General features: G+C 35.9%; 4 protein-coding genes, 5 long non-coding RNA genes and 1 other non-coding gene across 13 annotated transcripts; 6 read left to right on the plus strand and 4 right to left on the minus strand.

Annotated features, from left to right (window-relative positions):
• The first annotated feature begins 14047 nt into the window (after nucleotides 1-14047).
• On the plus strand, nucleotides 14048-15855 carry LOC112741579 (stilbene synthase 1-like). Its single transcript, XM_025790596.2, has 2 exons — nucleotides 14048-14320; nucleotides 14657-15855. The coding sequence occupies exons 1-2, from the start codon at nucleotides 14143-14145 to the stop codon at nucleotides 15646-15648; spliced, it is 1170 nt and encodes a 389-aa protein (XP_025646381.1). The 5' UTR covers nucleotides 14048-14142; the 3' UTR covers nucleotides 15649-15855.
• Nucleotides 15856-19271: 3416 nt separating this feature from the next.
• On the minus strand, nucleotides 19272-21937 carry LOC140178818 (uncharacterized). The gene is made up of 4 exons (XR_011871750.1): nucleotides 21770-21937; nucleotides 21625-21674; nucleotides 21386-21543; nucleotides 19272-19485 (listed from the first exon to the last, which is right to left on the minus strand). It is a non-coding gene; the product is annotated as an uncharacterized lncRNA (long non-coding RNA).
• Nucleotides 21938-28637: 6700 nt separating this feature from the next.
• On the plus strand, nucleotides 28638-32509 carry LOC112740270 (uncharacterized). The gene is made up of 4 exons (XR_003171066.2): nucleotides 28638-29332; nucleotides 29405-29486; nucleotides 29597-29710; nucleotides 32213-32509. It is a non-coding gene; the product is annotated as an uncharacterized lncRNA (long non-coding RNA).
• Nucleotides 32510-36912: 4403 nt separating this feature from the next.
• On the minus strand, nucleotides 36913-48601 carry LOC140178260 (uncharacterized protein At4g18490-like). Of its 4 annotated transcripts, none has more exons than XM_072213789.1 (9): nucleotides 47632-48601; nucleotides 47457-47558; nucleotides 47233-47376; nucleotides 39277-39403; nucleotides 38831-39016; nucleotides 38343-38698; nucleotides 38091-38186; nucleotides 37612-37709; nucleotides 36913-37233 (listed from the first exon to the last, which is right to left on the minus strand). In XM_072213789.1, the coding sequence occupies exons 4-6, from the start codon at nucleotides 39360-39362 to the stop codon at nucleotides 38512-38514; spliced, it is 459 nt and encodes a 152-aa protein (XP_072069890.1). In that variant the 5' UTR covers nucleotides 39363-39403; nucleotides 47233-47376; nucleotides 47457-47558; nucleotides 47632-48601; the 3' UTR covers nucleotides 36913-37233; nucleotides 37612-37709; nucleotides 38091-38186; nucleotides 38343-38511. The 4 variants fall into 4 exon arrangements, with proteins under 4 accessions (XP_072069890.1, XP_072069889.1, XP_072069891.1 ...); XM_072213788.1 differs by having other exon boundaries at nucleotides 37612-37714; XM_072213790.1 differs by lacking the exon at nucleotides 38091-38186.
• Nucleotides 48602-56397: 7796 nt separating this feature from the next.
• LOC112742258 (uncharacterized) lies at nucleotides 56398-57331 on the plus strand. Its single transcript, XR_011871751.1, has 3 exons — nucleotides 56398-56500; nucleotides 56619-56712; nucleotides 56813-57331. It is a non-coding gene; the product is annotated as an uncharacterized lncRNA (long non-coding RNA).
• Nucleotides 57332-58145: 814 nt separating this feature from the next.
• Nucleotides 58146-58216, minus strand: LOC112746370 (small nucleolar RNA snoR60). The gene has a single exon (XR_003174259.1). It is a non-coding gene; the product is annotated as a small nucleolar RNA snoR60 (small nucleolar RNA).
• Nucleotides 58217-59187: 971 nt separating this feature from the next.
• Nucleotides 59188-61743, plus strand: LOC140178819 (uncharacterized). The gene is made up of 6 exons (XM_072216080.1): nucleotides 59188-59350; nucleotides 59899-60278; nucleotides 60396-60631; nucleotides 60707-60922; nucleotides 61024-61318; nucleotides 61393-61743. The coding sequence occupies exons 3-5, from the start codon at nucleotides 60443-60445 to the stop codon at nucleotides 61156-61158; spliced, it is 540 nt and encodes a 179-aa protein (XP_072072181.1). The 5' UTR covers nucleotides 59188-59350; nucleotides 59899-60278; nucleotides 60396-60442; the 3' UTR covers nucleotides 61159-61318; nucleotides 61393-61743.
• A 7042-nt stretch (nucleotides 61744-68785) lies between these two features.
• On the plus strand, nucleotides 68786-70115 carry LOC140178820 (uncharacterized). Its single transcript, XM_072216081.1, has 4 exons — nucleotides 68786-69003; nucleotides 69079-69294; nucleotides 69396-69690; nucleotides 69765-70115. The coding sequence occupies exons 1-3, from the start codon at nucleotides 68815-68817 to the stop codon at nucleotides 69528-69530; spliced, it is 540 nt and encodes a 179-aa protein (XP_072072182.1). The 5' UTR covers nucleotides 68786-68814; the 3' UTR covers nucleotides 69531-69690; nucleotides 69765-70115.
• A 30177-nt stretch (nucleotides 70116-100292) lies between these two features.
• LOC112741582 (uncharacterized) lies at nucleotides 100293-102771 on the plus strand. The gene is made up of 3 exons (XR_003171522.3): nucleotides 100293-100665; nucleotides 101489-101725; nucleotides 102206-102771. It is a non-coding gene; the product is annotated as an uncharacterized lncRNA (long non-coding RNA).
• A 1240-nt stretch (nucleotides 102772-104011) lies between these two features.
• On the minus strand, nucleotides 104012-106098 carry LOC112741584 (uncharacterized). Its single transcript, XR_003813389.2, has 2 exons — nucleotides 105737-106098; nucleotides 104012-104828 (listed from the first exon to the last, which is right to left on the minus strand). It is a non-coding gene; the product is annotated as an uncharacterized lncRNA (long non-coding RNA).
• Nucleotides 106099-144179: the final 38081 nt, after the last annotated feature.

The raw sequence follows: 144179 nt of genomic DNA on the forward strand, positions 1-144179 counted from the left end.
TGAGATGCCAAAACTATTCAGAGGCAAAAAGCTAAAATTAATACTGATCTTCATAGATGTTTTTGGAATTCATTGTATATTCTCTTGTTTTTATCCTATTTGATTTTTAGTTGCTTGGGGACAAGCAACAATTTAAGTTTGGTGTTGTGATGAGCGGATAATTTATACGCTTTTTGGCATTGTTTTTAGTATGTTTTTAGTATATTTTATTAGTTTTTATTATTATTTTTTTAAAATTCACTTTTCTGTACTTTACTATGAGTTTGTGTATTTTTTCTGTGATTTCAGGTATTTTCTGGCTGAAATTGAGGGACCTGAGCAAAAATCTGATTCAGAGGCTGAAAAAGGACTGCAGATGCTGTTGGATTCTGACCTCCCTGTACTCGAAGAAGATTTTCTGGAGCTACAGATACCCAATTGGTGCGCTCTCAATTGCGTTGGAAAGTAGACATCCTAGGCTTTCCAGCAATATATAATAGTCTATACTTTGCCCGAGATTTGATATCCCAAACAGGCGTTCAAAGTCAGCTCAAGAATTCTGGCGTTTAACGCCGGAACTGGCATAAAAACTGGAGTTAAACGCCCAAACTGGCACAAAAGCTGGCGTTTAACTCCAAGAAAAGTCTCTACACATGAAAGCTTCAATGCTCAGCCCAAGCACACACCAAGTAGGCCCCGGAAGTGGATTTTTACACTAAACACCCTAGCTTACTCATTTTCTGTAACCCTAGGTCACCAGTTTACTATAAAAACTACTTTTAGTGATTCATTTTGTACCTCATGACACTTTACACGTTTCCTATTGTATTCTCTATGGCATGAGTCTCTAAAATCCATTGTTGGGGGTAAGGAGCTCTGCTGTTCTTCATGAATTAATGCAATTACTACTGTTTTTCATTCTATCACGCTTGCTTCTATTCTAAGATATTCATTCGCACTTCAACCTGATGAATGTGATGATCTGTGACACTCATCATCATTCTCACCTATGAACGCATGCCTGAAAACCACATCCGTTCTACCTTAGATTGAATGCATATCTCTTAGCCTCATGATTCAGATCAGAGTCTTCGTGGTATAAGCTAGAATTATTGGCGGCCATTCCTGAGATCCGGAACATCTAAACCTTGTCTGTGGTATTCTAAGTAGGATCTGGGAAGGGATGGCTGTGACGAGCTTCGAACTCGCGATTGTTGGGCGTGTAACAGACGCAAAAGGATCAATGGATCCTATTCCAGCATGATCGAGAACTGACAGATGATTAGCCATGCGGTGACAGCGCATTTGGAACGTTTTCACTGAGAGGACGGGAAGTAGCCATTGACAACGGTGATGCCCAACATAAAGCTTGCTATAGAAGGAGCCTTGCGTGTATGAAGAAGAAGATAGTAGGAAAGCAGAGATTCAGAAGACAAAGCATCTCCAAAGCCTTAACTTGTTCTTCATTACTGCATAACAAGTATTTATTTCATGTTCTTTTACTTTTTACAATTAAATCTGAGAATTATTGATATCCTGACTAAGAGTTACAAGATAACCATAGCTTGCTTCAAGCCGACAATCTCCGTGGGATCAACCCTTACTCACGTAAGGTATTACTTGGACGACCTAGTGCACTTGCTGGTTAGTCGTGCGGAGTTGCAAAAGTGTGATTGTAATTTCGTGCACCAATAACTCTAGCTATTATTCTTCAAGAACCTAGTCACTCCCTCAAAGTCAACCAAATACTGTTTGTCTCAGTAATAAAAAGTCATCTTTTGATCATTTCCTTGGAAATCACAATTCTCACAACCCGGTGGTGGATTATGATAAGTGTTACAGGTCATCATCATGTAAAGCAGTCAAAATTTTGATTACTAGTTCATCATTACCTCTAACCGGAGCATCTATGCTCTCAGCACCAGCCGCCATCATAGTATACACTCGTCCCGCCTGCGGAGTGTTTGGGTGGTACCTTCCACACCTCCTGCAAGTCAAGCCGTCCTGCGGAAGCTGAGCCTGTTTTCCGCGTCCTCTTCCCTGGTTATTATTATTATTGAACCTCCGGAAGCTATTCTGGCCTTGATGTTGCTGTGGAAGATTCTCGTTTTGAAGAGCTCTATCCTATTTTGATATTATATTTATATTTTTAATTTTCTTAATTAAAATTCAATTTATTGACTAATTATTTACTAATTTTAGCGGAGTTTACATATACTCTATATTATTATTATTTTTTTTTTTTAAGCAACTAAATTATTTTTATTAATTTATAGATGATAATAAATAATAATTATTGATAGATTTTAGTCAAATAAACTATAATAATGTCTGTTATTTTAATCTTAAAAAAAGCAAAATATATATTTTATAAATAAAAAGTAAAAAATATTATTTAGACATCTCTTAAAAAAATATTATTTTCTCATGTTTGAAAATATTGTACAGTTAAATGTATGTCGTAGGATTATCATTTTATTCTATCTAATGTTTATTTGAGAATATTAATAAACTTTTATGTTTTTGGTTTTATATGTTAATAAAATACTATTAATTAAGTTTAATAAATTATTACAAAAACCTAGGAGTTTAATTTTTTATCTAAATAAAAAATTCATTAATGTTCATTTTGTAACAAAATAAGAACATTTATGCTTTAATATATTTATTAGTCAATTTTGCAAAAATAACAACTTCGTTGCTGTTTTTTTAGATATTTGTTTTTTTAGATATTTATCAGGTTTTGGTATAACACTTAATTATTAGATCTTATGTATTTTTTAAAATTTTGGGTGGGACAATTTGTGGTGGACAAATTGTTGTAGCAATTTTTTTTTAAATTTATCTGCAGTAATATACAAAAAGCGTATTGCATTTTTAAATATTTAAAAGTACAAGATGCAGGGACGTATTGTGTTATTTTAATATTAAAAACACAATACATGGAGTTATTGTCAATACACAGGAGGTGTATTGACATTACACAGGGGCATATTGACGTTATACAGGAGGCGTATTGTATTTTTTCTATTTAAAAAATATAATTGAAGTGTTATAAAAGGAAGAATAGATTTGTTAGGTTGAGTGTGAGTGTGAGTGTGAGTGTGAGTGTGAGAGATTTTTTCCTTGAGAGTGTAAGATTATAAAAATGGAGAGAGGTGCTAGGTTGAAAATATATTATAATGGTCAATTTTTTCTGAAAAATTTAAAGGTGTGAGTTTTGTGTGTGAAAATCTATGTGATTTTGTTATTCCTTTTGTAATAACATATGAGAAATCTAAGAGTATACTTTGTCAATATATTGATAATCAAGTATTAAAGAGAGTTACAAATATTCTTTGTAGACAGACTGTATTAGTATTCGATGGTTTCGTTCAGTTTCAAATAATGTATGTGGCTAATGAAGCAAGTATGCAAGGGATGTTCTCGATCTACCAGCAAACTCGGACACAAGTGTCAGTTATCGAGTTATATGTTGAGTTAAAAGAATTTGTTGAGGTTATTTATCAAAATCTAATATCGACTGGACGATTTATAACACTAAAAATGAAAAGAAATTTGAGGAAACTTATCATATTGCTGGTCGAACTGAAGATGTGGATAAAGATGATATAATAGTTGAGGGCACTTATCATGTTACACGGTTGCACTCTATATTAAGCAATGCTGCAAGATGTCATTTGGAACTACAATGTTCCTTATATGATCATTAAGGTTGTACATGGTTTGGTTAATCTAAAAACCAAATTTATTTTTTGGTTAACCAAAAATTTATTCTTGGTTAATTAACCAAATTGCTTTTATATGATAAAACTAGTTATTAACCGGTTATAAAATTTAAAAATCGGTTTTTAACCGGTTATAAGAATAAAAATCGATTTTGAAAAATAACTGGTTTTTGAAAAAATAAAACCAATTTTTGGATAAAAAATTGATTTTTAAACCAAAAAACCGATTTTCGGATTAAGAAACTGGTTTTCTAAAAAAACTATTTTTTTTAAAATTGAATTTTTATTCTAGAAAATTAAAATTAAATTTTTTTAAAATTTGGTTTTGGTTTTGGTTAATCGGTTTTTTTAAATTTGGTTTTTGGTACGGTTAACCAATTTTAAAAAATATAGATATGATTTTAAAATTATTTTGTTAAATTGGTTAACTAAAATATGGTTATGATTTTTTAACTGGTTGACCACATTTTGATTTTTTAATGTGCACCCCTAATGATCATGACTATTTGGGTTCACATAAACTGCAAAAAGCCAAAAATGTAACAAAATAAACGTATAAATATAAATAAAAGATGCACAATAATAGAAACACAATTAAATAGAATAAAAACTTTACTCCATCTGCAAGAATATCATCTAGTAACTGCCTGATATGAGAGATGGTCCACTTTTTATATCCTTGAAATTGCGATCGCCAATCAATCCAGCTGAAATAAAATAAAACCTTAATTTTCACAATCGATATATTTAATAATATATTTAAATAATATATATTAAGTAATTTTACTTGCAAGTAAGCTGAAATTTTTGCTGTGATTGAACCAGTGCTAGGAATGGTAACCGTTCCCAAGCCTATACACATAGTAGTGCCAAAGTGCCATCCACATCCTTGTAATCATAACATGATGTCCGACATAATGCTCTATATAAATGTGTCAGGCAAGCAGATTCCCAACTAAAATCCCTAATCTTAGAAAGATTTTGGAACAGAGGCAAGAACTTCCAGTAGATTAACAATCCTAACTTGTCATAAAACAAATTTGTCCCAAACAAATAATATGTGAATATTCACGTACATCTGTCTACCAAGTGTTGTACCCAACTACATGCAGTGATTTAGGTGCAAAGCCATGCAAACTTGACACGGCTTCCTTTACGATCAACTACAGTAGGTAAAATGCTAAATTGTATCATAAATTTATATTTGAGGCCAGTAACATTGTTATTTGTAAATTCTAACATAGGCATACCATCTATTGGGATATCAAGTATCATTGCAATATTTTTCAAGGTAACTGTACATTTACTGTGTGGAAGATGAAACATATAAGTTGGTGCGTTGCGTAAAGTAAGTTTCCAAATTTGATATACGTGATAGAATCTACTATCTTGTAGCTCGATTTCAACCTTGGGGATCACACATATCTTAGTGGAGATGTCTTGCACTATAAGAAAAATGCTGAGTAATGTCAGATTTACCGTCGGATTCTTTAAATATATCCGATGGTAATCAATTTATCATCGGATTTACCATCGAAAATAATCAGACGGTAAAAACCTCGCCGGTAAATATTTACCGTTGGATTTATTTCGTCCGACAGAATTACTGTCGGATTTTGCAGTGGATTACCAACTCAGAAAACCAATTAATTACCGGTGGATTTTTTCGACAGTAATGTTGGTACCAAACATGTTGTTTTGCACCATGTTACCATTGGATAATTCCTACCGTAATTCCAACGGTAATGTCAATTTTTTTTTTGGAATTTGAAATAAATAGTTAATTTTAATTTTAAATTTAAATTTTTTCGTACAATTAGTGGTCAATTCATAAATAATGAAGACTTTTTTATTTAAAATAAACAAATAATACAATGTGCAAATTAAATAAAAGTCAAGTACACCAAATAAATGTATGAAACAATAAAACAAAAACCTAATATCTACAAATTCAGGTAATCGTCGTCGTCAGTTTCGTGGCCCTAAGTCGGGGGTGTAGGACTCGGTGACGATGTCCATGTGCCACCAGTTCTACCATTCCCACTAGCAAGGTCGATGCCAGCGGCGTGCATCTGAGCCTGGTACACCTCCATCTGAGCCTCCATACGCTGCATCTGCTCTAGCGACTCCCTAAACTCCAGCCTGAGCTCATCCATAGACGTCACCCGGGTGAGGATCTTCGGATTCCTCTCCTGATAATCATTAAGCTCCTGAGCCTGCTAATGAAGGCTGCGCTGGAGCTCCTGCACCTGGAGCTTTAAATCCACGCCTTTCTCGAGCTGGACGGCTTGACTGGTTGTAGAGCCTGACGACGGCCTCAACGTCGAGGTGAGAAGGCTGCTGGTGAAGAACGACCCCATCCTGTATACGCTATTCTTGTACGAGGCTGAGGCGGTCTCGTGCCAAACCGCATCGGGGTCGACGACTGAGGCCACAGATCCATCAGTGGCGTCTTCCCCACTTTGCTGAGACTGCTGAGTCGCGGGCTCTAGTCTCTGTGTGTAAGACTCCTGTGCAATTAGCACAAGTTACTGTGATTAGTAAGAAAGATATATAGTTAATCTCTAATAATTTCATAGCAAAAGATAATCAGTTATATGTTTACTCACATAATGGTCTTGAGACCGTTGATCAACAAATCTCGCTTTGTTCTCCTTCAACATGTGGGTATACTTGAACGTCTCCTCCAATATGGCCTCACGTTCCAATGCCTTCGACTACACCAGTTGCATTGAAATACAAAATTAATAGAATGCCTAGTAATGATATGCAAAATAAATAACATAACGAAGTTATTAACAATATTAAAGGAACTATATACCAGCATGGCCTTCGTCTTCATGAAGGTTGCCGAGCTGCCAGTGTACCTGGATGACCTGGTCGATGCCCTATTAGCTCAGTTGGTGAGACGCCAACACCTGAACCCCGAGTCGGCCTCTGAATGAGCTAACATCCCCTTCTTTACCTCCGGTCAAGGCCAGCGCATCCACTGGTCCCAACCATGACGAACATCATCCAGCATCTGCTTGAGTCGCTGACCCATCCTATAGTCGAATATCTTCCAAATAGTCAGGTCGTGCTCAGCATCCCAAATAAAGTACAGCTGCAACAAAGAAGCTTTAATTTTAGGTAAACAAGATAGAGGATATAAACTAGTTAAAAAGGTTTAAAACGGCTCATTTCTCAAATCAGCGCTGCCTAGTCTCAGTGGAGATATTTGTGTAGCTGGGTTAGGGCTGTTCGTACATCAGCTTTATGACATTCGTCATCTCCTGCATAAAACCTAACAACAACAACCAAACAAGAATCAACACGTTCGGGTTCGGCAAAAACCTAACAACAACCCACAAACAAGAATCAACACTAATCATTAAATCTAGAAAGAGTAAAGTATCATTTTTGTCCCCAACGTTTGGGGTAAGTCCCAAAGTTATCCCTAACATTTAAATCGTCATATTTAAGTCCCTAACCTTTTAAAATTGGTTCAATGTTGTCCTGCCGGTAGGGATCTATTAACAGAATTGATGATGGGACAAAATTTTGACGATTTTGAAACGTTAGGGATGTAAATAGGACGAAAACGTTGGAGACAAAAACGATACATAGAAATAAATTTTAATTTTATCTTTTAATAATATCAATTTTTTACGGTACATAGTTATTCAATTATTTTTTAATCACATCTAAGTAAATTACACATAATCACATTACTTTCATTCTAAATAAATTTAGTTTTTATAATTTTACTTTTAATGACTTTTACTCTTAAACATTAAAGAATTTTGATACATTAGAGACAAAAAATACAATTTATACTTTATTGTACATGTATCATTTTTTCTTTTTTTGCAAGTTTATGTACTATTTATTCTACAAATATTTCATGATGAGTAAAAATCTTTAAGAGTAAAATTATAAAAAAAAAATAAATTTATTTAGAATAAAATTAATGTGATTAAGTTTAATTTATTTAGATGTAGTTAAAAAATAATTGAATAACTATGTAGCATAAAAAATTGATATTATTGAAGGATAAAATTAAAATTTATTTTTATGTATCATTTTTGTCCCCAACATTTTCGTCCTATTTAAGTCTCTAATGTTTCAAAATCATCTCAATTTTGTCCTGCCGTCAATTCTGTTAACAGATCTCTAATGGCAGGACAACATTGAACCAATTTTGAAACGTTAGGGACTTAAATAGGACGATTTAAACATCAGGGACAATTTTGGGACTAACCCCAAATGTTGGGGATAAAAATGATACTTTACTTATCTAGAAAACAAGAATCAGGAATCATAATCATGAAAACTAAAAAATAATAACCAGCCATTCAAATCAACTTAAATCCACTAAAGAGGAATTAGGTTTCAGAAACTTTCAGCAATAACAAGTATCATAATCAATAGAAGAATTTCTAATGTCATTGTTTGACTGACTCAAACATAAACAAATTAGACTATTTGTTTATATATAAAGTGCACTTCTTCTGTTTTCTTATTTTTCTTTGGTCTAAAATGGAGAAATCTAACCCTTTTAATATGTTGGAGTGTTGAAAGTTGAAACAAATTTTAGCACGAAATAGTTTTATGCTTTGAGCTTTGACACTTGAATAACTAGTATCTAATTACATGAATTTTAAATAATTACTATCTACATTAACTAATCCATCTCTAGCAATTAAACAAGTACTAACTACAAAAGAAACCTGCACAGTGAGACAATTATTGGTGGCTAACAAGTACTAATAATTAACTTATTTTATTAAACAATGTAAGTCATACCAAGAAATGTGAAGGAAACATTCTGCTGGAATAATGCTATTTGATGAATTTGCCAAAATGTTTCGCAACTATTAAGCAACTAAATAATCTAAAAACTGAGTTGACTATAAACGGCACAAGAAAATTTTTATTGGAAGATTTTTTCGTCTAACGCAAATTATCGGCGGATTTTTTCGTTGGTTCTTTCAATGGATTGTCGAGTCTGAGTTGATGATTAATCCGACGGAACATCCACCAGTAGGCTTTTTATTTTTTTTTCTGGCATTGTTTAGCCACAACTAACAGTCAAATGAAATTAAAACACTTGTTAACAATAAAATATCATAGAAGCAGAGTATTGTACCCTAAACTAACAAAAATGCATAGAAACCTAACCCCTACAGATCCTGATAATCATCGGTAGCGGCAGCGTCGTGGTCCTTCTGCTGAGGCGGCGGAGTAGCTGCTGTCGTCGGTCCCCCACAAGTAGCGTTGCCGTTGGAACCAGCAGTGCCGCTGCCTCTAGCACGCATCTGCTGGCTGTACTCCTCCATCTGCTATCACAACCAATCGAGCTACTCTAACTTCTCCGTTAGGTCTGAGCTAGTGGCAATGCTTGCAAGAATCTCTCGATACCTCTGCTCAGACTACTCCGGTTGCTAGTGAAGCTCCTGTCTTAGCTTCTACACCTCCTCCCTCAGGTCGATAACTTTCTGGGGATCAGCAAGGCTGGTGGCAAAGGTAGGAAGCCGCCAACACAGAGGAGCAGAGGCCACTGGTGAAGAACGAGCCAATCCCGTAGCGGTGATTCTTGTAGGGTTCAGAGACGGTCTCGCACCAAATCCTGTTGTAATCCACGACTGAGGTATCGGAGATGGCTTCATCGACTCCACTAGGTAGCTGAGATTGCTGAGTCGCGGCCTCCAACCTCTGCTGATACTCCTCCTGCAGCACACACGTTAGTTATGATTAGGATAATAGTTAAATAATTGACTTTAAACCAAATAAAGCTGAAATTTAGGATTAATTTAAACTTATATAATGTCTCGCCGACCGCTCATCAACAAATCTCTCCTTGTTTGCCTTCAAAGTATGGGTATACTTGGAGGTATCCGCTAGTGTCACCTCACGATCCAACGACTTAGACTACAAATTAATATATCAACCAAATAATAAAATAAATGAACAAATTAAACAATGATAGACAAATATATATGAAGCAGGAAATCTTAATTCTAATTTCGAAAACATAATTTTAATTTTTTTATTTCATTAAAAATCTTATAAAAATTTTGACAGAGTCTCCCCGAAATTCGGATTTAGCCACCCTTGAAGGGTTCCGTCAAACCTAAATTAACATCATTATTTTCACAGTCAAGCATTTTCCTATTAATTTCAGCAACAGGAATCAACAAATAGTTAAATAATCCAACATTTTCCAGCAATCTCAGAGCCTATCTAACCTATTCTAACCACCTAAATCCAGAAAAACTTAAAATTAAACACTCTAAACTCTACTAACTACTTAAGTAACTTGATAATGAAAAAGGAAATTAAACACCCTAAACTCTACTAACTAATTCAAGTGACTACTATAACAAAAAACAATGCTAAAATTCTTACCAGTCTCGTCTTCGTCTTCATGAAGGTCGCCGACCCACTAGTATACCTCGACGACTGGGGCGAAGTCCTGTTGGTGATGTTCGTTAGACAGCGACGCTTGAAGCCCTTGTTATCTCTAAAATGAGCCTCCAGATCACGCTTGATGTTTGGACGGATCCACAAGGTTAGGTGGTCTTTTTCCTGACGAACATCGCTCATCATCTGCTGAAAACGTTTGGTTGTTCGGTGGTCATAGATCTTCCAGATCATGAGGTTATGCTCTATATCCCATATGAATTTCAATTGCACAAAGTGATTCACCAACTTTATTTAGTTGGAAAAAATACAGTTCAAATATAGTAAATTAATTCTAACCAAATTGGGTTCTTACTGCCCACTTCTGAAACCAGCGCTCTCTGGTCTTAGCCAGGATCTGCGTGTAGATCGGCCACGAATGGTCATACATGGACTTAATAACCTCAGATATCTTCTGTGTGCAAGCATTTGGGTTTGGTGCAAACCTGTCAGAGAACAGACCGCACATTAACAATCAAATAAGATAAACAAACTTAGCACAAACAAACTTAAGATAAACAAACTTAATATTAAAAAATTAAACTCATGACAGCATGCCATCGGGCCAAATCCTCAGCCGGATGACGGGCGATGGTGGAGGGAAATCCTACTCGGGGGCATTGGAGGTATCACCCACCGCAGGCTCTGTCGACATCGTCGCTGCATTTGCAGGGGGCGTAGCAGAAGGAGGCATCTAGTTCGGGTTTGGGACCATGATAAATTGCTAGTCCGATGGACCTGCCTGTGACGTCACATGGGTCGACGGGGTAGCTAGGATAGCGGGCGATGACTAGGCAACCCTAGGGGGTTTGGTGGAAGCCCGCCCTCTACTACGACCACGTGTTCCACTCGACCTACCCCTGCTGTCTATCGTCATGTCTGTACAGCGAATACATTAGTAACATATTAATAACATAACAAACACCAACCAATAATGACATAAGAAGAAACTCAAGAAATAACAAATAATTCAAAAAGTGGTTTAGTTTAGTAAATAAAAAAAGAAAATTACGTAGTGTTTTAGTTTCAAAATCATTAAATTAGACTTTCAGACCATTTTAACTTCATTCTATCTTATTTTCTTTTCAAAGTATTCTAACTTTCATAGCATTCTAACAAAGCATTCTAACTTTCAAAGCATTCTAACAATCCAAAAAATTATCCTATGCAAACTCAAAAAGGTACAAAATAACATGATGAAACATCACTAGCTATGCATACGGCAGAACGCTGTAATTAATCAGCATAAACCAGCACTTCCAGTAGCAATATGAATCAGCAAAATAATCCTAGGGAATTTGTTGGAAGCCCGCCCTCTACTTCAACCACGTGTCCCATTCGATCTAATTCAAATAATCCCAGCAACAACAATCGGCAATCTCAGATAATAATTCCAAAGACATTGAGTAGAGATCAGAACCTATCAATCTAACTAAATTATCCTAACCTCACCGCCTAAAATCAATTTACAACAAAAATTAATCTACCTAAACTATGTACTAAAAATCAACTAACTAAATGAAATTAAGATTAACTAAATAGAAATTAAATAGCATGAAAAACAGATTCAATGAAAACCCCTAACCACCTAAAATCAACTAAAACATAAATTAATCTAATTAAACTAATTGAAAGAGAGAAGAGAGAAAACCTGGAACAGAAATGGGTGGTTCGAGCAGCGGCGGTGGTGGCCTTTCCAATGACAGTAGGCCAACAACGGCGAGAACAGATAACAGTGAAGGGGCGTTTTGAGCAGCGGCTGCAGGGCAGGGTAGCAACGATGGTTCCAGCAACGACGGCACGGGGCTAGAGAGAGACTGCGAGGTTAGAGAGAGAGAGAGAGAGAGAGAGAGAGAGAGAGAGAGAGAGGGGGGGGGGAAGGTAAGAGAGTAAAGATAGAAACCAATTTCGAAATAAAGAGGAAGAGGGTTTACGGTTCGAATTTAGGGCACGATTACCGTCGAATTTACCATCGGATTAATCTAACGGTAGCGTGGTGCGGGTAACCAAAATGCAGCGTTTCACTAAACAAGGTTCAGCGTCGGATTTACTCGCCAATAAATACGATGGTAGCTAGTGCACCAAAATTTTTTTTCCCCTTCAATTTTTGTTGTCGACATTACCGTCGGAACATCAACTCCGATAATAATATTTTAGGGTGACGAATTTATTGTCAATTCCGATGGTAAATTTGACGAAAAACTCGCCGCTAATGCCTGACGCCAAATCCAACGGTAAATTTGACGGCTATCAGCATTTTTCTTGTAGTGACCTTAGGTGGTATCTTAGGATTGAATGAATATTCTATATGCAACTAGCTTAGTACCCACAAGGCAGAATCTTTCTTGCGTGTTGGAGGAGGCTGCGCATCTTGAACTACTTCAATTATTTGAGAAGACCAACTACCAGAGAAATCACCATATTCAAAAGGACAAGCTGGATAATAACAATGCAACAGCAACACCGTTTTGTGACTTTGTCCATACACAAATGTAGGATCATTAGGAGGCTCAACTGTAACACACTTATCCTTGACAACCTGGTTGAAGCGTGCGCTAATGTCTACAATTCGTTACCATTAGAAATCAACAATTTGATTAAAGCTTAATCCAGATACCAAAGAACAATGTGAAGAAACTTTCATTTACTAAGATCCGATCATGAATAAGAGTATAAGACTATATATAGTTGATAACTAAGGCTGAGCTAAAATGAGGACTTGATTGTTGAATCGGTCAAATTTTATTATTGGGGCAAATTTAAAATATTGAAAAACTTGTTATCTTTTAGTGTAAATTTTAATAAGTTATTTATAAATTTAATAAGTTATTTATAGATTAAATAAAAATTATTAGATTTTTTTATTAACCTAATCTAATGCTTTAAATTTTATAGTGCATTAAATAAGCTCAAAAAACATAGACTGATTTTAGACTGACCATCTATTTAAAATGAGTCTAACAATTTTGTGCGTATTAAATGTACTACTTTTTATGAACCATTAGATTTTATTAAATAAACATCATATCAAAGAATATTATAAAAAAATATTGATAGATTGTATAAATATAGAATATATTAATATATACATACATAAATATATTTTAATATAAAATATTTTAAAATGATAAATATAATATTTTTTAAAAATAAATAAATATAAAATATATAAATACATACAAAAGTTATATTATTGTTTAATATGTACAAGACTAATTAATTAGACGCGGGGATCGGAGTGACTCTCCATTGTCAGCATCCACCAAACTCCTCACACACCCAGTCAAATACATCGTCTTTGAATATCGAAATTTATATAAAAATAATAAGATTACTTAACTATAAATAAACATAATTAAGTACCACTAGTTAATAAGTAACACACAAACATTTTTAATTCGAGAGATTTAATTTCAACATGACATGGATATAATGGTAATAAAAAGCACGTGTGCCCAGCTACCTACTGCATGCACCTATTCGATGATATGCCCAAAACTAAGACATTTCTAACAAACCAAATCAAAGTCGATTGCCATAAATAAAAAAAAAAAGAAAAAAAAAAAGAAAAGCGAAACAACAAATAAATACAATATATTCTACCAAACACAAAATATATATACATACAGCACTATAAAGAATTAAAGAAATATACCACCAATCTGAGCTGCCATCCACAATATCAGGAATTAAATAATACTAAAACTACACAAATATGTAAAATAAATCAATGATATATAAACAATCAATCAAAGTCAAAGTAAAGCAATAAAACAACCAAGAAGTCAGAGAACATCGTTTGAGCACGCTTTTTCTATGTATGTTCCATTTCGTCCATTCAATGCCACATATGCCCCTACTCTCATGCATATAAATATCCCTCCTCCCCCTGCCTAAGTCTTCACCAAAATCCCAAAGAACATAGCTAATAAGCTTTCCTATCCCAAACAACATAGCCAAGCTTTGCTATTCCAAAAAACACAGCTAAGAGAAGATGGTGTCTGCAAGTGACATCCGCAAGGTTCAAAGAGCAGAAGGTCCTGCAACCGTCTTAGCGATTGGCACAGCAAATCCACCAAACTGTGTTGATCAGAGCACATACGCAGATTACTATTTTAGAGTAACCAATAGCGAGCACATGACCGACCTCAAGAAGAAATTTCAGCGCATTTGTACGTAGTTTTATAGTTTTGTTTTGTTTTAAATATTTATTAAAAAAAATTCGTCGTTTTAAATTTATATTAATTAATACGTAATAATTAACATATTATACGATATATCATATTCACTGCTTAATGTTAATAATAATAATAACTATTTAACGATAAAATTATTTTTATAATTATAAGTTTTTGGATAAACCATTAAAATAGCATCTAAAGATTCAAATCACTACAAAAATAGCTCAAAAAATTTACAAATGTGACAAAAATAATAAAAATGGTGATAAACAATTTTTATATTTGACAAATAACTTGATGGATGTGAATTACATATTATTATTTCAGGTGAGAGAACACAGATCAAGAACAGACATATATATCTAACGGAAGAAATACTGAAGGAGAATCCTAACATGTGCGCATACAAAGCACCGTCCTTGGATGCAAGGGAAGACATGATGATCAGGGAGGTACCAAGGGTTGGAAAAGAGGCTGCAACTAAGGCAATCAAGGAATGGGGTCAGCCAATGTCTAAGATCACACATTTGATCTTCTGCACCACCAGCGGTGTTGCGTTGCCTGGCGTTGATTACGAACTCATCGTACTCTTAGGGCTCGACCCAAGCGTCAAGAGGTACATGATGTACCACCAAGGCTGCTTCGCTGGCGGCACTGTCCTTCGTTTGGCTAAGGACTTGGCTGAAAACAACAAGGATGCTCGTGTGCTTATTGTTTGTTCTGAAAATACTTCAGTCACTTTTCGTGGTCCTAGTGAGACAGACATGGATAGTCTTGTAGGGCAAGCATTGTTTGCCGATGGAGCTGCTGCGATTATCATTGGTTCTGATCCTGTTCCAGAGGTTGAGAATCCTCTCTTTGAGATTGTTTCAACTGATCAACAACTTGTCCCTAACAGCCATGGAGCCATCGGTGGTCTCCTTCGTGAAGTTGGACTTACATTCTATCTTAACAAGAGTGTTCCGGATATTATTTCACAAAACATCAATGATGCACTCAGTAAAGCTTTTGATCCATTAGGTATATCTGATTATAACTCAATATTTTGGATTGCACACCCTGGTGGACGTGCAATTTTGGACCAAGTTGAAGAGAAGGTGAACTTGAAGCCAGAGAAGATGAAAGCCACCAGAGATGTGCTTAGTAATTATGGTAACATGTCAAGTGCGTGTGTGTTCTTCATTATGGATTTGATGAGAAAGAAGTCACTTGAATCAGGACTTAAAACTACCGGAGAAGGACTTGATTGGGGTGTACTTTTTGGGTTTGGTCCTGGTCTCACTATTGAAACTGTTGTTCTCCGCAGCGTAGCCATATGATGCAATTTATTATATCTCTCTGCATATATGTGATTGTGTTACTTTTTAATAATTATCTTTTGCTTAAGAATAAGGTTTTGATTGTATTGTTAGCTGAGTGAAAACTTAGACAAAAATGTCTAACGTAATTCTTTATGTGAAGATTTAATATCAACGTTTGTAACTATTAGTTAACAAATATATCAAATTTTTTTCAATTGAGTAACATGACACATACCAATATTTGGTTTGTAATTTCATTTAAAAACAACTAACTATAAACGCCTTCGCATGAGGTTTCATTGAAGACAAAGTCAAAAAGTATTTGGTATGATAGTACAAGGCTTGATGTATTATGTATTGTAATCTTTATATTATCGTGTGTTTGAAGTATCTCATATATTAAATATATAATAATGTTACTTTTATTGTCTAATTTTTAATATGTTGTTACCCAAGTTTGAATATAATAAAATTAATTTTATAGAAAAAGAATACTCATCATATCATCTTGTGTTGCAGTAGTAAATACGGAATGAAATTCAATTTCTTAGTATTGTGTATTGTTTCAGAGATCTAGTCAAAGCTCGAGTTACAGACATTAAAGTAGCATATACGGTAGCTAAAATAATACATTGAAAAAATAACGGAAGTTTTTGAAACCGCCGGTATTCTCTTTCTCGCCTTCATCATTGTTTAAAAAATAAAAAAATAAAAAATAATCTAATATAAATTAATAGAATTTAATACAATGCAACACAATTCAACATAAGAACATAACATAATTAAAATCTAACACAAATCCATGATTAATAGGAACAAAAATGATCTAACTGAGATATGAGAGAGTGACAATAGAAAGAAGAGAAATATATATATATATATATATATATATATATATATATATATATATATATATGTGGATAATTAGGTAACTTTATATTCGCAAAAATTCACCTAATTATATGTATGTATGTATGTATGTATATATATATATGGATAATTAGGTAACTTTATATTCGCAAGAATTTAACGAATTTTTGTCCGGTGGATACTTAAGTCTATCTTCATAGATATTTTGTAAATTCATATTTAATTTCCTATCTTAAATAATACTTTCGGTTACTTATTTTGACAGGTTTTTTGCCATTCCTAGTGAAGAATACTATTGTTTAAAGAGACATTGACGTTCTCTTGTGTTACGATATATATATTTAAATGATATTTTCTTTCCATCTATTTATAAAATTTACATTATTCCTTTCTCATGTAAGATTAAAATAACATATACTTTAATTTAATATATTTGACAATTATATCCATCAATAATTATTATATATATATATATATATATGAATTAATGATAATTATTTAATTTATTTAAATAATAATAATAATAATAATAATAATAATAAAATAATAATATAAAATATATATTTATTATTATTGTAAATTTTATCATCACATAATATAAAATATTTTAACTTATTAAAAATATTAAAAATCTTTATATATTTCATAATGAATGATAAAATATTAAAATAAAAAATTATTACATTAATAATAAATAAAATTTACTTCATTAATGATCATGAAATATATAAAATTTTTAAATTAGATATTTTTATAAGAAGTTAAAATAGTTCATATTATCTGATAAAATATCAAAAATAAATAAAATTTATTTTAATAATTTGATACATTTTTTTAGATATTCGTAACTTAGGTAGATATTATTTAATAGTTATTAGTTTATATTTTTAAGTGTTTGAATGGTCAATTTAATTTTACATATTTTTATTTTATTTGTTTAGTTTGAAGATTGGATTTTATATAAGTGGCTTATGATTTTTTATCTTTAACCTAAACCTAATATGAGGTGTATAGGTACCTCTTAAATTATTGTAACCATGAGAAAAAAAACACTTGACAATATCGTGAGAAAACTTTGGTAAGGATAAGGGAGGTTGAGTGAATATCTATCCCTTTTATTCCATCTGAAATTGAATAGAATGTAGAATAAACTTTTTCTATTCAATTTCAATTTATCTCAATTCATGGTGTGGACAAGTGAGGTCAAGTAATTTTCTTTTTTGTTACATCAAAAAATTATATAAAAGGTAGCGTGATTCTCTTTCATTCAATTTTATCTATCTTTTTTTAATTTCAATTTATCTTTTTCATTTAATTTCAATTCTTATCTTTTTGTTTATCTATCTATTTATTTAATTTAGCATAATAAAACATAAAATTTCAAATTAAATATATTTGTAACAAGTTAAAATATAAAAGATAAATAAAATTTATTATAATAATAAATATATATTCTATATTATTATTTGAGTCAACTAAATAATTTTCATTAATTTATAGATAATTATAATAATTATTATTGATGGATATTTTAGTCAAATAATAAACTACAATATATGTTATTTTAATCTTTAGAAAAAAAAATATATTTTATAAATAAAAAGTAAAAAATATTAGTTAGACATCTTGTAAAAATAATATTATTTTCAAGTTACATATGTTTTTCTTCAAGCTACTAACGTGACAAAGTTGTTGGTACTGTTTGGGGAGACACAGACGCACGAGCAAAGTCCATGACGAGAAGCTTCTAGAATATCTAGTAATGGAACAGGTCGCAATGTTGACGGAGGGAGAAGTGGCAGCAGGAGGTTTCGATGCTGACAGCGAAGAAAGAGTTAGATGTGGAAGGAGGGAGGTTGTAACACCCTACTACACAGAGTTTTACGCTTAAGTCGTAGAACAGAGGTAGTGTGGTGTTACGGACCTCTAAACAGTAAAATATATACATAATAGTGGAAAAGATAATATACAAGGAGCGTTGAAAAACGGGTAAAACAAAATCGCAAAATAAAAAGCGCAACGCTCAAGGAATGGGATTACTTGTGTGCTAAAAAACCTAATAGGGAATGATAAAGATATACAAGAGAGTGAAGGAAAGTCAAGAAAACAGCATAACTAGCTCCTGACTCAGCCTGTGTAAGGTCCCACATCGGTTGGGGAGGGGAACGAAGCATGCCTTATAAGGGTATGGATACCTCTCCCTAGCATGACGCGTTTTGACGAGTGAGTGTGGGGGGTTTCAGCTATCATCCCTATCGTCAAAGGCAAAACTGTGAGGCCTTGTGTGCCAAAGCGGACAATATCGTACTAGCGGGTAGTCTGGGTTGTTACAGATGGTATCAGAGCCGGAGCCCAGATCGATGTGCCAGCGAGGGCGCTGGGCTCCCTTAGGGGGTGGATTGTAAGGTCCCACATTGGTTGGGGAGGGGAACGAAGTATGCCTTATAAGGGTGTGGATACCTCTCCCTAGCATGACGCGTTTTGTCGAGTGAATGTGGGGGGCTTCGGCTATCATCCCTATTGTCAAAGGCAAAACCGTGAGGCCTTGTGTGCCAAAGCGGACAATATCGTGCTAGCGGGTGGTCTGGGCTGTTACAGATAAGGTCCCACATCGGTTGGGGAGGAGAACGAAGCATGCCTTATAAGGGTGTGGATACCTCTCCCTAGCATAACGCGTTTTGACGAGTGAGTGTGGGGGGCTTCGGCTATCATCCCTATCGTCAAAGGAGAAACCGTGAGGCCTTGTGTGCCAAAGCGGACAATATCGTGCTAGCTCAAAATAAGGTCCTAGCTCAAAGTACTTAAAACTCAAAATAAGGTCCTAGCTCTCCCTTAACCTCTAGGAGGAAGAAAATAAATAAGTTTCTTGGAGAGCAAGCTAAGTACATAGGTACATATATATATACAATCATAAAGCCCAAAATAACCCAAGGACTACTCTGCTTCAAGATCCAGACGCCTAGCGAGGAGCCTCTCGACCTGCATCTGAAAACAACAATACAGTATGGGATGAGAACCGAAGATTCTCAGCATGGTAAAGGTGCCACGCGTATAATAAATAAGGTCCTGGGAATGCCAGAAGAAATCCTAGAACTTCGTCGTACAATTGTAAAACTTAATTACTAATAGAAGCCATAATAGGGGTAGGTAATCTAAACCTGCCTAAACTTACTCAATTCTAAACCTAACATAACACCAAGCCATTTCACCCTTTCCTCCATCCCTCCGTCTTCCATAATTCAGCAGAAACAAGCAACCAAACAAGTTCATGCACAAGTAATAAGCAGATAGTGCAAGTAGCAAGTATACAGGTAGCAGGAGGTATATATTCAATTAGGCAAACCCAAGAAATGCATAGCAATCAAAACACACAAATGCACATGATGTATGCCTGTCCTATGGCTGATGAGGCTCATCTGTCGGTTATCCAGCTAACCCAACAAGTCCAAAAACCTTAGACTGTCTCCCGTCGCGCATGCTCATGAGTCTATGCATAGATTTCACATTCATTCATCATTCAAATCACTCAATGGGGGCTATCCATACCCAGGAATTTATACGTGCCCGGTCACCCTTACGACGTAGGGTCAACAGAATATCGAGTTTCAACCTGAAACACGTGGTGGCAAGTCACGGTTCTTACCCAGGAAAACTTGTATCTCAGATATCATCATTCATAAGCCATTTCATTTCCATAATCTTTATATAATCATTTATCAAAATCATAGCATCAGATCTTCATTTCCCATTTACATCTCTTCTTTATAACTCATCATATTTACCTCTTTCTTCATCCCCAAGTTACCTTATTGTCCTAGCTTCAACTAGCTAATGGACTCAATGCTATATCTTAAGTCTAAAGGGAAGAAAATGGAGGTTTAGAAGTGAAAATCTAGTTTAAAATGCCAAAAATCCAGTTTTGCAGCAAACGTGGAAGTGAGAAAAAGTAGTACGCGCGCGCATTTTCTTCCATGCGTATGCCAGGTCATGCAGGTTGGCTCATCACGCGTACGCATGGCTACTCGCGTATGCGTAGTTGAAAATGTCACGCCACGCGTACGCGTGGGTCATGCGTACGCGTGGACGTACGTTCTTCAAAAAAATAACAGATTGCTTGAAAGCTGCAGAACCAAAATCAGCTACCTGCATAAACAATTTTCATACCAAACTTCCATCATCCATAACTTTCTCTACAAAATTCGGATTTCCGTAAACCTTATATCAATCTCAAGCTTATCAAATATTCTTTGATTTAAAACCAACCTCATTTGTATCCAAAATTTGAGGAGCAAGTTATGGACTTCCAAAGTTCACCAAAAACCATTTTTACCAAATTACACTAAACTTCATTTTCTTCCAAAAACCACATTTTTCCTTTCAAAGCTCATTCCTATTTAACCCAATATACCATAACCATCAATACAATTTACTCTTCACCATCACACAACCATTCTTGCAATCTTAATTGAAGCATATCATATTTCCCCAATTTACACATTTTAATCACAACTAACATCTTATTCTAATTCCATTTATTATCATCTTCTTAAAATTCTTTAAACATTAGCACAACATTATTCATCATAGCAAAACCAACAATTCCAAATAAATACCATTCAATTAAACACCATCATGTATCTCATCCATACCATTACTTTGCCATGACCACAAGCCCTTCATTCATCACTATCACATTAGCATATATACACACATACACTTAACCCCCACTATCAATTACTCAACACAAGCACCACATCAATTTATCAATCAATCATTATAAACACTAATCACTTAACATATTTAGCTACTTCAACTTATCTTATAGTGCGCTAGCCTAAGTTTTCACAAAACCTTATATGTTAAACTTGCGAAACTTAAACCATACCTTGGCCGATCACTTTATTTAATCCAAGGCAGCCTCACAAGCTACAAAACAGCCCCTCAAGCTCAAAGAACCCAGCCACAATCTTAGCTTTAATCACCACCAAGCCTCTAAATGCTCACTTTTCAATTCCAATACATGTATATAAGCTTAATTCACACCTAATACACATATGTATTCCAAATTCAGCTTCTATATAGTAAAATAAAAATTAACTAGGGTTTAGGTTATTTTTACCGTACCCACACGCATAACAACTCAAACCCAATAAGCTCCGCAAGCTAATTCGAATCTAGAATACCAAAATTGAACAATTTTCAACATAATTGTTCATGAATTTTCGAAATTGGGGGAAGCTGACTGAGAAGGAAATAGTGAGTTACCTACCGAATTGTTCTATGGGTTTCGTAGAGCTCGTCGTGGTGAACACGTAGTCGCAAACGGTTCGTCAATCGGAGCTCCGAATCAAAAGTTATTGAGAAATCAAATTTTGGGTGAGGGCTTGGAAGCTTCAACGTTCTCCCTCTCTTTGCTGGGCTTTCCAGCGTTTTTGATGATGAATGGGGAAGAAAATGATTCTGTCCCCTTTTAATTATGGGTCCGGTTGGACCCACGGGCCCGATTTGGGCCCGGTTCAACCGGTTCGGTCTTTCCAGTCTAATTTTGGGCCGAATTTTTCGAAATTGGTATCAAAATTCTCGTTTTGAAGAGCTCTACCCCCATTTTGATATTAGTTTTGTATTTTTAATTTTTCTAATTAAAATTCAATTTATTGACTAATTATTCGCTAATTTCACGGGGTTTACAGAGGTGAGTTTTAGGAAGGGGAAGGGAAGAGAGCAGATTTGGGTGAAGAAAAAAGTAGGAGGGGATAAGAATAGAGAAGAAAAAAAGGTAAAGGTGGAAAGGGGAAGGCATCACCGGCAGAGGATTACCATCGTTGCAAAATAGCCAAGATCGAGAGAAAAAAACGTAGAGAGAAAGGGGGCAAAGAGGAGAGAGAAGAATATAAGAGAGGGAGAACGAAAGAAGAGGCGACAGCGTAGAAAAGTCACCATTGCCAGTGTTACCATCGTCGTTGCATGTGGAGAAGAAAGAAGAAGGATCGAGACAATGAGGGTGAGGGTAAGTGTGAATAGAGAAGAGGAAAAATAATTGAGAAATGAGAAAGGAAGAGATAAAGAACAAGGAGTTAACAATGGTGGTAACATAGATAAAGAAGAAAGAGGTTGAAGATAATAAGATAGGGATAATTTGGATATTGTAATTAATTTTTTAATGAGAATAATAAAAAATTAATAATTGGTTATTTTTGTCAAACATAACTTATTTTTTATGGGTACAATTTTAGTTTTACTCTTTTATGGTTATTTTTGTCAACATTCGAATCTTTCGTAGCTAGATATGATTATTTACTCTTAATATGTTTATTAGTTAATTTTACAAGCAGAATAATTTTATGGTTGATTTTTTTAAATATTGACCATGTTTTGGTATAACACTTAGTTATTGAATTTTATGGTATTTTTCAAAATTTTGGAGACAGAACACTTCGCGATGGGCAAATTGCTGTAGCAGAATTTTTTTAAAAAATTTATCTACGGCAATACACAAGAGCGTATTGTATTTTTAAAATTCTAAAAATACAATATATGCGGAGTTATTGTCAATACACAGGGGTGTATTGTATTTTTCCAATTTGAAAAATATAACTGGAGTATTATAGAAGAAAGAACGAATTTGTTAGGTTGAGTGCGAGTGTGAGAGTGTAAGAATATAAAAATGGAGAAAGGTATTAGTTTGAAAAATATTATCATGGTAAGATTTTCCTCAAACATTTGAGGGTGTGAGTTTTCTATGTAAAAATTCATGTGATGTTGTTATTTCTTTTTTAATAACATATGAGAAATTTAAGAGTATATTTTATCAATGTGTTGATAATAAAGTATTAAAGAAAGTTACAAATATTTTTATAGATAGCCTGTGTTAGTATTCGGTGGTTTCGTTCAGTTTCAAATAATGTATGCAACTAACGAAGTAAGTATGCAAGAGATGTTTTCAATCTACTAGCAAACACAAACATAAGTGTCAATTATCAAGTTATATGTTGAATTTGAAGAATTAGTTATTGAGGTTAATTTACTGAAGTCTAACATTGATTGGACAATTTATAACACTGAGAGAAAAGAGGAATTTGAGGGCACTTATCATATTGCTGGTCCAACTGAAGATGTGGATGAAGATGATATAATAGTTGAGGGAACTTATCATATGGCACAGTTACACTCCATATTAAGCAATGCTGCAAGATGTCATTTGAAACTATAATATTCTCCATACAATCATGACTATGAGGGCTCCACACACTACAAAAAATCTGGTTAAAATGGCAGGTTTTTTAGCTATTTACGGCGATTTGAACCGCCATTATTACCAAGAATAACAGTTTTAAAAAGCGACATGATTCTGGGCGCCATTCTGGTTATTACGGCAGTTTTTGGATAGTTTAAAACGGCGGTTCAAACAGTCATTATTTCCAAATAAAATGGCGTTTTCTGGTTGGTTAAAATGGTGGTTCAAACTGTCATTATTTCCAAGGTGAAAACGGCATTTTTGGTTGGTTAAAATGACGTTTATGAACCGCCATTTTTACCCTGATAGAGTGACATTTTAGTTGGTTAAAAAGGCATTTAAAACTGCCATTTTTACTGGGTTAAAATGACATTTTTTATTGGTTAAAACGGCATTTTTGAACGGTGGCGAAGATGAACGGCGGTGGAGATGAATGGTGGCGATAAAACCTCAAATTGAAGCCAGAAAAGCAGATCTAGATCCTCCACCAATGGCAAAAACAACGATAATGTTGCTTACGACAACTTGGAGCTAAGAGGTGGTGAGAAGATGAACGGTAGTAGGAAACTAGGGTTAGGTTCGTCACATTCACACATTACACTCATTCTGTCATTCGCAACATTACTCATTCTCATCCTCTCTGTGCACAACAACATCACCTCTAAGTTTTAGATTTTTGTTTTTTTTTAAAGAAAAGGAAGACTAAAGATAATGGCGGTTTCAAACCACCGCATTCTCTAAAAACCGCCGCCAATCACCTGAATAATATGGCAGACTCTTACTCCCGTCAAAATTAACAAAAATTATGGCGGTTACATAAAACCGCCATAATATAAGCGTCATTTTAACGAACATTTTTTGTAGTGACACAAACTGCAAAAATATAACAAAACGAATATATAAATATAAATACAAAATAATACACAATAATAATATAAACACTATTAAATAAATAAAAAAACTTATCCCATTTGTAAGAATATCATCTAGTAATTGCCTAATATGAGAAATGGTCCACTTTTTGTATCCCTGAAATTGCGATCGCTAATGAATCCAGCTAAAATAAAATAAAACTCTATTATTCTTAATTGATATATTTAAACAATACATATTAAATAATATATCAACATATTATATTAAGTAATTATTTCTACATACAAGTGGAAAGCTTTGCTGCGATTGCACCAGTGTTAGGAACGGTAATCATTTCCAAACCCATATACAGCGCCAAAGTGTTATTCATATCTTTGTAATCATAATGTGATGTCCGAGATAATGATTTATACAAATGTGCTAAACAAGCATATCCCCAACTAAAATCCCCTAATTTATTTCAAAAAAATTTCAGAGCAAAGGCAAGAATTTTCAGTGAATTAACAATTTTGACTTGTCACAAAATAAATTTGTCCCAAACAATAATATATAAATTTTTACGTATATTTGTCTGCCGAGTGCAGTATCAACTATATGTGTCGTTTTAGGGTGCAGAGTTATGCAAGCTTGACATCACTTCTTTTATGATCAGCTGCAGTAAGTACAATGCTAAATTGTATCATAAATTTATTTTCGAGACCAGTAATGCTGCTATTTGTAAAACTAACACCAGCATATCATCTGTTGGGAGTCCAAATATCATTGTAACATCTTTTAAAATAATTGTGCATTCACCTTGTGGAAGATGAAATGTATGAATGTTTAGACGCCACCGTTCAATCAAGGCATTTATAAATGAGTTGTGTAAAATAAATTTTTCAATTTGATATACGTGATAGAATCTACTATCCTATAACTCGATTTTAACCCGAAGGAATCACACACATCTTGTTAGAAATATCTTCATTCCAAATTTCTTAAACTTTAAAACAAATAATAATAATAATAATAATAATAATAATAATAATAATAATAATAATAATAATAATAATAATAATAATTACATATGGTGGATGCTTAAGATATTTAATAATATAATTTTTGTAAGACCTAGATTTTGAAAATTAAACTATTTATGATTTATTTTATTTATTCGAGAATATTTTTCAGAGATTTTTATATTAATTGAGTACTACTTTCTTATTATTGATTTAAAATTTTAGTGTTTGAAAAATAATGAGAGTTTTATCTGCTTTAATTTGAATAATTAGATTTTGAATTTTATTTTATGATTTAAAGAAAATTAATTTAATTATCTCTAGTTATTGAATTAGATTATTAATTTGAAAATAAATTTGAAGTTGATAATTAAATAGAACTTTTATAAATATTCTTATTGAATTAAGATTGATTTTTAATTACTCTATTACCCCTTAATTTTATTAAAATTACCTAAACTATCCAAAAATTCCCAAATTGAACCCACTAACCCTAACCTAATCTAGCCACCGCCATTCACCACCACACTTACGCTTTTTACCTTGTCTCAACAGCCACCAACCCCCCCCCCCCAACATTCTCCTTTTCTCCTTCACTTAGCACACACAAAATGGCGAGAGAGCGCGCGAAGCAGAGGGGAAGATGAGTGCGCCGAAAAAGAAGGGCGTCGCCGCTGCTCCTGTGCCGTCACCGCCATTGCTGCGGCATCGCTGTCGTGTTGCGGGCAGAGAGAAAGAGAGGAGATCCGAGAGGAAGGAAGAGAAGCCGCGCCGCACACGCATTGCCGACGCTCCGTTGCCGCCAACTGTCGCCATCATCGTGCCCTAGACGGAGAGAAGAGAACGCTGTTTGTCATCGTATCAACTACTACGCCATTTTGCCGTCGGGACCGCCACCATGGTCGCCGTCGAAGACCCGCCGCCGTTCAGCCTTGTTCTGCTCTCATCTGGTCTGCCGTAGGGGGAAGCTCGCGGAAAGAAGAAGAAGCGCGAAGAAAAGGAATCTTGGGGCTGCTTCTGTTGTCGTCCGTGGGGTTGGGGGAAACCACCGCCGCCGTGTTGTCATCGCTGTGCCTGTACTGTGGCCGCCGTCGCTGTTGGGTTGGCTGGAAGGAAAGAATGACTGTGGTGGACGCTGGTGATGTTGCATTTGTGTGCTTTGTTTGGGTGTGTTTAAGTGTTTTAGTTTGCTTATTTGATGAATTCTGTTTAACTAGTAACTGTTCTGTATATGTGTTTGCCTTGAATTTGATTGTGTTTGTGATTGATTATGTTGAGATTGAGTTTCGATGGTGAATTATTTTGATTTGGGCCAGAGGTCAAGATTTGGTTATGTTTGGGCCGGAGACCATGATTGACTGGATTAGAGATAAGTTTTGATTAAAATGTTATTTTACATGGAATTTTTCTAAGAGAAATACGAATTTTAGATTTGAATAACAAATTGATAAATCACTATGTTTTGAAAATAGTTTTTATTTATAATATCTTCTTACGACAATTCTCAAAACCCTCTACTGAGAACCCTTTCGAGGATGATGTTCTCACCTCCTACAGACTTCTCCTTTCAGGGAACGAACAAAAAAGCTCATGAAGAATTTTTTTAGTTTAGCTTATGCGACATGGATGTATTAGTTCAATTATTTTTTATTCTTCCCTTGCCATTAATATTATAATTTTTGTAAGAGGGATAAGAGTTGTATGATTTGCATGTATTTAATATGTATTAAGTTACTTGAGTAAGAAGTTTTGTTTATGTATATGCTTGTTTGTTTTATTGTAAAAGTATTTTTACTGGTTTTTCAAATAAAATAGCGACATGATTTCGAGTCAAAAGCTCATATTTTATTATTAAGTACATGAAGTCGTCGTAATACCTCTTGCTATCAGAGTGGCGCAACCAGAAATGCGACATTCTGATAGTGAGGGTGTTACAATTTTTAAGACGCGTAATATTACAAATTATGCATCTTCTTCTTTTATTCTTCCTTAAAAAAAATATATTATATGATTTATATTTAATAAATATTTTATATTTCTCTAACATTAAATAAATGTATTTGAAACATGTTACAGATAATATTTCTCTAATTCCTACTGCCAATTTATTAAATTTTTATATATTTAAAACATATTTAACAAATTATTTCTCTTACCTCTATGGCCTGCTTATTAAATAATATTTTCTATAAAATAAATTTAATATATTTCATCAATATATATTATATGAAATATATTTAATATATTTATATTCAAAATATATGTTTAAATTAAAAATATATTCAAATTCAAATTTAAATATATATTTAAATTCAAAATATATTTAAATTCAAAACATATCTAAATTCGAATTTAAATATATATTTAACTTCACAATTAAGAATATATATATATGAATCCAAAATATATTTAAACTCAAGTTTAAATATATATTTAAATTTAAGCGTTCAGTATATAATAACAACAAATTTAAACGTTTATTCTATACATAATACTAACTAATTTAAATAATACTAATTAATATGAACATCATTGTAAGACCCAGAGCTTTTGAAAGAGAGCTATCATGAGCTAATTTTAAATTCAGTATTTCTGTAGCTTTAATTTCAGAAATTGTCTTATAAAAGATAATTAAAGCAATTTTTGATTTATTGAATTTGAAATAAGTTATAGTTATTATCCAATTTTACAACTATTGGATTATTTTCTATGAATAAATTATAAAGTTGGAGTTATGAAATAATAGGAATTTTATATGATATGGACTAAATAATCAATATTTTAATATATTGATATTGCTATTTTGGAAAATAAAGAAATTAATTATATTATTTCTAAATTTTGGATTTGGACATTTTATTGAAAGTAATTTGTGAAATTGATGAGCAAATAGTATTTTCTATATATAATTAGTGTTGGATTTAATTTGGGTTTCAATTACCATATTATCCCTACCTTTATTTGAAATTACAAAACTAACCCTATTAGCCTAATTTTGTTAAAATTACCGAATTGACCCTTACCCTAATTTTGGCATACCCTCCCTCAATTCTCCCTTTAGTGCTGTGCAGCCTCCAAACCCCTTCTTCACTATCTTTGCTGCGCAGCCATATCCTAAGCACACCCACCCGGTCCCCTAAATCAAAGGAAAAAGAATGGAAATGGAAAGAAAAGGGGGACCAAGCCAGAAGAACGAAGCAGAGACGGAAATGGGGGACTGAGTCGCGGCGAAGGAGAGGAGGAGGGAGCTCGCGTCACCGCTGATGGGGTTGCATCACCGCCACTGCGCCTTGCTGTCGCGACCTAACCATGTCGCCGCCGACCCGTGACGCTGCCTCCAGAACCGCGCGAAGGACAGAGGGAGGAGAGAGAGAGAGTTCGCATCGGAGGAGAGAGGGAGCTCGTGCCTCACCACCGTCACCCATGGAGTCACGAGCTGCGCCGATTGCCGCCGCGTCGCGTCGGAGAGGAAGGCTGAGCCTGAGCGCCGCTGGGAGAGAGAAAGACGTGGGCTGGAGAAGCTGCATCCAGTCGCTGCTGTCGCGCCACTGACCGCCGCCGTTCCGCCGTCGCCGTCAAAGGGGTTCTGCTAGGAGAGAGGAGACCGGCGTACGTGAAGAAGGGGAGAGGTCCGAGGCTGAGATGGTTCCCGTCACTACCGACCTGCTGCTCCGCGGTGCTTAGCTAGAGCTTCTGGCTACTTCTGCCGTCGCCGGAAGAGTTGCCGGTAAGGGTTTTCATTTGAGGTTTCTGCCTTTTTAGATTTTGAGAAGGTTTTAATGCTGCACAGTTTTTATAGTTGATCCACCGGAGCTTCTGGCCGCCGCCGGAGCTGTTGCCAGGCCTGTTCGAAATCGCAGATGCTTCGTTTCGCTAGTTCAGTAAGTATTTACGTTTTGAAAAGCCTCGCGTTATTACTCTGTTGTGTTCGGTTAATGAATGAGTTTTGATAATGTGGGGTCGAGTCCTGATTATTGTATGTTGCGATTAGTGTTGCTATGGTTATTGCGAACGTGACTGGGAGCTGAGGTTTTGGTTGCCGTCAGTTCGGATTGAGGCGGAAAGGACTTTGTGAGACTTTTGGGTTATGGATTTGCGTTTTGAGGTAGGGGCGCTTTCCAAAAACTATATTCTTATATATTGAAATTATTACATATGGATATTGATGTGAGAGAATGTGTATTTGGTGATTGTATCGGCCTTATGTATGGCTTGATTTGCCTTGGTTGGTTACGAACGTCTGTTGGTTGAATTGTTGTGTGGTTTTGTGAAACGAAATGCTTTTCAAGTTGATTCTTTTAAAGTTTTGAGATCGAGTTTAATCCGTTGAGAATTGATTTGAGTTAATTTTATTGAGAATGTAAAAAATAGAATCCACTCTTGAATTCAGCCTGGCTTGCTTTAAATGATCTGGTTTTTTATGAATGATTATTACTGAACCGTTTCTTTGAAACTTTAGAAATGAGTTTATTCGGCTGATAATGATTTGATTTTTGAAACGATTTTCTTGGAATATGGAATTGAGATGACTGTTGGGTTTAGCTTGCCTTGAACTAATTTTGTATTTTGAGCTGTTGAAAAGGATTGTGGACGGTTTGTTGGGACCCGAACCGGGTGGCAAAGTCCAAGTTTTAGGGGAGATGCTGCCGAAATTTCTATAAAATCTGAGTCTTTATTGAAATGTTTTCTGGAAAGTGGAGTTAAAGACTTCTACTATTTTATTTGAATCATCGAGAAAAGGATGATTCATGCTTTCGAAATGAATTAGTAAAGAGAAAATTGTGATTTAGTCTTGCTTCTTAAGAAAGGCATTGTTTCTCTTTCAGGAGAAAGTTATTTAGATGAAACTTGTGTTTTAAAGCTGTTTGAATGTGAAAAGGGTTTATGCCTTTGAATTTGACTTGGGGGTTTCAATTAAAGAAGTTTTAATGACTTTGAAAGAACTTGAATGTCTATTGACAAGTTTCATTTTGAAATGTTTTGAGAAAGGTTTTAAGTACTCTTTAAATTCTAAATTTTTGCAAGACTAAAACAATTTTGAACAGTTGAAACGCTTTAGAATTTATTATGGGGGTTGAAGCTGGTTTTGCCTAAGTAAAGGAAACGGCTTTGAAAGAAGTATATGATTACGTGACTCGGTTTGGCTTAGACCCTATTTTATTACTCAAATCGGAAAGCCAAGATTTTAATGATTTTAAATGAATTTGGCGAAATGAGTTATGCTATCCTCCCCTAAGGACTTGGGACTCTGCCGAGGAACTTTTGTTACAAAAATCCCATTGTTGGATGGGTGATTTTGAATGTTTCAAAAGAAATCTTTAACTTTCAATGGTTTTGGAAGTTTTGGAAAGAGGAAGCCGAGAGTGGCTTGTTTTAAAAAGGGAATTTTCCTTGAGTAAAAGTGGCTTATGAGCCCGAGATAATTTGAGAAATGAGATCTTTAAAGCCAAGGCTGAAAAGAGTTGAAACTTGATTTCAAAGTGAAATGAATTGAGAAAAAGTGATTTATGGCTTAAATGCCGATTTTATGAATTTGATGATGTTGAATGGAGGAAGTGTTGTTTTGTTGTGAGCCGGAATGGCTGTGTATAATTATGAATATTGGCTGGTTCTGGATTGAACCGTGAGCCGGAATGGCTGTGTATGATATGAATATTGGCTGGTTCTGGATTGAACCGTGAGCCGGATGGCTGAGATGGATGTTGATCCATGGCTGAGAATGAAAGCATATATGCTGAGATATTGATAATTTGTGATATTGCACTTTCACTATCGGAGATACGAGTTTCCCTGGAAGAAAGCAGTGGCTAGCCACCATGTGGTCCAGGTGGAGACTCGAAGCTCTTTTGAGCCTATGTCGTCAGGGTGGCCGGGCACTGTGAAATTCCTGGATGAGCTCACCCCCGTGAATATTCACCAGTGAAGGTGATGGATATGGATCATGATTATGATCACGATTATGTTGAGTATAACTCGAGTTGGGGAGACACGACAGAGGGACAGTCCAATGGTTAGCTACCAGGACTTGTCGGGTTGGCTATATAACCGACAGATGATATCATTAGCCACTAGGACAGACATGCATCATATGCATCTATGTGACATTGTTTGGGTGTGCATATTGTACTTGGTTTGCCTTTGTGACTATTTGAGATTAACTGCTACTTGTTCTACTTGCTGTAACTATTTGTTTGTGCTTGAACTTCCTATCTGTGTTTGCAACTGGGACTCTGTTGGATTGTGGTGATTGGTTGTTGGATTGGATTGTTTGGGCTAGGGCCGTGGTTGAATTGAGATGGATTGATGGTTGGTTTCGGTTTTGTGTTTCTGGTTTGAAAAAATATGAAAGGCTATTTTGGTTGAGCATAGATAAACCTTTTTGAAAGGCTTTTGAATTTTTGAGAATTGAACGGTTTCTCTTCCAGAAAAGGTTTCCGACTTTACTTTTATTGTAAACCGTTGTTTTTGAAAAAAGGTATAAGACGGTTATTAATCACTTGTACGGTCTATCTTCACGTATCCTATTACAGTAATTCCCAAAAACCCTCTACTGAGAACCCTTTCGAGGATGATGTTCTCACTCCCTCCTACATTTTTCCCCTTTCAGGATATGGGCGCAGAAGTCACGAAGAGTTTATTTAGTTGTTGTTGAAATGCTCTGTATTGCTTTAGATTATTATTTTTTGTACCCTCGCCTTTATCTTGAGATATTCTGTAAGAGGGATAGGAATTGTATTGGTTAATGCTTGTAATGTTATTTAATATATATATATATATATATATATATATATATATATATATATATATATATATATATATATATATATATACTTTTTGCGAGTTTTTGTAAGTTGTATTGTATGTATGGATGTACGTTACCTAACGAAAGTATTTTGGAGCGGTATTGCGGTTTAAAGTTTTAAACAGGCTCATATTTTAGTATTAAATAATAAAAAAGTCGTCGTAATGTCCGAGCTATCAGAATCGCGCAGCCGGAAGCGTGAGCTTTGGTAGTTAGAGTGTTACAATCATAATCTAAACATATATTATATTATAAATATACTCTATAATTATATATTATTAATTTTTTTAACCACTAATTAATACTAACTAATATAAAGAATAACTATAAATATGATTATTGTTCTACTTTGGATTAAAAACATTAAAAAAATATATAATTAATCTACTAATTATATTATTATTATTAAAATAACTTGTTCATTTTTTGAGAGAAAAGAAAGGGTTAATGTTGAGAAAGTAAAAGGAAAATGAGAGTGAGAGAGAAAGCACTATGTATTGAAGAGAGAGAGGGTGTTAGTGTATCGTATTGTCACTACAATATGTCTCCTGCATATCGTGCTTCCTCAAAATAACATACATTTTCAGTTTCTATAAAATACCGTTTTTTTTTTTAATATCATGGTGAAATTCATGTTGCTTTTTAATATTACAATAAAAAAAACCCGTAATTTCGTGACATATGCTACAACATTAAGGGGGGAAAAGCCTTTATGCTACAACATTAAGAGAGAGGAGGGGGGGGGGGGGGGGAGCCTTTAATTTATGGAAAAGTATTGCAGAATTTTTACTCAGAGACGGACTTGCATACTAACTTGTGGGCCATTATTTTCCCCATTTACAGAATTAATAATAACATGTATGTATTTCCATGTATATATGTATATAATGCCCCATTGTATGAATATGTATGATAAAAATTTATTTTATTAAATATCATCAATAGAATGAAAAAAAAAATAAATTTAATCAATTGAATTAAAAAAAGTCAAATCTACTCAAATAAATAATATTAACAATAATAATAATTCAATTAGTTAATTATTCAAAATCAAACTAAGATTTTAAATGATATAATTTTTTCATCTTCACCTAAAAGTCTCGAATTTGAGTCTCACTCCTAATTTTAGAATAAAAAAAATTAAAACTTTTAAATATAAATAACATTATTAGTATGCAGTATTTTTTCTTAAAATTTAATTGAAATAATATATATGTTTTATTTATTTCATTGTTTTATTTAATTTAGTCTTGACCTTACGTTTAATAACTGTTTTCAATTTTTCATCAAACAAATGCCTACCAAAAATAGTATAGATTTTCAGCTCTACAATTGAATAGAAAAAAATTATAAAAAATTATTTAATAAAAAGATAAAGAGACATTATATATATATATATATATATATATATATATATATATATATATATATTTTTTTTTTTTTGTAGTTATTTAATTTGAATTTGTCTTTTCCTTTATTTTTTTTTTGTTTTTCTGACACAATCATAGAAAGAATCAAAGCGGCTAATTTTTTTTATATTGATTAAATATATGTGTAATACATTGTTATTGAAAAATTATGTGTTTTTTTTATATGGTGTTTTATTCAAATCGGACGGTCCGATTTATTTGATGAAAAAATAAATTACAAATCAGAGGGTCCGATTTGCTTAAAAAAAAAAATTAAACTCCAAATCGGAGAGTCCGATTTGTATTTTTTATTTTTTTATTTGTTAAAATAAAAATCGGACGGTCCGATTTCAACATTAATTTTTTTTTTATTTTCAAAATCACAAATCGGACCGTCCGATTTGTGATTGTTTGTTTAAAAAACAAAACAATGCAAACAAATTTGTGCCTCCGATTTGTGTCATCCCATAGCCAAATAAAACACCTCTCTGCTCACACCATATTGTCATACACGTTTCTCTCTCCCACACGAAAAATCAAAAGCGGTATCAAAGCTGGTCCATTCGAGTTATATATTTCTAAAAAATTTTTTAACTATTGAGCTATAATTTTTTTCTATTACATAAAAAAATAATCAATAAAATGTGATTTGATTGAGACAGAGCAGCTACCACTTCTCCCACTTTCTCAAGATCCAGCCACCTTACATCTTTCACCCCCTAACCCCCTGCCTCTACTCTATCTTCTCTTCCCCTTGCATACAACAAACTCATCTCGCATTGTATTTACTGTACCAAGTTAGATGAATAACTATACTTATTTTGTGACCTTTATTTAAATCTTAAATACATCTCATGTTATCCTCATTTTTACTATGTGTAATTTTTAGTTTAAATTCAAATTCAGTAGGATTTTTTGACCAAACAAACTATTTTTCCATTTTTTTATTTTTTTCCTATGTGATTAAGATAATCTTGACGGTCCTGTTTTATTTTTTTGTAATTTTTGTTTTTTATTTCTCTCCTCGAAGACAAATTTTCTAAATATACTTTGATTACACATCTTTTCTTTTTCCAAATCTCTATCCTTATCATTATATATTTTAATAAATATCATCTACAAAGACTTATAAAAAAACTGGTGAGGATACTTCTGAAAATGAAGCATATATATTAAAATATTTGGCAAAGAGAATTCAAACTATATTAGAGATATAGGATTCAATGTTCATCTTAGGTGATTGGATTTTTATCCCGCTCAAGAGAGTCTATACAATCTGCTACAACTAGTGAACCATCAAGAACTGAATATCAAAACTTGAAGTTATAAGTACATTTGCTACAGAAACAATTAAATTTTCTTGTGAATCGTCAAGGAGGTCAATTGCTACCTAATTTTTCTACTAAGGTAAAGATTAGGATACATATTATAATTAATTTTATGGATTTGTATACTTAATTTTCATCGTCAACAATATCTTCTAAAATGATTGTAGTTTGTAATTATAGCCTCTTGACACTTGTTGATTTGTTAAGTATCCTTCTATTCTCAAAAATATTTTTTATTTTCAATTGTAGAATACAGATTTTGAATCACTGGCACAGATAAGATCATCTTCTGCCAGTCATAAAACTCAACAACATAGACCATCAAACATTTAAAGGAGTTTTATGATTGAATTGTTAGCTTTACATGTTTGGATTAAGTTGAAATTGAATTTACATCTCATGGATTATGACTATGTAAAATTTGTAGAATTTTACTTTTGAAATACATTATTGCTATTTTTGTAAAACTTGTGGAATTGAATTTGGTTTTATTGAAATATAATCCCATTTCTGGAGAATTCAACTTTTGATAATAGAAATAAATTATTATTTTGTTGGTAGACACATATAAATTATTATTTATAATAAAAGAAAACTTTGATGTTGGAGAGATTATGGCAGTTTAAAACAGTTACTAAATACAGACAAAACTGTTACAGGAATTAGTAACTTAGTGAAGATTTTAAATCAAAAAACCGTCACTAAATATACCTAAAAGCTGTCATAAGAATTAGTAATTTAGTAACGGTTTCAAATCGTGGGTAAAATATTTATGACAGTTTAAAATAATAAAAAAATATAACAAAAATTGTCACAAGATTTTGTAACTTAACAACAGTTTCAAAACGTCGCGAAATACAATATAAAAAACTCATTGATAAGTGTTACAAATTAGTGACAATTTTATACTTCAAAAACCGTCACAAATAGTTTAGTAACACTTCTTACCAACGGTGGTCCAAAACTGTCACTATGTTAATTGGCGATGCTCAAATCCATGATGCTTTTTTTAACCGTCGCAAAAATATTTAGTGAGTATTAAAAATAAAATGTCACAAAAATGTTGTTTTGTTGTAGTGAAAGGCAGATATTTTGCTGACTTATCGTGTCTGCATGTTAGATACATTTTGAACACAACACTTATCTGACACGTATGTTTTCTGTGTCAAACCGTGTCTTAATAAAAAATAAAAAAATTTACTCAAGACACACTTGGACACTTAAATACCATCACGTGTTAGCGTGTTTAAACTTATTCTTAACATGTATTCTTGAAATAAGTTTAAAAATAGTATATATTATTATTATTTATTAAAACATTTTAAATATTTTATATAATTAAAAAAATGCATTATAATTAAAAAATTAATTTATATTTTAATATCAATAAAATATCAAAATATCATTACAATTTATCATTTTATATATATATATATATATATATATATATATATATATATATATATATATATATATATTGTGTCCTTGTATCTTATAAGAATTTAAAATTCGTATATTCTATATTGTATCATATCTGTATCAGTATTCATGCATCATAGTCATTGGATCCATGACTGAAGCTTTACCACCACTGTATATAATATAGGTAGCGTTTGGTTACTATCCATGTCCCTCTAAGACATGGACATGGTAACATACGTCCTTCATTGGATTTGGTGAGAACAAAAATTTAATGGACACGGAAAGACATAGATGGAGATAAATACACAAAATTTGTATACCACCTTTAAGTTGAGACACTAAGACATAGAAACAAAACGGCTTTTTTATTTAAATAAATAAAGAAAATAGATTAATTCTCTAAATACGCAGGGATAAAAACCGTTATCAAAATGCGCATACCCATTTCAACTGCAGCACACGCAAAATGGGTTATGCCTTCAATTCAAGCATGGCGCCTACGAAATGGTCCTGACATAGCTGAACCACTTCTCCCCCGGCGAACACGAAATGGGGCAAGGGATCCAAGTTGCTGCTGGTGCCCACGAAATTGGCAATCCAAGGGGGTAGACGCGACAAAAGATTATGCATGTCGTACCAAAGCTGTTCTGTGATTTTCCTTCTTTACCTTTGATGCAGTCATGAAAGTATATGTTGAACACAAAGTCATATATCAGCCAATAGTGAAGTAGATAAGCACCATTTTTCATTTGAATATAGAACAAGAACATATGATAATTCTGACTTAGAGAAAACTCTAAATCAACTGACCAGAGACCAGAACTAGACCAAATTAAATGTTATATGAGCAGCAAGAGAACACTAAGTGCAGGAGCGCATAATCATATCAAATCTCACCTTAAATTGAGCAAAGGATGCAGCACAATATTAAGGTTAAACATGCTAGTCAATAACTTTCAAACAAGCACAATGAGTGAGAATATGCATACATGGGAAGTATAGAAGGGCCAAAGTATTAAGGTTAAACATATCATTGTTATCTCACCTTTAATTGACCAGTGGTATACAGAGGTCTGTGTCACAAGCTCTGCCTCTACCTCTGCCTCTGCTATTATTATTAGTGGTTGCCTTTCCATATGAAATCTGCTCTAATAAATAAATACTTTTAATTAATAACATCATCATCCTTTGGTAAAATGTCAAGCACATAATAAATAAAAAGCTTAAAATGTTACCTTTGGCCACAAACTCAAGTACTAAACTAATTCATTTAATTAACCATGTTGCCGAATATAAGCTAAACTTCTCTGTGCCACAAACTCTTCTACCCCATGCCCATTGTTTGTTACTTTCCCTGATTTCTGATTTTTTCATCATCATAACTAACCCAATTATTATCCTTTTTTTATTAAACACATATGAACAAGAATATCCATGTGTAATAATTTAATTACTAAACTTTAAAAGGAACTATGGCCTACAATGTATGAACTTATTATAGCAAAAGTTGATTGATTTGCTTACTTTTAAATCTTTGCCAAATTTTCTAGCAAAATGTCAATCAAAGCTAATAGCAATGTGGTCTTCCCTGAGACTGGGGGTCCTAACAACAGAGTCATTCTACAAAACAAACCTCATCATTATACCAGCAATAAAATAATAAATAAATAGATAAAGTTTTATATGGTTCTCGTGGGTGTACTTTTTAGCAATAACAAAATAAATAAAAAATAGAGAAAAAAAACAAAAGAAAATAATAATAAAATAATCATTCACCTTATAGCAGTATCTTCAAGGCTTTTATCACTCTTTTCATGTTGAGGGTCATTTGTTACACCCTGGGTACTTCTACCTAGATTTTCTCCAACAGTATTATCTAACCCAGTGGTGTGCATCAGAGATGAAGGCTCTAAATGCAAGTCAACTCCATCAGAATCCATATATATTACCTCATCATTGGTTTTATAGCCATGCTATCAGTAGATGCATGAGCATTTTCAACATTGCTAGCTTTAGGCATTTTAGCACCTGCATTGTCACTTTCTTCTGCTGTAACTACTTTTTCCCAAAGGTTCTTGTTGGAAGAAGTATCTCTTTTTATTAAGCTTGGATCAAGATTGAAGTTATCCAACCTATGCCAATAGAAGACGTGTAAATATGATAATACATTTGAACCTTCAAAACACTCACACTACCATAGCTGAAGCCAACAATAACATTGTTCCACATTAGATGATTATTGTCTTGAATACTTTGGCACTTACTCATTAAAATCAAAGCTGAAATTAAATGCATTTTCTTTTCCTGTTTTTCCACCACCAGAAGATTCTCCTTTTTTGTCCTTAGACTGGGAAGACTTTTTGGGTGTGCATGCAAAATCAAGGTCAGACATGTCCATCTTAAATGATGATATGTTTTCGAACTCACCGTCCAAATTAAAATTCATGTCCCTACAGCAAGAGAGTGTTTCTTATAAATAAATAGGTGCTACTAATTCACATTTGCATATATGTATATCCTGCCTTTAGTGAAATAAAAAATTTAATGTATCATATAACCCTTCTCTAGTATAAATATTAAATACAAACATCTTATCAGTCAATTGGAACATTTAAAATGAAGAATGTTTCAGAATGAAACCAATAACAGCATCCTTTGACTTCATATTTCACTTTGCCAAAATCAAACTCTAAAATTCAAGAAGACTCACAGTTTCTCAAAGTCAAATGTCTTTTTCTTCCCTTTAGGAATAGAGTCAAAGCCAAAATCCATTGCATCATCATCTGCCATTGACATGGTTTTCCATGAACTAAGAAATTCCTTTCTAATGTCTTCATCTGTCAGAAATGAAAAACAAATAATGATAAAAGAAAACTCATGTAACATAATATCTCTAAGAATCTTGCATCGATAATATAATAGGTTAGATCCTTAATGAAGTGCAAAAAACTGCATATGGAAACAGTGAAGAACTTAAGTCCTATATATCTGAACTATTATTGCAACAGAACTGAGGAGGCAAGACAGAGAAGAAATTTATCATTAACAAAGAAGAAATATCAGTAAATTAACAGGGAAGAAGAAGAAAAAGAAGTACCAGCGGCAGTCCAAATTAAAGGAGAAATCGGAGTGAGAGAAAGCGGCGTTGAAGAAGAAGCTTGGGAGTATAGAGAGACAACGGCGGAAATTGTGGCGGCAACAGTGGCGGAAACTGCGGTGACAACAATGACAGCAACGACAGTATAGAGAGACAGATCTGAAAACGCGTTGATAAGATAGGTGGCTTGATCCAGAAGCTCTCTACTGCAACGAACATGGCAGTGGTAATGGCGCCGGCGGCGAAAACGGCAGCGAGAACGGCGGCAAAAATGGCGATAGAAAATTTAGGGTTTGAGGCGCCGTTCTCTTCTCCGTTAACCTGCCTCTCGTCTCTGCGATTAGGGGAAATTATATTTTGGGGGAGAATTTTATATTTTAATTTTGAATTAATTATTAGTGGATGTTTTTTAAATTGCCATAAATAAAATATATTGTAGAGGTTTTTAGAGACCCCCCACTAAAATACTCCCAAAATTAAATATTAATCTTGTAGTGGCACTTGACAAACGATAGTATTAATAATAAACATATTTACAAATTATAAACATTGAAATGAAAAGAAAATACGTTTAAATTAATATACTTTAAATTATAAATATTTAAATATATTTATGTTAAATTTTTTAAATTATTTTTTTACTACTTTTGTTTTTGCTATTAAAAATTTATAGGGGTGTCATCATTTTTGTTAGAGTACAATTAGGATCAATTATGATCGATTAATATTAATTATTATTATTTAGCATATCTATATATTTATGGTAGGATATTATGTTTTTATTATCTTGATTTTTTTAGGACCTATATATACCTTTTTACATTGTATCATTTTTGAACTCACTCAAGAATACACAAATCTTTTTTCTACTACTTTTTCTTACTTTTTCTACATGGTATCAGAGTTATGATATCCTCCTTGAGGAGGATAGGTTATTTTTCTTCTGGTAAAATCATCGTATTTTTCATATTTTTCTTTAGTGCACTTTACAGAGGGAAAATCGTCTTCGGGAAATGGATGGAGAATTTATAGAAAAAAAATTCGTCGGTAACTGGTAAAAATCCGTCGGTAAATAATTTTCGACGAGGCTTTTACAGAAGGACAAAATCCGTCGGTAACCAAAAATCCGTCTGTAATAAAGACTAAATCTGTCTGTATTAATCCATTTTCTAGTTGTGGTGCCATTTTTTCCTTTTCTTTTGTAATTGCTTTGATACTTTTCTTACCTCTCCAATCAACTCATCCACTGCTTATTCTCATGGAGAAACCATATGTTTTCATCACCTTCCGATAGTTTGCCATCTTTTCGCACTTGTCACTTTTCAACTGTTTTTCGGCAGTTCACCATCTTTTCAGCATTTTTTCGGCAGTTGGCCACTCTTGCGGTAGTTCCGTCTGCATTACCTTTCGGCAATTCCGATTCGTCTGTGCTTTCCTTGTGGCAGTTCCGTCTGCGCTTCCTTCCGGCAGTTCCGTCTGTGCTTCCTTCTGGCAATTCCGTCTGTGCTTCCTTCTGGCAGTTCAATCTGCGCTTTCTTCAGGCAATTCTGTCTGCACCCGTTCTATCAGTTTATGCATTTTTTTTATTTCGTTCTTTTAAATAAGTTTCAAACTCAAGTGCGCACCAAACACATTGAAATTGATTGTCACTTTGTCCGGCAATGCCTCATCATTGATGTTGTTTGTCTCATAGCGATTGAAACTCTGGATCAGACTACTGATATCTTCACGAAGGCTCATCATCCTACTCGTTTTCAGACTCTAATATTCAAACTCAATATGGTATTCTTAGCTCCCACTTGAGTTTGAAGGAGATGTTAGAATATAAATAGGATCAATTAAGATCGGTTAACAACAATTATAATTATTTAGCATATCTATATATTTATTGTAGGATATTACGCTTTTATTATCTTGATTCTTCTAATACTTATATATATACCCTTGTACATTGTATCATTTTAAACTCACTCAAAAACATACAAACTTTTTTTTTATTATTCGCTCTTACTTGTTCTAACAGTTTTTACTCTTCAATAGATTTTTCTTTCTTAATTCAACAATATGTATATGCAAAATTGTTGTCTATAAAATTGGCTATGATATATAAAAAGATATAAATTAATGAATTTTTATTTAAATAAAAGAACCCAATTTTAGGTACACTATTAATCTAGAAATAGGTAATAACAAAAATAAAAATATAAAAATAGGCAAAAAACCGATTAGAGAAAGAAAAGTTAATAAATTGGAAAAGTTTTTACATGTACCAAACTACTTTATTAGTATATGACTATTCCATTGTTCAGAGATGTAAAGATTTATATTAAAAAATTCTAATGGCTATGATTAACTGGCAGGATCACGCAGTACACTTAATAAAAGAGGAATATAGAGAGATCATTTGACCTGTAATACCTTAAACCAAAAAGATGTCATTGCTAATTACCTTATGGGCAGAAACATTTGTTTCTCTCATCGTGGGAAGCCATTCTTTGATAGCAGCTAGTTGGCGGTTTGAGAGAGCTAACAAAAAGATTGGGCTAGTAAATTTTCTTTTGGTATTTAATGAGCCACGAAAATGCGAACGAAAAAAATATTTATCTATATATAAAATTATATTTATATTACCACAAAGAATAATATTTATACAATTAATCTAATATTAATTTCATAATTTTATATATTAAATTATCTAATTTTATTAAAGAAATTATAGTATAAAAATATTAATTCATGTTAATGATCTAAATTTTAATATTGCATGCATGTCATGTTTGAAAAATAATTTTTTTATAAAAATTTATTTATTTATTTATTATCTATTTATTTATAATGTAAAGAAAGAAAATTCAAGTAATATCATAGTGAGTTCTTGAGATATTAGATAGATTCTAATATTGTCACATAAATATTTAAAAAATGAAATTGTCATTTTATAATTTTATTGTATTATATATTTTTTATTTTTCTTATGTATGTAGTGTTAGCTTTATCTTTTCACTTGATCTTATTTTTTATTTTTATGTATGTTATTTTATGTCTTTAATAGTTATCTTTAGTGATAGATTCAGAAAATTTTGACAATGAGAACAAAATTTGTATAACATGACAATATATTATTCTGTCAGTTCCTATAGTTTCATTGAATTTTTAATAAGGTTCCTATATTTTCTTCTTTTTGATTGAGTCCCTGTACCATATCAGATTTTATAATTAAGTCCCTACCGTGATAAAAAATGCTGGAGTTAACAGAATATTCCATTAAGCAAAATGAATATGCCAAACACTTGACTGAATATTCTATATAGTTTAACAGAATATTCCGTTAGTTTCAACGTTTTTGTCACGGTATGGACTTAATTACAAAATTTGATATGGTATAAGGACCTAATTGAAAAGTAAAAAAATATAGGGACCTAATTGAAAATTCGATAAAACTATAGGGACCGCGCTACAACAAGCGCGGAGCATAGCGGCGAAGAATTAGGGGCATCACAACTCGCCGCCGCTATGCATGCTATGCAAGCAGGGTTCCCTCGCCATGCCACAACATCAGCGGCGATCGCATCACAAAACACTGCCAGGCCTAAAACGGAGCATAGCGGCAGAGAATTGGTGGCGTTTCACCTTGCCACCACAAAGCAAGGGTGCGGAAGCTACGAAGGATCTCTTCGAATGCCGCCACAAAAGCGGCGATTGCTTAGTGAAACGCCGCTAGGTAAGGTTCTATTAACTAAATTTCTGTTTGACCCCTTTTGGATTTATCCTATAAATTCTAATTGATAGATCCCCAAATTTTCCAGAACCCCGCGAAGAGTCCTTTAAAGCGCGCGAACACTGCCGTCGTTGCTCCGCTGCGCCACTGTTGCCGATTCATCGTCCTCTGGCCGCCGTTGAGCCTTTGCCTCGTCCACAGATCCTCCACCGTTCGCCATTCCGACCCGCCATGGCCTCTCCCTGTCACGGTTAGTTCTGACACTTTGAGCTTTCCTTCGTGTTTTCACTCTTGCTTCGGAATTTTGAACAATAATTTGTCTATATCTTCTATGATTGGGGTTAATTGCTGCTGTTTAGGGTTAGGGATTTGATTCACGTGACTTGCTATCATATGAGCAAGCTCAGCTGGCTAAACATTGTTCTGCTTCTGTCATAACTTTTACTACTTGAAAACATGAGTGTTGATTGGCTAGATAGCTAATTGAGTTAGATTAATTAGCAGATTGTTGTTTTATCTTTTAAGAGACAATACGAATTAGAGTATATGTACATCTGTGGTTGATCAGCAAGAATGAATTGCTCTGTTATTTTGTTTCTCTTAAGTGATGAGACTTGATTGGTTTTAATTAATCTCATCTATCTCTCATGTAGAATCGTAAATATAAATATAGAATTTCATGAAGATTTCATCATGACGTTAAGATCATTAAAGATATTGTGCAGTGAATCAGATAAACTTTATTCCTAATATGTAACCTTAGTTAAACAAAATAAAAGAAAAAAAAAACATATCATAGTTCAGAATGATCATAGCCTATTGGATTCAATTTCAGATCCACCACCACTTGTAGCTACAAGATCATAGCTACTTTTGCTGTTTAAGTCAAACTAAATTGAACCCTCCTCAATCTTAGGCGTTTGATCAATATTTTCTTCTCTTCTTATTATTTCATGGTAATTATGGAAACCTGAACCATGGACTTTACTATAAAAATCATTCACGTCTGATATGTGTAACACCCTAACTACCAAAGCTCACGCTTCCGGCTGTGCGACTCTGATAGCTCGGACATTACGACGACTTTTATATTATTTAATACTAAAATATGAGCCTGTTTAAAACTTTAAACCGCAATACCGCTCCCAAAAATACTTTCGTTTGATAACATACATCCATAGATACCATACAACTTACAAAAACTCATAAAGGATACATCCATATATATATATATATATATATATATATATATATATATATATATATATATATATATATATATCATATTACAAGCATTAACCAATACAATTCCTATCCCTCTTACAGATTATATCAAGATAAAGGCGAGGGTACAATAAACCATAACTAAAACAATACAGAGCATCACAACAACAATTAAATAAGCTCTTCGTAACTTCTGCGTCCATATCTTGAAAGGGGAAAAATGTAGGGGGGTGAGAACATCATCCTCGAAAGGGTTCTCAGTAGAGGGTTTTTGGGAATTAATGTAATAGGATACGTGAAGATAAACCGTACTAGTGATTAATAACCGTCTTATGCCTTCTTTTCAAAAACAACGGTTTACAATAAAAGTAAAGTCTAAAAAATCTTTTCTGAAAGAAGAACCGTTCAATTCTCAAAAACTCAAAAGCCTTTCAAAACGGTTTATCTATGCGGAACCAAAATATCCTTTCATATTTTATTCCAAACCAGAAACACAAAACCGAAATCAACCATCGATCCATCTCAATTCAACCACAGCCCTAGGCCCAAACAATCCAACCAACAACCAATCACCACAATCCAACAGAGTCCCAGGTGCAAATACAGATAGGAAGTTCAAGCACAAACAAACAGTTATTACAAGTAGAACAGTTAGCAATTAATCACATAGGCAGACCAAGTATAATACGCACACCCAACCAATGTCACATAAATGCATATGATGCATGCCTGTCCCTAGTGGCTGATGATATCATCTGTCGGTTATAGAGCCAACCCGACAAGTCCTAGTAGCTAACCATTGGACTGTCCCTCTGTCGCGCATCCCCAACTCGAGTTATACTATCATAAACTTGATCATAATCATGATCCATATCCATCACCTTCACTGGTGAATATTTACGGGGGCGAGCTCATCCGGGACTTTCACAGTGCCCGGCCACACTTACGACATAGGGTCAAAAGAGCTTTGAGTCTCAACCTGGAGCACGTGGTGGCTAGCCACTGCTTCCTCCCAGGGAAACTCTCATCTCCGATAGTGGAAGTGCAACATTCACATTTATCAATGATTCAGCATAAACATGCACTCAATCTCATCCATGGATCAACATCCATCTCAGCCATCCGGCTCACAATTCATTCCAGAACCAGCCAATATTTCTATCATACACAGCCATTCCGGCTCACGGTTCAATCCAGAACCAACCAATATGTATAATCATACACAGCCATTCCGGCTCACAACAAAATAGCACTTCCACATTCAACATCATCAATTCATAAAATCGGCATTTAAGCCATAAATCACTTTTTCCCAAATTATTTCACTTTGAAATCAAGTTTCGACTCTTTTCAGCCTTGGCTTTAGAAATCTCGTTTCTCAAATCATCTCAGGCTCATAAGCCAAATTTACTCAAAGTGAGTTCCCTTTTTAAAACAAATCCACTCTCGGCATTCTCTTTCCAAAACTTCCAAAACCATGGCAAGTTAAGGATTTATTTCAAAGTATTCAAAATCACCCATACAACAATGGGATTTTATAACAAAAGTTTCTCGGCAGAGTCCTAAGTCTTTAGGGAAGGTCAACCTATATCAATTCCTCAAAATTCATTGGAACTCTTAAAATCATGGATTCTCGGTTCAAGTAAATAAAACTGAATTTATTATGAAACCAACCATACAAAATCACAAGTTCCACCCCAGTCCAAAAATCAACTCATTTGAAAAGGAACCGGTTCATTTGAATCAAACCACTTTCATATTTCTTTTTGGAATCCATTTTTCTAACTCTTCCAAAATGTCTCAAACTTAATTACTCAATCAAAAGTCTAGATTCCTTTGAAATCACTAAAAAGCTCCTTTTTATATTGAAATCAATATTAGAGCATCATTCTTCCCTTCAGTGATTCAAACGGTAAAAATAGTTCATTTCTAAATAAGTCAAACTCAAGGCATAAAGTTCACTAAATAAATTAGCTTGAAAATATAATTATTCTCTTAATAAATCAAATAATACAACTTCTCAAATCCAATCCTTTTTAAATAACTTTTCAAACAAGACTAGGATTTTGTAGAAAATTCGGCAGCACCTCCCCTAAAACTTGGACTTTTGCCACCCGGTTCGGGTCCCAACTAAACCGTTTCTCATTCCTTTTCAACAGTTCAAAACCAGAAATCAATTCAAGGCAAGCTAAATACAACAGTCGCCTCAGTGGCATATCTCAAGAAAACCATTTCAAAATCAACTCAATATCAACCGATTTAACTCATTTCCAAAGCTTTAAAGAAACGGTTCAGTAACAAATCATTTGTCCAAGATCAAGTCAATTAAAGTAAACCAGGCTGAATTCAAAAGTGCATTCGACTTTTCACATCATCAAATAATTGACTCAAATCAAATCAGTCCTCAACGGATTAAACTCAGATTTCAAATCTTTAAAGAATCACTTCAAAACATTACATTTCACAAAGCCGCACAACAATTCAACCAAACCAACATCCATAATCACTCGAGTCAATCAAATAACACATAAGGCAGATACAATCACCAAATACACAATATCTCACAACAGTATCCATATGTAATAATTCCAATATATAAAAACATAGTTTTTGGAAAGCGCCCCTACCTCGGCAAGCAAAACTTAACCCAAACGTGTCAACTGAACTCTTTTCGCTCTGCCCGAAATCACCGGCAATCAGAACCCGGCTCGGCTTGCTCTCTCGAAAGCAGAAACAGCTACAAGCGGCATAAGCAAATCGGATTCTAACTCCTAAAACCATTAACATCGCAAATACTTTATTACACGGAACAGAGCACTAACGCAGGGCTTTCGAAAATCGAAATACTCACTGAAATAACAAAACGAAGCAGCCGCAGCTCCCTATCAACCCGGCAGTGGCTCCGTCAGTAACCCCAAGTGACAATCGCGAGCAAAAACACCGGTGACGGTAACTGTAACAACCACGCGGCGTTAACAACCTTTCCGGAATTCCAACAGAATAGAAACCAAGCTCAAAAATCTTACCGGCGGTGGAACACGGTGGCAGCAGGGTCTCAAGTGGTAGAAGCTCAGCCCGGAGCTCCGGCGGTGATCCCGAAAGTCACATAATCACTCCCGGCATCCCAAATCATGGTGACTCAGCCTGCTCCTCTTTCTGTAGTGATTCTCACAACATCATAAGCCCAAAGAGCAGGGAGTGACAGAGCTCAACCATGGTGAAGCAGGGCGGTACAACGGCGGCCAAGCACAGCCCCTCAAACGGCACTGACGTGGACACAGCTCCTCTTCTCCGTGCTCGTTGGCGATGCGTGAAGTACAAAGGCAGCATCTTCCCTTTCTCAACGGACCAGAACAACAGAGACAGAAGGATTCATCTTGCTCCTCTCTCGCTGTTGGCAAGGATGACGACCACACGGCTTCAGTGGCGGTTCCCGGCGACCCATCATCTGCGGCGGTGCTGGGCAAAAACGGCGACGACGCGACTGGCGATGACGGTCTTAGACGACGACCCAGGCGGTGATGGTCTCCCCTGTCGCGCTCTGCCTCTCTCTGCTGTGCAAACTCCCATCTCCCTCTCTCTTCGTGCTCGCCGGCAGAGGCAAGATGGTGGCGACTCAGCAAGGATGAGCTCCTCTGGTTCGGTGACAAAGGCGCGGCTCAGGCTCCAAGGACCAGTTGGCAATGGCAGCGACGACACGGCTCAGCAACCACGTGGTGACGGCGCGAACAGATCCTTCTTCTCCCTTCGGCTAGCAACGGCAGCGACGGTAGGACGCGTTGGCGCGGCGGCGAGGCGACGGCAACACGGTGAGCTTCCTTCCGCCTCTCCTCAGCTGCAACTCAATCTCCCTCTCCTTCTCTGCCTCAGTTCCTTCCTTTCATGGAAATGGGAAGCCGTGTATGTTGCGATCTGTTGGGGGAAGGGGGAAGATTTGCTGTTATTGCTGAGTGTATTGGTTTGAGGAAAAGGGAAGTGTTGCTGCTGCTGTTAAAAGAGAGGGGCTGCAGCAGTTGGGGGAAACCGGGTCGGGTTAGGGTTTCCAAGGTTAGGGTTTTATTTTTAAAAATTAGGGTTAGGGGCATTTTAGTAATTTCAGATGAAATTGGGAATAATGTAGTAATTGAAACCCAATTTAAATCCAACACTAATTGTATATAGAAAAATGTTATTTGCTCATCAATCTTACAAATTATTTTCCATAAAATGCCCAAATCAAAATAATTAGAAATAATATAATTAAACCCTTTATTTTCCAAAGTAACAGTATTAATATTTAAAATATTAATTATTTAATCCGAATCATATAAAAATCTTTATTGTTTCACAACTACCAACTTTATAATACAATTATAGAAAATAATCCAATAATTATCAAATTGGATAATAAATCCTAACTTGTCTCAAATTCAATAAATTGCAACTTGCCTTAATTATCTTTAATAAAATGATTTCCGAAATTAAGGCTATAAATAACTATATGATTTGAGACTTGATTATAATAAGACTTTTCAAAATTCTAGGTCTTACAATATGCTTTGTTTGCTATCTTTATTGTTCATGTTTTCCATGAAATTGGACAAGGCAGAGTTGAATTCGGTAAATTGAGCTCTTGATGCTTCTAGATTATTGCCTGAACCTTCCACGAAAAGTGTCCTCTAGGCTTTCTCTAACACAGCTTGCAAATACTTCCCTTAAGCCTGTATTCTAATCTGCAATTTCTTCTGTACTTATTGGTTACAAAGCATGTTTTATTTGTATTTTTTCATTTTTTTCAGTTAAACTATGCCAAATTATACTATTTTTTTTAATATGTGATAAAAATACCAAAAATAAATGCTTAAAAATACCAAGTGTACTATTATCTGAATCTTATAAATCATAAATACATCTATCTGTTCTTCCAGTCTCTTTTGGACTTCAATTTGATATCTCAATGCCTCTGCTATTGGAATTTCTCCGTTTTGAGACTATGTAAGAGGATTTAGGAGAATTGAGGGAATGTTTGGTGTCAAAGATTTTGGCTTTGGAATTAATGTTGTTGACATTATTAGAGAAAAAGCATAAATCATGTCTATGAGCATGGAGCTTCTTCGGTTGTGACTATAATGTTGAGATGTTTGGCTAAGTGAGCTTTTTGTTCTGCTTTATTTTTTTTACTACTTCCTTTCTAATAAAATTCCCTTTCAAACTCTAAATCTTCCTGATTCGGTTTTCTTCTATACAACCTGTCTTTCGCCAATTTGATATGATACTTTAAAATTAAAACATTACCATTTCAGTAAAAATAATGTATGGGGAGGTAAAATATTTTACAGTTCTTTTACATCAAAATTGATCTCTCTCACAAAGCTACTGTCAATAACAATTATTCACTGTTGATAGAATATTTTTTGGGATCTAGATTAAGCCAATTCATTCCATACATAATTGTATTTAACATCATGATTTAGAAGAGTCAGGGTTGTTGAACCATACTCAGGTGAGAGATTCTATTTCCCGGTAGAACCAAATGAGATTGATGAATGCACGGATGAGTAGTAGAAAAGCAAAGAGATATATGGAGAATTTTGGGTGTCAGAAATTGTGTGGTTAGGACTGGAGCACATGGCCTATTGTACACATTTTATTTCTGTGCTACAACTTCCCATAAAAACACTAATTAACTTGTGAAGATGTGTATATGCCATGTGATTCTTGTTAAGTACTTCCAATATAAAGGACTGAATCTTTTATCATTTGTTCACAAAAATAGTATTTATTTTCAGTTTAACTCTTGCTTCATCATATGGAAAGAAAGTTTCTGATTCTGTATTAGGAATTGTAAGATTTTACATTGTTAGAGACCTCAATGTTCACTGAATAGGGTCTCGAGGCGAGTAGATTCTTTCTTTTTTCTTTTTATTTACTTGGCATTAAATTAATTAAATAATAGTAAAGTTTAATTAATCTTGGTTGACTTAGGTCATTTTGATGTAGAGCAGTTTAAGGAGCACAATTTCATCATCCATCTGGTAGTTACTTTGATCTCTTGATTTTTGAAGTTCTGGATTGGAATTATGGAAGAAAAATTAAAGACTTTGTTATAACCATCTTATTTCTTTCATAAAACATCAATTAAATTGGATTAGTTTAATTAAATTTTAAATAATAAAAACTAAACTTTTAGTTTCTCAATTTAGATAAACATAATAAATAAATAATAGTTTATTCTTTAGATGCTAGTATCTTATATGAACTTAAGATTTATACGAATCTTATTGCACTTTAATCAACTACACAAAACTTGAACTTCAAAAATTATTTTAGAGAAACAAGTTTTGTGTGTTTAAATTTATTTTAAACCACCTAAGTAATTAAGTGGGAATGACCCTAATTAATTAAATTTCCATGTCTTGTTTTGTACAATGTTGTTGCCGAATCTAGATTTTGTTAGTTGGACTCTAATCCATCGTTGTCAGTCTTCACTATTATTGAGTGGTGTCCGGCTATATACAGCCTCACCTAAAATATTTGGATCATTACCAAACATTTAAGAGACAGAAAATTGATGGTACCCTGAAAAATAAAGCACTTAATTAGTGGTAAAATTAGGAAACTATTATAATTGTGTATTTATATATTTTTTAATTGTCTTTTAAATCTAACTTTCATTCCTATTATGTTTTTCATTTTTTAAGATATTTTGAAGATTCTATTCTTTGTACATTATGATTGTTTAGTTATATTTCTTGACTTTTTTTTTACATTTTAACAGTTTTTCCTGTTTTGTTTTTCAATTTTTAAGGAAGCTTTTCTTTGTCTTTTCATCTTTTGGACTTAGAACCAGCAATTCTTTCCACAAGTATTCTTTTAAGAAAGCATAGAATTTTGCAATGAGTAAGCCTCCTCCCCAATATCTTTCTACATGGTTTTACTTGCAATATATTGTCGAGTTTATTACGTATGGTACTCTCTCATATCATAACTGTGATAAACTGTTACTGATTTTCTTGACACACACCCCTTTTTTCTTTTTTTTTAGTTCTATGTAATTTTCTATTATTTATTTATTTGTTTGTGCTATTTCATTTATTTAGACATTGATAAGAGCTGGATTACAAAGCCACGATGTAGTGTAGAATATAGGGATGGTCTGAATAGGTTCCTTGACTTCGCATTTACCAATGCATCATCCGATGGGATGATACATTGTCCATGCCCTTTGTGTGGGTTCCGATTTTTCCAAACTAGAGAGGACGCCTACGATCATCTTCTGATGAAACCTTTTCCCCCTAACTATACCTTTTGGTTACATCACGGTGAGAGGATCGTAGACGAGAGATCCAGCGGCAGGGAAGAACTAGAACCCACTGTAAACTCAGGAGATCAAATGTGTGTCCAAATGACTGCATGTCCAAATGACTGCATGCTGTATCAGGGCCCCGATTAAGACCTGTCTAGATGCAAACGGTGTGGAGCATCCAGGTGGAAGCAAAAGACCCGAAAGAATTCCTTAGTAAGGATCAACGCCGTTGTCAAGAAGAATGGGAAACCTCTGCCGGCGAAGATTCTCCGTTACTTTCCTCTGATTCCACGGTTGCAGCGATTATTCATGTCCAGCAAGACATCCGTGGACATGTTGTGGCACAAGAGAGGAACCATATCTGACGGTACCTTGAGGCATCCCAGGGACGGCGAGGGTTGGAAAGCATTTGACAGGAGATATACTGACTTTTCTGGTGATCCGCGCAATGTTCGCTTAGCCCTGGCCAGTGATGGCTTTAATCCTTATGGAAACCTCAGTTCAAAGTACTCAATATGGCCAATGATTCTTATCCCGTACAACCTACCCCCATGGATTTGCATGAAACAAACCAACGTTATTCTCTCTATGATTATTCCCGGTCCTAAAATGCCTGGCAATGACATAGATGTCTACCTACAGCCCCTGATCGATGAGCTGAAGCAGTTGTGGGCCAGTGTTGATACGTACGATGCCAGTGAGAAGAAAACATTCAAGATGCGAGCTGCATTGATGTGGACTATCAGCAATTTTCCTGGCTTGGGCAATTTATCTGGCTGGAATACTTATCGTGGGAGAGCTTTCCCCACGTGCAATTTGGATGCCGAGACTAGGCGACTCACCTTCAGTCAGAAATGGTGTTATATGGGTCATCGTCGCTTCTTGAATCGCGATCACAGATATAGACAGGACCGGAATAGATTTGATGGCAAGGTAGAGGATAGATCCCCACCTACCAAATTGACTGGCAGGGATGTCCTGAGATAATTGGAGGGTGTGCCCGTCTCACAAGGCAAGGTGCAAGCGGTGGACGGTAAAAGAAGGCGCGGACAGCAGACCGTGGTGCAAGACGAGTCTCCCTGGAAAAAGAGGAGTGTATTCTTTGATCTGCCATACTGGGAGAACAACGAATTATGTCACAACCTTGACGTGATGCACATAGAGAATAATGTATGCGACAACATTGTTTTCACCATGTTGAACGAGAGCGGTAAATCCAAAGACCACCTAAAAGCTCGAAAAGATCTCTAGTTGATGGGCATCAGGCAGGATATGTGGCCACTTGAAGGTGGAAAGTATCCCGTTGCAGTCTTTACCATGTGGAATCTAGATAAGGATGTATTTCTTAAGACAATCAAGAATGTGGTCTTTTCAGACAGGTACTCTAGCAACATCTCTCGCTGTGTTGATTTAAAACAGTGCAAGTTATTCGGCTTGAAGAGTCATGACTGCCATATTCTAATGGAACATCTGCTACCAATTGCGTTAAAACACATGTTGCCCACCCCAGTGTCCGCCGTCTTGGCTGAGTTATCAACCTTCTTCTGACTAATATGCAGTAAATCCATAGATCCTAGACAACTTCCTCTCCTTCAGGATCGTGTGGTCCATACTCTGTGCAACATGGAGATGATATTTCCACCTTCCTTCTTCACAATTATGGTTCATCTAACGGTAAATTTGGTCGAGGAAGTACGTCTCGGTGGCCCGGTGCATTACCGGTGGATGTACCCAATTGAGAGGTAAAGATCTACTTAAGCTTTCTCGACCTATTTTATTAGGATAGCTGTCATCTAGTAATTTATATGTTATGTTCTCAAAGGTACCTATGTCATCTCAAGCAGTACGTGTGTAACAGGGCACAACCGGAAGGATCGATTGCAGAGGGCTACTTATCAGAGGAGATTCTCACATTCTGTTCGAGATACCTAGATAACGTCGAAACTAGGATCAACCGACCGATGCGCATTGACGACCGGCCGAGCGATGCTCCGCCGAGCGAGATTGCCAACATGTTCCTAGAGGTTGGAAAGGCGATTGGGGCAGCTACATTTTTTACTCTAACAGCAACCGAAAAGCTTCAAGCACATCGTCATGTACTAGTCAATTGCACCACTGTAGAGAAATTCTTGGAGTAAGTACAGAGCCTGAGTTCTAAAATTATCCAGTGAGCCAATTTGGTGTTGATAGTACTGAAGTTGAACAAACTTTTTCTATGCACAGTGAATACAGAGCCATCACAAAGAGAAAACTGCGAAATAAAACAAGGTCCCAGTCTCACATATATAGTGTTGTGCACAGAGAATTTTCCAACTGGTTCAGGCATAAGGTAATCTTTAATATCTCAGGATCCTACTGCCATTTGATGCCTTCTTTCCTCTAATGGTTCAATGCCAGGTCCCATTTGGAAGCACCAATCATTCGAACGAGTTGCAGTGGCTCGCCTGTGGTCCCCTTGCTCAGGCCAGACGCTATCAGGCTTACAACGTCAATGGATTTAAATTTAGGACCATTTCGAGGGAGGAAGGGATGAAAACACAGAATAGTGGGGTTTATGTCACTTCGGATACTAGAAGTTATGCAAGTAAACGGGATGCCAATGTTGCTATTGGCGGTGTCTCGTATTACGGGAGATTAGAAGACATCATCGAGCTAAATTACAGTGGTCAATTTACTGTAGTCTTGTTCAAGTGTCTTTGGGCAGACACCACGTCGGGCAGAAGCATCCGGCAAGACGTTTTGGGTCACACCTGTGTCAATTTTGCCACTCCGATTCACACCGGTGATCGAGAAGATGATGAGCCGTATATCTTGGCATCTGAGGCGCGTCTTGTGTTCTACGTGGAGGATGAGGTAGAGAACGGATGGAGTGTAGTAGTCCATGTGAAGCCAAGAGATTTGTTTGACATGGGCGAAGATTATGATTATTGTGAGGTCGACCTTCATCCAGAGTCCTGTACGACTAGCTTGCCTGAATTTGATGTCGAAGGCCTGCGGTTGACAAGAGACGGCGATTTAGAGGAGTCCACTAATGACGGGGTTGAAGATTTTGATGAGGCCGCCGATTCCTAAAATACTTTTCTCCATTCAGCATGTAGCTCATATTCTTGGCAATTCTAAATATATACTACTGTCATGATTCACCTACGATAAATAGTGGATTGTATTTTAGTCATATCATTAGACAATATGTTGATTTGATTGAGTTATTTTAGATTTTTTGAAACTTATCCTCTACTATAGAGCTCTTTTATTTAACTGGGCCTTCACAATGTTGTTACCTCTCCTTTAAGACTTCTTACAATCACATCTTTATATTGTCATTGTACATTCTTCCTATTTTCGTGGACTATCAGGGAAATTGGACAGCAGAGACTTCTTTCTCATTACCAGAAGCCGTTGGTTCGCAGAGAAGATGATTGATGCGTCTCCATTCTCTTCGTTGGACCACGCAACGTCCTTTGCAAGGCAGTTGTGGTTCAATGAGTCCCGTATTCAATCATGGTTGGATGCCTTCTCTGGACACAGTCACCTCTATCGAGCCATTCGTTATGCGCCGGCATCAATGATGAGGGTTTGTTTGCTGCTGCCCAATTTAATTTTGTAAATCCTTTTCTTATTCATGGAAAGAAACCCAAATTCATGTGGTTATGTTAAAATTTTAGGAATTGCTTCATTGGGACCGAAAGTACCGGGCTAAATTTGGGTTTGAGTTTATAACAAGTACGGAAACATGGTGTTCACAGAAAATACTTGACGAGGTGAAGGTATATATTCACGTTTTACCTTGCTATTTATGTAATGTATATAACAGTTCTCTATTATTATTAACTAAATTCTATTATTTGTTTAGTAAAATTAATAAATTAGAGACATTAAGCCGAGTCAGCAATGAGGGTGGGGAATTTAATTGTATTTTGTAGAGCAAGATAAACTCTGATCTAGATATGTATGTGTTTGCTAAAAGAAACTTAATAGCATATAATAAAGACCCTTTCGTGGAACTCATGCATATATTATACAGCCTTTTGTGGAACTCAAAAATGGATGGTCTGTGTTCCTTTAAAGTGGCTGCTTAGGGGATAGATTCTCTTTATATGAGATGAGTCTATGTTTCATTTGGTACCTATATTTGTGTATCTTAAATACCACGTTTGATATTCGATATTTGTGATGTTACATCCTTTTAAGTCTTTCTTATTAAGAAATTGTAAAACTGAACCCAACAACTTGCAATAATCTATGCGGGTGTTATAAATTAAATTAGATTCTGAAACTACATGAAGATAAAGTCATGATGATAACTTTGATAAATATATAAGGGAAAATTCTCAACCTTGGAATGAATATGAGTTCTGTGAGTACTTAGGCTTATTAGCCTTATCCTATATTAATGGTATTTTCTCTTAAAAAATCAACAAATTTATCCTCTCATATAGATGGGTTCTAATGCATGGGATTAACACACACACACACACACACATATATATATATATAACATTAACAGAAATTGAGTTAGTGGATTATCAGTTCAATTTTATGTAGTAAACTAAACTGTGTGCATGAGGCATAGTTTTTTTTTGACATGAGCAGAAAGAGCATTCCAAAAGGTAAATCCTTTTGCTGGTGTTACTGGTGTTCTCTTTCATTGATGCCATAGTTATCTTGCCTAATAATCTATTTGCTATCTTAATTAAAAATGTATTTCTTTTGTGGTGTGTTGTGCAGGCACGCATTGAAAATACTCTGGTTGTTGAACTTGATATTGCAGCACGGGAGGAATTCAAACTCATAGAACATGGACTTGAACGACTATGGGAACGTAAGAATGACAACTTTTTGGTTGTTGATGTACTGTGATTATGTTCATACACTAATTCTTGATATTCTGCTCTTATTTTTGGATATGATGTACCTCTCAGGTATATCTCGATCCCAGATTCAAGAGACATCCGAAGAAATAGGAGAGGTGGTTATGGATTCAGTAGAGAAAGAGAACGTTGTCTCCTCCGATGGACCTGAAGAGGCTGATTCTGCTGGACAAAATGCCTCGATGCTGTCATATGACCTCAATAAAATGCCGGAAGAAAATGAGTATCCTTATAGTGGAATGTCTCCTGATAAGAAGAATGCGTGGCACCTAGCTATGTGGGCGAAACGATACCTAAATCCTTGCGAATAGTACAGTAGATTATTTGCAGATTTTCGGTCTAGGTTGTATAGGATAGCCGACACGTGTTAGTTGAATTTTTCTTGACTTTAAAACTGTTTAGTATCTTAGAAGGGATTAAGGGGATGCTACATTTAATGCCAATGGTCTCCCATCTTTTTAATTTCTGCAATTCGATGAAACACTATTATTATTACTCTAATTTGGTCAAACACTTTCTTTATTATTACTATTATTTTAATTAATTCTAGAGTTATGATAGGTCTATTGAATAATTAAATTGATGGTGTCAAATGTGTACACCTTGTTCTGTATATCAAATAGTGGCTATTCACCAAATGTTGAACCCACATCAGTAGAAACCTCCCCAAGAAATCAGTTATGAAAATGAGTTATGCAGCAACAATATCATTAAATAGACATAGGTTGCCCAATTTTAGCCTCTTATTAATTTTGAACCAAGAAAAGAGAAGACCCAAGGAAGCACATCATTGCAAAATAAATTTCAAGCTTGTTTTACTATATTGATGTCCAACCCATTCTGATCTACGGCTACATATACATTAAGTGATTGATAGGGTTGAATATTTTTAAGACCCATTCAAGCTTGTTTGGCTATAATTATCACTGCAAATATTTATCAAGAGAACATAAATTTCAATTTCTATGAAGTGATTGAGAGTGTTGAATCCAGTTGGGATGTGAAGTGGGATCCCACTCGAGTCTTTTTATGTAAACCATGTATGCTATATTTGAAGTCTACCTATATAAATATGAGTTATCTTATCTGCTAATAATATCAATCAGGATCGAAACTTGGCAATTTAATTACCTGCTGCAAACTACTAATGAACTTGTGAGCATTAGCAAGTTCTGCTGCAGCTATGATTTCTGCAAACTACTTATGAGTTGCATATGCCAATATAAACAGTCTTACTCAAAAAGTAGCAGATGATTAAAAGTAAACAGTAATGTCAGCATCAAAGTGCAGATTTCACAAACCAAGTTGTCTGATAACTCATTTCAAAACTGAAAAAATTTAAATAATACAACAAATCAAGAATTTTTTTTTTAATTTACTGATGTGCATAAGAAACTCGGGTCTGCATCATCCATGATGTCCTGAAGGGGAATCCGAGTTAACTCATCATAGCACAGATTAAGAAATTTTGAATGGAATAACCAATATATCTTGGGGTCAGAAGATAAGCTCTATTTTGCAGTACAAAACAACATTAGATAAACATTTTCCATTCTCAGAAGAACTCTAATGAAAACTGAAAGCCTCTAAATAAATTTTAAATCAAAGGGGATACAATATAAATATAGAGTAAAGAAAAATTTGCTCAACGGATCAATATTTCAATTCTAACACATAATTGAAATCCACGATAGCAACCAAGTAGAACAATGACTACAAACAATAGCAAGTATATGAAATAACTTGAAAGAAATGCAGAATAGCACTACTTAAGTTAGAGGAGAATAGGTAAAAAAGACAAATGCAAAAGCTCAGAATAAGCAAGGACACAAAATTCATGTGAAGGAACCACCCGAAACTCAACATCCAAACAATTGAATGAACGGAGACATATATACTATACATGTCATGGCATATATAGCACCAAGACCAGAAAACAACAATAGCAGTAGGAGTACTCATCATCGCTCTATGAAAATTTATAGTTACTCATTCATGGCATGTATATCAGTGTTGCATAAATACTTTGTGTGTTTTGGTTGAAATTTCCGTTTGAGGAATTGGTGTACAAAGCGTGTTTTTTGTGTTTTTTTTATTAATATTCATGTATGAGAATTTTTTTGTTACATTTAATTTTGATCTTTTTTGTTACATTTAATTTGATATAAAAATTAAAAACAAATAAAATACCTGAAAATTATTCTAAAAGATATCAAAATTAAATTTAAAAATATTTAAAATTAATTATTTCAACAGAAAAAAAGAGAAAGTTAATTACAATAAGAAAGCTAAGTATTAATTATTATTATTATTATTATTATTATTATTATTATTATTATTATTTACACTAACACGCTAACAAACTTAATAACAACAACCCTATATATAGTGGAATTCATATTTTGAATTACGTCCCCGTGCGCCCAAATCCTTTCTCCCGAATCCTTATACATCATCCACCACCCTAGCCCTAACTCACAGCCGTACACCCATTGAAGCAACCCCTTGTATAGAGAGGCCCTCATCTACCCTGCCAGCGCATGTTCTTGCCGTTGCTGACGAGGACCCTTCACTCGCGTCACTGTCTTGGTAAGCACCAATAGATCTTTCAACTCTAGATGTTAAAATGCGATTATCTCCCAATTCCTTATTAATGTAGGCTTTCACGCTGCCCAAAAAAGGGCTGTGTTAGTTGGCTTTCTCATCAGTCTTCTTATTAATTATTAATACTATCCATCATGTAATTTGAATAGATTATTATAATGGTATCATTATTATATTAACTTCTACAAACATGCATCCTACTTTTTCAGAGTCCTCGAACCACTATATATATATATATATATATGTTTTTCCTTTTACTTAATTTTTACGATTTATAACTCCTTCAATAGAATAGTTATAATTTTAGTTTATGTGTTTTAATTTTATTCTTATAATTTTTCAATAAATGATACAGGATAATATTTTTAATTTTTGTATATTTTTTATGTACTCTTTACGTACTCTTTTAATTTTATTATTGTATGATAATTGAATTCTTGAAAAATCGTCATTTTTCAGCGGCTAATTCTTTAATTATGAATTACCAAAGTATACATCATGATTTGACCCTTTTTCATTATGATTTGTTTTAGCTGGAAAACAGGTGCCATTTATCTTTTAAGATGGCTAGGAAAGGTCGTTACACTAAAAAAGCAAAATTAGGACCAGGATGTCAGCAACCTCACACGGCTCCATCTCCGGCTTCAGCTACCCACGACTCTGAAATGCTCCCACGGTGATAGTGTCCCTGCAACTGCACGCCCGTTCCTTCCTCTACGCAGTGTACCAAGGCATGCTCCACAAACGAGCACAACTAACATTCAGAATTCGGAGCCAGGCCACGTAAACTTGGCAGCCAATGCAAATAACGTAGATTCACTTGATCAACAAGCTGATGACCCCGCTGTTGATTCTAGTGCTCAGCGTCGCAAAAGACGCAAGACTATAGAGTTTTGGGCAGTTAAGATAATCGGTAATGTATTTAATAATTTTCCTTTGTCTATCAAATTTAGACTCTATGCTATATATTAATTTTTTTGCATGCTGTCCACAATGGATACACATATGACGTATTATACTTGACATGTAGATTCTGACGGCACAATCAAGCCAGCAAGACTAAGCGTGAGAGAGGCTATGGAACGGCCTAACGGTAGGAAGATCGTGCTGAGGTTCAACAGGGCAAAGCAAGCAATTGGAGACGAAGCTGGACTGTTGAGTGGCGTGCTTGGTCTGTTGGGAACTGACTATGGAAAATTTCCTACCTGTGAAAGAAGTTGGCGTAAGATTACCACTAAAGACAAGGTTTACAACGAATGCATCAAGGTAAATGTTGATATCCCCTTTGAGTTAAATATGCTTATTCTTATAATTTTTTACCAATAATTATTATCTGTGTAGCAAATTTTCCACTTTGATGAAGATATTGAAGGAACTATCAAGAAAAATATTTTGAAAAGTATGGGGAAGTCTTGGAAGGAAAGAATGCTGAGGTTGTACGATACTTTTTATGAGCCAACACTTATGACTGAAGAAAACATTGAGCAACGTCCGCCTAGAATCGATCGAGAGCATTGGAGATGGTTCCTTAACTATCGCGCCGAAGAGGAGACAAAGGTAATATAGTAACTCATTGGTACACAACATTACAAATTATTTAGCATTGAGTCTTTTTTAAATTAGATTCTAATTGCCCTTTGTCTCTGATGAACCAACAGGAGAAGTGCAAGAAAAATGCGGCTAATCGATCAAAGCAACTATATACCCACATTGGTGGGTCGAAAAGCTTTGCACGGCGGATGGAAGAAGATGCTTTACTTTTTTATTCACTCACCTTAAAACTATTTCTATGACTTAAGTTCACTTGATTGTGTGGAATAATATGGTGATGGTATAAACTTTGTTGATACAGTCGGAAGAACAAGGGAGAAGCATCGGTAGAGGAGAGTTATGGATAAAAGTGCACAAAAAAACGATGGCTCCTACATCAATGATGAAGCAAGAGTAATTGGTGTAAGTACTACTAATTTTTTCATTTATAGTTGTGTGATATTTTAATGATTGTATTTGCTAATTTGTGTCTGTAGGAGAGAATTGAGGAGATTGAGCAACAGGATGAGTCTTCTAGATTGTTGTCTCAAAATGATTCCATTGCTCAGGTTTTTGGAAAAGAGAAACCTGGCAGAGTACGTGGTATGGGTGCTGGACCGACTCCTAGTCAACTCTTTGGTTCGAATTCACGTGCGCCGGTCAACGGAGTCCAAGTAGAGGAGACCCAGAGGAAGCTGCTAGAACTGCAAGCAGAGCTGGAACGCGAGAAGTTGAAGAGGAAGGCGATGGAGGATGCTCTGATTTATGTGTACCAACGCCAGGGTGAGGAGCTCCCACCAGAGATCGCTGCAGGGATGAGTTCCGTGGAATGATAGAGTGGAGAATAATGTAGTAGGATTGGAATTATTTTGGGTTGAAGCAAACTTTTTTTGAATTAGACTATACAACTCTTTGTAGAGATTTGTTTTCTTCGTACTTTCATGAATATATTATTTTGTTCTGCAGATAATTGTTTTTTTTAACTCTTAAAATAATAAAAAATAAAAAACACAAAAAATAGGTCTATAATATTTTAAAAAAACTTTACGATTTATTTAAAAAAATCCAAATTTTCTTTTCTTATTTTTCTTTATTTAGTGGCGGTTTTAAACCGCCGAAGAGTGTGAATTTATCTGATTGGTATTGCGGCGGTTCATAGCCGCCGGTAACTGTGCCGGAAAGGCGGAAACCTTATTTCTGTTTCGGGCGGTTTTGAAATCGCCCAAAACACGCATCCACTCGAAAACAACATAGAAAATAGTAGCGGTTTTAGAACCGCCGGTAAACATGAAGAAAATCGTGTCACTTGCATATGCCGGCGGTTTGTTGCACGACCGCCACGAAATTTTGATTTAGTGGCCGTTATACCGACGGTTATTAAAAATTGCCACCAAACTTATTGCCGGCACCAATATCCTTGGCGGTATGATAAACCGCCGGTCATTGATTTTGAGGCGGTTTAAAACCGCCGCTAATCAAGAAAAAAACCGCCGCCATTACGCGCCTCCCTTGTAGCTGATAGAGTAATTAAACCATAATTTTTATAATAAAAATATTATGTGTACATAAAAAAAAAGCTATAAAATCATCTATTAATTATTATGTATTTATGTATAGATACATGCATTGTTTAACTTATTTTTAACGTGTATTTTATTTTTCAATATGTATTTTATATAGGTAATTATTTTTTATATACATTTAGTATGATTGTTGTTATAATTATGTTTTATTATTGTAAATTAAAATGTGATTAGTTTTCAGAATATGTTATTCATAAATTCAAACACTAGAATAGTAATTTAAATAATAACATCTATTCTATTATATAAAAATCAGGTTTCTACATTTAATAATAGAATTGACATGGTATACTTCTGAGAGTGTTTTTTGATTTGTTTCTTTTAATGATTCATTAAATATAAATTATTATGATAAACTAATTGTATCAACTAATTGATTTGATTAGATATTTAAATATCACATAATTTATTATAATTTATATAAATTTGATTTGGTAGTATTTCTTAATTTATTTCTTTTAATGTTCTATTGGTATTTTTTAATTTATTTCTGTTAATTTATTAAACAAAATTTATTGTGTGTACTAATTAATTAATTTTATTAATTTATTTGTCATTAAAATAATAAATCTATGAATAAAATAGGCAATTGATATATTTTTAACTAATAATTAAATCAAATCAAATAAAATCATATATATTGAGCCAAATTCAAATAATGTGAATTAAGAACTAAATTAAAATAAGATGATTTCTTACTTATTAAAATTGAATATAATAGATACAAATTAATTTTGTTAGATAATCATAGTCGTCTGGTCTATTATATATAGATGGCCACACAAAATTATAAGAATCATTATTTTTATCGCTTTTGCTATTTCAACTTTTTTTTTTCTTTCTTTTTTTTATGTATAATTTTTTATTACGTATAAATGTACTCGAATGAGAAAGTACGGATGAGTGTTTCATTGATTGTTTGTTTGATGAATATATCTCAATTTAGGCATTCTACCACTGTGAATGAAAGTTGACCTGTAATAATTCAAGGTAGCCAGTATATTTTTTTATAGTATTAGATAAATGAATATTTGTTAAAATAAATATACCCATTATAATGAATTTATTTCTAAAAAGGCGGCAACTGCGCTGAATGATAATAAAGCCAAAAGTCCCATGCATAGTCTATGATCTAAACGAGTCGCACATACACCCTAGTACAGGTTCCTCGGCGCTGAGGACATCCCCGAAGAGCGGGGGATTTTGTGACATTTCGGATTGGCTGTCTTGTGTTTCTAATTTACAGGTCCGCGAATTTATGAACATATTAAGCCTTTTTAGTTTTTTTGAGTTCTCTTTTTTTTTTTTTTTGAGTTTGAAGGCACAAGATAATAAAGGAAAAGTCTAGGGGCCAGCAACTTTGTTAAATTCTGGCCAGCATGTAACCAGCAAAGAAAAGTGAACCATTGGATGAAATCTCACACCATTAAAACCATCATTGATGGCTATTTGATGGCTACAAATCACAAAAGTTGCTGGCCCCCTAGCATTCCTCGATAATAAAATAGGTTGTCTTTAATATCACCAGAAGCTAAATATAATAGTTTAAGTAAGCACCATTAATTATGTTTATAAAGTAATTTTGTAATAATAATAATGTGATTTACATATTAATTTTTTTGAGTAAATTCATTTCAAAATATAAATTAGACTCAATTACGCTAAAATTTTAAAGGTAATAATATATAGAATTTCACAACAAAATTAACATTCATTAAGGAAATAAATTTATTTATGACTCTTTCCTAATTATAAATAATAACAAGACTTATGAAAAAATATTAATGTCATTATTCTTATTAACTAAACCATAATATTAGGTAGTTGATAGTTTTATAGGCGGAAATTATTAAGTAATTACGTAAAAATTAGCAACGAACAAGCAATAAAGATTCATAAAAAATCTATTATATATTATTAATTTTATAATTAAAGTATGTCAGATATCATATTCTCATCTATTCTATTATATAAAAACCAAGTTTCTACATTTAATGATGGACTTGACGTGACATGCTTTTGAGAGTGTTTAGCAATTTATTTCTTTTAACTCATTAAATACAATTTATTATGATAAATTAACTATATCAACTAATTAATTTTATTAGATATTTAAAAACACATAATTTATTATAATTTATATCAATTTTAATTTGGTAGTATTTTTTAATTTATCTCCTTTAATGTTCTGTTAGTATTTTTTTAATTTATTTTTTAATTTATTAAACTAAATTAATTATACTAATTATCTGTATTAATTAATTAATTAGATTAATTTATTAATTATAAAAATAATAAATCTATGAATAAAATAGGTTCTTGAGATATTTTTCACTAATAATTAAATCAAATCAAATCATATATATTGAGCTAAATTCAAATAATGTGAATTAAGAATTAAACTAAAATAATATGATTTTTTTACTTATTCAAATTGAATGTAATAAATATAAATTAATTATGGTCTTCTAGTCTTCTATATATAGATAGCCATATAAAATTATAAGAATCATTATTTTTTTATCACTTTTACTATTTCAACTCTTTTTTTCTTTTTTTTTTTTTTATGTATAAATGTACTCAAAATGAGAAGGTATAGATGAGTGTTTCATTAATTGTTTTTGATGAATATTATAGCCCGAAAATATCTCAATTTAGACATTCTATCACTACCGATGGAAGTTGAACCTGTAATAATTTAGGGTGACCATGATATTTTTTTATAGTATTATATAAAAAAATATTTCTTAAAATGAATATACCCATTGTAATCAATTTTCTTTGTCAATTTGTTATCTTTTACCTAACAAACAATATCCATGTTGAATATATTATTTTTATCATAAGCCATACATAATTGATTGATAATTTTATATATAAAAATATTCCTGTGGTAACTAAATACTATATTGTTATCTCGCTAAAGTTAATTCTCCTATAATTATGTCAATGTATAGTACTATCAGATGAAAATTGATTAGATTCAATTTATTTCCAACGAGATGAATGACCTTTTAGGCCTAATCAAGAATTTTGGTCAGGGTCTGTTGATCGAAAAAATATTATTCGATGAAAGCAAATCGATTCGAAATGAGTTAGAGACAGTTTCTCGAAGATGCATGCATAAGCAAGGATCGAGAATAATGAGCGCTAGTTGGATTTCGAATAACTTGTTATTCGATTAAACCTTTTCGAGAGGGGGAATCGAATTGAGCATTTGAATGGAAGATTGAACAGTCACTGTAGTGGAGTGGTTAAAAGCTTTTATCACATGAGAAAATCATGGGAAACGTCTCCAATCAAATGGCGGGAGCAGTTATCAAGGGGAAAGTATTTGAAAAGTTCAAATTTGTAATTAATTGTAATTGATTATAATTAATTGCTAGTTACTAAAGGCAGACTATAAATATTAGGAAGCCTTAGCAAATCAGGGTTGGAATTTTTACTCAGAAAATACTCAAGCATACTCACATCCCAGGGAATTCCTGAGTCTGCAATCGAGTAACTTTTCTGTAGGGTTCCATCCTCTTTCATTCTTTCAGTTTATTTTTCTGTAAACTTTATGTTTCAAGTAAATCTATTTTCCAAGTATTTTTTATCTTCATCTTTGTCCAATTTACATTTTTGTATTGTTGACTTCTAATTCAAAGTCCTTTGATCCAGTCAAAGGCATTTTATCGCTTTCCTTTAATTTCAACACAAACATTTCTGTTTTCAATATATTTTCTTTTCAAAAATCTTCATTTTATTCTTTTCTTTGATTTATCAATTTTAATTTATTTTTATTCCCAATTCCGGTCTAATCGAAGATGCTTTGATGCACTTTTAGAAAACTGGTACCTGCAAAGAGGAGTAGGTTTCGCTCCCAAATCACTAGATATCGAACCACCATCGATTTGCTAAAAATTGACAAAACAAATTGGCACGCCTGGTGGGACAGTTTTTAAATTGAAGTGTGTCAAACAACCTTTTTTCCAGTATTACTTAGTGTATGCGATTATAGAGTGGGAAAATCATTCACATGGCTGATGAGATATTGATTGTGAATGGTGGTTCATCCACTAATGATAGCATACCAATATCTGTGCAACAAGTCGACGTGTCCTCACGATCGGAGGCTGCAATTGGAACTGAAAGTATAGTAGTTATAACTATTCAGACTGGAAATGTTGGACGTAATATTCGTCCACATGGCCCTACGCCACTGTATCAGCCTCCATTAACCGTTGGTTGGCCTCCCTATGGTTTTCCTCCTGGTTATACCCCACCGGTGGGATGGTTTTATCCCACCTATCCGCTTTGGGAATGCAAATAGAGTTAATAATACTCAAAACCCACAGCAATATTCTGAGTATTCTCGTGATTATAATGTGGGCTCTACTTTGAATGCTGCTAATTCAATGGCAGTATATCGACAACAAGTGGAGGAAAATCACCATAACTTAGTTAATTTATTGACCCAACAGATGACTACAATTCTGAATCCTATGATGGCCGATCATGAATCAAAATTTCAACATCTTGCTAGACAAGTCGAGAGGATTGCTTGAATTGTTGATTATGATGATGGTGAAAGGCATAATGCCAGGGGAAATAATGAAGGAATAGAAAATGTTTTTCAAAATGAAAACAATGTTTTAAATCAACAAAACCCTTATGTAATTCCCCGAGGTCAAAATGCTGATGATGTTTTAGCCAGGTTACGTGCTAATCATGGTGGTGAACGTTATCAAGTCACTAGAATTGTGGAAGAAGTTTTGAATCGAGTTGGGCTTAATGTTGGTTTTATGAATCGACCACATTTTGTGTTTGCTTTTTCCCAAGTTGTTCATATGGCTGAAGTGCCAAGAGGGGTAAAAAGTCCAAAAATAGTCACAAAATTTGCTGGTGAAGTTGGAGAATCAACTAGTGAACATGTTGCTTGTTATTTGGTTGAGATTGGAAACTTAGCTAATGATGAAAATTTGAAAATGAAGTTTTTTCCTTCTTCGTTGACGAAGAATGCATTTACTTGGTTTTTGAATCTTAGACCGAATTCAATTACAACATGGAATCAGTTAGAAATTGCTTTTCACGCTCAATTTTATCGAGGGGAAATGAATGTAGTAGTTACTAATCTAGTGGCTTTGAAACGTGAAAATGGTGAAACTATCGATGATTATTTAATACGTTTCAAAAACGCTAGGAGTAGATGCTATGTGTCATTACCCGAAAGTGAGGTAGTGAAAATAGCAACTATGGGGTTAGGATTCTATATGCGCAGAAAACTGCTCAATGTGCATATTCCTGATTTAGCCCATTTGGCTGAGAAGGTTCGACAAACTGAACTCATGAAAAAAGAGAAAGAAAAGTATAGAAATGAACAAAGATCAAAGAGTAAATCCTTTACTCGAAAAGAAAAGGTCGCTTATGTAACCATGGAGTCCTTAGAGGAGGAATTCGATTTCGAAACAGAGGTCGATTTGGCCGAACTTTAAAAAGGTCCTCCATATGCTTGTTCTTTGTTGAAGAAACAGCCAATAATGAAAAGTCGAATGATTCAAAACTGAAAAGTGGAAAGAAATATAGTTTTGATATTTCGAAATCTGATTAGATTTTTAATGTGTTGCTTAAAGATAAACAATTAATTTTGCCTGAGGGTAGAACTTTGCTTTCTGTGAAAGATTTAAAAGGAAAGCCTTACTGTAAATTTCATCAAGCAACAAGTCATTCGACTAACAGTTGTGTCCGTTTCAGGGACTTAATTCAAGAAGCGATAATGGAGGGACGGTTGAAATTCGATGATGGCAAGAAAGAGATGAAGGTTGATGTGGATCCCTTCGAGGTTGAGGCCAGTTATTTGTGGATCCCTTTTATTGTTAGGACCAGGATGTCAGCAACCTCACACGGCTCCATCTCCGGCTTCAGCTACCCACGACTCTGAAATGCTCCCACGGTGATAGTGTCCCTGCAACTGCACGCCCGTTCCTTCCTCTACGCAGTGTACCAAGGCATGCTCCACAAACGAGCACAACTAACATTCAGAATTCGGAGCCAGGCCACGTAAACTTGGCAGCCAATGCAAATAACGTAGATTCACTTGATCAACAAGCTGATGACCCCGCTGTTGATTCTAGTGCTCAGCGTCACAAAAGACGCAAGACTATAGAGTTTTGGGCAGTTAAGATAATCGGTAATGTATTTAATAATTTTTCTTTGTCTATCAAATTTAGACTCTATGCTATATATTAATTTTTTCGCATGCTGTCCACAATGGATACACATATGACGTATTATACTTGACATGTAGATTCTGACGGCACAATCAAGCCAGCAAGACTAAGCGTGAGAGAGGCTATGGAACGGCCTAACGGTAGGAAGATCGTGCTGAGGTTCAACAGGGCAAAGCAAGCAATTGGAGACGAAGCTGGACTGTTGAGTGGCGTGCTTGGTCTGTTGGGAACTGACTATGGAAAATTTCCTACCTGTGAAAGAAGTTGGCGTAAGATTACCACTAAAGACAAGGTTTACAACGAATGCATCAAGGTAAATGTTGATATCCCCTTTGAGTTAAATATGCTTATTCTTATAATTTTTGACCAATAATTATTATCTGTGTAGCAAATTTTCCACTTTGATGAAGATATTGAAGGAACTATCAAGAAAAATATTTTGAAAAGTATGGGGAAGTCTTGGAAGGAAAGAATGCTGAGGTTGTACGATACTTTTTATGAGCCAACACTTATGACTGAAGAAAACATTGAGCAACGTCCGCCTAGAATCGATCGAGAGCATTGGAGATGGTTCCTTAACTATCGCGCCGAAGAGGAGACAAAGGTAATATAGTAACTCATTGGTACACAACATTACAAATTATTTAGCATTGAGTCTTTTTTAAATTAGATTCTAATTGCCCTTTGTCTCTGATGAACCAACAGGAGAAGTGCAAGAAAAATGCGGCTAATCGATCAAAGCAACTATATACCCACATTGGTGGGTCGAAAAGCTTTGCACGGCGGATGGAAGAAGATGCTTTACTTTTTTATTCACTCACCTTAAAACTATTTCTATGACTTAAGTTCACTTGATTGTGTGGAATAATATGGTGATGGTATAAACTTTGTTGATACAGTCGGAAGAACAAGGGAGAAGCATCGGTAGAGGAGAGTTATGGATAAAAGTGCACAAAAAAACGATGGCTCCTACATCAATGATGAAGCAAGAGTAATTGGTGTAAGTACTACTAATTTTTTCATTTATAGTTGTGTGATATTTTAATGATTGTATTTGCTAATTTGTGTCTGTAGGAGAGAATTGAGGAGATTGAGCAACAGGATGAGTCTTCTAGATTGTTGTCTCAAAATGATTCCATTGCTCAGGTTTTTGGAAAAGAGAAACCTGGCAGAGTACGTGGTATGGGTGCTGGACCGACTCCTAGTCAACTCTTTGGTTCGAATTCACGTGCGCCGGTCAACGGAGTCCAAGTAGAGGAGACCCAGAGGAAGCTGCTAGAACTGCAAGCAGAGCTGGAACGCGAGAAGTTGAAGAGGAAGGCGATGGAGGATGCTCTGATTTATGTGTACCAACGCCAGGGTGAGGAGCTCCCACCAGAGATCGCTGCAGGGATGAGTTCCGTGGAATGATAGAGTGGAGAATAATGTAGTAGGATTGGAATTATTTTGGTTTGAAGCAAACTTTTTTTGAATTAGACTATACAACTCTTTGTAGAGATTTGTTTTCTTCGTACTTTCATGAATATATTATTTTGTTCTGCAGATAATTGTTTTTTTTAACTCTTAAAATAATAAAAAATAAAAAACACAAAAAATAGGTCTATAATATTTTAAAAAAACTTTACGATTTATTTAAAAAAATCCAACTTTTCTTTTCTTATTTTTCTTTATTTAGTGGCGGTTTTAAACCGCCGAAGAGTGTGAATTTATCTGATTGGTATTGCGGCGGTTCATAGCCGCCGGTAACTGTGCCGGAAAGGCGGAAACCTTATTTCTGTTTCGAGCGGTTTTGAAATCGCCCAACACGCATCCACTCGAAAACAACATAGAAAATAGTAGCGGTTTTAGAACCGCCGGTAAACATGAAGAAAATCGTGTCACTTGCATATGCCGGCGGTTTGTTGCACGACCGCCACGAAATTTTGATTTAGTGGCCGTTATACCGACGGTTATTAAAAATTGCCACCAAACTTATTGCCGGCACCAATATCCTTGGTGGTATGATAAACCGCCGGTCATTGATTTTGAGGCGGTTTAAAACCGCCGCTAATCAAGAAAAAAACCGCCGCCATTACGCGCCTCCCTTGTAGCTGATAGAGTAATTAAACCATAATTTTTATAATAAAAATATTATGTGTACATAAAAAAAGCTATAAAATCATCTATTAATTATTATGTATTTATGTATAGATACATGCATTGTTTAACTTATTTTTAACGTGTATTTTATTTTTCAATATGTATTTTATATAGGTAATTATTTTTTATATACATTTAGTATGATTGTTGTTATAATTATGTTTTATTATTGTAAATTAAAATGTGATTAGTTTTCAAAATATGTTATTCATAAATTCAAACACTAGAATAGTAATTTAAATAATAACATCTATTCTATTATATAAAAATCAGGTTTCTACATTTAATAATAGAATTGACATGGTATACTTCTGAGAGTGTTTTTTGATTTGTTTCTTTTAATGATTCATTAAATATAAATTATTATGATAAACTAATTGTATCAACTAATTGATTTGATTAGATATTTAAATATCACATAATTTATTATAATTTATATAAATTTGATTTGGTAGTATTTCTTAATTTATTTCTTTTAATGTTCTATTGGTATTTTTTAATTTATTTCTGTTAATTTATTAAACAAAATTTATTGTGTGTACTAATTAATTAATTTTATTAATTTATTTGTCATTAAAATAATAAATCTATGAATAAAATAGGCAATTGATATATTTTTAACTAATAATTAAATCAAATCAAATAAAATCATATATATTGAGCCAAATTCAAATAATGTGAATTAAGAACTAAATTAAAATAAGATGATTTCTTACTTATTAAAATTGAATATAATAGATACAAATTAATTTTGTTAGATAATCATAGTCGTCTGGTCTATTATATATAGATGGCCACACAAAATTATAAGAATCATTATTTTTATCGCTTTTGCTATTTCAACTTTTTTTTTCTTTCTTTTTTTTTATGTATAATTTTTTATTACGTATAAATGTACTCGAATGAGAAAGTACGGATGAGTGTTTCATTGATTGTTTGTTTGATGAATATATCTCAATTTAGGCATTCTACCACTGTGAATGAAAGTTGACCTGTAATAATTCAAGGTAGCCAGTATATTTTTTTATAGTATTAGATAAATGAATATTTGTTAAAATAAATATACCCATTATAATGAATTTATTTCTAAAAAGGCGGCAACTGCGCTGAATGATAATAAAGCCAAAAGTCCCATGCATAGTCTATGATCTAAACGAGTCGCACATACACCCTAGTACAGGTTCCTCGGCGCTGAGGACATCCCCGAAGAGCGGGGGATTTTGTGACATTTCGGATTGGCTGTCTTGTGTTTCTAATTTACAGGTCCGCGAATTTATGAACATATTAAGCCTTTTTAGTTTTTTTGAGTTCTCTTTTTTTTTTTTTTTTGAGTTTGAAGGCACAAGATAATAAAGGAAAAGTCTAGGGGCCAGCAACTTTGTTAAATTCTGGCCAGCATGTAACCAGCAAAGAAAAGTGAACCATTGGATGAAATCTCACACCATTAAAACCATCATTGATGGCTATTTGATGGCTACAAATCACAAAAGTTGCTGGCCCCCTAGCATTCCTCGATAATAAAATAGGTTGTCTTTAATATCACCAGAAGCTAAATATAATAGTTTAAGTAAGCACCATTAATTATGTTTATAAAGTAATTTTGTAATAATAATAATGTGATTTACATATTAATTTTTTGAGTAAATTCATTTCAAAATATAAATTAGACTCAATTACGCTAAAATTTTAAAGGTAATAATATATAGAATTTCACAACAAAATTAACATTCATTAAGGAAATAAATTTATTTATGACTCTTTCCTAATTATAAATAATAACAAGACTTATGAAAAAATATTAATGTCATTATTCTTATTAACTAAACCATAATATTAGGTAGTTGATAGTTTTATAGGCGGAAATTATTAAGTAATTACGTAAAAATTAGCAACGAACAAGCAATAAAGATTCATAAAAAATCTATTATATATTATTAATTTTATAATTAAAGTATGTCAGATATCATATTCTCATCTATTCTATTATATAAAAACCAAGTTTCTACATTTAATGATGGACTTGACGTGACATGCTTTTGAGAGTGTTTAGCAATTTATTTCTTTTAACTCATTAAATACAATTTATTATGATAAATTAACTATATCAACTAATTAATTTTATTAGATATTTAAAAACACATAATTTATTATAATTTATATCAATTTTAATTTGGTAGTATTTTTTAATTTATCTCCTTTAATGTTCTGTTAGTATTTTTTTAATTTATTTTTTAATTTATTAAACTAAATTAATTATACTAATTATCTGTATTAATTAATTAATTAGATTAATTTATTAATTATAAAAATAATAAATCTATGAATAAAATAGGTTCTTGAGATATTTTTCACTAATAATTAAATCAAATCAAATCATATATATTGAGCTAAATTCAAATAATGTGAATTAAGAATTAAACTAAAATAATATGATTTTTTTACTTATTCAAATTGAATGTAATAAATATAAATTAATTATGGTCTTCTAGTCTTCTATATATAGATAGCCATATAAAATTATAAGAATCATTATTTTTTTATCACTTTTACTATTTTAACTCTTCTTTTCTTTTTTTTTATTTATGTATAAATGTACTCAAAATGAGAAGGTATAGATGAGTGTTTCATTAATTGTTTTTGATGAATATTATAGCCCGAAAATATCTCAATTTAGACATTCTATCACTACCGATGGAAGTTGAACCTGTAATAATTTAGGGTGACCATGATATTTTTTTATAGTATTATATAAAAAAATATTTCTTAAAATGAATATACCCATTGTAATTAATTTTCTTTGTCAATTTGTTATCTTTTACCTAACAAACAATATCCATGTTGAATATATTATTTTTATCATAAGCCATACATAATTGATTGATAATTTTATATATAAAAATATTCCTGTGGTAACTAAATACCATATTGTTATCTCGCTAAAGTTAATTCTCCTATAATTATGTCAATGTATAGTACTATCAGATGAAAATTGATTAGATTCAATTTATTTCCAACGAGATGAATGACCTTTTAGGCCTAATCAAGAATTTTGGTCAGGGTCTGTTGATCGAAAAAATATTATTCGATGAAAGCAAATCGATTCGAAATGAGTTAGAGACAGTTTCTCGAAGATGCATGCATAAGCAAGGATCGAGAATAATGAGCGCTAGTTGGATTTCGAATAACTTGTTATTCGATTAAACCTTTTCGAGAGGGGGAATCGAATTGAGCATTTGAATGGAAGATTGAACAGTCACTGTAGTGGAGTGGTTAAAAGCTTTTATCACATGAGAAAATCATGGGAAACGTCTCCAATCAAATGGCGGGAGCAGTTATCAAGGGGAAAGTATTTGAAAAGTTCAAATTTGTAATTAATTGTAATTGATTATAATTAATTGCTAGTTACTAAAGGCAGACTATAAATATTAGGAAGCCTTAGCAAATCAGGGTTGGAATTTTTACTCAGAAAATACTCAAGCATACTCACATCCCAGGGAATTCCTGAGTCTGCAATCGAGTAACTTTTCTGTAGGGTTCCATCCATCTTTCATTCTTTCAGTTTATTTTTCTGTAAACTTTATGTTTCAAGTAAATCTATTTTCCAAGTATTTTTTATCTTCATCTTTGTCCAATTTACATTTTTGTATTGTTGACTTCTAATTCAAAGTCCTTTGATCCAGTCAAAGGCATTTTATCGCTTTCCTTTAATTTCAACACAAACATTTCTGTTTTCAATATATTTTCTTTTCAAAAATCTTCATTTTATTCTTTTCTTTGATTTATCAATTTTAATTTATTTTTATTCCCAATTCCGGTCTAATCGAAGATGCTTTGATGCACTTTTAGAAAACTGGTACCTGCAAAGAGGAGTAGGTTTCGCTCCCAAATCACTAGATATCGAACCACCATCGATTTGCTAAAAATTGACAAAACAAATTGGCACGCCTGGTGGGACAGTTTTTAAATTGAAGTGTGTCAAACAACCTTTTTTCCAGTATTACTTAGTGTATGCGATTATAGAGTGGAAAAATCATTCACATGGCTGATAAGATATTGATTGTGAATGGTGGTTCATCCACTAATGATAGCATACCAATATCTGTGCAACAAGTCGACGTGTCCTCACGATCGGAGGCTGCAATTGGAACTGAAAGTATAGTAGTTATAACTATTCAGACTGGAAATGTTGGACGTAATATTCGTCCACGTGGCCCTACGCCACTGTATCAGCCTCCATTAACCGTTGGTTGGCCTCCCTATGGTTTTCCTCCTGGTTATACCCCACCGGTGGGATGGTTTTATCCCACCTATCCGCTTTGGGAATGCAAATGGAGTTAATAATACTCAAAACCCACAGCAATATTCTGAGTATTCTCGTGATTATAATGTGGGCTCTACTTTGAATGCTGCTAATTCAATGGCAGTATATCGACAACAAGTGGAGGAAAATCACCATAACTTAGTTAATTTATTGACCCAACAGATGACTACAATTCTGAATCCTATGATGGCCGATCATGAATCAAAATTTCAACGTCTTGCTAGACAAGTCGAGAGGATTGCTTGAATTGTTGATTATGATGATGGTGAAAGGCATAATGCCAGGGGAAATAATGAAGGAATAGAAAATGTTTTTCAAAATGAAAACAATGTTTTAAATCAACAAAACCCTTATGTAATTCCCCGAGGTCAAAATGCTGATGATGTTTTAGCCAGGTTACGTGCTAATCATGGTGGTGAACGTTATCAAGTCACTAGAATTGTGGAAGAAGTTTTGAATCGAGTTGGGCTTAATGTTGGTTTTATGAATCGACCACATTTTGTGTTTGCTTTTTCCCAAGTTGTTCAGATGGCTGAAGTGCCAAGAAGGGTAAAAAGTCCAAAAGTAGTCACAAAATTTGCTGGTGAAGTTGGAGAATCAACTAGTGAACATGTTGCTTGTTATTTGGTTGAGATTGGAAACTTAGCTAATGATGAAAATTTGAAAATGAAGTTTTTTCCTTCTTCGTTGACGAAGAATGCATTTACTTGGTTTTTGAATCTTAGACCGAATTCAATTACAACATGGAATCAGTTAGAAATTGCTTTTCACGCTCAATTTTATCGAGGGGAAATGAATGTAGTAGTTACTAATCTAGTGGCTTTGAAACGTGAAAATGGTGAAACTATCGATGATTATTTAATACGTTTCAAAAACGCTAGGAGTAGATGCTATGTGTCATTACCCGAAAGTGAGGTAGTGAAAATAGCAACTATGGGGTTAGGATTCTATATGCGCAGAAAACTGCTCAATGTGCATATTCCTGATTTAGCCCATTTGGCTGAGAAGGTTCGACAAACTGAACTCATGAAAAAAGAGAAAGAAAAGTATAGAAATGAACAAAGATCAAAGAGTAAATCCTTTACTCGAAAAGAAAAGGTCGCTTATGTAACCATGGAGTCCTTAGAGGAGGAATTCGATTTCGAAACAGAGGTCGATTTGGCCGAACTTTAAAAAGGTCCTCCATATGCTTGTTCTTTGTTGAAGAAACAGCCAATAATAAAAAGTCGAATGATTCAAAACTGAAAAGTGGAAAGAAATATAGTTTTGATATTTCGAAATCTAATTAGATTTTTAATGTGTTGCTTAAAGATAAACAATTAATTTTGCCTGAGGGTAGAACTTTGCTTTCTGTGAAAGATTTAAAAGGAAAGCCTTACTATAAATTTCATCAAGCAACAAGTCATTCGACTAACAGTTGTGTCCGTTTCAGGGACTTAATTCAAGAAGCGATAATGGAGGGACGGTTGAAATTCGATGATGGCAAGAAAGAGATGAAGGTTGATGTGGATCCCTTCGAGGTTGAGGCCAGTTATGTCGAACTTTGCTTTGGAGTGAACATGGTGGGCATGTCCTATGACTTTGATGTGGCTCTTGATGATTTTGAGTCACAGGTTAGATTAGTATACCCCAGGACAGGGGATGGTTTGCTAGATTTCTTCGTTCAGCAAAAGATCAAAGACCGGGACGTATCTTTGTGTCCGTGGTGCAATGCTGTTTTTGATGCTGAAGCAGCAACAATTTTTGAAAAGGAAAGGATGAAGAAAGAATTGGCTCATAGAGAAGAGCAAGCGCGCCAGAGGCAGCCAATTAGGTGTTTGGAGGGTTCTAGTTCAAAGACTCCTCAAGAAAATTTGTCTACACCTTTAAGCCGTTCTCAGGCCATAGGTGTTCAGTGGATTAGGAATTGCCAAGAATTCTAGAGACGTGATCATTTGTATCGACGTAATCCACACTGAGGGCATCGAGCACCTTCTTGAAATCAATATTCCTACTATCGAGGTCGTGCCAGAGGTTATCCCCGAGGAAGAGGAGGAAGGAGAAGTTTCAATCAAAACAAGAAACTTTCGATTGAGTCAGGCAAAGAACTAAGCAAGGGGCAATGTAAGAACCGCAACTAATTACCTGTTTAATTAAGTAATTAATATTGCCCAAATTGGGTTTCGAGAAATTAGAGTGAGAATTTGAGGATTTAAATATGATTTTTGGACTTAGTAGGTTTTTTTGAGTCAGAAAATGTGTTTTCTACAAAAAAAATGCAAAAAATTGCGAACCGGTTGAACCGGTTTAAGTCTGCCCGGTACTGTGTGAGAAAAATTAAAAACAAGTCAAAAACCTTAGAAAAATATTAGAAGTCGAAAATCGGGTGTTAATTTTGAAGGTTTGGCCCAAAGTTGGGCCAAACGGGCTAAAAACGCTCACGGGTTGGACCGGACCCAAGTTGGGCCCAAGCCCAACATATATAAAGCCACTTAAGTGGCAAACTCAGCCATTTTCACCCCTTTCTAGCAGCAGCAACGTGAAATAGAAGAGAGGAGAGGTGAGGGTTTCATTCACTATTCATCTTCTCCTTCTTTCTCTTATAACTTGAGCTACGAAGCTCAGATTCGCGTGCTGTCAGTTGCTACGCGAAGCTCTTGTCGAGCTCTTCAATTTCATCTAAACAAAGTGGTAAGGGATTTCCAATTTCTTGCCCAGTTTTTCCTTCCATTACAGATTCGGTTTTTGGCTATGGTGAATGAATGCTTCTTGTGATTTTGATTATTTAGGTACTCTAGTACTTGATTATTATTGGATTTTGTCCCAATCATCATTGGGTAAGGTGAGACTACTTGATTTCTTGTGGTTTTGTGCATATATGAAACCCTAGGTTGAATTATTGTAAATTATATGTGATATTAGCTTGAGTATTGGATCTTGTGGTGATTGTTGATGCTTGTTGGAGATTCATGGTGGCTTGGATTGTGGTTATTGATGAAGGTTGGTTGATGTTGTATGTTGAATTAATATGGTTATGTTGAGAAATAATGATATTGAGATTATGATGTATGATAAATTGGGGTGAATGACTATTGTTGTTTATGGCTTAGAAGCATGAATGAGTTTGATGATAGAAAATTGATGTTGATATCATGATGAATGGTGAGTGTGTTGGTGGAAAGCTATTGATAATTGTAATATGATGATATTGATGTTGAAAATGATGAGGTATGATGAGAGATTGGTATAAATTGTGGTTTGTGACACAAGCGGGTAGTTTTTGGTGAAAAATGGATCTTGGAGTGACTTTAAGTGGTTTGGTATGATTTGGAATGTGTATGGTAAGAAATTGTGTAAATGGTGAGGTTTGGTAAAATTGGATTTTTGGTAAACTTTGCTCGATCATAACTTTTGCCTCGGTTTTCGAAACTGATTGAAATTTGTTTAGACTAAGATTTTTGAAAACCCTTTAAATCGATATAAACTTTATGAAAATTAAAATTTTGCTGAGGGAGTTATGATCATTCAATGTTGGTATTAAAAATCTGAAATTCTGCAAAGTTGCAGAATTTCATGATTGCTGATATGTGCAAGCGCACACTCTTGTGCGGACACACACCCTGTGAAAATTTTGAACTGTGCAGACACACACACCTATGCGCAAGCACAGGCAGGGATCTGCGCACGCACAGGCAGGGATGTGCGCTCTGTTTGCAGTGCTAGCACAGCTTGTGCGCGCACATATCTAAGGAAAAATTTCAACATGTGCGGACGCACACGTTGGGAAGGCTAGTTTGTTGGGGGCGCTGGCACAGGTTGTGCGAGTGAACAGATTCTGTAAGTTTTGCTACCTGTGCGTACGCACACCCCTGTGCGTACACACATTTTAAAATTTCCTGGGTGTGCTCACGCACACACCCCTGTGTGGCTGCACATGTCTTGTTTCTCAAATTTTGCTTATTTTTTAACTATTCTACCTTCCCAACAAGATTGTTAAGCTTCTAAAGCACCATTTTAAGACTTTTGGGCCTAGTTTTGAGTATTAGAACATGGGATATAACTTAAGAGTCCTAGTACATGATTTTATGATAAATTAGAAAATGGAGGCCTAGGTTTCTTGCGTGTTAATAATGGTTTGACGTTAGGTGAAGGATGATTGATATATGATATGAGGAATGATGAACTGTTGATCTTCGGAAACTGAGTTAAGAATGGGTAGTGGTTGAGATGAGTCACGGACTCTGAATGAGATGATGGATCCACGTATACTGAAAATATTTTCTGAAAACCACTGAAATATTGTTTTTACTGAGAATATGAGACACTATGCGCCCGGCAGGAACGGCGGTTGGATCCCGCCTGTCGAGGTAGCGGCGGCGGCGTAAGGGCGATGGTTCGTCCCGCTTGCGTTGAGATGTGAGGTCTGTGGCAAGAGTATCCCGCTCGCATCCCTTCGGATCTATAGGCGTGCAGGCGCCGGTACCTGGACAGTGATCCGGACACTATATATCTGGGGTTCCTATATGAGAAATCCGAAGGGCGACATCTCCATGGAGATGTGTCGGGTTGGCAGTTGAACCGACAATGTGATATCACAGCCAGTAGGGCACGCATTCATCATATACATTTTCTATTTGTTTATTTGCTTTGTCGACTTGAAATTGTATGCCTAATTGAATAACATGTCTATTGTCTTACTTGATCTACTTGCATTATATGCTTTTACTTGTGAATTACTTGCATTGTTATTAATTGTGCTTTCTATTGGGATTGAGGAGGTTCGGAAGGCAGTGGCGATGGGATCGCATGGAGGATAGGTTGGTGAAGGCTGTGGGACAGCGGTGTTTGGTTAGAATAGAAAGCCCTTAAGATAGATCACCCGGTTTATTTATGATAAGGTTTATATTATGCTTATCTGTTTTAGAATGCTTTAAGTTTGAATCTTGTGATGGATATGGAGCTTAGGATTGCCTTTGGCGTCCCTGGGTCTTATATCGTACATCACTGGGCACTATTACCATACTGAGAACCTCCGATTCTCATACCATATCTTTGTTGTGTTTTTCAGATGCAGGTCATAACCCACATCGGTGAGTTGCTTTGGATGGTGATAGAAGCGGGGGATCTTGGATTTTTTTGGAGTCTTTTGGTTTATTTTGTTTATATGTCTTTCACTTTTGTATTTTGTCTTTTCCTAGAGGCTTGTATTATGAGAGAAAAACTTGTATAAGCTATTTTTAAACTGTCAGGTTTCTATATGGTCTGTATATGGCTAGCCGGCTTAAACTCCGCGAGTCGTGGCTAGTTTCTTATGATATTTCACTATTATACTATTACCTTGTTTATATCACTTCTATTTCTTATGCCTTAAGATAGTACACTTTGCGCTTTTGAAATCCTGTTTTTGAGCTATATCCTTCCTCGGGCTTCTAGATTATATTATTTCTTCTATATATATTATATGTATGAGCTTTAGAACTGTCGTAATCTCTTATTAACCTTTGCTTTACGGCGCGAGGTAAGACTTAGGGTAATTAGGGTATTACAGGCAACGCCTTCTGTGCATTCTAGAATTGTTTTTCCTTCTAATGGAGAAATTTATCCTAAAGAGATTCCATCACCTGCGAAGATGGAAAAGGGCAAAGCAATAGCTCAATCTTCTGGAATTGATAAGAACAAAGATGTTGATGTTGATGAGGAATATTTCGATGAGGGTAATGATGACATGGTTGGGACAATTTTGATCATTCCAACCGAATATTTGGGGGAGTATGAAGGTGACCCCAATGAAGATTACGATTTGGAGGATGAGAAAGCTTTTTCCTTTATCAGAATCGAGGATGAACTGGGTTACTTTTTGCGGCCTACTGAAAAACAAATGTCTCATCTTCGCCCACTTCATATAACAACTACTTTGAGTGGGATAAAGGTAAATAAAGTTCTGATTGATGGTGGTGCTGCAATTAGTTTGTTGCCAGAGAGGATGTTAATCAAAGCTAGGTCAGATTGGAGCAAAAATTTATGAGAACATATTACCCTTCCTCGGGGACAAGGGACGGAACGACCTCTCGATCTGCTTACTGCAGCCCAGAAAGAAAAACGTCGTCTAGGTGTTCCTTGTTGCTCCGATCTCCCCGACGCCTAGGACTAGGAAAGCATCCTGACAATTTAGTCCCTACAAACATTGCTGTGACGGATTTCAGTGGGACTTCGACCCCAGCCAGAGGATTAGTTACTTTGACTGTGAAGGTCGGCTCGTCTGAGCGTAATATTGTCTTTGTGGTGGTTCCCTCAAGAGCAAGTTATAATGCTTTGTTGGGGTGAGATTGGATCCACGGTGTGGGGGCCGTACCTTCTACTGTGCATCAGAGCGTTCTCCTATGGACTAAGGAGGGAAAACCTGAAACCGTCAAGGCAGATTCGAATTTATATGTCGAACAAATGCATGTCGATTTTAGGATTTATAATCGTAAGTCAAAGCCCTTAAGTGTTGATCGATCACTGAGTCCTTATAATTGTGAAGGGTGCTACTTGTCCTCGGAAGGTCTCTCGGTGAAGTTACGCTACCAGAATTGGGTTTGGAGCCAACTGGGTGGGATTGTCTTTCTTGAAGACTTTGGAGGAACTGCTCTATGGACCAAGTTGAAGAAGTTTCTGACTACCTGGTAACATTACATAATTATTTAAATAATTCTCAGTTACTAGAAAATAAAGTTGGTTCTACTGATGAAGTTGAATCACATAGGGTTAGTAATACTAGTAGTTATGATGTATCTGATTCGACATCTTTAGTCAAATTTAATTATGATCTACCTATTTCTTGTAATATAAGTAGTGATGCAAGCCGGACTGCCGATTTAATAGCAGAGGCTCATTATGCAGAAAGTAAAAATAATGATGTTTTTATCCATGATCAAGTCTTTTCTGTTTCTGATAATTCTATTGATTTCACTTTTGATGGCATTTATGATCTCGAACCATTGGGTTTTGAAAAATACTCAGTAAATGATGATGATTATTATAAAGGTGTTTGAATCTCAAGATCCCTTAGAAGAAATTAATCTAGGGACTCCTGATGATGTTCAAATTACATATATTTGTAAAGATCTTGTTGATCCTTTTCGAACTGAACTCTTTAATCTTTTACATGAGTTTAAAGATTGTTTCGCTAGGATTATCATGAGATGTCTGGTCTCGATCGTTCACTGGTGGAACATCGATTAGTATTGAAACCTAATGCTCGACCTGTGAAATAGACTCCAAGACGATTTGCTCCTGAAATTAATATAAAGATTAAAGAAGAAATCGAACGTTTGATCAAAGCAAAATTTATTTGAACTGCACGCTATGTTGAATGGGTGTCGAATATTGTCCCTGTTATGAAGAAGAATGGAAAGTTGAGGGTATGCATCAATTTTCGAGATTTGAATAATGCTACTCCGAAAGATGAATATTTTATGCCTATTGCAGATATGTTAATTGATTCTGCAGCAGGAAATGAAATACTTAGTTTCATGGATGGTTATTCTGGATATAACCAAATTTTCATTGCAGAAGATGATGTGGCTAAAACTGCTTTTCGTTGTCCTGGGGCATTGGGTACGTATGAATGGTTAGTTATACCTTTTGGCTTGAAAAATGCTGGAGCAACATATCAACGGGAAATGAATGCTATTTTCCATGAGTTTATTGGAAAATTTATGGAGGTATATATCGATGACGTTATGGTTAAATCGATTTCGGTAAGCCAAAACATTGATCATTTAAGGAAAGCATTCCTTACTATGAGAAAGAAGGGTTTAGAAATGAATCCTTTAAATGTGCTTTTGGTGTGTCTGCCGGAAATTTTTTGGGTTTTGTTGTTCATAAAAAAGGGATTGCCATTGATAAAAATAAAGTAGATGCGATATTGGCATTGTCTGCACCAAAATCGAAGAAAGAGGTGCAGTCATTTTTGGGTAAAGTGAATTATCTTCAAAGATTCATTTCGAATCTTTTGGATCGAACTAGGGTGTTCACACCTTTAGTGAAATTAAAAAATAATTCACATTTCGAATGGACAATGGAGCATCAATCGGCGTTCGATTCGATTAAAATTTATTTGTCTCAAGCCTCGATTATGGCAAATGTTCGACCATCTGAACCTTTGAAATTATATATTGCAGCATCTGAATATACTATAGGGTGTATGTTAGCCCAAGATGATGAAAATGGGCAAGAACCAGCGGTTTATTACCTTAGTCGAGTATTAACCAATATCGAAACAAGGTATTCCCCAATCAAAAAATTGTGTTTGTCTTTATATTATGCCTGTATGAAATTAAAATGTTATATGGTGGCTAAGTCGGTGAAAGTTATAGCACAAACTGACCTAATTAAGTATATGTTAAGTTTCCCTATGTTAAGGGGACGTTTGGGAAAATTGTAAGACCCAGAACTTTTGAAAAGTCTTATTATGATCAAGTCTCAAGTCATATAGTTATTTATAGCCTTAATTTCAGAGATTTCTTTCTTAAGGATAATTAAAGCAAGTTTTGATTTATTGAATTTGAAATAAATTGATATTATTATCCAATTTTATAATTATTGGATTATTTTCTATATTTTGATTATAAAGTTGATAGTGGTGAAATAATAAGGATTTTTGTATGGTTTGGATTAAATAATTAATATTTTAAATATTAGTACTGCTACTTTGGAAAATAAATGATTTAATTATATTATTCCTAATTATTTGATTTGGACATTTTATTGAAAATAAGTGGTGCAATTGATGAGCAGATAGTATTTTCTATATATAATTAGTGTTGGATTTAATTTGGGTTTCAATTACTATGTTGTCCACAATTTTATCGGAAATTACTAAAATACCCCTAGCCCTAATTTTCTCAAGAACCCTAACCCATGACCCGGTTCCCTTCTCACTCAACCTAGCAGCAGCAACGCAATTGCTTTCCCCCTTTCCTCACTGCCTTCACTGCGCAGCAACAACAACACGCATTTTCCTATATCTCTTTCCATGAACGGAAAGCAACAGAAGCAGAAGGGGAGGGATGGAGCAGAGCTGCGATCCGGGGAGGGGATGAGCCGCGCGGTCGTCGGTCACTTCGGCGCCGTGCCCAAATCACGTCCAGACCTCGTCGCCGCCGACCCGTGACGCTGCCTCCAGAACCGCACGGAAGACAGAGGGAGGAGAGAGAGGGAGTTCGCGTCGAAGGAGAGAGGGAGCTCATGCCTCACCGCCGTCACCCATGGAGTCACAAGCTGCGCTGGTTGCCGCCGTGTCGCGTCGAAGAGGAAGCCTGAGATTGAGCGCCACTAGGAGAGGGAAAGGCGTGGGCTGGAGGAGCTGCATCCAGTCGCCGCTATCGCGCCACTGACCGCCGCCGTTCTGCCGTCACCGTCAAAGGGGTTCTGCCAAGAGAGAGGAGACCGGCGTGCGTGAAGAAGGGGAGAGAGGTTCGAGGCTGAGATTGTTCCCGTCACTACCGACTTGCTGCTCTGTGGTGCTTAGCTGGAGCTTCTGCTACTGTTGTCGGAGTTCTGTAGCCATCGGGACCACCGCCGAAGCTTCTGGCCGCTTCTGCCGCCGAAAAAACCCGCTGCCATTGCCGGAAAACTCTGCCAGTAAGGTCTTGTCAATGGATCCTGTTTCTTTTGAATGTTGAGAATACCATAGTCACGGCTTGTTGCTGCAGTGGTCATCTGAGTCGCGTGGAGGGAGAAAGAGCCACTGGGTGTCGCCGCACCTGGCCTCCGCTGCCTCTGTCGCCGGAAACAGCCACCGAGTTCTCTGTTTTGGTAAGAATTTCTGAGTCGCAAGGCCTTTTGTCGCTGCTCTGTAAACTTATGCTGAGGCATTGCGGTGTTGTCCATCATAGGGTTGTGGATTCGTGCTTGCATTCCGTGCTCGGAGTTGCAGCTGCCTTGTTTTGTCATCCCAGTAGGTATTTATGTTTCGAAAGCCTTACGTTAGTACCTTGTTGTGCTTGGTTAATGAATATGAGTTTTGGTAACGTGGGGTCGAGTCCTAATTGTTATGTGTTGCAATTAGAGTTGGTGAGATTGTTGAGAACGCAAGTGGAGCCGAGTTGCTGGCTGCAGTTGGTTTTGGGTTGAGGCGGAGAGTACTCTGCGAGACTTTTGGGCTATGGAATTGCGTTTTGAGGTAGGGCGCTTTCCAAAAACTATGTTTTGTGTATTGGAATTATTACATATGGATACTGGTGTGAGATATTGTGTATTCTGTGATTGTATATGCCTTATGTATTATTTGATTGACTCGAATGACTATGGATGTTGGTTTGGCTGAATTGTTGTGTGGCTTGTGAAATGTAATGTTTGGAAGTTGATTCTTTAAAGATTTGAAATATGAGTTTAATCCGTTGAGGATTGGTTTGAAGTGAGTCAATTATTTTGATGATGTGAAAGATAGAATACTCTTGAAATTCAGCCTGGGTTGCTTTAATTGAGTTGGTTTTGATAAATGATTTATTGCTGACCCGATTCTTTAAAGCTTTAGAAATGAGTTAAATCGGTTGATATTGAGTTGATTTTGAAATGGTTTCCTTGAGATATGCCACTGAGGCGACTGTTGGATTTAGCTTGCTTTTGAATTGATTTCTGGTTTTGGGCTGTTGAAAAGGAACGAGAAACGGTTTAGTTGGGACCCGAACCGGGTGGCAAAAGTCCAAGTTTTAGGGGAGGTGCTGCCGAAATTTCTACAAAATCCTAGTCTTGTTTGAAAAGTTATTTAAAAAGGGTTGGATTTGAGAAATTGTATTATTTGATTTATTAAGAGAATATTTATGTTTTCAAGCTTAATTTATTTAATGAACTTTATGCATTGAGTTCGGCTTATTTAGAAAGGAACTATTTTTACCGTTTGAATCACTGAAGGAAATAATGATACTCTAATATTGATTTCAATATAAAAAGGAGCTTTTAGTGATTTCAAAGGAATCTAGACTTTTGATTGAGTAATTAAGTTTGAGGCATTTTGGAAGAGTTAGAAAAATGGGTTCCAAAAAGAAACCTGAAAGTGGTTTGATTCAAATGAACCGGTTCCTTTTCAAATGAGTTGATTTTTGGACCGGGTTGGAACTTGTGATTTTGTATGGTCGGTTTCATAATAAATTCAGTTTTATTTACTTGAACTGAGAATCCATGATTTTAAGAGTTTCAATGAATTTTAAGGAATTGATATAGGTTGACCTTCCCTAAAGACTTGGGACTCTGCCGAGAAACTTTTGTTATAAAATCTCATTGTTGGATGGGTGATTTTGAATATCTCAAAGAGATTTTTAACTTGCCATGATTATGGAAGTTTTGGAAAGAGGGTGCCGAGAGTGGCATTGTTTTTAAAAGGGGAATTTACCTTGAGTAAAAGTGGCTTATGAGCCTGAGATGATTTGAGAAATGAGATCTTTAAAGCCAAGGCTGAAAAGAGTTGAAATTTGATTTCAAAGTGAAATGACTTGAGAAAAGTAATTTATCGCCTAAAAGCCGGTTTTATGAATTTGATGATTTTGAATGGTGGAAGTGCTGTTTTTATTATGGGCCGGAATGGCTATGTATGATTATGAATATTGGTTGGTTCTGGATTGAACCGTGAGCCGGATGGTTGAGATGGATGTTGATCCATGGTTGAGAATGAATGCATATATGCTGAGATATTGATAAATGTGAATGTTGCACTTCCACTATCGAAGATGAGAGTTTCCCTGGGAGGAAGCAGTGGCTAGCCACCACATGCTCCAGGTTGAGACTCGAAGCCCTTTTGACCCTATGTCGTAAGTGTGGCCGGGCACTGTGAAAGCCCGGATGAGCTCACCCCCGTGAATATACACCAGTGAAGGTGTTGGATATGGATCATGATTATGATCAAGTTTATATTGAGTATAACTCGAGTTGGGGATGCGCGACAGAGGGACAGTCCAATGGTTAGCTACCAGGACTTGTCGGGTTGGCTCTATAACCGACAGATGATATCATCAGCCACTAGGGACAGGCATGCATCATATGCATCTATGTGACATTGTTTGGGTGTGCATATTATACTTGGTTTGCCTATGTGAATAATTGCTAATTGTTCTACTTGCAATAACTGTTTGTTTGTGCTTGCATCTTCCTATTTGTGTTTGCTACTGGGACTCTGTTGGACTGTGGTGATTGGTTGATGGTTGGATTGTTTGGGCCTAGGGCCGTGGTTGAAATGAGATGAACCGATGGTTGCTTTCGGTTTTGTGTTTCTGGTTTGGAATAAAATATGAAAGGCTATTTTGGTTCAGCATAGATAAACTGTTTTGAAAGGCTTTTGAGTTTTTGAGAATTGAACGGTTCTTCCTTCAGAAAAGATTTTTAGACTTTACTTTTACTGTAAACCGTTGTTTTTGAAAAGGAGGCATAAGACGGTTATTAATCACTAGTACGGTTTATCTTCACGTATCCTATTACAATAATTCCCAAAAACCCTCTACTGAGAACCCTTTCGAGGATGATGTTCTCACCCCCCTACATTTTTCCCCTTTCAGGATATGGCGCCGAAGTTACGAAGAGTTCATTTAGTTGTTGTTGAGATACTCTGTATTGTTTTAGTTATAGTTTATTGAACCCTCGCCTTTATCTTGATATATTCTGTAAGAGGGATAGGGATTGTATTGGTTAAAGCTTGTAATAATATTTATATATTTGTATGTATATATATGGATGTACTCTTTATGAGTTTCTGTAAGTTGTATGGTATGTATGGATGTACGTTGTATAGCGAATGTATTTGTGGGAGCGGTTTTGCGGTTTAAAGTTTTAAACAGGCTTATATTTTAGTATTAAATAATATAAAAGTTGTCGTAATGTCCGAACTATCAGAGTCGCGCAGCCGGAAGTGTGAGCTTTGGTAGTTAGGGTGTTACAGAAATAGATGCTGGCATTGACGGAATTTGATTTACAATATGTTCCAGCCAAGGCTTTGAAAGGACAGGTCATTGCAAATTTTCTTGTGGATAATTCGAAAGATCTGAATGATCAGGGGGCAAATATAATCAAGGTAAAAATTGATTATTGGAAGTTATATTTTTATGGGTCAAAACATAAAGATGGTGCAGGAGTTGGGATTCTAACTGTTTCACCAGAAGGAATCTTATTGAAATTTCTATTTGAAATAAAATATCCCTGTTCGAATAATGAGGCAGAGTATGAAGCGTTAATTTTGGGTCTTGAAATTTTGATTAGTAAAGGGGTCTCGGAAGTTCAGATATTAAGGGATTCCCAGTTAGTTTTGAAGCAGTTATCCAAAGAATTTAAATGTAACAATGAGAGGTTACAGAAGTATTTGACAATCGCTTGGGAGTTGTTAAGTTCTTTTTGAAAATTTTCTTTGGTTCATATTCCAAGGATTCAGAACGAAATAGCTAATGAATTAGCCCAAATTGCTTCGAAGTATAAAATTGGCTCAGGAACTCTTGAGTCTTTAATAGGTATTCATAAGATTTTAGTACCTGCAAGTGAAAGAGAAGCTTTGTGTGTTGATGAATGGGAGGATACTGATTGGAGGAAGCCTATTGCTCAATACTTGAAAGAGCCTAATATTCCAATTGATAGAAAGATAAAATTACGGGCAATGAATCTTATTTTAATGGCTGATGAATTATATAAGAAAGGTATTGATGGGAGTTTATCGAGATGTTTAGGTCAGAGTGATCAAAACATTGCTTTGGGTGGAGTTCATAATGGAATATGCGGTGCTCATCAGGCTGGAAAGAAAATGAAATGGGTGCTATATCGTAATCATGTATATTGGCCAACTATGATTAAAGATTGTATTGATTATGCAAAAGCGTGCCTTGAATGCCAAAAATATGGCTCGATTCAACAAATTCCAGCATCCGAATTACATTCGATAATAAAGCCATGGCCATTTAGAGGTTGGGCTTTAGATTTAATTGGATTAATTCATCCTTCTTCATCCAAACAACACAAGTTTATCCTAGTGGCAATTGATTATTTTACAAAATGGGTTGAAGCGATTCCCTTGATTGAAGTAAGTCAGGGTGAGATAATAGATTTTATTGAGGAACATATTATTCATCGATTTGGAATTCCTCAAACGTTAAGTACTGATCAAGGAACAATGTTTACTGGTCAGCGGGTTAAAAGTTTTTCAGCTTCAAGAAATATCAATATGGTTACTTCGACTCCCTATTATGCACAAGCTAATGGGCAAGTAGAAGTAGCAAATAAAATTTTAATAAGTTTGATTAAAAAACATATCGGAAATAAGCCTCGCACATGGCATGAAACTTTAAGCCAAGTGTTATGGGCCTATCGGAATTCACCAAGGGGTTCGACAGGTACTTCGCCATTTAAGTTAGTGTATGGTCATGATGCAATACTACCATTAGAAATTAATTTGAATACTTTAAGAGTATCAAGACAGAATGATTTACTAGTTGATGATTATTGGAATGCAATGTTCGATGAGTTGAATGAATTAGATTCAGAATGAATTTTGGCACTTGATAATATGATTCGACAAAAAGAAAGTATTGCTCAAAGTTATAATCGTCGAATCAAGGAAAAGTTTTTTAATGTAGGAGAATTGGTTTTGAAAGTTATTTTGCCAATGGAAAAAAAATCGAGATTTCTTGGTAAGTGGTCCCATACTTGGGAAGGCCCATTCCAAGTAATGAGAATATATTCTGGAAATGCTTACCAGATTAAAGATGTTGAATCAGAAAGAGTAGTTAATTCAGTTAATGGAAAATACTTGAAGCAATACTATTATTGGCAAAAGTAGAAATTTAACATGCATATGTCTAGAAAAGATGGAAGTTATTACAAAAATAAAATTAGAAATGAAAAAGAAATTCAAGGTGCCACTAGTTTTGCCAAATCGAAGCGTAGCTTTGCCCTTTTGTTTTCCAGAATTGAAAGCACTTCAATTTGTTTGAACTTGTCAGCTTGGATTTTCTCAAGTTGTTTTTAATATTCTCCCCGCTTGGTGTCAATTTAGACAAGTTCCTGAATAAGGTGGTGTTGTTCTTGTTGGGCTGCTGCCAGAGGTTTGGCTATAGTGGCTCGACTTTGGCATATTGTGGCAAGCTATTCTTTAATCTAAGCTAATTCTGCTTCGAGTCTTGCTTCTTCTTGGTCATGAAAAGCTTGAACAGAAATAGCATGGCGAATTCTCAGATCGAATTCCTCACAAGAAGCTTGGATTGGTTGAGTAGTTGTAAGACAATCTTCAATATTAGTCTTGATATTGGTTTCTTTCGTCTCAGATTCTTGGAGCTGAAATTGAGATGTAACGCTCTCATTGAGAAGTTGTTTGAATTCTTGAATTGAGACAGAATTTGGTGTGTTAGTTGGGAGTTTAAAAGAAGAATTTAAAAGATCAGCCAGGAGTTGGTTAAGAATTGGATCATTAACCCATGTGGTAGATGGATGGTCCAGGAGCTTGATGAGTGATTGAAGCTATTCTCGAGTGCCAGGATCTAATTCGAATAAAGTCCTCGATGTAGTAGGTCTTGAGATTGTTGGTACAGGCACTGGAATTTTATTTTCTTGGATAACTTTATTCAAAATAGAGATCAAGTCGTCCAAGGTGGCACTAGTCGGAGTGGTAGGAGCACTCGATGTTCTGGGTCTTGGTCCTAGAGGGGTCTGAAGATCAGCTTGGAGTGAAGGACTGGGTTGCAACTCTGGAGGAGTTTCTAAAACCTTGAATCGAGAGGAATCTGAATTGGTGGTGTCAGCAGCTTTAGAAGCAGAATCGGAGTATGGGACCGCTAGGTTTTCTGCAGAGAATGTAGCTTGATTGTTTGGTGAAATTGACTCAAGTATATGTGTTTCTTCTGGAGAATGTTCCAAGGGATTTGTTGTTGGGTCAACCACCTGTGTTGTATGGAAAGGAGGTGGAAAAGCGGCTGGAATTGGTTGAAGGGACCTTGTGAATTGAATCGAATCATGTGATGTGGAATGCTCTGGGTCATTTTGTTGTTGCAGAATTGGTTGATCAAGAGCCCTAGCAGATGAAGTCGAATGGGCAACATTAATGGGCTAGTACAAAAGGTACACAGTTATAAGTTTAAAATTTATTTTGAATTAAGTGAAATGTGTGTAGAGATCATTGTGTTACCTGAGGAAGTCTGGATCTTCGTACTAGCTGAGAACCAATGTCAGAATTGGCTGCATCTTCCGATTGGGAGGAGACAGCAAGAATGTCCTTGTTGGTTGGTTCATTTTCATCAGCGCTTTCGCTTGATGATGGCAGCACTAACTGATAAAAAGTTCATAACCAATTATGGTTAAGAAAATACAATTTTGAATAAAAGGAAGAGTTATGAATAGAAGAGTTACTTTTCGAGAGGTTCTAGTAGGAGTTCTTCTGCTCTTATGTGGTGGTGGTCAAGAAGCATTAGCTTTCCTTTTGTGAGTTCTTTTTGGGGAAATATCAGTGACAGCCTTTCGAATGGCAGTTTGTTAAATTTCTTCTAAGGTACGAGTATACCTTGAATAATAAGCAGCCCACCATTCGAAACAAGATTTGGTGATGAATGAACTGCGTTCATAGATCAAGAAGTTGGAGCGGTCTCTTCATTTTTTATTTTTTAAGAGACAAGTGTTGAAATCTTCTTGAGATAACAGAGTAATATGGCAGAATGGTTTACTGTGTCGAGGTTGTGGTGTTGGGATAGCTTGAGAAAATCCTAGTTGTCTGGTGGTTAAGTAGGGAGCTTACATGGTTATCTTGAACCTTTCTTTTTTATATTGTGGTAACCCTATTGGTATCACCTGAACAGCCAACAGGTTTGCCCAAGCTCGATTTGCGAGTTCACTCTCCTCATAAGTATTTGGGAAGAGCAAATGATCAAGCCAGGCAGGGCCACGATTGCGACGCAAAAAAGGAGTAAAATTGAGTTGATCGTTGTTAAAATTCTTACAAGAATGAAAGAGGGAGAAAACAGCCCAGAATCTATCTTCATCTGATTGGGTGTTTGGAAAATTGGGTTTGTAATTAGATAAACGAAAACCCTCAATGTGTTGTTTATCAATGCTGCCACCTTTAGGTTTCATCATAAAGTTTTCAAAAATGGCATTAAGCTATAATTGAAGGAGCCAAAGTGGACCTCCTGTATTGATTATTTTATTGTCTCGGAGGTCACAGACGAATAGACTAAGCTCTTCAAAAATGTGCCCCAGAAGAAGCTTGGCCAAGTTGAGAGCTTTCCCTTCATGTAAAAGAGCAGCCAAGGGAAGGAAAACTTTTGACATTTGTATGCTTCGAGAACAGAACAAGATTTCATTTAACCAATAAAACAAGAAGCCTACATGTTCACTGTCTGTGATCTCTGTACCATCTTCACCCATGTTGTGGGCGATGAATTCACTGTAAGAAGTGTTGAAGACAATATTGTACTGATGCTTAGATTGCATGTCAGGGGTACAATTTGGAGAATTTATTGGGAGTCCTGTAATGGCAGCTACATCGAGGAGAGACATTCTGATCATTCCGCAAGGAAGGTGGAAGTTGTTGGTTGTTCTATTCCAGAAACAAGTCACCGCCCCAATCATCCAAGGGTATGTAGTGAGTGAGAGATGAGAAAGCCTTACTAGTTCTTGTATTCATAGGGATCCCCAGATAGCACTCTTTGTGGGCTCAAGGCGTTGGTACCAAGTTGTGAAATCAAACCCTCGAGGATTGATTTTTGGATTGTTTCGGAAGGGTTTTTGGTTGATGAAATGAAAGATGTTAAAAGCTTGGTTTATTAGTAAATCTTCCCCTTCAGCATTTGGGAAGAAAGAGAGTTTTTTGTTTGCTCTATCAAGAGTCTCAATTGGTCCAAGGAAGCGGTGTGTATCTGTGTCGATTGTGAAGGGATTAAGATTCTGGTGTCGTTAACCTGTAATTGAGGATCGTCAATGATTTCATCATTGATTTGGTTAAGAATGCGAATAGCTGGTAGAGATGGTGGTGCTATTGCATGACCTTTACCCTTATCTTGAGTAGTGGCATGAGAAGAGGAACCAGCCATTGTTAAACACAGGAAGAAGGGGGTTGGAAGTTTAAGGATTTTTGTGAAGGAGTTCTTTGGTGTAAGAAGAATCCAAAGGATAATGAGTTTCGAAAGATTTTGAATGAAAGTGGGAATGACGAATTTAAAGTATTACTTTGAATAGTTACTGTGAAAGGGATACGAATAGAGGTAACTTAGTGAAGAAGACGAAGTGGTAGAAAGAGAATGCGTAAGTTTCAGGAAACATGTCGAGTGGGTCAGTATTAATGGGGAGCTTAAATGGTAATTATTAGTGATTTGAGAACTGACATTTTCAGTTTTGGATTAAGTGTTTTATCTTCTAATGATGTTATCGAAGGAAAACACATTAATCTAAGGGGGCAATTTGTTGATCGAAAAAATATTATTCGATGAAAGCAAATCGATTCAGAATGAGTTAGAGACAGTTTCTAGAAGATGCATGCGTAAGCAAGGATCGAGAACAATGAGCGCTAGTTGGATTTCGAATGACTTGTTATTCGGTTAAACCTTCTCGAGAGGGGGAATCGAATTGAGCATTTGAATGGAAGATTGAACAGTCACTGTAGTGGAGCAGTTAAAAGCTTTTATCACATGAGGAAATCATGGGAAACGTCTCCAATCAAATGGCGGGAGCAGTTACCAAGGGGAAAGTATTTGAAAAGTTAAAATTTGTAATTAATTGTAATTGATTATAATTAATTGCTAGTTACTAAAGGCAGACTATAAATATTAGGAAGTCTTAGGAAATCAGGGTTGGGATTTTTACTCGGAAAATACTCAAGCACACTCACATCCCAGGGAATTCCTGAGTCTGCAATCGAGTAACTTTTCTGTAGGGTTCCATCCATCTTTCATTCTTTCAGTTTATTTTTCTGTAAACTTTATATTTCAAGTAAATCTATTTTCCAAGTATTTTTTATCTTCATCTTTGTCCAATTTACATTTTTGCATTGTTGACTTCTAATTCAAAGTCCTTTGATCCAGTCAAAGGCATTTTATCGCTTTCCTTTAATTTCAACACAAACCTTTCTGTTTTCAATATATTTTCTTTTCAAAAATCTTCCTTTTATTCTTTTCTTTGATTTATCAATTTTAATTTATTTTTATTCCCAATCCCAGTCTAATCGAAGATGCTTTGATGCACTTTTAGAAAACTGGTACCTGCAAAGAGGGGTAGGTTTTGCTCCCAGACCACTAGATATCAAACCACCATCGATTTGCTAAAAATCGACAAAACAGGGTTATTTTTTTACAAATTTCTATAATGTTATTGATCTACAAGAGGATGAAGATGATAATTAAAGATGTTCTAAGTTATATCTTGCATTATGTTTTATGTTTGATTAATTATAAACTTGAAGATGTTTAATTATATGTTTTGGACAATATTTGTTTTGCTTTGGACAATGTTGGTTTTATTATTTTGTTTTAAAAAATTTGGTTTATAATTATGTTTATTATATATTTATAATTATAATGACTTTAATGTTTGTGAATTTAGAAATTATAATTTTTTATGTTTTCAGAAATTATAAATTTATTGAAATCGTTGTGAAATTATATATATTGTTTAATATTTAATGATTTAGAGAGAGAGAGAGAGAGAAAGAGAGAGAGAGAGAGAGAGAGAGAGAGAGAAAGAGAGAGATATTTGGAGGGCTTGTCCCGCCAATCCGCCGTTAGGCGGGGTGAGAGAGGAATTCAGGACCGCCTCACTAGGCGAGGCGGGGCGGACCAACTCGCCAGATGGCGGGCTTTTGGTACATCTGCCTATTAAGTCCGTTACTGTAACACCCTAATATTCAAATCCTTATGCTCGAGTCATAATTCAATGATAATAAGGTGGGACGACTCTCAAGGGGGATTTTTATTACGTAAATATAAGTATAATTGAAAGGAGTATTAATCGAGAAGCCTGAAAAGAGTAAAAATAAAATCGCGAAGTCGTATCACTCACGCATCAACAACTAAAACATAAAGCGTGAAGTCGAAAGCGATATACAGATAAAGGTATGAAGGAGAGTAAGAGAAGGACAGTATATAGATATATAACATAAGTAAATAGCCACTAGTCGTGACCTGCGAAGTTTAGGCCGGCTCGGGTACAATATGAAAGTAGTTGACAACAGTATCTCCTAATCTCTCCCAAAAGAAACATAAGAGCCTCTAAAGGCAAATTCAGAAGAGTTCAATACATAATAAAGCTTTTCAAAATAAAGGTGGAGAGATTCTAAGCAAATATAAAGTAAAGAATATAAAGATCTTCGCCATTTCTCAGATGAACCACAGCTCACTTCTGAGCACTTGGACCTGTATCTGAAAAACAAGAGATACATACAGAATGAGAACCCTCGACCCATGGGTTCCCAGTATGGTAAAAGTGCCAAATAAATACAATGCAGTGTAATAAGAACTCATTAAGCATCCTAAACTTCCTTTCACCAAATATTCATCCTATGTTCTTGCTAATCCATAAACAGGCAGTTGTCATAAGGGAATGCTAAATCTAATTCATATTCCTCATGCTTCCCAACTTTCTAACTCTCCGACAAATTAGAATCAAGATTTTAAGCCAAACCATCACCAGTTATTTTGTCTCTGCAATTCTATATCAATACTTCATATTCTCACTTGGAGAAAGTGAAATCACTTCACTGCGTCTACCCAGGGAACTCATATGATCTCATTATCAACTTGGAGCAAGTGAAATCACTTCACTGCGTCTACCCAGGGAACTCAAATTATCTCATTCAATAATCATCATTTTAAATTAATCATATCATTATTCCATTTCAACAAGAACAGCCCTTAGCGTTAACCGACACCAGCATGAGGGACCTCTCAGTTGTACAAACACAATCAATACAGACAAGTAATACACAATTAAGGTACACGTAGAACAGATAGCATATAGTCAGGTAACATAGCATATATGATATAGCAATCCAAATAAATAGGCAAACCCAAACAATTCAAACATATGCAAATGATGTATGCCTGCCCTATAGCTGATGAGTCTCATCTGTCGGTTATAAAGCCAACCCGACAAGTCCTGGTAGCTAACCATTGGACTGTCCCTCTGTCGTGCATCTCCAACTCGAGTTATCCACAATCATAATCATCATACACACAACACCCACACTGGTGTTTATCCACGGGGGCGAGCTCATCCATAAATTTCACAGTGTCCGACCACACTTACGATATAGGGTCAACAGAATCTCGAATCTCAACTTGGAGCAAGTGGAGCCAACCCATTGCATCTACCCAAGGAAATTCGAAACTCAGATAATTTCACAAATCTCAAATCAACCTCAACTGGGAGCAAGTGGGGGCTAACCACTGCATCTACCCCAGGAGTCTCAAAACCAAACCCGGAGCAAGTGGAATCACTCCACTGCATCTACCCAGGCAGGTATGTCTCACCATGTCTCGAAGCAAGTGGATCAATGCCACTACATCTACCCAAGCAGGTGTTTAAAAGCTCAACCTGGAGTAAGTGGAATCACCACTACTGCCGCTACTACCCAGGCGTCATAATCTCTTACCTGGAGCAAGTGAGACGAACCACAACCCTTGTGTCCACCCGAGGAGCCTCTATACTAACCAACCTGGAGCAAGTGGGGCGCAATCACAACCCTTGCATCTACCCAAGAGGTACGTTCTCATATGTCCAGGAGGAACTAAGGAGGGGATCCTAACCTCCCACCATCTTGCTGGGGGTGATTTTACAATACCAGGAAGAACAGGGAAGCGGATCCTCACCTTCCTTCATTTCTATGGGGTCGCACTTTCGAGAAAGAGAGCTCAAGATTAAACAATCATTCAAAGTCATATTTTTATTTCCAGCTATAAATCAATATTTATCATAGCCATCCGACTCATAACATAACCCATAACCAGCCAAATATCATTATTAAATATAGCCCTTCGGCTCACGGCATACACCGCACTTCCATCATCACCCTCAGTAACTCATACAATCATCATTACTCATCATTCATCATTGATTCTCACTTTACTTCATCCACAAGTTACTACATGTCCTAGCTTCTTTTGATTACTAGACATACTATAAAGATTTAGGACTTAGGGGATGAAAATGGAGGCTTAGAAGTATGAAATTTGGCTTTAAAAACTCAAAAAATCAACTTTTGCTAAAAACAGGGTCACGCGTGCGCGTCGCCCACGTGTATGCGTGGAAGATGAAAAAGTAGAGTGACGCGTGAGCGTCGACCCTGCACGCGCGTGGGAGTCAGAAAAGTAGAGTGACGCGTGTGCGTCAGCCATGCGTACACGTGAGTGCGTTTTGTGCTCCTCGCACAAAACCAGTACAATACCCGTGCAACTCTCTAGATTTTCTACGGGGTATTCGCATTAGTGAAGCGACGCGTACGCGTCGGCCAGGCGCACGCGTGAGAGAGTAAAAATCGTGAGTGACGCGTGCGCATTGGCCATGCGTGCGCGTCGGGGTACGTTTTACCAAAAATTTTACAAAGTTAAAAAGCTGCAGATTTACATTTTTAAACCCTAAAATTCCAACGCACATAACTTCTTCTACAAAATTTCTTTTTCAACCATTTCTGAACCGTTGGAAAGATCGTTGAATAAAATTTCATAAAAATTCAATTTTGAAGAATTCCAAACTCTGTGGACCGAGTTATGGACTGCCAAAATTGGTCAAAAATCAGTTTTTACCCAACAATAGAAATCACCAATTTTTCCAATGTTCACAAGCGAAATTCATTTTCACTCATCCAAATGACCACAACCCAACCATATTAACATAATTATACTCAACCAAAACCAACCTACCTCATCTATACAATTTCACCCAAAATTATCAAATTTCACACCTCAATTCCTCAAACCTTATTATTCAATAACCAAACCAATTATTCACACATTCAATACCTAAAATCCATCCAATCTCTTATATCATCACACAATACACACATCAACTTACCTTTCTTACATGTTTCCGGCCTCCGGCCCAAGATTCACGGCCTCCGGCCCAAATTCACAATTTAAATGCATATTCCACAAACCAACATTCTTTATCCAATTCATCAAATTCTCAACACACCAAACATACAAATTCACACAATTCTTAACCCAATCATTAATTCACATTACATATCAACTATGCATATTAGTACCAACTATTTACATAATCTAAACTTAAAGAGGAAAACATAAAATGGGCAGAGGACAGTGGATTACTCACCACAAAACTTCAATAGAATTGTAGAAGATGAGAAGAGCGATGTATGGCCGCAAACGGCTCGTCAATCGGAGTTCCAGAGAGAAAGTTATGATGATTTGAAGTTTGATAAAGTTAGGATTTTCTCTCTTCTTCCTCTCTTCTCCATTTCAGCGCCCCTACCCTCTTTCTTTAGGGTAAATGAGCTGAAATGCTCATAACTAATGTTTATATATGTTGGGTCTTGGGCTCACTTGGGCCCGGTTCACTTGGTCTGGTCTGTTGGCTCAATTTTGGGCCAAAACCTCTAAGATTAGAGTTTTAAATCGTATTTTAAATATTTCTATCTTCGCAGCCGGTACTTCCGGTCAAATTTTCAGTGCGCATTTTTATTCAGAAAACTATATTTTCCGACTCAGAAAAATTCGCTGAGTCCAAATATCATATTTAAATTATCAAATTCCGATTGCTAAATTTTCTAACCATATTCGCTCATATTTAATTTATTATTTAATTAATTACGATTTGACCGGATTTTACAAAATGAATTAGATTTTATTAACCAGTTTATAAAAAGAAATAATATAGAGATGGTTCTAAGTATAATGTTGCATCTACACTATAATTTGAAATTTTTTAAGTAGTATATGATAATAATATTTATTTATCCCATTAAATTATTAAATTTGACCCCACAATAATTTTTTATTCAATTTTCGCTACTTAACATTCAATATAAGAACTTCATATTAGATGTTCGTGAGAAGAATGAAGTTTTAAATTTAAACGAGATTAGTGTTCATTCTTTTTTAAAAATCGATTTGAAAAATATTATTTATCTTTTTTTGAAATTAGTTTAAGTTTTTCCGTAGAAACTGTATTAATTGAAAGAACTTTTCTAACTATAAATATCAATAAGAGTCGGCTTCTAATTGTATTGGAAAGTGAACCTCTAAATAATTGTTTAGTAATATATAAATTTTGATTGTATCGTAAAAAAAGTTACTTTTTTTTTAAAATATAAAATTTAAAGAAATAGAATTTTAAAGTATATGTTATTATTTAAATTACTATTTTAGTGTTTGAATTAATAAATTAGATATTTTAAAAACTAATAATATCTTACCATAACAAAATATAATTATAACAATAATTATTGTAACAACTCTAATTTTTGCACTAATACGAGTTTTTCTTAAAATAATATTTTAAAGCGATTAGTTTTATTTTGACGAGTCGACTTCGAACCCCGAAGTAAAACAAATGGTAATATAACTTTATTATTATGTTATTTATTTATTTTACTTGCTCTAATTATAATGGAGCCTAGATAATAATATTAATATTATTATCAAGTCCAACTTTTATCAATAAAATTAATTATTGGTATTTTCTGATGAACTTAGAATTAATAATGCTTCGTCAAATATCTTTTAATTTTTAAGTTATTAATATCATTTATATTAGTAACTCATATATATTTAACCTACTTATTATTATTATTATTATTATTATTATTATTATTATTGACCGAAAGAAAAAAAACATGGAATCACATTAAAAAATAACAACCTTAATCATCAGCATATCCTTTAATTTTGGTGATTGCTACGGTACAATTACTAATTTATACGTATCGATACGATATAATAAAAGAGACAAATAAAAATTTGCCATGTGAATTTTACTTATTTTCGTCAGCATTTATTTTTTATTTAATTTTTAAAAAATATTAAATATTATATTTACAAAAATATTCTCATATATAATTATATAAAATAAATATATCCTTATAATTAATTTTATTAAATGATTAAACAATCCTTTTTATTTATGTGACAAGAATACCTATTTTTAATAATAATTTAAATTAAAATTAAATCAACAAATCATTTCAAAAAATAAAAATAAAAATAAAATCAATTAATCAAAAACATCATATGTGCTTGCTTTTCTTCTTCTCATCATCATCAAAAGTGCCCCAAAAATGATGAACAAATCCTAATCCTGGCAAAAGTCTCAAAAGTCAAAACCAGTTCCTGTCTCCCTCTCCCTACTCACCACGCCCTTCCTTGTTGCTTCCTTAGTCCAGTCTCTGCTGCGTGCTACCCTGCCTCGCACTGTCCCACCTTTGCCGCCCTGCCTCACGCTGCTGTCGCCGTCCTGCCTCGCACCATCGCTTAGTCTGTGGGTGTTGTATCGCACAATGCTTCTGCGGCCTGTGGGTGTTGCCAATTGGAAGTTGCTAGCGTCGCCGTTGCTGCTGCTCTCTTCTCTGTTGTAGTGCCGCCAGTTTAAGTAAGCCACAAACCTCCTCTTCTCCCCTCTGATAGTCCCTTCCTACCTCTGTTCAATACTTTAGTTGAATGTTAAAACTTTAATCTGCTATATTCCTATTTTTTGTTCTGGATATGATTATGAATTTATAATTCTACTGAATTGACTTTTATATATAATTAAAACATGATTCATTCCCATGTTACTTACTATATACCTCATTAATGGTTGAAGCAAAATAAAGCGCTATCAAAGAAGAATGGACCACATCATCTTACCGTAATGATCAATTCACAAACTGCTATTGAGCAAATCAACTTTAATTTTTGAAGTTATAAACCAACTGAAGATTTATATATTTATATATAAAAAATAGATAAGAGTATATTAATATAATAAATTACAGAGAGGCTTGTATATTAGCATAATGTCGAACTAAATTCAGTTAAACTTTTGAAGTTTTTTAGTTGAATTTTCCTCTATTCTATTTTGTTCTAAATCCTCTCGAATGAACTATTTATTTATTTATTTATTTTGTTCAATTTTGTTTTGAATTTGCTGTTGTTCAATTGATATCCGTAGGCACATGTACCTACTGAAATCTGTTCCAAGTGTTGCTGGTAGTTGCACTTTATTTATTTGTGTTTATAGTGTAGTTGTTTTCTTATAACTAGTAGGACTAAGATCTCCTGGTATAGAAATTCATTGCAAAATAAGACATGCGTTAACTTCCTTCCCAAATAATATCCATTTCTCCATTTTCTCTGTAATGTATTGTACAAGTAAACAATTGGTGCTTGTGCATCTTGACTAATATTATGCAATTATACTTATTTTCCAACAGACATAATTGCAATCAACAACAACAACATTAGAGGAGATGAGGGTGAAAAGGAGAGATGCAGAACAGTGGATGTCTCATAGACTCCTCCCTGACAGCCTTAGATAGCGAATTAGACGATATGAGCAGTACAAATGGCAAGAAACCAGAGGTGTTGACGAGTATAACTTGATTTGCAATCTTTCAAATGATTTGAGAAGGGACATTAAGCACCATCTTTGCTTGGCTTTGCTGATGAGAGTAAGTTTCTTCACCTACTTTGTCATGTAATCATATGCAAAAACAAAGGTCTCTTTAAGATTGGATGACTGAATTAATTTTATAAAAAATATTCATTTTAAATGATCTTCTTTTATTCTTCATGGTGATTCAATGCACTGATATAATAAGTTTGGTGTGAATATTGCTCCAATTTTAGTTTGTGCAAGTGTTTCTTCCTTTCTGGAAAAGATCTGTTGGTGATTTGACAACTTTTCCCATAAACTCTTAAGTCGATTTTGATTGTTTTACTAGATTTTGTATTAAGTTTTTGCTGTCTATTTATCTATCTAGGCTTTTTTTATTTATTTATTTTTGGAGGAAATGATGTATTCCTTTGATCAACTAGAAAAAAATGTTATGTTCATATAGTGCTTCTATTTTCAGCCGCTTGACATTGTGTGCCCTATAATAGATGCTGGCATGTTCTTTCTCTCTAATGCGACCTTTTATGTTATTTAGGGGCTGCTGTTGCAATTCAATATGGTACTAGAGCAATTTCTGGTTTCTTTAGCTATGATAATGTCAAAGTTGGCGACATAATTGTGAAGAATCATGTATGGCTGATCCTCAACCCCTTCTATACTATTAGACAAGGGTGTAATCTGCTTGGTTTTTTCACATTCTATGCATTATTAAGTGATAGAGTACCCTTTGATCTCTACCAGGAATTTATTGAAGCAAATAGAGAGCCTAGTGTGACATTTAGTGGAGTTAACGAGGTTGTTTAGCTATTGCAGAATCAGGGACTTCCTTGGTAGGTCCAACGGTGCTCTAACTATGGTTGCTAGTTTGTTATTCAATTCCTTTTGTAGAATTTAGTGGAGTTAATGAGGGTAGAATAATCAATGTAAATTAGAGGTTTAAACAATTAATTGTTTGTGGTTTTAAAGCACTTTTAATTCTTATTGCTATGCTAATACTCTGCAACAAGGTCAAAATATTGTCACTAGAATATTTGACAGAAAAATCATGATAGGACATAAATCCAAAAGGTAATATCTAGCTAAATGCTAGGATTTTTGACATTTTCTATTCTCCTATATAATTTATGCAATATATTTGCTTTTAGATTATGTTATAACTATGTGCAAACTGTGATTACTATGATAAATCATGCAATTGGAACATCAAGAGTTGTAAGCCAAGAATGCAAAGCCGTTGTTGCACAGTATGGACAAATAATCATAGAGGAATGTTATCAACTGGTAGTTTGGGTGCTCTATCAATTGATGCTTTTGTATATATTAATGCTACTCATGAAAATATATATTGAGACCAACTTTTGAAAGCAAAAGTTAAGCAGAATCGTAGAGTATTTAAACTTGATCTACAAGAATACAAATTAGAATTCTAACTTCTAATTCTATAAAGTCATTCATATAATGTTGACAGAAAGGTCTATAGAAAATATAGTGCATAATAATTTTTTAAGTTAAAGAGATGAAACTAACAATTCAAAATATAAACCAAACATGACTACATGACAATTACGGATTTTTATTTTTTATTTTTTTGAATTTTTTGTCTATACTTATGGTAATTCTTGGTAGTAGAGTCAATGATAATATGCAACATCAAGTTGTGGGATTTTAAAATCAAATCTAACACAAGTTGCATTCTTATACCATTATTAACTTTAAAAAAAAGTATAAATATTTTAGAGTTACAAACAAAACCATATACACTAGTAAATGAGGTGTTATTTATCCTTTTTCTTTTGATTACATTTATTATATAATTAATTATACATTTTTCTGTAGTTTGTCGTCTAAATTGTCACTCATACTCCATAATCATTGTTGTGTAATAAGACGCAGTTAGCTTATGCAGATAAATATTTCAAAAAAAAAAAATACAAATACGGATATTCTTTACAAGTCAGGAGCTTGTTCTCCTGTTTCTAGTGTATCTACAAATGCAAAATCAAGAATTTTCGAGATATTTTCGACTCCAGTAATCTCGGGCAATTCTTTTGGCATTATCTGCCAACTCCAATGTAGTGTTTCGAGTACCTCTTAATCAACTTTTGAATGATAATGGCTATATTCAACAAACAATTTTCTTTTTAATAAGTCTATACAGTTATGGAAATGTAACAGCAATAAATCAATGGTCCCACTATCATTGCCAAATGATTTTCTGCACATTTACTGTTTTGAGTGGAATTCCAAGTACACAGGAAATATCCGAGTATAGCCCTTCTAAAAATTTTAATTGACCTAATATTGATGACTAGCAGATCCGGTTGATCAAAGTAAGCTTAACTTATTGAAACATGTCCCAGGCCCAGCCTTGTTATTCAAAAACTCAATGAGAAATTAAAGATTCAAGTGTAACAGTTATACATGATAACAATAATATATTTTGATATTTCTGACAAACACACTAGAGCACAATTCAAGTAACAGGAATGAAACTCACTCCCTATCTACCAATAAAGCTGGAAGCAGAATTGATAGTTTGGAAAATTTGGCATCCCAAGTCCTAAATGCAGTATGATCCTACAATAAAATCCTCAACCTAACTTCTCTAAGAAGTATTTATGCTCAAAGAAATTAAAGAAACCCATAATAACTTGAGAAACAACCTTTTGATTTTCTATTCCAAGGGACAACGGAGAATAAATGCTTTGATAAATAGACGGTTTAAGCAGCAACCGTTTGCTTCCGAGCAAAAGAAATCCCCTTTTCGAAGCTGATCTTAAGTTCTGGCTAAAGCGCTTCCAAAGCCTTCTGTTCGTATTCAGTCAACCCTTGGAGATCAGATGGAATCAAAGCCTCAACTCTGATTGTACAAAGGAGCACTCGTACACGTCCCCATCTCCATCGAGCACACACGTCCCCATATCCATCGAGCACACGAAGAGACGACTCAACGAATCTAGCAGCGGCATATGCCATAGACAGAATAGCAGATCCGGCACCAGCCTTTGCTTCAACAACTTCTGTTCCAACATTCTGAATCCTAATAGTTAAGTCTTCAATCTCTTCATCTGTTCCTGGTTCTAATTCTTGATCATCTTCTGATATATTTTTTTCCCTTCACTTTGTTGTTGGTTTCTAATTGAACAACCTACATTACTCTATGAGTAAGCATCTTTATTAATGGTTGTTATATGTTGAAAGGAACTAGTTGTTAAATATTGAACATCTAATTGAACTACTAGCATCTTGAATACATTTTTACTAGTTTCGTTTTTTAGCTTCTCAGCAGAAATGTCTATAAAAAGGCTAGGGAATCAAAATTACAGGGAAAATGGAGAAATGGATATTATTTGGGAAGGAAATTAACGGATGTCTTATTTTGCAATGAATTTCTATTACCAGGAGATCTTAGTTCTACTAGTTATAAGAAAACAACTACACCATAAACACAAATAAATAAAGTGCAACTACCAGCAACACTTGGAACAGATTTCAGTAGGTACATGTGCTTACGGATATCAATTGAACAACAGCAAATTCAAAACAAAATTGAACAAGAAAAAATAAACAGCTCATTCGAGAGGATTCAGAACAAAATAGAATAGAGGAAAATTCAACTAAAAGACTTCAAGTAAAGTTTAACCGAGTTTAGTTCGACATTATGCTAATATACAAGCCTCTCTGTAATTTATTATATTAATATACTCTTATCTATTTTTTATATATAAATATATAAATCTTCAGTTGGTTTATAACTTCAAAAATTAAAGTTGATTTGCTCAATAGCAGTTTGTGAATTGATCATTACGGTAAGATGATGTGGTCCATTCTTCTTTGATAGCGCTTCATTTTGCTTCAACCATTAACGAGGTATATCGTAAGTAACATGGGAATGAATCATATTTTAATTATATATAAAAGTCAATCCAGTAGAATTATAAATTCATAATTATATCCAGAACAAAAAATAGGAATATAGCAGATTAAAGTTTGAACATTCAACTAAAGTATTGAACAGAGGTAGGAAGGGACTATCAGAGGGGAGAAGAGGAGATTTGTGGCTTACTTAAACCGGCGGCGCCACAGCAGAGAAGAGAGCAGCAGCAACGGCGACGCTAGCAACTTCCAATCGGCAACACCCACAGACTAGGCGACGGTGCGAGGCAAGGCGGTGACAACAGCGTGAGGCAGGGCGGCAAAGGTGGGACAGTGCGAGGCAGGGGAGCACGCAGCGGAGACTGGACTAGGAAGCAACAAGAAAGGGTGTGGCGAGTAGGGAGAGGGAGACGAGAACTGGTTTTGACTTTTGAGACTTTTGCCAGGATTAGGGTTTGTTCATCATTTTTGGGGCACTTTGGATGATGAAAAGAAGAACACCAAGCACATATGATGTTTTTGATTAATTAATTTTATTTTTCTTTTTATTTTTTGAAATGATTTGTTGATTTAATTTAAATTTAAATTTAAATTATTATTAAAAATGGGTATTCTTGTCACATAAATAAAAAGGATTGTTTAATCATTTAATAAAATTAATTATAATGATATATTTATTTTATATAATTATATATGTGGATATTTTTGTAAATATAATTATTTAATATTTTTTAAAAATTAAATAAAAAATAAATGCTGACGAAAATAAATAAAATTTACATGGCAAATTTTTATTTGTCTATTTTTTATATCGGTACATATAAATTAGTAATTATATCGTAGCAATCACCTTAATTTTTTCTAAGTGACTGAACAAAATGAAGAAAGAAAAAAAGGAAGCTGGTGATACCTAATTACTTATCATTACAAGCATGACACCTAACCACTTTATATCATATTAATCATCATCAATTCACTTCATTTGGTTTTCATTTCATGCACCGTGAGGAAGAGAGAAGAGTGACCGAGGGAGAGAAAGAGAGAGAACTGTAATCCCTATCGAACTTTCGGTTTCGATTTCTTGCGATCCATAACCCCAATAAAAAATTTAATTCGGTAAAAGTGTTCATATCCTCTTTTTCTACGTGTTGGCATCGCTTTTGATCGGTGGAAGTCGATGGTGACATAGCTCCCCTACCCCTTGAGTTCGGCCAACTGGAGTTCTAGGAGGCACAAACGATTCCGGACGTTTTTTTTCTTCAATGGCTCGGTCAGATGGCTTCTCCGGAGCTTCGAGTATTTTGATTTCGTATGAAGGTAGAATTTCGGTAAATTCTCACTGATTAAATTTGAGATGGATAAGTGAATGATTGTTATGATTAATTATTGATGGAGTTTGGTTGAGTTTATATTGAATTTTGTGGATATTTTGTTACATTTGATTAAGCTTGTGCTGCCCAAACCATGATAATGAGACTGATTTAGGGCTGTCATTGTGTTAGTTTTGAATAAAATGGGTGAGGTTTAATGGTAGAGGAATTAAATTAAAAGTTGTGAAAATTTCGTAACCGAAAAAAAAAATTCAAAATCAAGTATATATTTTGAAAGTTTACAAGAGGAGGTTGTAATTTTGAAAAGAATAATTGTCACCAAAACAAATATTATTTTTAAATATGAAAATGTAATTTGATAAGAGATCGGGGTTAAATTTATAATTATATAAATTTTCAGGTATTTTGGATAATAAGTAAAGGTCAGGGGTAAAAGGGACATTTTATAAAAGCTCAGGTTCTTTTATAAATATGAAAATAAGTGAGAATTTAATTATAATTTTGCAAAATATTAAGGTTAAGAACAGAATATTAAAGAGTTTGTGATTTATAAGTAATTAATAAAAGTTTAAAAATAAAGTTTTATAAACTAAATTTTAAGAAAAGATAGATATATTGTTTACTATTTAAATTTTCTTACTTATATTATTGTTATCCTTTTATTAAGAATATTTAAGTCAGAGAAAAGCAAATCGAAGAACTTTTAAAAGCTTTAGAGGACACAGAAAATTTAAGAATCCTATGACTCTTTTTCATAAGACATTAAGGAAAGGCGAGGGAAGAATGCGAAGTTGAATTATAATAAAGAATTAAAAGATTGAAGAAAAGAGGAGAGAAAGAAAAGATGTAAGAAAATAAAAGAAAAGGATGAGAAAGAAAAGAAAAGAAAAAAACTAAAAGAGAATAATGTATTAAGTAAAAGGATCTCTGCCACAGAAGGACAGAGAGTAGTGACTGAGAAGATTTTAATGAACATCTGCTACAGTAGAGCATATAGAAAAGAAGGTATTAATTAAAGAAATCTCTACCTCAATAGAGTAGAGAGCAAAGATTAAAAAGAAATTGAGTGCTGTTGGGCCTTAGTGCCAAATGTCTAGAGAGGATGGCGATGCGTAATGCTCACTTGACACTATAAGGACGGCTCAGTGAGGACGGCGATGCGTAACACTCACTGAAGACCGAAAGGAAGGTTCCCCCATGAGGACGGCGATGCGTAACGCTCATGGAGGGGATGTTGGCTGAGATAAGGACGGCGGTACGAAACGCTTATCTCAGGACCAGTGTCGGAAATCGGACAACAAACTGACACTTGAGCTCATGGCCTGTATAGGACTAGACATGCATCATACTTGTTTGTGCATATTGGTTTATGATTGTGTTTTCTATGATTGTGTGTGCTTGTGATTGGATTCTATTTCTGTAATTGCTTAGTTGGATTATACTTTTTTTACTGTTGTAATTGACTGAGGACATAATGAAACGAACTTAACTTCTAACTCCGACCCTACTAAGAACTACCCAGTTCTTACCCCTTCCTTCCTTCCCCATCAGACGTGATCGAGATTTCCTCTTCTGACGACAGTGGATGCTGGAGACCTGAGTATGTGACTTTTTGGGAGTTTTTATGATATCCTAGCTTTGGTATTAGTCTCTCACTTTTGATTAGACTCATTAAGAGAGTAGAGTGTACATAGTTGACTAGGCTAGTTCGGGCACCAGGTTAGGGGTTTTCTGTATGGACCAGGGCCCGGAGTGTTGATTTGTACATAGTAGCAAGATGTGAAGGGTTGTATGCTAACTTATGATATATATATATATGACATTACCCTTATATGTATGCATGATCTATGCTATATGTTATGTTTATATATAATGTTGGCCTTGTGTATGTTTTATTTGATTTCCTATTATGCCTTGTGTATGTTTAATTAGCTGTCCTCGCAAATATTTTTGTAAAATAAAAGTTTTTCTCCCAAAATTTGATAGTGCGCTAATACGATTACAGGCTTAATAATAAATAGCTAAAGTTTTAGGTGAGCAAGTTGGTGACACTCGGTTTCTGGTATGATCATGACGTATTGGGAATTGGGTCATTACAATTTGGTATAAGAGCAGTTCGTTCCTATTAAAGCCTGGGATATGGACTGAATCATGCTTCATTGCATTCTCTGATTTGTGTTTCATGCATATAGGATATCCTTGTGATATGAATTGCATGACTATCAGTGTATTTTTATTTTAGAGACTATTCACACTTTGCCTGAAATGTTAAGACTGATCACTTTAATATTGCACGTTGGGTGTGAACAGGATCTTGATGGCTGCGTGGGGACGAGGACGTGGTAGGCGTGGTGCGAACCCTGTAGAGGGACCGATGAGGGGTGCGGATGCTTTTATAACTGCGACGAACACCATGGCTGAGGCTGTGCGTGAAACGGCAACTGCGACAACGCGAGCAATTGACCGTTTAGGAGAGAGGAATGGAGATCGTAACAGGGGACGCAATGGTGAGCGTGGTGGAGACGGTAATGATAATGAAGGCGCTAGAAACCACAATAACCATATGACACTGGCAACCTTTCTAAAGGTGAATCTGCCCAAGTTTAAGGGGATGCTTGTTGCAACTGAAGCTGACAATTGGTTTCGTGGTATTGAGTAGTCATTGCGAGCGCAACATGTACTAGAAAGACAACATGTGGTGTTTGCGACCTATATGCTGGAGGGAGAAGCTGAATATTAGTGGCATGGAGTGCAACGCTTGTTGAGGCAGGAGGTGGAAGAGATTGACTGGGATACTTTTAAGGAGGAATTTTACAAAAAGTATTTCCGTAGATCTGTTCGTGATGCTAAAGAAATGGAACTGATGCAGTTGAAACAGGGGAATATGTCAGTGGCAGAGTATACTCAGAAATTTGAGGATTTGTGCCGATTCTCTAAGATCTGTCAAGGAAACCCATATGATTTTGAAGAATAGAAGTGTTTGAAGTACGAAGGAGGACTTTGCGATGAACTAATGCATTCGTTGGTACCACTGGAAATACGAAATTTTGCAGAGCTTGTCAATAAGAGTCAGTTGGTGGAAGATTGTACGAAGAAGGTGGCGGCAGCAAGGATGAGTCGTCAAGATTTACCTCCAAAAAATTTTTATTGGTATATGGCCCCTCAGTGAAAGAACTTTAAAACGAATGGGACACCTTCATATGGGAATCAACAAGTTGGTAATCTTCCTGCTCGTGGCAATAGTGATAGGCAAGGACGGAACACTGATAGGCAACCACAACCAGCTCTAGAAAACCTTGCTTGTGATCAGTGTGGACGACACCATGGTAGAAATCCTTGTCGATTGGGTTCGAACGTTTGTTACTTTTGTGGTGGTCCTGGACACATGGCGAGGAACTGTGAGAAGAAGATTGCTCAAGATTTAGCTAAATCTCAGCAGCCAGAAAGAGTATTTACAATGGTTACTGAAGATGCTCATACTTGGACTCCCTGACCCAAGGTCAGTATTATGTCAAGACTCACTTCTTAACTGCACTTTATGATTTTGGTGCATTGCATTCTTTTATTTCTTTAACTGCTATATGTAAGTTGAGACGAGATGAGGAAACACAACACACCTGAGGACCAGAAAATAAGATAAGAATGGATTACTCGCACTTGTTTACAGGTAAAGAAAAATTTGAGGGCAAAATTTTCTTTTAGGAGGGTAGGATGTAACAACTCTAATTTTTGCACTAATACCAGTTTTTCTTAAAATAATATTTTAAAGCGATTAATTTTATTTTGACGAGTCGACTTCGAACCCCGAAGTAAAATAAATGGTAATATAATTTTATTATTATGTTATTTATTTATTTTACTTGCTCTAATTATAATGGAGCCTAGATAATAATATTAATATTATTATCAAGTCCGACTTTTATCGATAAAATTAATTATTTGTATTTCCTGATGAGCTTAGAATTGCTAATGCTTCGTCAAATATGTTTTAATTCCTAAGTTACTAATATCATTTATGTTAGTATTCTATGACTATAGAACTTTGGTCAGAGGGAAGATTGTTCACACCCACCCTGACAAAATAAGGGAGATCTTCAAGCTGCCTCAACTGCAAGATGACCCAGACTCCTTTAATAGGAGAATGATGAGATCAAACCTGGGCATGGATAAAATCCTAGAGGACATATGCCTCCCTGGAGCCAAGTGGACAACCAACACAAAGGGTGCCCCGAACCAACTCAAGAGAGGAGATCTCAAACCAGTCGTCAGAGGCTGGCTGGACTTCATTGGGTGTTCTATACTGCCCACTAGCAACCGCTCTGAAGTCACCATCAGAAGAGTAGTGATGATTCATTACATTATGCTGGAAAAAGAAGTGGAAGTTTATCAGCTGATTGCTTGTGAGCTTTACAAAATTGCAAACAAGAACTCCAAAGATGCCAAATTGGCCTATCTAAGCTTAGTTTCTCTGTTATGTAAAGATTCTGGGATAAAGATGGGAGTAGATAAGTATATCTCAGTTGAGCAACCAATCACCAAAAAATCTATGGAAGGACAACAAGTGCAGGACGACCCCATTAAGAGAGAAGCAGAGGAGTTCCTCCCGGAAATCCCTCAAATTGAATACTGGGAGCGCCTAGAAGCATCTGTCACCAAGTTGCAAGAAGCTGTGGATCAACTGAAGGAAGAACAGCAAAATCAAAACAGCATGCTCTGCAAACTGCTTAGAGAACAAGAAGAGCAAGGGCGTGAACTGAAGGAATTAAAGCGTCAGAAACCATCTCTTGAAGGGCCAAGCACTCCACAGACTAAAGAGGCATCCACCTCCCAAATTCAAGGTTGTTGAGTTCTAATCTTAGCCTTAACTCTGTGATAATTGTTCTTATTTGAGTTTTACCTTAGAAGTTATATATGAATAATAGTAATTAGTATCTATATTTTGATTTTATCTCCAATTAAGCTATAATTTGTTTTTCTCATCATCATTAAACATGAATAAAATAGCAGATTTTCTTTAGAATAAGGAGAAAATATTTTTTTTTTCGAGTTTTTAATAAGGAAAATTCTAATTATTTAAATGTGGTGGCAATGCTTTTTGTTTTCTGAATGAAAATTTGAACAGTGCATATGTCTTTTGAATTTGATGTTTATGAATGTTAAATATGTTGGCTCTTGAAAGAATGATGAAAAAGGAGAAATGTTATTTGATAATCTGAAAAATCATAAAAATGATTCTTGAAGCAAGAAAAAGCAGTGAATACAAAAGCTTGCAGAAAAAAAATTTTGGCAAAAATAAAAGAAAAAGAAAAAGAAAAAGCAAGCAGAAAAAGCCAATAGCCCTTAAAACCAAAAGGCAAGGATAATAAAAAGGATCCAAGGCTTTGAGCATCAGTGGATAGGAGGGCCTAAAGGAATCAAATCCTGGCCTAAGCGGCTAAATCAAGCTATCCCTACCCATGTGCTTGTGGCGTGAAGGTGTCAAGTGAAAACTTGAGACTGAGCGGTTAAAGTCAAGGTCCAAAGCAAAAAGAAGAGTGTGCTTAAGAACCCTGGACACCTCTAATTAGGGACTTTAGCAAAGCTGAGTCACAATCTAAAAAGGTTCACCCAATTATGTGTCTGTGGCATTTATGTATCCGGTGGTAATACTGGAAAACAAAGTGCTTAGGGCCACAGCCAAGACTCATAAAGTAGCTGTGTTCAAGAATCAACATACTGAACTAGGAGAATCAATAACACTATCTGAATTCTAAGTTCCTATAGATGCCAATCATTCTGAGCTTCAATGGATAAAGTGAGATGCCAAAACTATTCAGAAGCAAAAAGCTACTAGTCCCGCTCATCTAATTAGAATCTGAGCTTCACTCAAAAACTCTGAGATATTATTGCTTCTTGACTTATTTGTATTCTATTTTATTTGTCTAGTTGCTTGGAGACAAGCAACAGTTTAAGTTTGGTGTTGTGATGAGCGGATATTTTATACGCTTTTTGGGGTTAATTTCATGTAGTTTTTAGTATGTTTTCATTAGTTTCTAGGCAAAATTCATATTTCTGGACTTTACTATGAGTTTGTGTGTTTTTCATAATTTCAGGTATTTTCTGGCTGAAATTGAGGGAGCTGAGCAAAAATCTGATTCAGGCTGAAAAAGGACTGCTGATGCTATTGGATTTTGACCTCTCTGCACTTGGAATGGATTTTCTGGAGTTACAAGAGTTCAATTGGTGCGCTTCCAATTGCGTTGGAAAGTAGACATCCAGGGCTTTCCAGCAATATATAATAGTTCATACTTTGCTTAAGGATAGACAACGTAAACTGGCGTTCAACGCCAGTTCCATGTTGCAGTCTGGCGTTAAACGCCAGAAACAAATTACAAGTTGGAGTTAAACGCCCAAAACAGGTTATAACCTGGCGTTTAACTCCAGAAACAGCCTAAGCACATGTAAAGCTTAAGTCTCAGCCCCAGCACACACCAAGTGGGCCCCAGAAGTGGATTTCTGCACTATCTATCTCAGTTTACTCATTTTCTGTAAACATAGGTTACTAGTTTAGTATTTAAACAACTTTTAGAGATTTATTTTGTATCTCATGACATTTTGGATCTGAACTTTGTACTCCTTGATGGCATGAGTCTCTAAACTCCATTGTTAGGGGTGAGGAGCTCTACTGTGTCTCGATGAATTAATACAATTACTTCTGTTTTCCATTCAAACACGCTTGTTTCTATCTAAGATATTTATTCGCACTTCAATATGATGAATGTGATGATCCATGACACTCAGCACCATTCTCAACCTACGAACGCATGCCTGACAACCACCTCCGTTCTACATTAGATTGAATAAGTATCTCTTGGATTCCTTAATCAGAATCTTCGTGGTATAAGCTAGAATCCATTGGCAGCATTCTTGAGAATCTGGAAAGTCTAAACCTTGTCTGTGGTATTCTGAGTAGGATTCAGGGATTGAATGACTGTGACGAGCTTCAAACTACAAAGGTTGGGCGTAGTGACAGACGCAAAAGGATCAACGGATCCTATTCCAGCATGAGTGAGAACCGACAGATGATTAGCCAGGTGGTGACAGCGCACTTGGACCATTTTCACCGAGAGGATGGATGGTAGCCATTGACAACGGTGATCCAGCAACATACAGCTTGCCATAGGAGGAACCTTGCGTGCGTGAAGAAGAAGACAGGGGGAAAGCAGAGATTCAGAAGACAAAGCATCTCCAAAACTCCAACATATTCTCCATTACTGCAGAACAAGTATTTATTTCATGCTCTTTTATTTTTCGCAATTCAAACTGATAAATATAATTGATATCCTGACTAAGAGTTACAAGATAACCATAGATTACTTCAAGTCAACAATCTCCGTGGGATTCGACCCTTACTCACGTAAGGTATTACTTGGACGACCCAGTGCACTTGCTGGTTAGTGGTACGAGTTGTGAAAAGTGTGATTCACAATTCGTGCACCAATGATCAACTTAAAGATGGGTGTAGAAACAAGATTTGGGATCCGGAATACAAGAGAATCAACTTTGGGAACTCAAAGCTTGTGAAGAACTTCATCAAGGCTTAGTGAATTTATTTGGAAATGTTAGAGCTTATTGGAAGTCCAAGCATTGGTGGAAGTTTCAAGATGAGTTCAAGCACAAGCCACTGACGAACGAGATTTTTGCCAGTAAAGAATGTCATAAAAACAGTCGCGTTGTAGATATAGTCTCTAAACCAACAAAAATTCCTGTCGTGCAAACGTTTTGGTTATCACAAGTAACAAACCCCTTTTTAAATTGTTAACCAAAGTATTCAAACCTCGGGTCATCTTCTCAAGGAACTGCATGGAAGTATGTTCTTATTATTGGCTATGAAGGTTGTAAATCGGGATTGAGAGTAAGGAATAAATATGACAAATAATTTAAATGGCAATTAAAATAAATAAATACTGTAAGCAAACTTTTGGCAAGGTATGAGAAATTGGAAATCCAGACTTAATTATCTTTATCAATAATAATGAAAGTTGAATCTTAATTCCACTTAGTCAACCTTTGCTAAAGCAAAGAAAAGTCAAAGGACTAATTAGTTTGACCTTCGAATCCTAGTTATTTCCTAAGAAAAGATTGGGATGATTGAAGTTCAGTTCAATTAGCAAAGATAACAGTTATCAATTATATTGAGCTAAGATAACTCCTGAGTTACTGATTTCTTAACCAAGACCAAAAGGGAAAAGAGTAAAATTACTGGAATAAAACTATCCTCAGATGGGAATAATTACAACTAATGAATAAACTAAAGCAATCATAAACTGAAATACCTCAAATAACATTAATTCAAAATAGTGATCTGTAACATGGAAGAATTCATAAATTAAATAGCAAAAGTAGTCAATCCACTAAAATAATGGCATGAATAAAAGTAAAAGGGAAGCTTAAAGTAAAGGAGCATTAAACCTGGGACTGAGAGTCACTCTTAAAACTAAGAGAAGTCCTAAATCCTAATCCTAAGAGAGAGAGGAGAGAACCTCTCTCAAAACTAAATCTAAATCATGAAAACTAAACTAAAGTCGAGACTTCCTGAATGGATGCATTCCCTCACTTCATAACCTCTGGTCTATGCCTTCTAGACTTGGATTTGGGCCAAAAAGGGCTTCAGAAATCGCTGGGAGCATTTTCTGCAATTTCTGGTGCGTGGCCTCTGTCACGCGTCCGCGTGGGTCACGCGGTCGCGTCGTTCGGAGCTTTTCCTTGCCACACGGTTGCGTCAGTCATGTGACCGCGTCATATTCGTTTTGCTTAAGGCGCGCGGTCGCGTTAGTCATGCGGCCGCGTCGCTGCTGATTCGCGCTTGGCACGCGATCGCGTCGTCCATGCGATCGCGTGGATGCCAGTTTCTTCAAGGACTCCGTCTTGTGCTTTCCTTCCATTTTTGTATGTTTCCTTTCCATCCTTTGAGTCATTCCTACCTTAGAAGATCTGAAACTATTCAACACACTAATCACGGCATCGAATGGAAATAAAGGTAATTAAAATAATTAATTTTAAAGCATAGAAAACATGCTTTTCACATACATCACATAATAAGGAAGAAGAAGTAAAACCATGCAATTAATATGAATAAGTGGGTGAAGAATTGAATAAATCACTCAAACTAAGCACAAAATATATCATAAAATATGGGTTTATCAACCTCTCCACACTTAAACAATAGCATGTCCTCATGCTAAATCCAAGGTAATAAGTAAGGTTAAAGTGATGGAATGTTATGCAATGCAATCTAATCTAAATGCAACTACCTAAATGCATCATGCAATTCTAATTTATTCACTCATATATAAAGCTTACAGGTAGTTAAATTAATTCACATTCTCAAGGAGTCATATATGTATATATAGCCAAGCCTTAGATAATCAATAAGTACTTTTACAATTGAGATGGGAGAAAAAGCATTTTGTGAACTTGCAAGACAATTAGATAATTCAAACAGAGATAAATGTTAATGAGCTATCGAACCCTCACTGGATTTGTGTTTACTCTCTAGTCACTCAGTGTTTATTGGGTTAATCACTCTATTCCTCTTTTTATTCTTCCTTTCTATAACTTTGTTCTTCATCTAACCAATCAACAATTATAGAATACAGTCATACCAAAAATCATGAGGTCTTTAATTAAGGTTGTAATGGGGCCAATGGTAAAGGTAAGGATATATGTATAAGGCTAAGTGAGCTAATAAGTGAATCCTTAATTAGACTAAGATCTCACCTAACATACATACTTAATAAAACAAAACTTCTTTACCTATTTTCCCATATTTTTCCCACTTTTGGATGTTACATGCTCATGTTTCAACTTTTGTTCTTATTCCATGTGCATTGCTTTTATTTTTGCATTTGGGGAATTCTTTTGTATCCCCTTTATTAAATACTGAAATTTTTTTTAATACACATGGTAATTTCATCACTTTGATTTCTCATGAGCATGCTTCCCAAAAATTTCTTAGTTTGAGTTATTTTATTCTTTTCAACTCTTCTACCTTTTGTTTTTATCATCCATGTTCCCAATAGGTTTCCCACATTTAAACTATTCATAATTTTCTATCTTAAGCTAACCAAGGATTCAACTTGGGATTTTATTTTGTCTTTCTGCTTAAGGCTAGTAATGTGGCTAAAAGAATAAAAAGGGGATTTAAAGGCTCAAGGGGGCTAACAAGGGTGATATGAAAGGTAGGTTATTTTGGGATAAGTGAGCTAAAATCAAATAATGGCCTCAATCACTCTTTTGGTTTGTATCTATATTCTATATTCTATAATTGGACATATAGATTAAAGCAAAGTAAAGAACATCAGAATATAAAAGAAGGGCGGAACACACAGGAATAAAAATTATGGTTTAAATGTAACCATACAATTAAGCTCAAAACTCACAGGCTATGTGTTCTCTAGCTCAAAAATCATTTATCACTTATGTATGTCATGCAGGTTTAGTTAAAAATTCTCATTATTCTCAATGTAAAACTTATATTAAATGGCTTTAAAGTTCTAGTGTTTCTCCTTGATGAAGTGTTGTTAACTAACATGTAATGCTATATATACAAGGTGTGGGTTGTTTTGATTCTGTTAAAGTCTCTAGTTTACTTCCTTTTTCTTTTCAATTTATTATGAGTTATCTTATGCTAAAAAGGGTAAACTATACTAATCAATCCACAATTTCTATAACTAATAAGTTAGAATTGCAACTAAACTAAGTGGCTAAAATATGAACTAAAAATGCAAAATGCAGAAATAGAGTAAAAAAACATGAAAGTAGCTATGTATAAGTACTCAGAAAATAAAAAAATAAAAATAAAGAGAAAAATACAGAAAAATATCCAAAATAAAAGAAAAAAGAGTCTGTAGTGGTTCACCAAGATAATACACCAGAGATGGCGACCTCCCCACACTTAAAATGAAGCATCGTCCCTGATGCTCACTCAAGCAGGGTGTGAAGGGGTGTCATCACTGGAAGGGATGGTAGCTGGTGTCTCTGTGGTGGCTGGCTGGGGGTCTGGCTGCTGTAGAGGAGGGGCTGTCTGAATAGGGATCTCAGGATCTGCAGCCTGGAGCTGATGAGGAACCTCTGCCTGTGGTGTAGCCTGCTCGGCCTCTCCTTGGGGATGGGTCTCTGCCTCGGGCGCATCCGCCTCCTCCTCAGATGCCTCGGATGGTGTGTCAGGCTCGGAGGGGATGTCGCCGGATCGTATCATAAGCTTCAGGTGCTCATAGCGTCGCTTGTTGCGACGCTCCATCTGGTCAAGTCGTCGAAACAAGCGGTGCACCAGATGATAGACAGGCTCTGTGGCAGGTGGAGGTGCAGTGGTGGTGGCAGGGGTAGGTGGTGCAGCAGTGGAGGAAGAGGGACCGGCGGATGGTGTGGCTGTGTCATCAGCAGTGGCAGTCAAGAATGGAGGTCTGTAGCCCAAGGCCAGGAAGTTCCTGTTGTGCGGGATAATCTTCTTGCATTCCGCAGCAGGTGGCCTCTCATCAGCATCCTCCCATGGCACGTCAGCTCGACGGCCCAGCTGTGTAACCAGATAGGGAAAGGGAAGAGTGCCTCGGACGTGGACCCAGGCCATATAGTGCCGGATAAAGCGTGGCAGGTACAGGTCCTTGCCCTCCATCACACACCAAAGGAGGGTGATCATAGCGGCTGGTATCTCAGTCTCGTGAGTACTCGGCATAATGTAGTTGCTGAAGATCTGATGCCATAGCCGAGCCTTATCGTTTAGGTAAATCCACTTGATCCCTTTAGGCATGGTAGTGTTCTGACCCATGATCCAAGGAACTGATGGGTCAAGGGCAATCCGGGCCTTGACTGCATCCCAGTCAAATCGCATATAGTGCATATCCTCCTCAGCTTTCTGATAGCCATCTGTCTAATCAGTCTTAGGCAGAAGTTTCAGAACCTCTTCTATTGCCTCCTCAGTAACCAGAATCTGCTTCCCTCTGAGGTTCACTGCATCTAGGGAAGTTTTGAAGTAGTTGCAGTAGAATTCCCTAACCCAAGATGCATTATCCTCAGTCAGAGGTCTCTCCAGAAAGAACCAGCCTCTTTGTTTGATCTGATCAGAGGTATATTGCTGGAGTTCTTCTGGGATCTTCAAAGTCCGCTCCAGGTATAGGTTCCTGGAGTTTGCAAACACCGCATACTTCAGCTCACAGTATCGGTTTGCAAACTTTACTGGGTCAGTGGCGGGAAGTAGCTGGTCGGCCTTCTCCTATGGGGTAAAGGCTTTCTCCCGCGAGGAGGCATCATGCATGAGGTCGATGATAGACACGGAGGCTTCTCCTCTTTTCCTTTTGCCAGAAGTGGCCTTGCCTTTTCCCTTTCTCTGGGAATCTGACATCCTGAAAAATAGAAAATCAGGATATAATAAAAATAGGAAGGAAAATAGGCAAATAATCAAAGAAAACACAAAGTGGCAAAGGAGCAATAGGGTAATGAATATGAGTTAAGTAAAATGTGCATTTAGGATTGTATAGGAGTGAAAAGTCTGAAAAGAAAAATCACAATCCAAAATGTAATTGAATGCAAGTTAAATAGAAGAATTAACATCATGCCTTGGTTGGAATGTTAAAAGAAAGTGAAAGAAAAGTAAGAAAAAGGAGTTTTGAAAAGGTTTGGTTGGTCAGAGTTAAAATTAGTGAGTTAGTGAAAAATGGGTTAAAGTAAGAGGCATAATGAAAATAGTCCAAGTAACAAGTAATCACAGGTAGAAGCTATAGGTAACTCATATTCAAACAAGTAAAACAGCTTGATGATGATTCAAAGAGAGATAAAGAAAGCAAAAATAGGAATCAAACATCAAAATTGCAGTTTATGAACCAGGAGATCAAAGAAAATAAGAATGCGTGCCTAAGCATTCATGAATGGGTTTGGTGAAATTATGGAAAGCACGGTTGAAAATGCCAAAACCAAGACATGAACAGAAATATGTTACAGAAATTTGTGCAGCATTCCGGCTAAAATAGGACTTTCCCGGAAAATAAACAGCAATTAAGCAGTTCATATGAATCCAAATTAAAGCTTGCAATTACATATACGGAATATAAACATGAAAGTTCAATGTAAAGAGCAGCAAATGCAGGAAAGTACAGCATATGAACATGAACACAGCAACAGCAGAATTGCAGATTTGATAAAACAGAAACAAGAACAGTGCAAATAAACAGACCTAAATCCACTAACCACATCCTAGGCTATCTAACAACCTAAAATCCACTACAACATGCATATCTAACTATCCTAACATGAACAAAAACGGAAAAATAAGAATAAACTACGAACGGATAAAAGGGATTGCGTGTTGCGGAACCTGGTAGGCGTAAGAAGGGGGTTGGGGTAGAGAGGTGGCAGGGGGGTAGTGGCAGTGGCGTTCGGCGCGGCGGCTGGTGGTGGTGCTGCGGTGGGGTTGCGGTTCAGAGGCAGGGAGGGGGAAAGAGGGAGTGGTTAATGGGGTAAGAAGGGAAGGGAGGGGGGAAGGGGTTGGTGGTGCTGGTGGGGCACGGCGGGTACGGACGGCGGCGGTGGGTGGTGGGCAGTGGCGGAGAGGGGGAAAGAGAAGAAAGAAGAAAGAAGAGAAGAATGGGGGAGGGGGTGGTGCGGCGGTGGGGTCTGGGTGGTTGACGGGGGACGGCGGTGGTCGGAGATGGTGGTTGGATGGTGGTTGTGATCGGAGAAGAAGAGAGGGAGGAGAGGGTTTCAGGGGGGCTGCGCGAATGTAGGGTTCGCGTGGCTGGGGGGATTATAAATTTGAATCCACGCGGCCGCGTGGGGCACGCGGTCGCGTGGTTGGGGTAAAAATAGGGGTGACGCGATCGCGTGGGGCGCGCGATCGCATGGAGGGGGTCAAAGAAGGGATGACGCGATCGCATGGGGCATGCGATCGCGTCGCTGGAAATTGTGCTAAACGCACGAATCCAGCGTCGTTCCAGCGCAACTCTCTGTCTCCTTTTGGGACTTGTGCAATCCATGCGATGCGATCGCGTCGCTCACGCGGTCGCGTGGGATTGGTTGTGTGAATGTGACGCGATCGCATGGGGCATGCGATCGCGTGGGCCATTTTGTGCTAGACGCACAATTGCCGCACGATTCCAGCCCAACTTTTTGGATGTTGGATCTTTATACCGATCTCTAGGTCACGCGGCTACGTGGATGACACGGTCGCGTGGAAAGTGTAGTTCACCAATTTGACGCGATCGCATGGATAACGCAGTCGCGTCGCTGATGTGATATTTTGGAAAACGAATTCCAAAACACCAAAATTCACTGGCAAGTGTACCAGGTCGCATCAAGTAATAATAACTCACATGAGTGAGGTCGATCCCACAGGGATTGAAGGATTGAGCAATTTTTGTTTAGTGGTTAATTTAGTCAAGCGAATAAAGTATTGGTTGAGTTGTTTGTAATTGACAGAAACTAAATTGCTTGAAATGTAAAAGGAGAAGGGAAAATTGCAGTAAATGAAAGAGCAAAGAAAGTAAAAGTGCTGAATCTTAAAGTGCAAGTAATGTAAATTGCAGAAACTTAAATTGCAAGAAATGTAAATGGCTGAATCTTAAAGTGCAAGAAATGTAAATTTTTTGAATTATAAAAGGAATTGGGAATTGGGATTGCAGAATTTAAACAAGAACAAGTAAATTGCATTAAACAGGAAGGTAGAAGATGAATTTAGTTGAAGTAGATCTCAAACAGAAGGGTAAAATGCTTTGAGAAGTGAACAGAAAGGGTGCTTAATTTGCAGAAAAATAAAAGTGGTTGAAGATCTCAGGAGTGGAAGAGACTAGATAACAAGTCTAGATCTCAAATCCATCCTTGATCCAACAAGAACAATTGCAAGAGAAGTAATGAAAAGTAAATTACAGAAATAAAGAGAGTAGAAGATGAAGCAGTAAAATAGACAGAAATTGGAATTCAATTATGCAGAAGATTAAAACAAGATCTCAAGGTGAGATTGAAACAGAAGTTCTTCAATTCTTCACCCAAGATCCAAAGCAAGAAAAATAAAGAGTGCTCAAGCAAGAACAAGGAAGAAGAGGGATCAATTCTCCTTCCCAATTCTCTAAGATCTAAATTCAAAAAGAAAAACTCAAATTCAAAATGAAAGTTTAAAAGAAAAATTCAAAGTAAAGTCTAGAGGTGTCAAAAGGTTTAAAAGTCCTAATTACATCAAACTAGCTCCTATTTATACACTTTCTATTCTTGGATTTTGGAATTTGGATGAGCTTTTGATTTGGTGAAGAAATGAATTAAGTTGGATTTTTAATTGAATTTCAGCCCATGAAGAAATTGCTTCCAGGGGGATGCTCAGCTCACAAAGTGAGCCGAGCATTGAGACTTAGTGTGAGGAGACCTTGCGCAGCGTTGCTTGGGGAAGGCATCAGGGGAAAGCTCAGCTCACAAAGTGAGATGAGCATTGGTGCCTTGGTGAAACATTGTTGCGCGCTGTGTTCCCTGGACCTTGTCAAGATGCGCGCTCCACTTCCCTGGCCCGTGTCATGCTTGTGTTGTGGTGCACCATGAGTAGCGCTCAGCTCTCCAAGTGAGCTGAGCATTGAAGCTTCCAAGGGAAGTCCTTGGTTCAAAACTTGAAGGAAGCATGCGCTATGCTATTTCCTTGGTTGTCTTGTGGTGCCTTGCTTCCTTGCTTCCCCAAGGTGTTGAGTTCGAACCTTGGGGGATGCATTTTGCCAATTTTTGGCTTGTTTTCCTTGTGATTAGCGCTCCCCCACCCCCCTTTGGTCATGGGTTCAAACCTTGGAGCAAGCATTTGTCAAACAATTTCCTTGAATTTATTTGGATGCATGCCCGATAATGCTCACTTGGTGAGCTGAGCTTGGTCTTTCCTTTCCTTGTTTCTTGGCCTCATATTGTGCTCAGCTCACAAAGTGAGCAAAGCATTGTGCCTTGGTTCCTTGAGAAAAAATGTAGCACTCCCTTGGTGAGCATGGTGCTCTTGGAGTGAGCTTCATGGTTTTCCTTCATTGTTGCGCCACACTTCTTCCTTCCTTGGGCCACGCTTCTTCTTTTCTTCTTTTCTTCACCTACAATTAATCAAAACAACCAATCAAAGTATCACCAAATTCACAAGGTTTATAAATCATAAAAAATTCAATGAAATTTAGCTTAAACCTCATGATTTAGCATCAATTAAATGGTGGTTGTTTGATTTAAAGAAGTCATGCATTTTCATTCCAAATTACTTACTTAGAATGCAAGAAAGTGCATAAAACCTAATAAAAACAAAGAAAAAAGGCTAGTGAAACTAGGCTAAGATGACTTGTCATCACAACACCAATCTTAAAACTTGCTTGTCCCCAAGCAAGAAAAGAATTATGCTCAAAGGTTCTTTCAATTAGAATGGATTTAAAGAATAACATATGCTATCCTGTGAGTGAAGTGATTGAGTGACAGTGGGGTAAACTCTAAATTATATGCTCATGCAAGGGCTTCAGTGCTTACTAGTCCCTACATCTTGGAAGTCTAGGTCTTAGAACTTTCATCCCAATGATATCATGGAGATCTCTCTATAGGTAGTCACCTTGAAGTAGCTTATAGTTTCTGTGCTTTGGCCTTGACTCTAAGTGTCATGTCTCAAAGCGGCTCTTTAGATAAGCTTTCAATCAATACTCCTAAACCAGTTGGTTTTAAGGTATTAGGTGTTGAAGCACCCCTTAGGATTTACTTGCTCAAACCTCTCTCTTTGACATAATTCGACCACAAGCATTTACTAGGATAATAACTCTTTGAGTTCTTGTTTCTTTCTTCTTTTGTTTGCCTAGTAATTGATGCTCAGAGCCTTGGGCCATGTTCTCTTTGTTTTTATATCTTCTTTATTTTCTTTTGTTTGCTGCTTCTTGGATCAATAAATGTTCAAAAATCTCCACAATACTTCTTTGAACTCTATGTCCTGCCTATGAACTCCCATGCAAGTTTTCATAAGCATGCAACCTCAATACATAATCATACAACTAGAACCACCACTTCTCCTAATCTTTTGCTTGCCTCAAAATTGTTTAATTCCTCAATCCTTCTTTTCAAAGAACTGTCATGTGGTGCCCCCCCCTTTTTTTTTTGAAATCTTGAGTGCATGCAAGTTTAAAAAGTGTAGTGTTGTGAATAATCAAACATCTTAATTATTGAATTATAGAGAATTGCACTAAACAAACAGACAGACAGGGACATAATATCACTTTCAATCACAGCAATATTTGATAATCACTGAACAATACAACCTTTTGGAGTTTACTTGCTGTCCTCCTCATCATCATCATCATTGCCAGTCTTCTCATTCCTCTTTCATCTCTTTGATTGATGATGCTTAATCTTTCCAAAAGCTTGTACGATGCTCTGCAGTGATATTGAAAGTTGCTTGTTCCCCAAGCACTTGAAAAATGGTTAGCATGCATGATTTATTTGTGGGCCTTTGAACTTACTTTGGTGTGGGAACACCAAACTTAGTACCTTGCCAATGGTTCTCATGCATCAGATTAACCATATGTGAAACTCTTTTTTTCTTTTTCAAAAGCAATAAAACTGAAAACTAGGAAATAGCAGAATCGTTAACTAGTTTATCTAAATGCTTGAAGCTAGCATTATGCAGAAGGTGAGAATATATTTTATGATGGGATTTTGGTGGAACACCAAACTTAGAATCCTTCATTCTCCCTTAGATTGTTTTGGTGTGCAACACCAAACTTAGCTTCTTGCAATATAGATAAACTAATTAACCTTTTATTGAAATAGCTATGAAAAGAAAGTTACCTCAGGTTGGGTTGCCTCTCAACAAGCGCTCTTTTATTGTCACTAGCTTGACATTCTCTGTGCTGTTGATCATGGGAGTTGAAAGTTCTGTTGCCTTTGGTTTCCTCCTCTCACTATGGGCTTCCTTTCCTCTGTTTCTTCTTGTGAAATCTTTCTGTGATGCTTTTCTTGGATGATTGATTCCTTTCCCGTAGCCTTCTCACTTTCCTCCATGACTGATTTCCCTTTTTTCAACCTAGCAGCTTTTTCGCTGTTCTTTGGGTCGTCTTCAGTGGCCCTGAGAGACATATTTACCATCCGCTCACTTGTTTCTGCAAGGTGCTTAGCCAGTTGCTCCATTTGCCTCTCAATTTTTCTGAGTGAGGCTTCTTGGTTTCTGCTTATCATTTCTTGATTTTTCCTTGCTTCTTCCTGCTCTATTATTGCCATCTCTTGAGCTTTCACGAATCTCTCCATCATCATTTCTAGAACATAGATTCTTTAAAATTTTAAAATTGGTCGTGTTTGTGTCAACTGTGATGGTTGATGAGAGTCATTTTGGGCGAGTTGTGAGGTAGGATGGGGCTGGAAAGTGTGTGCATTGGGGTGGTGCGTGATGGTTGTTGTTGTGAGGGTGGTTTTTATGCTGGTTTTTGAAGTTGGGGTTGTTGCAGTTGAAGTCCTTTGGTCTTTGATTTTGGTGTTCGACCCCCCTCCAATTGGAATGAGTTCTCCAGGGTGGGCTGTACACATCATTCTGAGACTTATGTTGGAACATTCTAGAGGAACTGTTTGGAGAGTGTGATTGCTCATAACTTTGTTGCTCATGGTTAATTGCTCCAAAACCTTGTTCAGGTTGATTCCAACCGTATGAGTTTTGAGTTAGGTTGTATGCATGTACTACAGCAGTTCGCAGCTCATTGATTTTTCTGACCATCATATCTAGGTGTTGTAGAGTCTGCTGATGCATCTACTTGTTTTAGTTCATGACTGCATGGACACCTTCAATTTCCTTCTCTTGTGTGAATGGTTGCACTTCTGCCTCTGGTTTAACAATTCCCTGAGGTGGTTTCAACTTGGCTAGGAGTTCATTCATTGGTTCTTCCCATCCGATGATGCTTCCTTGTGGAAAAGCTTCAAACCATTGAGCAACATCGTTCATGGTGATGAGTGGTGCTTCAAGTTATGGGTTGCATTATCATCTAAGGTGGGGACATTACTCCCATGATTACTGGAATTCGTTGAGTTCCCCTCCATGATCTGCACAATCACAAACGGTCAAAATGAAGATAGAGTATATTCATGCCAGATTATGATTAGAGGATTAGTTGACACAATGTGTCAAACAGTTGATAAACTTGAAAGATTAATGGAAGAAAATTGCATCTCTCGTATATTCAAAAAGCTATGAGGATCACACAAAGCCAGAGAAACCAAGAAAACTTCACTGTATTGCTAAAGTGAAGTTTCAATTAGTTCAAGCAAAAATTCAAACAGTTAGCGGGTTAAGAACGAAAAATAAAGAAACAGAGAGGAAAAAATGCTTGATCTAGATCTTCACTTCACTTAATCATTGTCAATCTAATTCAATCCTCGGCAACGGCACCAAAAACTTGATGTGATATTTTAGAAAACGAATTCCAAAACACCCAAATTCACAGGCAAGTGTACCAGGTCGCATCAAGTAATAATAACTCACATGAGTGAGGTCGATCCCACAGGGATTGAAGGATTGAGCAATTTTTGTTTAGTGGTTGATTTAGTCAAGCGAATCAAGTATTGGTTGAGTTGTTTGTAATAATTGACAGAAACTAAATTGCTTGAAATGTAAAGGGAGAAGGGGAAATTGCAGTAAATGAAAGAGCAAAGAAGGTAAAAGTGCTGAATCTTAAAGTGCAAGTAATGTAAATTGCAGAAACTTAAATTGCAAGAAATGTAAATGGCTAAATCTTAAAGTGCAAGAAATATAAATTGCTTGAATTATAAAAGGAATTGGGATTGCAGAATTTAAACAAGAACAAGTAAATTGCATTAAACAGGAAGGTAGAAGATGAATTTAGTTGAAGTAAATCTCAAACAGAAGGGTAAAATGCTTTGAGAAGTGAATAGAAAGGGTGCTTAATTTGCAGCAAAATAAAAATGGTTGAAGATCTCAGGAGTGGAAGAGACTAGATAACAAGTCTAGATCTCAAATCCTTCCTTGATCCAACAAGAACAATTGCAAGAGAAGTAATGAAAAGTAAATTGCAGAAATAAAGAGAGTAGAAGATGAAGCAGTAAAATAGACAGAAATTGGAATTCAATTATGCAGAAGATTAAAACAAGATCTCAAGGTGAGATTGAAACAGAAGTTCTTCAATTCTTCACCCAAGATCCAAAGCAAGAAAAATAAAGAGTGCTCAAGCAAGAACAAGGAAGAAGAGGGATCAATTCTCCTTCCCAATTCTCTAAGATCTAAATTCAAAAAGAAAAACTCAAATTTAAAATGAAAGTTCAAAAGAAAAATTCAAAGTAAAGTCTAGAGGTGTCAAAAGGTTTAAAAGTCCTAATTACATCAAACTAGCTCCTATTTATACACTTTCTATTCTTGGATTTTGGAATTTGGATGGGCTTTTGATTTGGTGAAGAAATGAATTAAGTTGGATTTTTAATTGAATTTCAGTCCATGAAGAAATTGCTTCCAGGGGGATGCTCAGCTCACAAAGTGAGCTGAGCATTGGTGCCTTGGTGAAAAATTGTTGCGCGCTGTGTTCCCTGGACCTTGCCAAGATGCGCGCTCCACTTCCCTGGCCCGTGTCATGCTTGTGTTGTGGTGCACCATGAGTAGCGCTCAGCTCTCCAAGTGAGCTGAGCATTAAAGCTTCCAAGGGAGGTCCTTGGTTCAAAACTTGAAGGAAGCATGCACTGTGCTATTTCCTTGGTTGTCTTGTGGTGCCTTGCTTCCTTGCTTCCTCAAGGTGTTGAGTTCGAACCTTGGGGGATGCATTTGGCTAATTTTTGGCTTGTTTTCCTTGTGAGTAGCGCTCCCCCACCCCCCTTTGGTCATGGGTTCAAACCTTGGAGCAAGCATTTGTCAAACAATTTCCTTGAATTTATTTGGATGCATGCCCGATAATGCTCACTTGGTGAGCTGAGCTTGGTCTTTCCTTTCCTTGTTTCTTGGCCTCATATTGGGCCACGCTTCTTCTTTTCTTCTTTTCTTCACCTACAATTAATCAAAACAACCAATCAAAGTGTCACCAAATTCACAAGGTTTATAAATCATAAAAAATTCAATGAAATTTAGCTTAAACCTCATGATTTAGCATCAATTAAATGGTGGTTGTTTGATATAAAGAAGTCATGCATTTTCATTCCAAATTACTTACTTAGAATGCAAGAAAGTGCATAAAACCTAATAAAAACAAAGAAAAAAGGCTAGTGAAACTAGGCTAAGATGACTTGTCATCAGTCGCGCACCCTTTTTTTTTATGCAGTATGCAGAATGCAATGCTTAATGTGAATGCTATGCATGATTCCAGGTTCAATAAAATAAAAATAAAATTCAAAAACAAACAAAACGAAATAAAATTAAAATTGCAAAAGGAATGATCATACCATGGTGGGTTGTCTCCCACCTAGCACTTTTAGTTAAAGTCCTTAAGTTGGACATTAGAAGGGCTTCCTGTTATGGTGGCTTGTGTTTAAATTCATCCAGAAATCTCCACCAATGCTTGGAATGCCAATAGCCTCCGGGGTCCCAAACTAGGCATGTAAAGCTTCTGAGCAGCTTCAAACAGAGTCTCAGGCTCCTGGGGTGACGAACATCAGAATATTTTCCAGGATCCCAAACTTTGGTTCTAAATCTGCCTTCATTTTGATCTATATTTTTCCATCCGGGCGGTTTAGAAAGTAGATTCTCACTATAGTGACCAAACGTTTTCCGAGATCCATTCAATTGAGCATGATACCAATCCGTGCACTTCAAGTTGAAGCGTGGAACCTTATTGAACCTTGTACACCAGCTCTTAGCAGAGCCATTTCCCTCTTACTTTTAAAGCCGCAGAGAGCTCTAAGCTGGCCATCTGTTTCAAGCAAACCGTATTCAAGTGAAAAAGTAAAGTTAAAAGTTAAGGATTGTACCCACTTGAAGCTTGTATTAGGTGGTAATGGCCTTGGGGAAGGTGTTTCTGGTGGTTCTGTAAGTTCTACTCCCTTGTGCTCTTCTGTGAATTCCTCCACTTCCTTGTAAGGTTCTTCAAATGCATCTGAGTCCTGGTCAAAGTCTTCTATGTCTTCCTCATTACTTGAGTCATAGATTGGAGGTTGAGAGAAATCTACCTCCGCGTCATCTTCATATTCACTTGGGGAAGATTCTTCGATCTCAGAGAATTCACTTGCGGATGCAAGTTCATTACTAAGAGAGCTTGACTTGTGACTATCATCATCAAGGGAATTTGTGTCCTGGGTTATTCCGTCTAGTTCTTCATAAACGACTTTCCTCGGGGATTGTGATCTATCCTCCTTAGCATCAACTATAACGTCCTTGACGGAGTTCTCCTCAACTCTGAATTCCCATGGAGGTTCAGCGTCTCCTAGATCTTCAACCAACTCTTCTTCTTGTACAATGACAGCTTCTTCTGCTTGTTCTAGTATGAATTCATGCTCTGTCTTGTCCACTGGAGTTTCTAATATCTCCTTCATGCTACGCTCTTCATTAGATTGTCCACATGGGGCTGTGGTTGGTCCTTGAATGTTCGCGCATCTAGAAACTAATTGAATTACTGCTTGCTCCAGTTGTCGAATAGTTGTTTGAAGATTATTTACTGTTTCCTTGAGGCGAACCTCTGATTCTCGGGGTGATGGATTTGGACATGATACATAGGAAAGTGGTGGTGCTTGGGAGTGACTGCATTGGAACTGGGGTAAGGTAGGATTATACGGTGGCAAATGGCGAAAAGAAGCTTGTGAGTGTGGTGGTTCGATGTCATGTTGAGAGGGTGGTCTATTGGCGCGTGGTGGGGCTTGTTGGTAGTTACAAGGTTGTCCACCATATCTATCAGCTGGATATGCATTGTAGAATGGTCTTTGTCCATGATATCTTGGAGGGTGTTGTTGCCTAAAGGGTTGATTAGATCCTCTTGGCTCCATCCATCCTTGATTGGTCTGACCTTGATACATATTCCTGCTGCAACTTCTATTTCCTTCAACAAGGTTAGAACCAAACTCAAAGCAAATAAAAATGAAAAGGGAGAAACGAAAATAAATAAACAAGCAAAAGAAAAATATTTACAATAACCAATAATAAGGCACACGTTAGCAGTTCCCCGGCAACGGCGCCATTTTGATGAACGAGATTTTTGCTAGTAAAGAATGTCATAAAAACAGTCGCGTTGTAGATATAGTCTCTAAACCAACAAAAATCCCTTTTGTGCAAACGTTTTGGTTGTCACAAGTAACAAACCCCTTTTTAAATTGTTAACCGAAGTATTCAAACCTCGGGTCGTCTTCTCAAGGAACTGCAGGGAAGTATGTTCTTATTATTGGCTATGAAGGTTGTAAATCGGGGTTGAGAGTAAGGAATAAATATGACAAATAATTTAAATGGCAATTAAAATAAATAAATACTGTAAGCAAACTTTTGGCAAGGTATGAGAAATTGGAAATCCAGACTTAATTATCTTTATCAATAATAATGAAAGTTGAATCTTAATTCCACTTAGTCAACCTTTGCTAAAGCAAAGAAAAGTCAAGGGACTAATTAATTTGACCTTCGAATCCTAGTTATTTCCTAAGAAAAGATTGGGATGATTGAAGTTCAGTTCAATTAGCAAAGATAACAGTTATCAATTATATTGAGCTAAGATAACTCCTGAGTTACTGATTTCTTAACCAAGACCAAAAGGGAAAAGAGTAAAATTACTGGAATAAAACTATCCTCAGATGGGAATAATTACAACTAATGAATAAACTAAAGCAATCATAAACTGAAATACCTCAAATAACATTAATTCAAAATAGTGATCTGTAACATGGAAGAATTCATAAATTAAATAGCAAAAGTAGTCAATCCACTAAAATAATGGCATGAATAAAAGTAAAAGGGAAGTTTAAAGTAAAGGAGCATTAAACCTGGGATTGAGAGTCACTCTTAAAACTAAGAGAAGTCCTAAATCCTAATCCTAAGAGAGAGAGGAGAGAACCTCTCTCAAAACTAAATCTAAATCATGAAAACTAAAGTAAAGTCGAGACTTCCTGAATGGATGCATTCCCTCACTTCATAACCTCTGGTCTATGCCTTCTGGACTTGGATTTGGGCCAAAAAGGGCTTCAGAAATCGCTAGAAGCGTTTTCTGTAATTTCTGGTGCGTGGCCTCTGTCACGCATCCGCGTGGGTCACGCGGTCGCGTCGTTCGGAGCTTTTCCTTGCCACGCGGTCGCGTCAGTCATGCGACCGCGTCATATTCGTTTTGCTTAAGGCGCGCGGTCGCGTTAATCATGCGGCCGCGTCGCTGTTGATTTGCGCTTGGCACGCGATCACGTCGTCCATGCGATCGCGTGGATGCCAGTTTCTTCAAGGACTCCGTCTTGTACTTTCCTTCCATTTTTGTATGTTTCCTTTCCATCCTTTGAGTCATTCCTGCCTTAGAAGATCTGAAACTACTCAACACACTAATCACGGCATCGAATGGAAATAAAGGTAATTAAAATAATTAATTTTAAAGCATAGAAAACATGCTTTTCACATACATCACATAATAAGGAAGGAGAAGTAAAACCATGCAATTAATATGAATAAGTGGGTGAAGGATTGACTAAATCACTCAAACTAAGCACAAAATATATCATAAAATATGGGTTTATCAACCTCTCCACACTTAAACAATAGCATGTCCTCATGCTAAATCCAAGGTAATAAGTAAGGTTAAAGTGATGGAATGTTATGCAATGCAATCTAATCTAAATGCAACTACCTAAATGCATCATGCAATTATAATTTATTCACTCATATATAAAGCTTACAGGTAGTTAAATTAATTCACATTCTCAAGGAGTCATATATGTATATATAGCCAAGCCTTAGATAATCAATAAGCACTTTTACAATTGAGATGGGAGAAAAAGAATTTTGTGAACTTGCAAGACAATTAGATAATTCAAACAGAGATAAATGTTAATGAGCTATTGAACCCTCATTGGATTTGTGTTTACTCTATAGTCACTCAGTGTTTATTGGGTTAATCACTCTATTCCTCTTTTTATTCTTCCTTTCTATAACTTTGTTCTTCATCTAACCAATCAACAATTATAGAATACAGTCATACCAAAAATCATGAGTTCTTTAATTAAGGTTGTAATGGGGTCAATGGTAAAGGTAAGGATATATGTATAAGGCTAAGTGAGCTAATAAGTGAATCCTTAATTAGACTAAGATCTCACCTAACATACATACTTAGTAAAAAAAAACTTCTTTACCTATTTTCCCATATTTTTCCCACTTTTGGATGTTACATGCTCATGTTTCAACTTTTGTTCTTATTCCATGTGCATTGCTTTTATTTTTGCATTTGGGAAATTCTTTTGTATCCCCTTTATTAAATACTGAAATTTTTTTTTAATGCACATGGTAATTTAATCACTTTGATTTCTCATGAGCATGCTTCCCAAAAATTTCTTAGTTTGAGTTATTTTATTCTTTTCAACTCTTCTACCTTTTGTTTTTATCATCCATGTTCCCAATAGGTTTCCCACATTTAAACTATTCATAATTTTCTATCTTAAGCTAACCAAGGATTGAACTTGGGATTTTATTTTGTCTTTCTGCTTAAGGCTAGTAATGTGGCTAATAGAATAAAAAGGGAATTTAAAGGCTCAAGGGGGCTAACAAGGGTGATATGAAAGATAGGTTATTTTGGGATAAGTGAGCTAAAATCAAATAATGGCCTCAATCACTCTTTTGGTATGTATCTATATTCTATATTCTATAATTGGACATATAGATTAAAGCAAAGTAAAGAACATCAGAATATAAAAGAAGGGCGGAACACACAGAATAAAAATTATGGTTTAAATGTAACCATACAATTAAGCTCAAAACTCACAGGCTATGTGTTCTCTAGCTCAAAAATCATTTATCACTTATGTATGTCATGCAGGTTTAGTTAAAAATTCTCATTATTCTCAATGTAAAACTTATATTGAATGGCTTTAAAGTTCTAGTGTTTCTCCTTGATGAAGTGTTGTTAACTAACATGTAATGCTATATATATAAGGTGTGGATTGTTTTGATTCTGTTAAAGTCTCTAGTTTACTTCCTTTTTCTTTTCAATCTATTCTGAGTTATCTTATGCTAAAAAGGGTAAACTATACTAATCAATCCACAATTTCTATAACTAATAAGTTAGAATTACAACTAAACTAAGTGGCTAAAATATGAACTAAAAATGCAAAATGCAGAAATAGAGTAAAAATACATGAAAGTAGAAATGTATAAGTACTCAGAAAATAAAAAATAAAAATAAAGAGAAAAATACAGAAAAATATCCAAAATAAAAGAAAAAAGAGTCTGTAGTGGTTCACCAAGATAATACGCCAGAGATGGCGACCTCCCCACACTTAAAATGAAGCATCGTCCCTGATGCTCACTCAAGCAGGGTGTGAAGGGGTGTCATCACTGGAAGGGATGGTAGCTGGTGTCTCTGTGGTGGCTGGCTGGGGGTCTGGCTGTTGTAGAGGAGGGGCTGTCTGAATGGGGATCTCAGGATCTCCAGCCTGGAGCTGATGTGGGACCTCTGCCTGTGGTGCAGCCTACTCGGCCTCTCCCTGGGGATGGGTCTCTGCCTCGGGCACATCCGCCTCCTCCTCAGATGCCTCGGATGGTGTGTCAGGCTCGGAGGGGATGTCGCCGGATCGTATCATAAGCTTCAGGTGCTCATAGCGTCGCTTGTTGCGACGCTCCATCTGGTCAAGTCGTCGAAACAAGCGGTGCACCAGATGATAGACAGGCTCTGTGGCAGGTGGAGGTGCAGTGGTGGTGGCAGGGGTAGGTGGTGCAGCAGTGGAGTAAGAGGGACCGGCGGATGGTGTGGCTGTGTCATCAGCAGTGGCAGTCAGGAATGGAGGTCTGTAGCCCAAGGCCAGGAAGTTCCTGCTGTGCGGGATAATCTTCTTGCATTCCGTAGCAGGTGGCCTCTCATCAGCATCCTCCCATGGCACGTCAGCTCGACGGCCCAGCTGTGTAACCAGATAGGGAAAGGGAAGAGTGCCTCGGACGTGGACCCTGGCCATATAGTGCCGGATAAAGCGTGGCAGGTACAGGTCCTTGTCCTCCATCACACACCAAAGGAGGGTGATCATAGCAGCTGGTATCTCAGTCTCGTGAGTACTCGGCATAATGTAGTTGCTGAAGATCTGATGTCATAGCCGAGCCTCATCGTTCAGGTAAATCCGCTTGATCCCTTTGGGCATGGTAGTGTTTTGACCCATGATCCAAGGAACTGACGGGTCAAGGGCAATCTGGGCCTTGACTGCATCCCAGTCAAATCGTATATAGCGCATATCCTCCTCAACTTTCTGATAGCCATCTGTCTGATAAGTCTTAGGCAGAAGTTTCAGAACCTCTTCTATTGCCTCCTCAGTAACCAGAATCTGCTTCCCTCTGAGGTTCACTGCATATAGGGAAGTTTTGAAGTAGTTGCAGTAGAATTCCCTAACCCAAGATGCATTAACCTCAGTTAGAGGTCTCTCCAGAAAGAACCAGCCTCTTTGTTTGATCTGATCAAAGGTATATTGATGGAGTTCTTCTGGGATCTTCAAAGTCCGCTCCAGGTATAGGTTCCTGGAGTTTGCAAACACCGCATACTTCAGCTCACAGTATCGGTTTGCAAACTTTACTGGGTCAGTGGCGGGAAGTAGCTGGTCGGCCTTCTCCTGCGGGGTAAAGGCTTTCTCCCGCGAGGAGGCATCATGCATGAGGTCGATGATAGACACGGAGGCTTCTCCTCTTTTTCTTTTGCCATAAGTGGCCTTGCCTTTTCCCTTTCTTTGGGAATCTGACATCCTGAAAAACAGAAAATCAGGATATAATAAAAATAGGAAGGCAAATAGGCAAATTATCAAAGAAAACACAAAGTGGCAAAGGAGCAATAGGGTAATGAATATGAGTTAAGTAAAATGTGCATTTAGGATTGTATAGGAGTGAAAAGTCTGAAAAGAAGAAAGCACAATCCAAAATGTAATTGAATGCAAGTTAAATAGAAAAATTAACATCATGCCTTGGTTAGAATGTTAAAAGAAAGTGAAAGAAAAGTAAGAAAAAGGAGTTTTGAAAAGGTTTGGTTGGTTAGAGTTAAAATTAGTGAGTTAGTGAAAATGGGTTAAAGTAAGAGGCATAATGAAAATAGTCCAAGTAACAAGTAATCACAGGTAGAAGTTATAGGTAACTCATATTCAAACAAGTAAAACAGCTTGATGATGATTCAAAGAGAGATAAAGAAAGCAAAAATAGGAATCAAACATCAAAATTGCAGTTTATGAACCAGGAGATCAAAGAAAATAAGAATGCGTGCCTAAGCATTCATGAATTGGTTTGGTGAAATTATGGAAAGCACAGTTGAAAATGCCAAAAACAAGACATGAATAGAAATATGTTACAGAAATTTGGGCAGCATTCCGGCTAAAATAGGACTTTCCCGAAAAATAAACAGCAATCAAGCAGTTCTTATGAATCCAAATTAAAGCTTGCAATTACATATACGGAATATAAACATGAAAGTTCAATGTAAAGAGCAGCAAATGCAGGAAAGTACAGCATATGAACATGAACACAGCAACAGCAGAATTGCATATTTGATGAAACAGAAACAAGAACAGTGCAAATAAACAGACCTAAATCCACTAACCACATCCTAGGCTACCTAACAACCTAAAATCCACTACAACATGCATATCTAACTATCCTAACATGAACATAAACGGAAAAATAAGAATAAACTACGAACGGATAAAAGGGATTGCGTGTTGCGGAACCTGGTAGGCGTAAGAAGGGGGTTGGGTTAGAGAGGTGGCTGGGGGGTGGTGGCAGTGGTGTTCGGCGCGGTGGCTGGCGGTGGTGCTGCGGTGGGGTTGCGGTTCAGAAGCAGGGAAGGGGAAAGAGGGGGTGGTTAATGGGGTAAGAAGGGAAGGGAGGGGGGAAGGGGTTGGTGGTGCTGGTGGGGCGCGGCGGGTACGGACGGCGGCAGTGGGTGGTGGGCAGTGGCGGAGAGGGGGGGAAGAGAAGAAAGAAGAAAGAAGAGAAGAATGGGGGAGGGGGTGGTGCGGCGGTGGGGTCTGGGTGGTTGACGGGGGACGGCGGTGGTCGGAGATGGTGGTTGGGTGGTGGTTGTGATCGGAGAAGAAGAGAGGGAGGAGAGGGTTTCAGGGGGGGGCTGTGCGAATGTAGGGTTCACGTGGCTGGGGGGATTATAAATTTGAATCCACGCGGCCGCGTGGGGCACGCGGTCGCTTGGTTGGGGTAAAAATGGGGGTGACGCAATAACGTGGGGCGCGCGATCGCATGGAGGGGGTAAAAGAAGGGATGACGCGGTCGCATGGGGCATGCGATCGCGTCGCTGGAAATTGTGCTAAACGCACGAATCCAGCATCGTTCCAGCGCAACTCTCTGTCTCCTATTGGGATTTGTGCAATCCATGCGACGCGATCGCGTCGCTCACGCGGTCACGTGGAATTGGTTGTGTGCATGTGACGCGATCGCTTGGGGCATGCGATCGCGTGGGCCATTTTGTGCTAGACGCACTATGGCCGCACGATTCCAGCCCAACTTTTTGGACGTTGGATCTTTACGCCGATCTCCAGGTCACGCGGCTGCGTGGATGACGCGGTCGCGTGGGAAGTGTAGTTCGCCAATTTGACGCGATCGCATGGATGACGCGGTCGTGTCGCGCACCCTTTTTTTAATGCAATATGCAGAATGCAATGCTTAATGTGAATGCTATGCATGATTCCAGGTTCAATAAAATAAAAATAAAATTCAAAAACAAACAAAACGAAATAAAATTAAAATTGCAAAAGGAACGATCATACCATGGTGAGTTGTCTCCCACCTAGCACTTTTAGTTAAAGTCCTTAACTTGGACATTGGAAGGGCTTCCTGTTATGGTGGCTTGTGTTTAAATTCATCCAGAAATCTCCACCAATGCTTGGAATGCCAATAGCCTCTGGGGTCCCAAACTAGGCATGTAAAGCTTCTGAGCAGCTTCAAACAGAGTCTCAGGCTCCCGGGGTGACGAACATCAGAATATTTTCCAGGATCCCAAACTTTGGTTCTAAATCCGCCTTCGTTTTTATCTATATTTTTCCATCCGGGTGGTTTAGAAGGTAGATTCTCACCATAGTGACCAAACGTTTTCTGAGATCCATTCAATTGAGCATGATACCAATCCGTGCACTTCAAGTTGAAGCGTGAAAACTTATTGAACCTTGTACACCAGCTCTGAGCACGAGCCATTTCCCTCTTACTCTTAAAGCCGCAGAGAGCTCTAAGCTGGCCATCTGTTTCAAGCAAACCGTATTCAAGTAAAAAAGTAAAGTTAAAAGTTAAGGAGTGTACCCACTTGAAGCTTGTATTAGGTGGTAATGGCCTTGGGGAAGGTGTTTCTGGTGGTTCTGTAAGTTCTACTCCCTTGTGATCTTCTGTGAATTCCTCCACTTCCTTGTAAGGTTCTTCAAATGCATCTGAGTCCTGGTCAAAGTCTTCTATGTCTTCCTCATCACTTGAGTCATAGATTGGAGGTTGAGAGAAATCTACCTCCGCGTCATCTTCGTATTCACTTGGGGAAGATTCTTCGATCTCAGAGAATTCACTTGCGGATGCAAGTTCATTACTAAGATAGCTTGACTTGTGACTATCATCATCAAGGGAATTTGTGTCTTGGGTTATTCCGTCTAGTTCTTCATAAACGACTTGCCTCGGGGATTGTGCTCTATCCTCCTTAGTATCAACTGTAACGTCCTTGACGGAGTTCTCCTCAACTCTGGATTCCCATGGAGGTTCAGTGTCTCCTAGATCTTCAACCAACTCTTCTTCTTGTACAATGACAGCTTCTTCTGCTTGTTCTAGTATGAATTCATGCTCTGTCTTGTCCACTGGAGTTTCTAATATCTCCTTCATGCTACGCTCTTCATTAGATTGTCCACATGGGGCTGTGGTTGGTCCTTGAATGTTCGCGCGTCTAGAAACTAATTGAATTACTGCTTGCTCCAGTTGTCGAATAGTTGTTTGAAGTTTATTTACTGTTTCCTTGAGGCGAACCTCTGATTCTCAGGGTGATGGATTTGGACATGATACATAGGAAAGTGGTGGTGCTTGGGAGTGAATGCATTGGAACTGGGGTAAGGAAGGATTATACGGTGGCGAATGGCGAAAAGAAGCTTGTGAGTGTGGTGGTTCGATGTCATGTTGAGAGGGTGGTCTATAGGCGCGGGGTGGGGCTTGTTGGTAGTTACAAGGTTGTCCACCATATCTATCAGCTGGATATGCATTGTAGAATGGTCTTTGTCCATGATATCTTGGAGGGTGTTGTTGCCTAAAGGGTTGATTAGATCCTCTTGGCTCCATCCATCCTTGATTGGTCTGACCTTGATACATATTCCTGCTGCAACTTCTATTTCCTTCAACAAGGTTAGAACCAAACTCAAAGCGAGGGGGTGAGAATTCATGGTAGCAAATAAAAATGAAAAGGGAGAAACGAAAATAAATAAACAAGCAAAAGAAAAATATTTACAATAACCAATAATAAGGCACACGTTAGCAGTTCCCCGGCAACGGCGCCATTTTGACGAACGAGATTTTTGCTAGTAAAGAATGTCATAAAAACAGTCGCGTTGTAGATATAGTCTCTAAACCAACAAAAATCCCTTTCGTGCAAATGTTTTGGTTGTCACAAGTAACAAACCCCTTTTTAAATTGTTAACCGAAGTATTCAAACCTCGGGTCGTCTTCTCAAGGAACTGCAGGGAAGTATGTTCTTATTATTGGCTATGAAGGTTGTAAATCGGGGTTGAGAGTAAGGAATAAATATGACAAATAATTTAAATGGCAATTAAAATAAATAAATACTGTAAGCAAACTTTTGGCAAGGTATGAGAAATTGGAAATCCAGACTTAATTATCTTTATCAATAATAATGAAAGTTGAATCTTAATTCCACTTAGTCAACCTTTGCTAAAGCAAAGAAAAGTCAAGGGACTAATTAGTTTGACCTTCGAATCCTAGTTATTTCCTAAGAAAAGATTGGGATGATTGAAGTTCAGTTCAATTAGCAAAGATAACAGTTATCAATTATATTGAGCTAAGTTAACTCCTGAGTTACTGATTTCTTAACCAAGACCAAAAGGGAAAAGAGTAAAATTACTGGAATAAAACTATCCTCAGATGGGAATAATTGCAACTAATGAATAAACTAAAGCAATCATAAACTGAAATATCTCAAATAACATTAATTCAAAATAGTGATCTGTAACATGGAAGAATTCATAAATTAAATAGCAAAAGTAGTCAATCCACTAAAATAATGGCATGAATAAAAGTAAAAGGGAAGTTTAAAGTAAAGGAGAATTAAACCTGGGATTGAGAGTCACTCTTAAAACTAAGAGAAGTCCTAAATCCTAATCCTAAGAGAGAGAGGAGAGAACCTCTCTCAAAACTAAATCTAAATCATGAAAACTAAACTAAAGTCGAGACTTCCTGAATGGATGCATTCCCTCACTTCATAACCTCTGGTCTATGCCTTTTGGACTTGGATTTGGGCCAAAAAGGGCTTCAGAAATTGCTAGGAGCGTTTTCTGCAATTTCTGGTGCGTGGCCTCTGTCACGCGTCCGCGTGGGTCACGCGGTCGCGTCGTTCGGAGCTTTTCCTTGCCACATGGTCACGTCAGTCATGCGACCGCGTCATATTCATTTTGCTTAAGGCGCGCGGTCGCGTTAGTCATGCGGGCGCGTCGCTGTTGATTCGCGCTTGGCACGCGATCGCGTGGATGCCAGTTTCTTCAAGGACTCCGTCTTGTGCTTTCCTTCCATTTTTGTATGTTTTCTTTCCATCCTTTGAGTCATTCCTGCCTTAGAAGATCTGAAACTACTCAACACACTAATCACGGCATCGAATGGAAATAAAGGTAATTAAAATAATTAATTTTAAAGCATAGAAAACATGCTTTTCACATACATCACATAATAAGGAAGGAGAAGTAAAACCATGCAATTAATATGAATAAGTGGGTGAAGGATTGAATAAATCACTCAAACTAAGCACAAAATATATCATAAAATATGGGTTTATCAGCCACCATGACAAGGAACTCACCAAATGTCCAACTTAAGGACTTTAACTAAAAGTGATAGGTGGGAGACAACCCACCATAGTATGATCTTCCTTTTTTTTATAGCTTTTTATTTATTTGTTTATCTTTGTTTCATTAGGTGTCTATGATAGTTTTCGCTTATGCATATTTGCCTTGGTTCTGATTTAAAAAAAAACTACCTGCCCACCGTGAGCATGGTTGTCGCGCACGCGTGACACCCTGAAAATGCACCATGCAAAAACGGTGCTGGAACGACGCGCCGGCATGGCCCAACTGAAAGTTGTGCTGGAACCATGCGGGTGGGGTGCCAGACGCACAACCCACGCGTGTGCCTCGCTGATGTGTACGCGTCATATGCATTTTGGGCCACCCACGCGTACGCGTGGACGACGCTCACACGTCACCTGCCTTTTTTTGTTTTCACGCGCACATGTGACCCATGCGCACACGTCACGTTTGCGCCCTGTTTTCCCCTGTTTCTTTTCCTTTCTTCTTCCTTTCTTACTTTATTCTTCTCCCTCTCTTCACATCTCCACTTCTTATTTTTATTCTCTTTCTTTTCCTTTACTTATTACATTTGCATATTCGCATTCATTGCATTTTAACTTTGTTGTTTCTTCTCGTTTTCTTTTCTATATTTGTTGTTTTAACATTGGTGTTAAATTTTTTTACTCATCTATTGAATATTTCTTCCATTTTTTTGGTGCTCAGTGACTTGTTTTACATTGTTGGGTGATATTATTTATAGGTCAATGCTAATCTTTTATGACACTTGTATTCCTTGTGCATTGATATGAACTTATATTGTCTTTCATGACCCACTCTCTCTCCCTCATTGTTGCGATTCTTGCACTATTGATATGCCATTTGCCTATATTGTTTTCTCACTTGCATGTTGTAGCTACCATGTAGTTGAGAACCTCATTATTATTTGGCATTAGCCCACCTATATTTTAATTATTTTCATATCTTTGTTTGTGGGTTATTCTTCTTCCTTTTTTCTCTCCTTTCAGGATGGCCACCAAGAGGGAAAAGGAAAAGCTTCGAAATGGGGCAACAAACAAGTCTCTCCGCATAATCTTTTGAAGAAAGCTCATCAGTTGTAGCGACCGGTCCACTTGCACATCTTTGCATGCACCGAGGATGGTGCAATCTTTAAGTGTGGGGAGGTCGAGACCGACTTCCGTGGGTAACTACTTCCTTCTTCAACACCAATTCTTAATTTTCTTTGTTAGTGAGTTGTTGCATTGCATGATAGATTGCATAGTTAGTTAGTTGCTTGCATTTAAGTACTACTTGGTTGAAGTGATGATTTCTTTTCCAAGAAATTATTTTAGTGCATTTCACTAATTTGAATTCAAATTTTTATTGAACTTGCTTGAAGAAATTTATTTTTGGAACATGGTTTTAGAGCTCAAACACATAAAACCTAGTGAGAATTTTGAACCTATTTGATTGGTTGCATCTTATCAACCAATATTTTATTTTGGTGTGTTGTTCTCTCTAAAATTATGATCTTTGTCTTGCTTGATTCTATGTTTCCATTGTTTCATGTAGGCATGCACTTATGTGATTGAGGCTTTTGTTTCACTGAGCTTACATACCCATATGGCCTTACCATTTTCATCATCCTTTGCAAACCAATGTTGATCCTTTTTAACTCCATTTATTCTTTACTTTAGCTCATCACTAACTCTAAGCGAAAAACAATAATGTCCTTAATTTGAATCCTTGGTTAGCTTAGACTAGTGAGAGTGTTCATGATTTAAGTGTGGGGAAGTTGGGTTTGGAAACATCTGGTTTAGGAATTGGATATTGTATATTTTTGTGAAAATGTAAAAAAGATAGTTGAGCACATATTCTTTCATTCAATACCTTAATCATATGCATTGAGAAAAATAAAAGAAAAAATATAAAAAAGAAAAGAAAAAAGAGCAAGCAATAAAAAGGGGGACAAAATGCCCCAAAGTAAATGGTGGTAGCAATGCATATGTATTGTACTCAATTTTGGGATGCATAAATATGTGGAAAAGATAGTTAATGGGTAGTTAGATTTTTTATTTTGATTACATAGAGTGTCTTAGGTTAGGTGGGAAGTTTAGGCTAATCAAGGATTCAGATTTTAGTCTACTTAACCAAATACATTCCTACCTTGACCCTAACCCCATTACAACCCTTGAAAAGACCTCTTGATATGTGTACTTATGCATTAAATTGTTGTTGATTGGTAGAAGAAGAGAAAGTCTTAGAAAGCAAGATTAGTAGAGAATTGAGAGAATCGAACCTTAAACACTTGAGCGATTAGAGTGTATACACTTCTGGTGAGGGTTCGATGCTCGATTCTTTGTTCCCGGCTTTTACGAGCTTTCTTCTTGCAAGTTTATTTGTACTTCATTTTACAATTTGAATTAGCAAGATCCAGTTCATATTTGTTCTTAAAAGGTTTATTTACTTATAACCAAGTAGGTAGAAGCATTTTTGCATGTAGTTGCATTCAATAAGTCCTACCATCCCTCTTCACTCTTTTAGTTCCCTTGAGCTTAGCATGAGGATATGCTAATGTTTAAGTATGGGGAGATTGATAAACCACTATTTTACGGCTTATTTTGTATTGAATTGAGTGGATTTTATCAACTATTCTCACACTAATCCATATAAATTGCATGTTTTTAAGTTTCCTTCCTAATTTTGTGCTATGATTGACAACATGCTTCTTTGGCCTTAAATTTGCTAATTTTAATCATCTCTTATTTCCATTCAATGCTATGATATGTTTTTTAAGTGTTTCCAGGGTTTATAGGGCAGGAATGTCTTAGAGGATGGAAAAGAAGCATGCAAAAGTGGAAGGAAAACAAGAAATTAAGGATTTCAGAATCTGGTAGCGATGCGCACGCATGGACGACGCATACGCGTGACTGGTGCAACAGACAAATGATGCGCATGCGTGGCTAACGCCTACACGTGGCCAGTGAAAAGTCTAGCGATGTGTACGCATGGCTGACGCATATGCATGACGAGCATCACGTGCTGCAATTAACAGAATTTGCTGGGGGCGATTTCGGGCTGCTTTTGGCCCAGTTTCAAGCCCGAAAATGAAGAATAGAGGCTGCAGAGTGGGACGAATGGGGGGATTCATCATTCATTCATTCACACAGATTAGGTTTTAGATGTAGGTTTCTAGAGAGAGGCTCTCTCCTCTCTCTAGGTTTTGGGTTTCTAGTTTTATTTCTTCTTAAATTCAGAATTTCATCTTGCTTTAATTTAGTTTCTCCTCTACTCTTATTTGTTCTAGTACTTTCGTTTATCTACTATGCTTGTTGATTCCTTTATGTTGCCTATTTAGTTTATGAATTTTTCTTGTTTCCTTTGATTCCTATTAATGCAATTTACATTTTCATGTTTATGATTGCTTTCTTTAATTTGTCGTTATAGTTCTCTTGCAATTGCTAGTTTTATATTTTCCTATTTCTTATTAGTTTTCTATACTTTTATTTTGTGCCTTCCAAGTGTTTGATAAAATTCTTGGTTGGATTTTAAATTAGATTTTTATGTTCTTGATTTGGATGGATTAATTAGAGACTCTTGAGTTATCAAAATTCTCTTGTTGATTGGTAATTGAAGATTGTCGGGTAGCTTGAACTTCACTAAATCTAGTTTCTCCCTATGAGTTGACTAGAACTTGTGAACTCAAGTTGATTGTATGCACTTGACTTTCCCTCATTGGTTAGAGGTTAACTAAGTAAAGGCAATTTACATTTACCATCACAATTGATGATGATAATGAGGATATGACTTCTAATTCTCTTTCCTTGCTAAGAGTTTTCTTAGTTATTAATTTATTTTCTTGTCATTTATATTCCTTGTTCAACATTTGAAAACCCCAAAATACTTTTCCATAACCAATAATAAACACACTTCCCTGCAATTCCTTGAGAGACGACCCGAGGTTTAAATACTTCGGTTAATTTTATTGGGTTTGCTTAAGTGACAAACAATCTAAACGTTGATTGAGGCTTAATTGTCGGTTTAGAACTATACTTGCAACGTGATATTTTTGTGAAAATCTTTACCGATATTTTTTCTCTGTCAGATAACCATCTGTACACCTAGTGAATTGAACATCTAGTTATTGTTAATTGTACATGAATAAATGTAATTAAAAATAATAACCATTCAATTAAAAATCAACAT

This window comes from Arachis hypogaea, chromosome 14 (genome assembly GCF_003086295.3).
Source record: "Arachis hypogaea cultivar Tifrunner chromosome 14, arahy.Tifrunner.gnm2.J5K5, whole genome shotgun sequence".
Taxonomy (NCBI): Eukaryota; Viridiplantae; Streptophyta; class Magnoliopsida; order Fabales; family Fabaceae; genus Arachis; species Arachis hypogaea.

Excerpts from the sequence above, each read along its gene's own strand:
- LOC140178820 (XM_072216081.1), top strand. The coding sequence starts at position 68,815 with ATGGAACGGCCTAACGGTAGGAAGATCGTGCTGAGGTTCAACAGGGCA. Across the intron at positions 69,004-69,078 it reads TTTACAACGAATGCATCAAG|CAAATTTTCCACTTTGATGA; the intron begins GTAAATGTTGAT and ends TTATCTGTGTAG. Across the intron at positions 69,295-69,395 it reads GCGCCGAAGAGGAGACAAAG|GAGAAGTGCAAGAAAAATGC; the intron begins GTAATATAGTAA and ends ATGAACCAACAG.
- LOC112741579 (XM_025790596.2), top strand. The coding sequence starts at position 14,143 with ATGGTGTCTGCAAGTGACATCCGCAAGGTTCAAAGAGCAGAAGGTCCT. Across the intron at positions 14,321-14,656 it reads GAAGAAATTTCAGCGCATTT|GTGAGAGAACACAGATCAAG; the intron begins GTACGTAGTTTT and ends TTATTATTTCAG.
- LOC140178260 (XM_072213790.1), bottom strand. The coding sequence starts at position 39,362 with ATGTCAATGGCAGATGATGATGCAATGGATTTTGGCTTTGACTCTATT. Across the intron at positions 39,017-39,276 it reads ACATTTGACTTTGAGAAACT|GGACATGAATTTTAATTTGG; the intron begins GTGAGTCTTCTT and ends CTCTTGCTGTAG. Across the intron at positions 38,699-38,830 it reads TTCAGCTTTGATTTTAATGA|GTTGGATAACTTCAATCTTG; the intron begins GTAAGTGCCAAA and ends CTATTGGCATAG.
- LOC140178819 (XM_072216080.1), top strand. The coding sequence starts at position 60,443 with ATGGAACGGCCTAACGGTAGGAAGATCGTGCTGAGGTTCAACAGGGCA. Across the intron at positions 60,632-60,706 it reads TTTACAACGAATGCATCAAG|CAAATTTTCCACTTTGATGA; the intron begins GTAAATGTTGAT and ends TTATCTGTGTAG. Across the intron at positions 60,923-61,023 it reads GCGCCGAAGAGGAGACAAAG|GAGAAGTGCAAGAAAAATGC; the intron begins GTAATATAGTAA and ends ATGAACCAACAG.